The 143,508-nt window shown below is 42.8% G+C and overlaps 6 protein-coding genes across 19 annotated transcripts; 2 read left to right on the forward strand and 4 right to left on the reverse strand.

Annotated features, from left to right (window-relative positions):
* Nucleotides 1-7,526: 7,526 nt before the first annotated feature.
* On the forward strand, nucleotides 7,527-9,466 carry LOC140908221 (uncharacterized). The gene is made up of 2 exons (XM_073335175.1): nucleotides 7,527-8,274; nucleotides 8,862-9,466. Exons 1-2 carry the CDS (start codon nucleotides 7,692-7,694, stop codon nucleotides 9,401-9,403), a joined length of 1,125 nt encoding a protein of 374 aa, XP_073191276.1. The 5' UTR covers nucleotides 7,527-7,691; the 3' UTR covers nucleotides 9,404-9,466.
* Nucleotides 9,467-31,068: 21,602 nt separating this feature from the next.
* On the reverse strand, nucleotides 31,069-32,542 carry DHRS1 (dehydrogenase/reductase 1). Its single transcript, XM_073337132.1, has one exon. The coding sequence runs from the start codon at nucleotides 32,082-32,084 to the stop codon at nucleotides 31,098-31,100; it is 987 nt and encodes a 328-aa protein (XP_073193233.1). The 5' UTR covers nucleotides 32,085-32,542; the 3' UTR covers nucleotides 31,069-31,097.
* Nucleotides 32,543-33,622: 1,080 nt separating this feature from the next.
* ZUP1 (zinc finger containing ubiquitin peptidase 1) lies at nucleotides 33,623-49,086 on the reverse strand. 6 transcript variants are annotated; one of them, XM_073337129.1, is made up of 9 exons: nucleotides 48,602-49,069; nucleotides 45,767-45,877; nucleotides 44,322-44,443; nucleotides 42,646-42,814; nucleotides 40,234-40,422; nucleotides 39,683-39,851; nucleotides 37,570-37,721; nucleotides 36,956-37,176; nucleotides 33,633-33,963 (listed from the first exon to the last, which is right to left on the reverse strand). In XM_073337129.1, the coding sequence occupies exons 1-9, from the start codon at nucleotides 48,843-48,845 to the stop codon at nucleotides 33,916-33,918; spliced, it is 1,425 nt and encodes a 474-aa protein (XP_073193230.1). In that variant the 5' UTR covers nucleotides 48,846-49,069; the 3' UTR covers nucleotides 33,633-33,915. The 6 variants fall into 6 exon arrangements, with proteins under 6 accessions (XP_073193232.1, XP_073193230.1, XP_073193229.1 ...); XM_073337128.1 differs by having other exon boundaries at nucleotides 33,634-33,963; nucleotides 44,322-44,446; nucleotides 48,602-49,067; XM_073337130.1 differs by lacking the exon at nucleotides 33,633-33,963 and adding an exon at nucleotides 33,983-34,239 and having other exon boundaries at nucleotides 44,322-44,446; nucleotides 48,602-49,071.
* Nucleotides 48,788-85,546, forward strand: KPNA5 (karyopherin subunit alpha 5). Of its 8 annotated transcripts, XR_012158029.1 has the most exons (16): nucleotides 49,172-49,342; nucleotides 50,873-51,006; nucleotides 53,436-53,537; nucleotides 53,620-53,719; nucleotides 54,288-54,382; nucleotides 55,798-55,929; nucleotides 57,059-57,147; nucleotides 59,066-59,165; nucleotides 63,107-63,270; nucleotides 64,812-64,890; nucleotides 66,938-67,063; nucleotides 69,047-69,174; nucleotides 72,723-72,901; nucleotides 74,521-75,855; nucleotides 80,319-80,391; nucleotides 80,887-81,790. XR_012158029.1 is itself a non-coding variant. In XM_073337123.1 (14 exons), exons 2-14 carry the CDS (start codon nucleotides 50,878-50,880, stop codon nucleotides 74,706-74,708), a joined length of 1,611 nt encoding a protein of 536 aa, XP_073193224.1. In that variant the 5' UTR covers nucleotides 48,788-48,976; nucleotides 50,873-50,877; the 3' UTR covers nucleotides 74,709-80,304. The 8 variants fall into 8 exon arrangements, 4 of the variants coding, with proteins under 4 accessions (XP_073193224.1, XP_073193222.1, XP_073193225.1 ...); XR_012158030.1 differs by lacking the exons at nucleotides 80,319-80,391; nucleotides 80,887-81,790 and adding an exon at nucleotides 84,605-85,546; XR_012158028.1 differs by lacking the exon at nucleotides 80,319-80,391.
* Nucleotides 78,412-86,461, reverse strand: FAM162B (family with sequence similarity 162 member B). The gene is made up of 4 exons (XM_073337133.1): nucleotides 86,171-86,461; nucleotides 84,309-84,420; nucleotides 79,866-79,974; nucleotides 78,412-79,575 (listed from the first exon to the last, which is right to left on the reverse strand). Exons 1-4 carry the CDS (start codon nucleotides 86,325-86,327, stop codon nucleotides 79,480-79,482), a joined length of 474 nt encoding a protein of 157 aa, XP_073193234.1. The 5' UTR covers nucleotides 86,328-86,461; the 3' UTR covers nucleotides 78,412-79,479.
* Nucleotides 86,462-96,189: 9,728 nt separating this feature from the next.
* GPRC6A (G protein-coupled receptor class C group 6 member A) lies at nucleotides 96,190-114,915 on the reverse strand. 2 transcript variants are annotated; one of them, XM_073337136.1, is made up of 6 exons: nucleotides 114,578-114,915; nucleotides 109,335-109,638; nucleotides 106,284-106,493; nucleotides 103,201-103,413; nucleotides 102,009-102,132; nucleotides 96,190-98,808 (listed from the first exon to the last, which is right to left on the reverse strand). In XM_073337136.1, exons 1-6 carry the CDS (start codon nucleotides 114,769-114,771, stop codon nucleotides 97,685-97,687), a joined length of 2,169 nt encoding a protein of 722 aa, XP_073193237.1. In that variant the 5' UTR covers nucleotides 114,772-114,915; the 3' UTR covers nucleotides 96,190-97,684. The 2 variants fall into 2 exon arrangements, with proteins under 2 accessions (XP_073193237.1, XP_073193235.1); XM_073337134.1 differs by having other exon boundaries at nucleotides 105,666-106,493.
* Between the last annotated feature and the right edge of the window lie 28,593 nt (nucleotides 114,916-143,508).

Genomic DNA, 143,508 nt, shown 5'->3' on the forward strand with positions numbered 1-143,508 from the left:
TTCCTTTTATGAATAAACCTTTAGATTTTAGATTCTAAAGGATTGACAACAGTGTAATGGGGCTTGGTCCTTTGGGATTGAGAGAACCTTTTTCTTTGACTGGGGTATTGGTTTTCATAACCATTTGTCCCCATAACGAGTGGCCCTGGTCATAGAATATCAGGGTTGGAAGGGACCTCAGGAGGTCATCTAGTCCAACCCCCTGCTCAAAGCAGGACCAATCCCCAATTAAATCATCCCATCCAGGGCTTTGTCAAGCCTGACCTTAAAAACCTCTAAGGAAGGAGATTCTACCACCTCTCTAGGTAACGCATTCCAGTGTTTCACCACCCTCCTAGTGAAAAATTTTTTCCTAATATCCAACATAAACTTCCCCCACTGCAACTTGAGACCATTACTCCTTGTCCTGTCCTCTTCCACCACTGAGAATAGTCTAGAACCATCCTCTCTGGAACTACCTCTCAGGTAGTTGAAAGCAGCTATCAAATCCCCCCTCATTCTTCTCTTCTGCAGACTAAACAATCCCAGTTCCCTCAGCCTCTCCTCATAAGTCATGTGTTCCAGACCCCTAATCATTTTTGTTGCCCTTCGCTGGACTCTCTCCAATTTATCCACATCCTTCTTGTAGTGTGGGGCCCAAAACTGGACACAGTACTCCAGATGAGGCCTCACCAATGTCAAACAGAGGGGGACGATCACGTCCCTCGATCTGCTCGCTGTGCCCCTACATATACATCCCAAAATGCTATTGGCCTTCTTGGCAACAAGGGCACACTGCTGACTCATATTCAGCTTCTCGTCCACTGTCACCCCTAAGTCCTTTTCTGCAGAACTGCTGCCTAGCCATTCGGTCCCTAGTCTGTAGCGGTGCATTGGGTTCTTCCGTCCTAAGTGCAGGACCCTGCACTTATCCTTATTGAACCTCATCAGATTCCTTTTGGCCCAATCCTCCAATTTGTCTAGGTCCCTCTGTATCCTATCCCTGCCCTCCAGCATATCTACCACTCCTCCTAGTTTAGTATCATCCGCAAATTTGCTGAGGGTGCAATCCACACCATCCTCCAGATCATTTATGAAGATATTGAACAAAACCGTGGTGGTGATACTGGGAAACTGGAGTGTCTTAGGGAATTGTTTTTGTGACTTTTGGTTAGCCAGTGGGGTAAAAGCAAAGTCTTCTCTGTTTGGTTTGGTTTTCCTTGGTGTGCAAAGGAACCCCAGCTTGGGCTGTAACTGCCCTGCTTTAAGCAGTTTGTCCTAAATTGACACTCTCAGTTGGGTCCCACCAAACCCAGGGTCATTACAACTTTGTGATGGGGTGTGCACCCCACACCAGCCCTGATAGAATTGATGAGGGCTTGAGAAGTCAATTAGGTTACCTGGTGTCATCTGTGAGAGGGAGGGCCAGGATTAATTAAGAGTAAAGCCCAACTGGGGGAAAGGCTGGGACAGCCCTGGGAGTGGGGTTACTCAGGAAGACCAGGGCTTTAAAAAGCCCTCTCCTAAGTGACCAGAGGAGCTAGCAACCAGGGGAGTTTTGCAAGGGAGTTGTGAAGGGGAGCTGTTGGGGGGAGGGGGGGCTACATACATGTACCATTTCTTAAACTTCTTTAAAGGTAAGGCAAAACACACACACACACCCCAGTTAAAAGCAAAACAACGACAAAGGAACAAGCTGCAGGAGTAAAAAGACAGAGAAGTACATAGATGAGACTTTCCGGGACACAGAAGAATGGCTCCACCCCTGGTCCGACAGCCTCTGTGCTATTGAGGAGGATGAAACTCTCAGGGAAGGAGACCCCTCCCTCAGACCTCAACGCCCACCCCTCTGCCCCCTCCTGCACCCAAACTCCCTCCCTCTTCGTGAACCAGAATGTTTGACTTTCCGGCACCCCCCACTCCCCCAACACTCCAGATCACAAAGCTGTTACTGTATCTCTTTAAACTCAGCCCAAAGCTGTCAAGCTGAGAAAGCAAAAGTTGAGCAGCAAGAAGATCTGGGGAGCGACCAGCTTCATCTACTTATGCAAGAACCAGTCTTGGGGAGTTTATCGTTTTGCTTCCCAAGTGCACACTAGGGGCAGAGCCATACCAATGCGTAGTGTCCAGAGAATCCTCTCTCGGGGACCCCATAAAATGTTGAATTTGATACTTTGGTTTGGTTTTCCCAATAAATCTGCTAATCTCCATGTTCAGTAATGGAGCTTTTAAATCATATTGAGGAATAATATTTTTTTTTACAGGTAGATGTGTCTATGGAAGAGCACCATGTGATAAAATAGTTGAGTCCTAAGATAAACCTCATTCTGCGACATAAATTAGAAATGTTCTTAAATAATGATATGCTCTCACCCAGCAGGGCTGCAGTCACCTTGAAAATTCTCCCCCTTCCTGCTTTCTGAATGCAATCAGCCCCCCTGCTAATTTTATTACTTGCATTCTTTTTTTCAATTTTTAAAAAAATTCAACTTCCTTTTACCCTTCAGGCTGCACTACAGAAGTTTTCAGCCTGATGGACCCTGCAAAAGGGCTGGTCTAGGGTGGTCACTCGTATGCAGGAGTACAGGAGTTATAACTTTTCTACAAATCTCATATTCCAGCACTGATGTGTAGAATGGCATCAGGCCAGCCAGGTGCAACAGTTGTACGCCTACACAAACCTGTTTCTCCCTTAACTTTTCCACCCACCTCTGCTGACACAGCAGGAACTATCTATTGCCAGTTGAAAGCTCCATCTTCATGCACATACTGTAAAACAAACGATGGCTTAGATTACATTTACTTTCGCCAGTCAACTCTTTAACACACACTGGTGTTGTGACTTCGTTGTTGGATAACCACACCAAAAAAAGCATTTGAGGATCAGATGCCCATGCCACTCAGCTTATTGCCAAAGAACAGCGTTGGAAAAGTTCACCGCTGAAGCTCATAAGATATTTAATTCATTCACAGATTTACTGATGGAGATGTTTTAGTAATATATAATAAAATAATATTTACCTTCTCTGCTCTGTTTCTGCTACTCCAAGACACAAGCCCACACTCCTGCCTTCCACTTGAATAAACAAGAGTGACACTCACTCCTAGAAACAGGAGAATACTTTCTTTACAGCTGGTGTGCAACCTGATTGTAGTTCTATGGGGGTGGGTTTTTTTCCCCTCGATGTAAGCAGCGTCAGAATGAGCTCTACCCTGACAAATGATGGTGAGCTGTGGAAAAGGACTTCAGGGGCTGATCTTATTTGCATGGGCACGCCCACCCTGCCTAGCATGATGGGACTGCTTGCCCAAATGGTCACTTTGACTGCTGTTGGATCCCCAGCCTCTTTGTTATTGGAGCAGGAGTAATAAAGTGTTGTTATCCTGGTTCTGTGAATCAAGGACAGTAGAACTGTACTTGGCATTTTATGACAGAGGGACTTGCCCTCAGACGCAAGGGTAAGCCTAATACAGTAGGAAACTAAATGCAGGTAAATCTCACCCTCAGAGATGTTCCAATAAGCTTCTTTCACAGACTAGACTCCTGTCTACTCTGGGTCCAGCAATCGCTCACACCCCCATAGTTACTGTCCTTTTTTCCAGTTTCTTTCAGGCATCTCTTCAGGGTGGAGCCAGCTGAAGACAAAATGGAGGAATTTCCAGGGCCTTTTATATTTTCTCTCTTGTGGGTGGAAACCCCTTTGTTCTCCTTGCTACAAAATCACAGCAACACGATGGGTCTGCAACCACCTGGGCAATTCACATGTCTATGAACGATTCAGCTTTTTGCAGTCCGACGCTATTGTTTACATGTTAGTTTGAAGGGGTCCAGGAAAGCTCAGGTGTGGACTGGCATCTCCCAAAGTCCATTGTCAGTGAAGTGTTTCTTGATTGGGCACTTACTGAGAATAGTCCTTTCTCAAGAAGCTGACCAAATGCTTCATTGAGGCTACTTAGAATCAAACAAATACATAGCCAATATTCATAACTTCAAATACAAAAATGATACAGACAGACAGCATAATCGTAACCAGCAAACTACAACCTTTCCATCGACACGCCACTTGGCCTCCTCTGTACAAGAACTGGTGCAACCATAGGACCCTGGTTGCAACAGTTATCTCTACGGTCACAGTTTATGTCACGTCACACCTCTTATTCAGGATTTGTACAACAATAGCTTACGTGGCACCCATTGTTGTGAGATCTTAAAAGAATGAATATGAGACCTTCAAAATCCCAATAATAGACACTAAACAACATGCTGCTCTGTTGTCAGCCTGCCTATGACTATCATGGCCACATCTGGGCTGTTGCAGGCAATTTTCATTTAAAAATTTCAGTACGGCATCAGTGACTACGTCTTCTACAGCATCAAAATCAACATTATAGTGCTTCGAAGCTTTCACTTTCTCACTCATTTCTCAAACTATCTCCTGTCAGAAATTTTAAGCCAAAAGGAATTTGCAAATGCTGGGAAAGGGGTAACAAATAGAATGGAATATTTCATGCAACCTTCTCTGTGGTATTGCTACTGTGATTCCATGGATTTCCTTTTATTTTTTCTGAATTTATTGGCCATTAATGTTACCAACTGACCTCTTCTTACCACGTCATGGGACAGGGCATATAGGAAGTTCTGAGCAGTTCTCTGTCTACTCTTCTCGAGTTTGGATACCTTAGTTAAGTTCCTTAACTTATTTCACACAGAATAATCCTTATTTCTTTCTTTATATATAAATATTTTATTGCCAAGAAAACAAGGGACTTAATTTCCAGCAGTCACCAGGGGCCTGATTTTCAGACTCTGGGTAATGACAAGGACAAGCAGTTATTGTTCAAATTGTTGTATCCGTGTCAACAGTGCTAACATGTTTTTTCCTCAGTTCTGGAATTCCATTCCCATGGACTCTTTCCCAGTCTTGGATTGAGCTTGAGATGGTGAGATGCTTTCAAATGATTCCTACACGGCATATGACTCGTGGGTGTGTGGGTTCTGGCAGGGAGCTGATCTTACCACATAATGGAAAGGAGAGAATAAATCAAAGGTGCAACACTAGCAGGCTGCTGGTGGACTAAAGGCGTCTACAAGGATGTGGGTGCAGCAGAGTCAGCCTAGTTATTCACTTCATTTCCACAGCTTGCAGGTCAAAAAAGGGGGTGCATAGTAAAGGGGAGTGAGGAGCAAAGCCAGACTAATAACTGATGTTTGCTTCTGCAGTCTGTGTTTGCTTTGGACAATGTTAGAGTCGTGTGTGTGCACAAAAGGTGCAAAAGTCTCAGAGCCTGGGTAAACAGAATTGGGCTCATGGGTTTGGGCTGTGAGGCTAAAAATAGCAGTGTAGACATTCCTGCTCAGGCTGGAGCCTGGTTTCTGAGACTGTCTCCACAGGGTTTCAGAGCCCAAACAGGAACGTCTACACTGCTATTGACCTGGGCTCTGAGATTTGGTGTCATGGGTTTTTCTTTGCAGTGTAGATATATGCTAGACGTTTCTGTGTGCTGTACAGAGTTCTAGATAGGGTGTAGTCCCTGATAAACAACAGGGAAAACTGGAACTAAACCTTTGTGGAAACCTGTTGTTTGTCTGTAGTTGTAGAAGTTTCCTTTAATATCTCTTGTTTAAGAAGAACTGTGATTGTTCCTATCACGCCTTAGTGTCAGACATAAACCTGAGAGAGAACAAGGCTTTATCTACACTTGCTAGCGTAGCTATACCTGAGTTTGTTGCCCCAGCGTTTTTCAACTTTAAGAGGCCACAGAATGGCAAAATGGATACAACAGTCTGCCATCAAATTCAAAGAGGTGGAAGGTGCCACCCTGGTGAGCCCTCATTTATGCCACAGAAGATGAACACATTTTCAAAGCTTGTGTGTTTGAGAAGTGAGCACAAAATGAATGACTTTGAGATAGTCCTTAAGAAGTTTAATGATTACTTTGTGCCTGAACAAAGTATTATCCATGGTGGAGCTTGTTTTCACCCACACAGTCAAAAGCTTAGAGAATAAGCCAAAGCATTTGTTAGAAATGTGCTCCTTCTAATGGAACAGAGACTTTGCATCCAGTAAAAACAAGCACATTTGGAACAGAAAATTAACCGACATTTTTTAAAAGGATTTTAGAGAAGAAGCAGCCATCAAAATTTGATCTGGCCTTCCAGAATGCATTTGAGATGGCATGCTCTTAAAAAAGATTAAAAGCCCAGTAGCTAGTCAAGAGTCTACTAAAAAGGCTTATTGATATTCTTAACTTAGGAAGGAGAACAGACAAAATAAACTTACACAACCCCTTTGTGCAGACGGCACTCAGAAGCAGCACCATGAACATGGAACTATTGTGACTCACACATACAGGAATGACTATCCAGCATTGAATGCACAGGGCAGAAAATGCCACAATGTCAGTCATTTTTCAGAAGAGTGCAGAACAAAATGGGTAACAGAGGTAAAACCTGTGTATGCTCATTAGGAACTGCCAGAAAGCAACAATTCCATCTTACAAAAAGTGTCAAGGTTTTGAAAGGTTGTTTCCATTCCAATGAGGAAAGGAAATGAATATTCAATATTTTTCATTAAAAGTGTCTGAGAGAGAGAGAGAGAGACCCCAGCATAACCAATAGCCCACCTGGTACTTTGGGCATACACATGGGATGTGGAAAACACAGGCCTGCAAACCTGAGTTTCCCATTTGCTAAGTGATTGCCCTAACCACCAGAGCAAAAAAAATTTCAACTGGCTCTAATGACAATACAGAGCCTTTCTTCCTAGGGTAAGTCAGTTGTTAGGACACTGAAGTATGGTTATCAAATTTGTTAATTATGACACACTAGTTGGGTGGGAAGGAATTAATGGGTGGAGGGCATCCAGGTTCACAAGCTAATAAAATTTGGCCAAATTCACTGGCTTAATTTAGAGTTTTGCTTGGACTTTTCAGACTGTATCTGAGAATTGTGTGAAGAAAAGGAGGGACACAGGTCAACCCAAGCTGGCCCAAATCTTCCGAAAGGTTCACTTTCATAGTGAAACCTAAGAGCAGGTGTGTCCTGTTTACAGGTTTAATTATGAAAGCTTTGCCTAGCTTTAATTAATTTATTTTATATCACATGAGACTTGTTAATATTGTGAAAGACCAGGCTCCTTTCCATTGATGCCAGCACTTCACATCTCAATGTAATTCTATGGTGTGACTAGATATGATCTGCTTGGACACGTTTATGGTTCCATACATTAGCTGTAGGGATATTGACAAGTCTCACCTTAATCATTTCTTCATAGGAAAGGAAGAGAATATTGAAGTCATCCCAGTGTGTGTACTGCCCTCTGACTTAGTCAAACCATAGGCTTCCCATAACTCTTTGCCCTGGTCTACACTAGGACTTTAGGTCGAATTTAGCAACGTTAAATCGATTTAAACCTGCACCCGTCCACACAGTGAAGCCCTTTATTTCGACTTAAAGGGCTCTTAAAATCGATTTCCTTACTCCACCCCTGACAAGTGGATTAGCGCTTAAATCGACGTTCCCAGCTCGAATTTGAGGTACTGTGGACACAATTCGATGGTATTGGCCTCCGGGAGCTATCCCAGAGTGCTCCATTCTGACCGCTCTGGACAGCACTCTCAACTCAGATGCACTGGCCAGGTAGACAGGAAAAGAACCGCAAACTTTTGAATCTCATTTCCTGTTTGGCCAGCGTGGCAAGCTGCAGGTGACCATGCAGAGCTCATCAGCACAGGTGACCATGATGGAGTCCCAGAATCGCAAAAGAGCTCCAGCATGGACCGAACGGGAGGTACGGGATCTGATCGCTGTTTGGGGAGAGGAATCCGTGCTATCAGAACTCCGTTCCAGTTTTCGAAATGCCAAAACCTTTGTGAAAATCTCCCAGGGCATGAAGGACAGAGGCCATAACAGGGACCCGAAGCAGTGCCGCGTGAAACTGAAGGAGCTGAGGCAAGCCTACCAGAAAACCAGAGAGGCGAACAGCCGCTCTGGGTCAGAGCCCCAAACATGCCGCTTCTATGATGAGCTGCATGCCATTTTAGGGGGTTCAGCCACCACTACCCCAGCCGTGTTGTTTGACTCCTTCAATGGAGATGGAGGCAATACGGAAGCAGGTTTTGGGGACGAAGAAGATGATGAGGAGGAGGAGGTTGTAGATAGCTCACAGCAAGCAAGCGGAGAAACCGGTTTTCCCGACAGCCAGGAACTGTTTCTCACCCTAGACCTGGAGCCAGTACCCCCCGAACCCACCCAAGGCTGCCTCCTGGACCCAGCAGGCGGAGAAGGGACCTCTGGTGAGTGTACCTTTTAAAATGCTATACATGGTTTAAAAGCAAGCATGTGAAAGGATTACTTTGCCCTGGCATTTGCGGTTCTCCTAGATGTAGTCCTAAAGCCTTTGCAAAAGGTTTCTGGGGAGGGCAGCCTTATTTCGTCCTTCATGGTAGGACACTTTACCACTCCAGGCCAGTAACACGTACTCGGGAATCACTGTAGAACAAAGCATTGCAGTGTATGTTTGCTGGCATTCAACCAAAATCCGTTCTTTATCTCTCTGTGTTATCCTCAGGAGAGTGAGATATAATTCATGGTCACCTGGTTGAAATAGGGTGCTTTTCTTCAGGGACACTCAGAGGAGCCCATTCCTGCTGTGCTGTTTGCCTGTGGCTGAACAGAAATGTTCGCCGCTGTTAGCCACAGGGAGGGGGGAAGGTTGAGGGGGTAGTCACGCGGTGGGAGGAGGCAAAATGCGACCTTGTAACGAAAGCACATGTGCTATGTATGTAATGTTAACAGCAAGGTTTACCCTGAAAGAGTGTAGCGACTGTTTTATAAAATGTGTCTTTTTAAATACCGCTGTCCCTTTTTTTTTCTCCACCAGCTGCATGTGTTTCAATGATCACAGGATCTTCTCCTTCCCAGAGGCTAGTGAAGCTTAGAAAGAAAAAAAAACGCACTCGCGATGAAATGTTCTCCGAGCTCATGCTGTCCTCCCACACTGACAGAGCACAGACGAATGCGTGGAGGCAAATAATGTCAGAGTGCAGGAAAGCACAAAATGACCGGGAGGAGAGGTGGAGGGCTGAAGAGAGTAAGTGGCGGGCTGAAGAGAGTAAGTGGCGGGCTGAAGACAGGGCTGAAGCTCAAATGTGGCGGCAGCGTGATGAGAGGAGGCAGGATTCAATGCTGAGGCTGCTGCAGGACCAAACCAGAATGCTCCAGTGTATGGTTGAGCTGCAGCAAAGGCAGCTGGAGCACAGACTGCCACTGCTGCCCCTCTGTAACCAACCGCCCTCCTCCCCAAGTTCCATAGCCTCCACACCCAGACGCCCAAGAACGCGGTGGGGGGGCCTCCGGCCAACCAGCCACTCCACCACAGAGGATTGCCCAAAAAAAAGAAGGCTGTCATTCAATAAATTTTAAAGTTGTAAACTTTTAAAGTGCTGTGCTTAAAGTGCTGTGTGGCATTTTCCTTCCCTCCTCCACCACCCCTCCTGGGATACCTTGGTAGTCATCTCCCTATTTGTGTGATGAATGAATAACGAATGCATGACTGTGAAGCAGCAATGACTTTATTGCCTCTGCAAGCGGTGATTAAAGGGAGGAGGGGAGGGTGGTTAGCTTACAGGGAAGTAGAGTGAACCAAGGGGCGGGGGGTTTCATCAAGGAGAAACAAACAGAACTTTCACAGCGTAGCCTGGCCAGTCATGAAACTGGTTTTCAAAGCTTCTCTGATGCGTACCGCGCCCTCCTGTGCTCTTCTAACCGCCCTGGTGTCTGGCTGCGCGTAACCAGCAGCTAGGCGATTTGCCTCAGCCTCCCACCCCGCCATAAACGTCTCCCCCTTACTCTCACAGATATTGTGGAGCACACAGCAAGCAGTAATAACAGTGGGAATATTGGTTTCGCTGAGGTCTAAGCGAGTCAGTAAACTGCGCCAGCGCGCCTTTAAACGTCCAAATGCACATTCTACCACCATTCTGCACTTGCTCAGCCTGTAGTTGAACAGCTCCTGACTACTGTCCAGGCTGCCTGTGTACGGCTTCATGAGCCATGGCATTAAGGGGTAGGCTGGGTCCCCAAGGATACATATAGGCATTTCAACACCCCCAACAGTTATTTTCTGGTCTGGGAATAAAGTCCCTTCCTGCAGCTTTTGAAACAGACCAGAGTTCCTGAAGATGCGAGCGTCATGCACCTTTCCCGGCCATCCCACGTTGATGTTGGTGAAACGTCCCTTGTGATCCACCAGAGCTTGCAGCACTATCGAAAAGTACCCCTTGCGGTTTATGTACTCGCCGGCTTGGTGCTCTGGTGCCAAGATAGGGATATGGGTTCCGTCTATAGCCCCACCACAGTTAGGGAATCCCATTGCAGCAAAGCCATCCACTATAACCTGCACATTTCCCAGGGTCACTACCCTTGATATCAGCAGATCTTTGATTGCGTGAGCTACTTGCATAACAGCAGCCCCCACAGTAGATTTGCCCACTCCAAATTGATTCCCAACTGACCGGTAGCTGTCTGGCGTTGCAAGCTTCCACAGGGCTATCGCCACTCGCTTCTCAACTGTGAGGGCTGCTCTCATCCTGGTATTCATGCGCTTCAGGGCAGGGGAAAGCAAGTCACAAAGTTCCATGAAAGTGCCCTTACGCATGCGAAAGTTTCGCAGCCACTGGGAATCGTCCCAGACCTGCAACACTATGCGGTCCCACCAGTCTGTGCTTGTTTCCCGAGCCCAGAATTGGTGTTCCACAGCATGAACCTGCCCCATTAGCACCATGATGCATGCATTGGCAGGGCCCATGCTTTCAGAGAAATCTGTGTCCATGTCCTGATCACTCACGGGACCGCGCTGACGTCGCCTCCTCGCCCGGTATCGCGTTGCCATGTTCTGGTGCTGCATATACTGCTGGATAATGCGTGTGGTGGTTGATGTGCTCCTAATTGCCAAAATGAGCTCAGCGGCCTCCATGCTTGCCTTGGTATGGCGTCCGCACAGAAAAAAGGCGCGGAACGATTGTCTGCCGTTGCTCTGACGGAGGGAGGGGCGACTGACGACACGGCTTACAGGGTTGGCTTCAGGGAGCTAAAATCAACAAAGGGTGTGCCTGTACATCAAGGAGTATTTCAGGCAGGACTGCACGGAGGGTTCCAATAAGAAACGGTGCACCAAAGTTATCGTTGTTATTGGAACAAGGAGGTTAGCCTGGCCTCTGATTGATACATGGCTAGATTAACCTCGCTGCGCCTTCTCTGTGACTGACTGCAGTGTGATCTAGACAGGGGAGGAGGAAAATGAATACAAAACAAATCTGGTCTATTTCTTGTTCTGACCCACTCCATCTATCCTTTACATCTTTGGCTGGCAGCAGACGGTGCAGAAGGACTGCATGCCATCCACATCTCATGGCTGCTGGGCAGAAGATGGTACAATACGACTGCTAGCAATCCTCATCTCTTGCCTGCCTGGCAGAAGATGGTACAGTACGACTGCTAGCAGTCCGTATCGCCTGCCCGCTCACCATAAGACGGTTCAATAGGACTGCAGGACTAAAGAGAATGACCTGGTCAAGTCACTCCAAATTTAGTCCCTGCGCCCATGTCTGCCCAGGCGCTCCCAGCCGACGTGGCCAGGAGCACCTCGGACACGACGAGGACGACTACCAATCGTATTGCACCGTCTGCTGCCAGAAGGCAATGGGTTGCTGCTACTGTGCAGCAAAGCCGTACCGCGTCTGCCAGCACCCAGGAGACATAGGGTGACGGTTACCTGAGCTGGCTCCATGCTTGCCGTGGTATGGTGTCTGCACAGGTAACTCATGAAAAAAGGCGCGAAACGATTGTCTGCCCTTGCTTTCACGGAGGGAGGGAGGGAACGGGGGCCTGACGACACGTACCCAGAACCACCCGCGACAATGTTTTAGCCCCATCAGGCATTGGGATATCAACCCAGAATTCCAATGGGCAGCAGAGACTGCGGGAACTGTGGGATAGCTACCCACAGTGCAACGCTCCGGAAGTCGACGCTTGCCTCGGTACTGTGGAAGCGCTCCGCCGAGTTAATGCACTTAATGCACTTAGAGCATTTTCTGTGGGGACACACACACTCGAATATATAAAACCGATTTCAAAAAAAACCGACTTCTATAAATTCGACCTAATTTCGTAGTGTAGACATACCCTTAGAGAAACAAACCCAGAAACAGATGTTAATAAATAATCTGACCACTGCCTATTCCATGCGCTATTAGTGAGATGTTTGGGTTTATAAACTGGATTGGCTGGAAGTTGTGAACTAATTGGCTGATTTCAGCTAATGTAATTACCTTTCCAAATTTAATTGCACTCATGCTGGGATTATAAAACCTTTCCCCCAATCAAATCACAAAATGCTACATCCATGCCTGCTGTAAATATTCATGGAAAAATGAAAATATAAAATATGTTGTATGTATTCAAAAATGCTTTGCCATTCATCTTTCACACCCTCCTTCTCTCCTACCTTGTCTCTTCCCCCATTCTGTTTTTCCATCCTCACTTTCTTTTCCCTCTTTTCCCCTTTCTGAAGCAGGATTTCAAACAATATCTCCACTTCACCCCACTTCACTCCACTTCAGCCATGGCCACCAAGGAAAATTAACCAGGTCCATAAAAGGGAAGCTAGTGCTACTGCTTCTGACTATGCTCCTCTCAGGGCTACAAAGAATAACTGACTCACTCAAACATTGCTTGTTCCTTGAAGATGCGTCCTGACCAACACCGGAGGGAAGCAGGGCTGGTGGCAGAGGCTATCATTTCACAGCCCTGATCACAGGCACCAGTGATGATCTGTTCAGAGGTTGGAGATAGGCAGCATGGTGATTGTTTGAAGATGAGGGTGGGGGAAAGAAGTCGAGGGGAGAGGAGGGTATTCTAAAGATGGGCAAGGAGAGAAAAAGGAGGAGGAATTGGAAAATTTAAGATTACAAAAGGATTTCAAATGTATTCTGATATTTTGTTGGTTTTTATATATCTTTTTCGAATTTCTCTGAGATATATGCCAAGTATATTTTCGATGGGTTGTTTTTTAACCATTTAATAAATGAAATAACACACTCCAGTCTACACCCAATGTGCACCAGTTGGCTACACTGGGCCACACAAGGCACATCAAAAGTGTAAGTATGTAAACTGCTGAATGTGCACCCTGGAAAACTTTAAGGCTTCTTTAAACAAGCATTTAATTCCATTTTCTGTGTTATTGGTTTATAAAATTACATGAGCTTTTTTTAAAAAGGTTCCTCATCCCCAGTCTAAAAATCCCTCATCCCCAGTGTAATTCTCTCTCTGCTTGGTTAAGCAGAAATGAAACCTTACTCTTCCCAGATAAAAACCTCTCCATGAAATGCTCCCGGTCTGATGATTTCTCAAGTCTGATTATCATTTTGGAGAAATGGAAAATGCAGCTATAAGGTGGGTGTATAACTGGTTGGAAAATAGTTCCCAGAGAGTATTTACCAGTGGTTTGCAGTCATGCAGGAAGGGCACAATGAGTGGGGTGCCACAGGGATTGTTTCTGGGTCTATTTCTGTTCAATATCTTCATCAATGATTTAGGTAATGGCATAGAAAGTACACTTTTAAAGTTTGCAGATGATACCAAGCTGGGAGGGGTTGCGAGTGCTTTGGAGGATAGGATTAAAATTCAAAATGATCTGGACAAACTGGAGAAATGGTCTGAAGTAAATAGGATGAAATTCAATAAGAACAAATGCAAAAGTACTCCAATTAAGAAGAAACAATCAGTTGCACACATACAAAATGGGAAATGACTTTCCAAGGAAGGAGTGACTGTGGAAAGGGATCTGGGGGTCATAGTGGACCACAAGCTAAATATGAGTCAACAGTGTAACGCTGTTGCAGGAAAAGTAAACATCATTCTGGGATGTATTAGCAGGAGTATTGTAAGCAAGACACGAGAAATAATTCTTCTGCTCTACTCTGTGCTGATTAGGCCTCAGCTGGAGTGTCGTGTCCAGTTCTGGGCACCACATTTCAGGAAAGATGTGGACAAGTTGGAGAAAGTCCAGAGAAGAGCAACAAAAATTATTAAAGGGCCAGAAACCATGACCTATGAGGGAAGATTGAAAAAATGGGGTTTGTTTAGTCTGGAGAAGAAAAGACTGAGGGGGGACATGATAACAGATTCCAAGTACATAAAAGGCTGTTACAAGGAGGAGGGAGAAAAATTGTTCTTCTTAACCTCTGAGGATAGGACAAGAAGCAATGGGCTTAAATTGCAGCAAGGGCGATTTAGGTTGGACATTAGGAAAAACTTCCTAACTTTCAGAGTGGTTAAGCACTGGAATAAGTTGCCTAAGGAGGTGGTGGAATCTCCATCACTGGGGGTTTTAAGAGCAGGTTGGACAAACACCTGTCAGGGATGGTCTAGATCAGTGGTTCTCAAAGCTGGTCCGCCGCTTGTTCAGGGAAAGCCCCTGGCGGGCTGGAGTGGTTTGTTTACCTGCCACGTCTGCAGGTTCGGCTGATCGCAGCTCCCACTGCCACGGTTCACCGCTCCAGGCCAATGGGGGCTGCGGAAAGTGGCACGGGCCAAGGGACGTGAGCTGGACCAACAACAAGAGCTTGACCAGCCGCAGCTCCAGCTCCCGAAGCGCCAACCCCAACAACCTCTGGTGGAGGAGGCGGAGGAAGGGCTCAATCACCAGAGCAAACAGCTGGCCCAAGAGGGGGCACCCCTGCCGTACTCCCCGCCCGAAGCTGACCGGCTCGTTCCGGTGCTGTACGCCAATGCGAAGTGACTGGTCAGGCTCAACTGGACCCTGGAGAAAGCCCACAAACTGGGGCCTGAAGCCGAACGCCCGCAGAGTGCCCAGGAGATACCCGTGGTCCACCCTGTCGAACACCTTCTCCTGGTCCAGGGACAGAAGGGCGAACGACAGACCGTCCCTACGCCCCAGCTTCAAGAGGTCTTGGACCAAATACAAGTTGTCAAAAATGGTCCGGCCCAGGACGGTGTAGGTCTGGTTGGGATGGACCACGTCTGCAAGCACGGACCCCAGCCGCAGTGAGATGGCCTTTGCTACGACCTTGTAGTCCGTGCTGAGGAGCGAGATGGGACACCAATTCCGTAAGTCGCAGAGGTCCCCCTTCTTCGGCAATGAGGCGAGCACAGCTCACCTGCATGAGAGAGGGAGGACCCCGCTTTGCAAGGACTCAGCCCAGACGATGACAAGGTCCGGGCCAAGGACGTCCCAGAACACGCTGTAGAACTCCACGGTCAGCCCGTCCATGCCTGGAGATTTATTAGTGGGCATGCGACGGAGGGCTTCCGAGCGCTCGGCCAGAGAGAGAGGTAGCTCCAGTCGGTCTCGGTCGCCCATGCTGACCGTCGGGAGTTTGGTCCAGAGCACCCTGCTGGCATTGGCATCGGTCAGATCCGGGGAGAAAAGGTTAGAGTAATGGTGATCACCAAGTGGTGATCCGAGAACAGGGCTGGACGGATGCCGGAGGCATAGGCTCGTGCCAGATGGAAACCTGAGATATAAATACAGTCCAACCAGGAGTGGCGCGACCGATCCCCCTCCACCCGGACATATGTAAAGGTAACATCATCATCCGGGTGGTGGTCACACCAGATGTCCACCAGGGAGTGATGATCCACGATCTCCCTGAGGACACCCGCAGCTGCCTGGGATGTCTCGACTCCTGAGCAGTCCCGCTCCTCGAGGGTGGTGTTGAAGTCCCCGCCCAGGACCCGGCACTCGTGAGGATCCAGGGTGCCAAGGAAGACTGATGCCTGCCGATAGAAATGCACTTGTTCTGGGCCCGCATTTGGGGCATAGACGTTGACCAGGTTTAATCTCAGCCCCTCTATGCAGGCCCGGACGTGCAACAGGCGACCCAGCACGACCTCGGCTACCCCCAGCACCTCGGGCCGTAGCTTGGGGGAGAACAGGGTGGCCACCCCAGCCGAACGGGCAGCGAGGTGGCTAAAGTAAACCTCGTCCCCCCCACTCCAGCCACCAGCTCTCCCCTCCCCTAAAAGGGCCCTTCATGGCCCGGAGGACGCGATGGAAGTCCCCCCAGCGCTGGAGGGCGAGCTGCACCTTGCCCTTTGAACCATGAGTGTCCAGCAGGAAATGGTGCAGCTCTTCCCTCAGCGCAGAGGGGGACGCGGCAGCCAACCCACCGCCGCCCTCCGGTAAGGCCCCTAAAAGATCTTTGCGGCCTGCAGAGACGGGCAAACATGGAGCGGAACCCCGGCGCAATTGCGCCTGACAGCCCATCCCCATTCTCGGCACAGGAGGGGGCGGCGGAGGGAATAGTGCAGCCCCCATGATGTTAGGGAGAGGGAACATGAAAACCGCCCCCTGAGAATCATCCGTAGACAGAGGAAACGAGACAACCTTGGGGTCGGCAATAACATGGGCGATGGCGGGGAAGGGGGCGAGCGACTCATTGGGGACGGAAATAGGATCAGGAGGCGGGGCGGGGACTGGGCCAGGGGCGAGGACAGAAGAAGGGGCAGGAGCAGAGATAAGGGCCAACATCGGGACCGGGGCAGAAAGGGGGCTGGGAGCAGGGGTAGGAACAGGAGCAGGGACACTGATGGATTCATGGTCCCCGGCAACCGGGCTATCAGGGTGTGGCTCTTCTTGGCCAGGAGCAGGGGACAATGGGATTGGGGTCAGAGAGGGGCCTGCGCTGACGTCGGGCACGGGAGCTGTGAGAAACACGTCACCCGCAACCACGGCGTCAGGCACTACGGAAACTTCCATGAGGCCCCCCTCCGGAGGGCCGGCCAACCACTCCATCTGGGCGCTGGAGGGCACGCCCACAGGCTCAGGGCCCGACCACTTGGCATCGGCCGTCACCTCTAGGGGCTCAGTGGCCTCAGATGAGGTGCCATCTGTGGCTGGACAAATAGGGAGAGCCAGGGCGCCCCCAGGACCAGAGCGGGGGCTACAGTTGGGAGTGAGGGGTGGGGAGAAGGAGGAGGGGGTGGTGGAACTGAGCCACCACCCAGATCGAGGCCTGCTGACCGGGGGTTGTCCTCCCCCTGGGTGACTGGAGTCAGACCCAGGGCCTCAATCTTGAATATGGAGGTAAAGCTAGTCCCCACAGCCCCAGAGTCCTCCCCATCAGGAACCAGGGCAGTAATCGCTCCAGTATCAACAATAGCAGGGGACGCAGATGGCAAAGGGGCTGGGGGAACTCCTACAGAGGCCTCCTCGAGAGGGGACTCAACAAGAGGGGCGGTGACACCTCTGTCTGCGGCCATGGCTGCCATAGCCGGCATCCCCTGCTGAGCTCCATTCAGAGGCGTGGCAGAAGATGTAACAACATCAGCCCCCCGCAGTATTTTTCGGGGGGCCTCTTCTCCCTCCTCTTTGGAGGGGAGGGATCGAGCCCGCGATTTACGGGTGCCGCACTTCCCCCGGACGAGCACCCAGCCCTCTGAAGTGGAAGTGGAGGGCCGGTCAGCGGGGTGGGGCCAGGGGTCAAGGGCGATTGTTTTGGGGCTCGGGGCGGCAAGGGCGGGACAACAGAAGGAAGGGAAACCTCCCCCTGGGGCGAGCCCTCTCCCTCCCGACAGAGGTCTTGCCCCCACGGGAGGAGGGGCAGCGGCAGCCGGGCTGCCAGGGTCGCCGGTGGTGACAGGGCCGATGCCCTCCCGGGTCTCAGGGGTCCTGGATGCTCCTCCAGGCCGGGCCGGGGGCAGTCCCTCCAGACGTGCCCCGTCGCCCGGCAGAGGAAGCACTGGGCCTCCCCTGTCAAATAGTGGACCTGGTAATGGGCCCCCTGATAGGACACCAAGAAGGACCCCTCAAGCACCACCCCGCCACTCGTTGCTGGCGGCACTTGAATCCGCACCTGCTGGCTGAAGGACAGAACGTGGTGGAGGGCGGGGTCCTTGCAGCCCAGTGGGAGAGGGTTGATGATGGAGATGGGCTCCCCAGGGTGGAGAGGGCAGGCAACAGGGCAACATTGGGCAGGAAGGGAGGGACGGAGGTCAATACCACCCGTACACCCAAGTCCTCCAGGGCTTCTAGGGCAATGAACACGCCCCCCCACCGCCATGCCCTTCTCTACCACCTCCTGAGCGGCAGCCTCCGACGCAAGGAAGGACACAACCTTACCATACATCTTGGAGGCCACCACGATGACCGTGGGCCCTACCACCCTCACCAACGCCCGCACGTACGTTTCAACCAGGAGGCAGCGGACGCAATGCCTCCTGGTCAGCGAGGGGAAGGGGCCCCGGCCACCAGAAATGGTAACGGTGGCAGCAGTCAGAGCAGATGGCGTGGCAGCATGCGGGGGGGCAGCGGCCACCTGGGCGTACTCTCTGGGGGCAAGAGATGGAGCGCCCCCAGAGCTGGTGGAGGGAACAGCTGGGGAGGAAGGGGCCGCAGCAGATGTCGGGGCTGCGGCAGGGAGGGCAGCCCCGCCAACGGGAGGTTTTGTTTTCCAGGCGGGGCTTTTGTCCTTTTTATTCCCCTGGCCCTTTTTGCCAATGGAAGGGGCAGCCATGGCAGCAGCGGAGTCTAGGCTAGTAGTGTCTGAGAGGGTAGCTGCTGGGGTGGGCAAGGGTGGTGGCAGGGGATGAACAATGGGAGCAGTGGGGGCAGGAGCAGGGGCGGGGTGGGGCCAGGGACAGAGGCAGGGTCCTCCTCCATGGTGGAAAAAAGCAGGAGGAGGCCCTCAATTAAGGGTGGGACAATGGACAACTACTCCTCCCCACTAGATAGCAGGCAGGGGAGGAGGGTCCAACAGACAGGGTATTGGGAGTAGGAAAGGTGGGACAGGGCCAACCACTCCCCCCTGCTAGACTGTATGCAGGAGGGAGAGTACCAGTGTGGGCAGGGGGGGAACTGTAGCGGGAGGAGGCACCGGGGGAAGGGAGGAAGCAACCACTCCTCCCCGCTAGACTGCAGGCAGGGGAGGAGGGCACTAACCACAGGAGGACACGGGGACAACAAAGGAGAGGGGGACAATCACGGTTCCTCCGCCTGCACTCGGAAGGGGAAGGTAAGACACCAGCTTGCAGAGGGTGCTCTGAAAGCTGGAAAGAGCTAATTCCCGAGATGACCAGCAGAAGGCGCTGCGCCAGTGAGTCGTCACTTCACCACAGGTCCTTTAGAATATGTGCTAACTATTTACACTAAACAATCTACTCCACTGTGTATTTATTTAGCTGTGACCTTCTGAGTACCTTTCCCAGACCTGAAGAGCTCCAAATAGTTTGAAAGCTTTTTTGTCTCTTTCACCAACACAAGTTGGTCCAATAACAGATATTACCTCACCTGACTCAGCTGTATTACATGAAATTCAAACATCTTTAAACCTATAAGAGAAATTTGTTTCTGGTACATTTTTGTAATACTTATTTTCTTTTAATTTAAAAATTCTTCAGTCAAAAATTCATTTCCAGATTTACCTCTTAAGATGCAAGAAGAATTATCTGAGAGAAACACTGATCATATGCTATCAATACTGTTGAACTGCTGTTAAATTCTGGCTGCTTGTAGAGAAGAACATTTGGATGACAGATAGTGACATCTGAAACCTATGTCCCTATTTGTTGCTGTTTTGGAGTTATGGACTTGAGTAACATTAGCTCTTTGCTTGTGATTAGGGCTCAAATTGAATGGTATGCTGCTGTACAACGCACTAGTTTCTCTCTCATGCTATCTTGTTCTTCAGAGACTCCGCTTTCATTTTTAAGAGTAAATCTCTAGTTACAATTGCAAAAATATGAACAGAGTGTAACCAATGCAGGGATGTCTGTGTGAATCTGCTGAGAGCCCTGAACATTAGTTCCAAGATGTATGAGCTGCCCCATTCATCTCAGTGAGGTGTTAATTCAGATTCCCAAGTAGTGATCATTTAAATGTCAGTATTCACTATTTCATTATTCATATAAGAAAGAAAAGGGAGGCTCACAGATCTTCACAATATACTATGACAACTCATTTGGTGTCACACATTATGTACATGGCATTTATGAGATACCACCACTTATTTTACCTTCCAATGAAAAAGCCCAAAGCAGGGGGACTTGCAGAGCCTATGGAGCTATTCAACCTTCACCAAGGGGGCGCAAAGTGCAAGGATCCTAGTGTAGCTCAGAGTATGATTGTTTCAAATCAGGCTGACCTGGTATGCCAAGGAGACTCCTATTTCCAACCAAAATTCTCCAGTCTCCCAATTTAATGTTATCTCCCATATAAAAACTGCATTACCCAGAATCATATGCACCAGGCATGCCTGCACATCAGTCTCGCCCGCTCTCTCTCCCTCTGAGTCAGAGAGACTGATGCACACATGTGGCTGATGTACAAGATTCTTATTTTGGCTAATGTAGTTGACCTCTGCTCTGCTTCTGCTTCACTCAGTAGGACTACAGGAGGGGAAGGGTTGGCCAGGCTGAGCGGCCTATGGCAGGGGACTAGGGGCGTTAGATTTGAAGTGCAGGGCTGCCATGGGCAGGGGAGGTGGGGAGGGTAGCGCAGATCTCAGCAGTGTGAATGGGAGCCGACACTGGGGGTGGGTCAGTATGTCAAGGAGGGGGTTATGCCTCATTGTCCCTCAAGCCTTGGCTGCAGAAGGAGCCAGAACCCCAGAACTTGGTGCAGAAGGAGCAGTTTGGGGATTGGGCTGGGGAGCTTATGCCCCATTCTCCCTGGGTGTAGCTGGAGAGGGATTGGGGAGGGGATAACATCCTGTCCTTTCCCAGGATTCGGCACAGGAGGAAGCGGGCAGGCCCACCAGGTTCTGTTTTGCTGCAAATGCCCTGCTGAGCCCGTACATCTCATCTCTGCTTTCCTGGGTGTAACTGTGGCTCTGCCTCCCTGAACACTGCCTACACAGAGCTTATTATAGCCCTACGGGTGGGCACCCACACTGGGGGGGGGAGGGAGCAGGGGCTGCAACTCTGCTTGCCTCAGTATATATTCTATGAAATAAAAGCACCGGTGGGGGGGGAGGGAAGGGGGCAAGGCTGAATGGAAGTATTAGTGGGCTAGTAATGAGGCAGTGTGATTAGCAGTGAGGGTGTTGGGGGTGGGGCGCAGGATGGCTCTGAGGTTAATTTGAAATTGTTGGTCAGTATGTTTTGAACATCTGCACAAAGTTCTGAGCGTAGCATCTGATTTTGATGAGTCATATGGGTGGAGCTTGGAAGAGCGCCACTAATTTTTTCTCCAAATTCAACCTCTGCTTATGACACTACTAAAAAAACAATGGGAGAGAAGGGGTGAAAAGGGACATTGAGAGGTGTTTGTCAACCACTGAAACTGACCAAGGAGATCTGTTCCACCAGATAGGTTCCAGTCGCCCAGTGATGTTAAGCATAGCTTCTTAAGTCCCTGCCCACATGGAGAACCTTGCAGAATTGAGGTCTGCCTTTGTAAAAGTCTTAAACCTTGCAAGTGTTTTTGGAGTATGCATATCCTGTGGCATGTGTAAGAGCCAAACAAATCAATAATAATTTGAGAATCAATTGTACATATTTGAAAAGGGAATCCACCTCCAGGACATTCTTCTAATTAGAAACCAGTCTAAACAAATTGGAAATAGATAGGACAAACACGATCTGAGACAGTATCCAGCATTTCCTCAGAGAAACCGACTCAATGGAGAGGCCTATGGTCTGGAAAGAAATAAGCATGACACTCTATGTTAGGAAGTTCTGAATTTTGATCTTGGCACTTCCACAGACTTGCACTGATGCCTTGGGCAAGACATTTCACCTCACTGCATGTCGGTTGGAGATGAGAAAAACTAGTCCTCCAAATGGGTGAAAGCTTGTTTGAGAAACCACATGACCAGTAACCAGTTAAGGGACTTGGCTGTCATGCCTATTGGAAAAAAAACTTGTCCAAGTCTCTTGATCTGAAGAGAGTTGTGGACAGACTTGCTGCAACCACAGGCATGTCCAGCTTCAATTAGGTAAATAAATTGCTACAGTCATTATTTATCCCCATTCTATAAAATATGGTAGGAAAATCCTTGCTCCCCCAGTAATGGTCTTCACCACCCCTTTGCTCCCCCGAAACAAATTGTTCTAGCATCGCCCCTGAGATGCACATTCACTGCTTCTCTCCAGCGAGTACCCCTTGCAAACAGGCAAGAGTGATAATAGTGTGCACCACAAACAGGTAAACATCGGGTTTTTGCTCCTGATTATAAACTATGCTGTACAATAGGAGTTTACTACCAGCAGCACGTTGACCTTTGAGCTGGATGCTGTACAGGCAGAGAGAGGTTCAAGTCATTCTTGGAAATCTGTTTTGAAACAGTTATCAGTTTGATCTAGATTATCTGTGTATATACAATTGAAACAGCTCCTAGTACTCCCTCCCTCTGAACTACCATCCAGCTCAAACCTTGCAGTTTCTTTTCCAAGTATAAAGGTGCAATTTTTTTGACCTTGCCTGAAAAAAAATAGAACGTACAGCACTTTGTAAAAAAATTAAAGTGAGAAATATTGAGTTTGCCCTACAGGAGATAGTGGTTCCGCAGTGTCGGGCATGTGGGAGAGGAGTGGATTTATCCTTTCCAAAACAAACTTAAAGCTGTACAGAACCATCTCTCAAACTGCACAGCAGAACATTCTGAAGCCCTGTGGGAGAAAAGAGAGAGAGTCAGCAAAGATAAAATTGGAAATAAGGCACAACATTTTACCAATAAAGATAATCAACCACTAGAACAGATTAGTAAAGTATATGGTAAATTCTTCATCTCTTGCAGTCTTTAAATCCAGCTTGGATGCATTTCTAAAAGATATGCTTCTAGTTCAACCAAGAAATTACTAGTCAAGGTGCAAGAAACCCAGAATGAAATTTCTGGCCCATTTTGTGCAGGTGATCACACTAGAATATTATATTGGTCCCTTCTGCCCTGAAAATCTGTGAAAACAATTAAAAGGATGTTGGTTCTCATTTTCAATCCTACCAGTTATCTGTTGTATTAATTTGGACTGCATGAGCTCAAAGAGTCAAAGGTGTCAGCGTGACCCAGTCACTGTCCAATTGCTTGAAGAAAGTTTGGGGTTTGGTATACAGAGACCTCAGCCTGCTTAGTACCATGGCAAATACATAAGAAAAAATCTTTTTAACCTTTTATTAAAGATATAGAAAAAGAAGGAAAAGCAGTTAAAGCCTTTGAAATTAGAAGTATTAATAAGGCTTTCATTCTAACAACATGTTTTGTTCCATTTCCCTTTAGATAGTCTTTAGAAGGGGGAAAAATGCCTTGTTTGACAGTCTTTTAGATGGTAATAACTGTCCAGCTGGGAGGAAAAGAGAAAAACTTAGTTGAGCTGGGCTGGAGCTGTAATTGTTGCTGTTAAAGTCTGATCCTGTTTCCCAGAAAAAAACACAAAGACAAGCCCACACAAAAGGGGAGAGAAAAGAACAGCAAAGATAGAAAAAAGACAGATTGAGACAGAGGAAGAGTGGGATGGGGGACTGACACAGTTTCACATCCCAGGGAGCGTTTGCGACTTAGACAGAGCAGGTAGAGGTGGAGATAGCGATGTCATCTGGATTCCGCTCTCTCTCTGGCCCCGTCTGGTCAGGACGTCTCTCAGGGTTAGGGTGATGAAGTCCCAATAGTGATGCTGTGGATCCTGGGTTTGAGGAGATGGTGGGGGTGGTATCTAGCATGATTAGGCTCACTTTTTTTCCTGTTCACCCATCTCCCAGACAGCAGTTTTTATCAGACAGCTTCTTCTGCTAATTTTCCCCTCAAAGTCTTTTCTTTGTAAGAAAGGGAGTGGTGAGTAGAATAGCCCATCTCATTATTTTGTTCACCAGTTCGGCCTAATTTCCAATACTGTAATTTTGGTCCACTGATTTCCAGTCCCACACTCTTCTGTACCAGGCATGATCTTAATGCAGTCCTTGAGTTATTATCAGTAGGCCTTTTGGTTTGGACTAATTCAGTCTGTCTCCCTTTTGCATCTTTTCCCATCAACATTTGTTGTTATAACTTATTGTGACCTTTGATAAACTTTCACTCACTGTTTACAGTTGAGCTCATAATTTGGGTAAATAGTAGGTCCAATTATCTCAACATATCCAAAGAGAGCAATAAAAGAAATAAACAGAGGTGTTTTTGTCCTTGTTAACCCGATCCTTGGTAATTAAAGACTCAATCCTGAACAATGAACCAGAAGAAGGTTAGAGGGAGAGTCAAATGAATTTGGAAAGAGGGAATATTGGGCTCTAAGGCAAAACCAGAAAAAGCAGAGAGAGAAAATAAGGTTAAATCACAGGGGGGGGAAAGTCATAGAATGTTAAAGTTACAAATGAGATCCATTGGTTGAAAGCTTAAGCTACACAAATTCAGACTAGAAATAATATGCATATTTTTAATAGTAAGGTTGATTAATCACAGGAACAATTCACTTAGGGATGTGGGCGTTCTCCATCACTTGCAGTCTCTAAATCAGTACTGGATCTCTTTCTAGAACAACAGTACCACAAAACAAAGCAATTCCCCTAAGCAAAGCAGGCTGTTGGCCCCCAAAGCCTTTCCCCTTTTCTCTGTAAGCCCTGGCAAGAGAACACCCCTTTCTTCAAACCTCTGCTGTAATAGATAGGCAGCCCTTAACCCTTTCCTGGCTATTTCACCATAAGATACACCCTCCTATCAAAAGTGGGGCCCAGAACATTATCTCTGTCCATCCAATAAGCCTTCCCCTTTCCAAGAGAAGAAATCTGCATGCACACAAGTCACCGTGGGTGTGTAGCATACCATGAAATCATAGGGCTACAGAGCCAGATACCTGCACATCACCTTGGGGTTCATCTCTTCCAAAGAGCCCAAATAAAAGAGCTTGAAACTAGTTCAATCCAAAGGAAGTAGGAAATGTATTTTATTACCCAGCAATCTGGGGACAAGATATCAGTAAACACCCCTTGGTGATATCTAGGGTGGTTATATATGTAGCCTTTCCTCGTCTGTCCAATAATTTGTCTATCTAACCCCATTAGCAGTAAAACACTCCTTTTATCCTTTTATCTTGATTAGTAATAGACAATAATAGAATCATACAAATGCAGGGATGGAAGGGACTGTGAGAGGTCACCTAGTCCAGTTCCCTGCACTGAGGCAGGACCAAGTATACCTAGACCATCCCTGACAGGTGTTTGTCTAAAAACCTCCAGTGATGGGAATTCCACAACCTCTAGTGCTTAACTATCCTTATAGTGAGAAAGTTTTTCCTAATATCTAACCTAAATCCCCCTAATTGTAACAGGGTCCCCGGGGTACAACAGGGACTGTGGGATTGCTGAGCCATCTGCCCCACCAATCTAAACTTCCTCTCACACGGTAAGCTGTTGGCAAGCTACAAATCTCTCCAGGCACTGCGCTTACACAGACATCCATTGGCAGGGGCACATCCAATGAATGCTTCTCCCAGCCACTCATGAACCAGCAAAAGAGAGGCTCCAGGCAGTTCACCCCAGCTCCCCAGCCTTGCACCCCAGAATTGTACCATCTTGCCCTGGTCAGAAGTGTAAGTTCATTACCCAGTCTGCCCCTCCCTCAATGTGGAGAGGAAACACACTAGCTTTTGTAAACTGAGATGAGATTTCCCAAGCACTCAAGCAAAACCCTTTGTTTAGGTAAATATAAAACAAAATCTATCTTTTTGTAGTTAATAAATCTAAGTGATTATAAGTAGTAAGCATAGAGATCAAATTCGGTTACCTAAGAAATTAAATAAATTCGCAATCTGAGTTCTATAAACTAAATCTGAATCAAGCAGTGTCTCAGCCTGGTAGATGATAGAAACAAGTCACAGATCTTCAATACACAGGCTGGAATTCTCTGCCAGCCCAGGGCTACCCTCCCCAGTTCAATGTTTTTGTCCTCTAGATCAGGGATTGGCAACCTTTGGCACGTGGCCAGCCAGGTTAAGCCCCCTGGCGGGCCAGACTGGTTTGTTTACCTGCCGCATCTGCAGATTTGGCTGATCGCGGCTCCCACTGGCCGCAGTTTGCTGCTCCAGGCCAATTGGATCTGCGGGAAGTGGCAGCCAGCACATCCCTCGCCCCGTGCCGCTTCCTGCAGCCCCCATTGGCCAATGGGAGCCGTGATCGGCCAAACCTATGGACACAATAGGTAAACAAACTGGCCCAGCCCACCAGGGGGCTTAACTTGGCGTGCAACGTGCCAAAAGTTGCCAATCCCTGCTCTAGATGTTTCTTCCAGGTGTTGAGTTGTGGAGGGAGTGAAGCCAAGTGATGATGTCACTTCCCCTCTTTATAGTTTCAGCTTTCTGTAAAGATCTTTTGTTATGATGTGGGTCAAGCAGTCTCCATTGTCTACATGCCCTCTCTGAGAAGCATCCATTGTATACAGTTCCTGGGACAGTGGATTCTCTTTAATTGGCCATCAGCATGTCCGGCTAATCCATTGTTGTACCTGAAAGGCTGGTTGTGGGTGTTCCCAACCACACAACATATTTCAGTAATGCACACATAGCAAAACATCATAACTCCCCACACATTGATAACACACACAATCCAACAGGATATTAATGTTAAATAGATCAAGGCTTTTAAAATGTTATCTCCCAAGGCATACTTTGTACAAAACATATCATAATTATATGACACTGGTGAATATGGGAGTTCCAGGATACTGCTTTGAGGTACAGAGTGCCATCCCCTAGTTGCAGATTGTTCCTCTTACTTCTTGTCCTACCTTCAGTGGACATGAAGAACAACTGGCCACTGTCCTCTTTATAACAGCCATTAACATAGTTGAAGACGTATCAGTTCCCCCATAGTTTTCTTTTCTCAAGACTAAATATGCCTGGGTCTTTTTTAAACTTTTCCTCATTTGTCTGGTTTTCTACACCTTTTATCATTTTTGTAGCTTTCCGTTGGATCCTTTCCAATTTGTTCACATCTTTCTTAAAATGTGGCACCCAGAACTGGACACAGTACTTTATACAAGTCCTCATCAGTGATGTGTAGAGCAGGACAATTACCTCCCATGTCTTACATACATCCCAGAATGTTAGCCTTTTTCACAACTGCATCACATTGTTATTCAATTTGTGATCCACTATAATCACCAGATCCTTTTTAGCAGTATTACCACCTCACCAGTTGTTTCCCATTTTATAGTTGTGCATTTGATTTTTTCTTCCTAAGTGAAGTACTTTGCACTTACCTTTATTGAGTATCATCTTGTTCATTTCAGACCAACTCTCTAATTTGTCAAGGTCATTTTGAATTCTAACCCTGTACTCTAAAGTGCTTGCAAACCTTCCCAGCTTGGTGTCATCTTCAAATTTTATAAGCATACTCTCCACCCCATTATTCAAGTCATTAATGAAAATATTGACTAATATTGGATACAGGATAGACCCTTGCAGGACTCCATTAGATTCTTCCCTTCCAGACTGACAGCAAACCCTTTATAACTACTATTTGGGTATGGTCTTCAACCAGTTGTGCACCCACCTTATAGTAATTTCATCTAGATCACATTTCTGTAGTTTGCTTAAGAGAATGTCATGTGGGATTGTGTCAAAAGCCTTACTAAAATCAAGATATATCACAACTACTGCTTCCCCCTATTCACTAGGCCAGTAATCCTGTCAAAGAAGAAAATTAGTTTGGTTTGGCATTATTTGTTCTTGGCAAATCCATGTTGGCTCTTACTTATTACCCTATTTTCCTCTAGGTGCTTACAAGTTGGTTAATAATTTGCTCCAGTATCTTCCCAGGTATCAAAGTTAGGCTGACTGCTCTATAATTCGCTGGGTCCAGTTCGTTCCCCTTTTTAAACACAGGTACTATGTTTGCCATTCTCCAGCCTTCTGGGCAGGGCTGGATTTCCAATTAGGCACAGTAGGCACATGCCTATGGGTGCCAGCATTCTAGGGGTGCCTAAAAGTTAAAAGTGGGTTAAAAGTTTAATTTTTTACGAAAAACATGAAGGTCAGCTGTAGGTGGGGAAGGGGTGTGTGCTGAAGATGCTGAGCCTAAGAGCACATAAGGTGTAAATCTGGCCCCACTTCTGGGACCTCGCCCATCCTCCAAGAGTTCTTGAAGATAATTGCTAACAGTTCCAAGATTCCTTTAGCTAGTTCCTAAAGTACCCTAAGTGAATTTCATCAGGCCCTGATTACTTGAATACATCTAACTGTTCTTTAACCTGTTCTTTCCCTATTTTGGCTTGTGTTCTTCAGAATCCAAACCGCCCCAGCTCGTCTCTGAACAACGCAAACACACATGCCAAGTCTGGGACTCCGGTGTATTTGGCACCCACTGCCACGGTTCCAGTGCTGACCCAGACTTCTCTGCTGTGTCTTGGCTGTCCCTAGCATCTGGTCCTCTGATCAACCCCTCAGCTGTGGGATCACAGACTCCAAGGCCAGAAAGGACCATTGTGGTCATCAAGTCTGACCTCCGGTATAACCCAGTCCATAGAACTTTCCCCAAAATATTTCTGTTTGAACTACAGTATAGCTCTTTAAAAAAAATATAATATTGATTTTAAAATTGTCAGGGATAGAGAATCCACCATAATCCTTGGTAAATCATTCCAATGGTTAATTACCATCACTGTTAAAAAAAATCTGAATGCGTCTAGCTTCACTTCCAGACACTAGATCTTGTTATACTTTTGTCTGCTAGACTGAAGGGCCCATTATCAAATTTGTTCCCATGTAGGTACTTACAGACTGTGATCAAGTCACCCCTTAACCTTCTTTTTGTTAAACTAAAAATAGATTGAGTCCCTTGAGTCTGTCCCTATAGAGCAGTGGTGGGCATGGTCCCTATGGAGCTGTGGTTTTCTAGTTCTTTAATCATTCTCGTCTCTGAACCCTCTCAACATCCTTATTGAACTGTTGACACCCGAACTAGACAGCATTCCAGCAGCGGTTGCACCAGGTCCACATACAGCGGTAAAATAACCTCTCTACTCCTACTCAAGGTTTTCCTGTTACATCCAATGATTACAAGTTTGTGACAATTCTGCTTTTTGCTCTCCCTCTACAGCTGCAATTACGGAGCTGTGCCACCCAACCACACAGGACACATCTACCCCACCCCTCTCAGTCATCAATCTGGGTTCTTCTTCCTTTTGTGGCTCCTGATTCTCAAGTACAGGATGGTGCAGGCTCAACGCAGCCACATGCTCAGGCCCAGCCCAGAGCTGACTCTTGTCCCGCTGTATCCCTGCAGCAGCAGCAGTGGCAACCAACTGGTGTTCACACCCCTGCATCCTTCTCCCTCTTCTGCTCTGGAGACCTTGCCACAGGAAGTTGGGTAAGAATTTTCTGATATCTCTTTGCCCAATTCCTGTTTGCTTGTCCCCCTACCAATCAGAGCTTCAGAGGATGAACTAGTTTTGGTGAAGGGGAATTCACAGCCCCTTAATTTAATTTCACACTTCTATGACTGGTAAGAAGACACTCCTTCCTTCAAACTCCTGCTTAATTATGTGACAGATAGATAGCCCTTAATCTTTTCTTGGCTGTTTCAGCCTGGCAGTGTCTACAAAAACTAAATACAAATTAGTGAAGGAAAAAAAACCTGAGTGGTCAGCCAGCTGACCGGCAGGAGGGAGGCCTGGAGGAGCGGGTGAAGAGGCACGAGCGGCAGGCACAGGGGGCCAAGTGGGACTGGGGTGGAGCATGGGCAGGGCTTCTGGGGGAAGAGAATGAACAGCGGTGGGCCTCGAGGCAGAGTCATGGTCAGGGCATGCACAGCCTCCCCAAATGGAGGAGTCACGCGCTGACCATGGAGGCTAGTGTGGACACTGACAGCTGATTTAATTGCTCTGGTGGCTGTAGGTCAACCTAACTAAAGTTGACCTAATTTTATAGTGTAGATAAATCCTCAGTGCTTGGAAGTAGTGAAGTAATGTTTCTTAGACACGCCCAGGGCTGGTGGTAAATTTCCCCAGATTACTGGATGGCAGCTGAAGTCCGTTCTCCTTTTATTGTTAAGAGGAACTCCTAGATAATGAACCCACCCCTTCTTGTTGCCAACTCTACCTGACAGAAGGATTACATGTGCATCATCAACAGAATTGTTATCAAAGTTCCAGTCAGTCACATTTGTGCAATCCCACTGATAACAGGAGATTACACAGGGGTGTGGGAGATCATAATTTGTTTTGAAGAAACTTCATTCCAGCTGAAAGCTAATAAATACAGTTTTGTGCTTAATTCTCAGGCTGAGTTTATAGTGGTAGCAGTTATTAAAACATAAAGCAGAACTTTATTTGTAAACTGAGTATATGAATAAAAATAATTGAGACAAATAAACTCCCACAATGCTATTTTTTAGTCACTTTTCTGAGTAAAACTGCAATCTCAAACTCAGACATCAGCTCGTAGCATCATCAGAATAAATTTACAGTAAAGAGCTTCTCCCAGAAATTCTCTTGACTGATTTTACAATTTTTGTAAATGATATTTCCTTTCATCATAACAGCCTATACCTGGAAGATGCATCAGGACCTAAAGTAGGGGCTCTGGGGCAGTAAGAAGGTAAATCAGCCAATTATACTGAAACCAGGACATTATCCCAGTTTTATTATATACAGAAAGAACTCCTCTTCTAAACCAAGATGTCATGGAACCACATGGGTTACAGCTGATAAATTTGTTCCAAAATCTATGGGTATCCAAAGCATTCTAATGAGAAACTCTTATACAGCAAAGGATTAAATCTGAATTTAAAAATCTTCCAGGAAATGGATGAGCAGTTGTACACTTAATAAAAGTTCTAAAGTCTTCACATTATGGGGAACTAGGATGAATAGCTGCTCTTTGGCTATGAGGAACAAACAAAGGCAGCAATTATTGCAAAACTTTGAAGATGACTTCAAAGGCTCACTGAAACACTCAGCCAAACCCTTCTTCCCCAAGGGAAAAATTAATATGTAAATCAGGGAGCATCCCTCACCAAAAAGGAATAAGTTCTAGGGAAAGGCAGCTTTGAAGATTTCTGAAGACTTGCTGGGCATCAAAGGGGAAGTTTCAACCCCCAAGACACATTTTCAGAAAGGAATGAAGAAACAGAAAATTCAAAAACATCACGGGCACATTTTTTATTATTAATTCATCAAACATTTTTTCCAGGTTTGGGGGCTGGTTGCAGGGGCGGGTAGACACTGAATTTGCTGGAGTAAAGTGCGAGAGCCCATTTGGGTATGCTGACGCACTCTGGGATGAGGCGGAAGAGGCAGGCCAGCCTTGGCATCAGCATCACGAGCACATTGCGCACCGATATGTAGTTGTAGATGGGTCTCCCGTCCACATCACGGATGCGGTAGCGGCGGGCGAGGTCTGGGGTGAGCAGCACCTTGCCGCTGTGGCACATGACGGCGGGATCGGATGCCAGGCCCACCACGCACTTGCCGCTCACTTCGGGGCTCTCTGAATTACCAATCACCTTCTGCAGCAGCACACCCCACGGTCCCGAGCCCACGGCCTCCTTAAGCACAGCCTCGGTGCGGACGACGCCGGGCCACAGCGTCACGCAGGCCACTCCGTAGGGGCGCAGCTCGACAGCGCAGTCGGCGGCCAGACGGTCGCAGGCGGCCTTGCCCACGCCATAGGGCACATTGAAGGTGTAGCGCAGGCCGCCAGGCGAGGAGATGATGACGATGAGGCCGCGCCCGGCCGGCACCATGAGACGGGCGGCGTAGCGGGCGCAGAGGTAGTGGCCGCGCAGGCCCGTGTCGTTGATCTGGTCCCAGAGGGCGGCTGGGCTCTCCCAGAAGGGCAGCCCCTGCTGGGCAGCGATGGCGCCCACCCCGGAGAAGGCGTTGTTCACCAGCACGTCCAGCCGCCCGCCCTCCGCCTGCTGCAGCCGCTCGAACAGCGCCGCCACCTCCTCCTCCCGCGACGAGTCGCACACCACCGGCACGCAGCGCCCGCCCCGGGCCGACACCTCCGCCGCCGCCCGGGCCAGCGGCTCCCGCTGCCGGCCCGTGATGTACACGGTGGCGCCCGCCTCCGACAGCTGCAGCGCGATACCCTTCCCTATGCCCCGCGAGGCGCCGGTCACCAGGCACACGCGGCCCGCCAGCCGCCCGTCGCCGGACATGCCGCTGCCGGCGTGGGAGGGCACTGCCCAGCGTCGGCCGAGAGGCGGTGCGGCTGCCCTACGAGCCGGGGAGAGCCGCGGGGCTGCAGCCCGGCAAAATCCCGGCCCCGCCTCTTCCTCTCCCGCGATGCAGCCAGGGGGACACGCTGGAAGTTTCCTGCCGGGACGAACCTCCCCCACCTCCTGCAGCTAGACGCCGCCCAGCTCCGCTTGCACAAGGGGAGCGGCCCCTGCGCTGGAGACAACTGCTTGGCTCAGGCTAGGCCCGTTCCCCCAGGCGCCCGAGCGGCGGGGGATGCTGGGATCACGCCTCTCCACCAGCACGGTCCGCCCTCTGCGACCTCCCCTTGTCTCTGCACGGGGACGTGACAATATGGACCCAAGTCAGAGTCCAGCCACCCAGAGCACTTTGCAGGAGCACTGCCCCTCCCGTCGGCACGCCGCCAGCTGCGCCCTCACACCAAGAATGACTACACTAGACCCTGAAATACTTGCATTTTCGCTCGATAGCCAGGACTGGAACCCCTCCAACACGTGTTGTGAAGGGAGTGACAGTTTTGAGTTACAGCTGTACTACAATTTTACTACAGCTTCTTTGAAAAGTTTTTCTGCAACATTGATTCATGTGATCACGCTGTAGAGGAAACAGAAGCAGCAGTTCCACCAAGGTCAACTGTCTGAAATGGGTCATTTTGATTATCACTTTAAAAGTTTTTCCCCCTGCTGATAATAGCTCCTCTTAATTAATTAGCCTCTTACAGTTAGTATGGCAACTTCCACCTTTTCATGTTATCTGTAATATATAAAATCTTCTTACTATATGTTCCATTCTGTGCATCCGATGAAGTGGGCTGTAGCCCACGAACGCTTATGCTCAAATAAATTTGTTAGTCTCTAAGGTGCCACAAGTACTCCTGTTCTTTTTGCGGATACAGACTAACATAGCTGCTACTGTGAAACCTGTCATTATACATTTAGTGCATGACCATCACCACTTGGCACAACTCCTCACCTCTAAGACAACATTATGGATATAGGAGAACAAGAACTTTGCAACTGTTAAGGCAGTTATCAATAAAACAGCTACACTAGCCCAGGCGTCAGCAACCTTTCAGAAGTGGTGTGCCGAGTCTTCATTCATTCACTCTAATTTAAGGTTTTGCGTGCCAGGAATACATTTTAACGTTTTTAGAAGGTCTCTTTCTATAAGTCTATAAGATATAACTAAACTATTGTTGTATGTAAAGTAAATAAGGTTTTTAAAATATTTAAGAAGCTTCATTTAAAATTAAATTAAAATGCAGAGCCCCCCAGCCTAGTGGCCACGACCCAGGCAGTGTGAGGGCCACTGAAAATCAGGTCACCTGCCATAGGTTGTCTACCCCTGCACTAACCCCATAGGGTTTCTCCTATACAGAAAAGGTGGTATACTAGAATAGATACTAATAAAAACTGGTGGAAGAGTAAATAAGAGCCTTGGTGATCTATACAGCAGTGGCACATTACAGTTACAACCTTGTGGTACTGTTGCCACTCAGAAGCAAGTAAACAATCTTCCATACGCCAGTAAACTGACCGATTCCCCCCTTTATTATGCTACATGGCTAACATAATGCCTAACCTTATATTCCTACAGAGTATAGAGTACACAACCATGAAGCCCATAAATATTTATTAAAAAATTAGCATGACAAACATTTTTTGGCAAGGTATAATTAAAAATTCTGAAAATAGTAACGCATTATAAATACAGTGATTGAAAAGCTGCCTAAATGCATTTAAAGTTTCACATCCACTGAGTTCCAGAGAAAAGTAGCAAATAGGCAATCTGTTAAGGAATCCGTTCTGCTGTGAACACTTGAGAAGCCTGGCAGCGAGCCTTAAAAAGAAAATTAGATGCGTTCAGAGAACAAAAATATCACTCAGAATATACCTTATGTAATTGTGAGCATTAAGTAAATTCAAAATAGTATTATAAATTAGTTATAATTTTTTTTAAAAAGTATTAAATAACTTTAACCTAGAGTTATAGTTACCTATTTCCTTCCATTATAAACCTTGTTTGCAGTTGCTTATAACGTTACCAAACTTTAGACATTCATGCTGAAGTTTTTCCATGCTGGGTGTCTACCTTAAACTAAGGTTTAAATTTCAGCTGAAAAAATGAGATTAGTGAAGTAGTTATTTTGCCCATATTACAAAATTCATATAACCATTTTGTTGAGAAGCTCTAGCACCTCCATGTGGAGGGGGGTACCTGGTACACCAACAATGTGTCTTTTGTTAGGGATCAAAAAGTTCATTCCAAATTTAGCCAAATTATAAACCTCTGAAAAATTTGTTTGCAAGTGCTCAGCAGAGACCTATTAGAGTTCTAAATATATGGAGCACTGCATCATTAATGGTCTGGATGATGGGATGGATTGCACCCTCAGCAAGTTTGCGGATGACACTAAGCTGGGAGGAGAGGTGGATATGTTGGAGGGTATAGATAGGGTCCAGAGGGACCTACACAAATTGGAGGATTGGCCCAAAAGAAACCTGATGAGGTTCAACAAGGACAGGTGCAGAGTCCTTCATTTAGGATAGAAGAATCCCAGGCACTGCTGCAGGCTGGGGACTGACTGCTAAGCAGCAGTTCTGCAGAAAAGGACCTGGGGATTACAGTGGATGAGAAGCTGGATATGAGTCAACAGTGTGCTCTCGTTGCCAAGAAGGATAACGGCATATTGGACTGCATTAGTAAGAGCCTTGTCAGCAGATCTAGGGAAGTGATAATTCCCCTCTATTTGGCACTGGTGAGGCCACATACGGAGTACTGCATCCAGTTTTGGGCCCCCCACTAGAGAAAGGATGTGGACAAATTGGAGAGAGTCCAGCAGAGGGCAACAAAAATGATTAGGGGGCTGGGGCACATGATTTATGAGGAGAGGCTGAGGGAACTGGGCTTATTTAGTTTGCAGAAGAGAAGCGTGAGGGGGAATTTGATAGCAACCTTCAACTACCTGAAAGGGGGTTCCAAACAGGATGGAGTTAGGCTGTTTTCAGTGGTGGCAGATGACAGAAGAAGGAGCAATGGTCTCAAGTTGCAGTGGGAGAGGTCTAGGTTGGATATTAGGAAAAACTATTTCACTAGGAGAATGGTGAAGCATTGGAATGGGTTACCTAGGGAGGTGGTGGAATCTCCAACCTTAGAGATTTTTAAGGCCTGGCTTGACAAAGCCCTCGCTGGGATGATTTAGTTGGCGTTGGTCCTGCTTTGAGCAGGGAGTTGGACTAGATGATCTCCTGAGGTCTCTTCCAACCCTGATATTCTATGATTCTATGATCTGTACTGATCATGCTTCAGCCCACGTCTGCATGGATCGAACAGAACTTTCCCTGTAATTGCTCCTTCAACACTTCTGAGAACTGCTGTGGCTGGCAACAGAACTGAGCAGAGAGACAGTCTCTCCTAAGCTATCAATATTGCCACTGTTGGGCAGGATGGATGAGAAAGCAATCTGACTGGAATACAGAGGGGCAGGGGAATGGTAGGACCTAAAGAGTGAAGAACAGCGGAGGGGGAGGGGGAAAGGGACAGACAGAGATACAGGGGAAAAACAGTCTACTCCAGGGATCGGCAACCTTTAGCATGCGGCCCATCTGGGAAATTTGCTGGTGGGCTGAGCTGGTTATCTGCAGTGTCTGCAGGTTCGGCCGATCCTAGCTCCCACTGGCCGCCATTCACCACTCCAGGCCAATGGGGGTTGCAGGAAATGGCGACCAGCACATCCCTCAACCCACGCCGCTTCCCGCAGCCCCCATTGGCCTGGAACGGCAAACAGCAGCCAGTGGGAGCTGCGATCAGCCAAACCTGCGGATGCTGCAGGTAAGCAAACCGGCCAGGCCCGCCAATGGATTTCCCTGATGGGCCGCATGTCGAAGACTGCCGATCCCTGGTCTATTCTAACCACTGAGTACACTCCCCTCAAGAACCAGGAAGTGAACCTAGGAGTCATGAGACTTTCTCTGCTGTCAGCCAATACCAGTGTGAATCATGCTGGTGAGGTGTGGGTCATCCCCCACTGGTTTACACATAAAACAATAACCTATTGCTACAGCCTTAATCTTAGTGCAGATAAAATCTAATTAAATTCTCTTAACAGTTTAAATTGGGTATGCTAGTCTTTGTTTCTGAGAAGCACTCAGTATTCTTTTGGAGAAAATGCTGTACACATGTAAAGTATTATGTACATAAACAAAGCTGCAAGCTTCACAAAACTGAGTTAGGAAACTGTTTTTAACAATGGTAGAATTAGTATATATATTTTGGTCTTGAATATTCCTTTAATTAGAATTACAAGAACTTGAACCACATGAGTACAAGAATGTGTACTAAAGTGTTTTAAAGATCTTACTTTTATTAGTGAAGAATAAACAGAGGAGAGTTTTGTTTTGTGGTGTTTTTGCTGGAGTGTGGGGCGTGGAAACGAAAAAAGATCACAACACACCCAGATATCCAGAGTGCTTATGCACAATTGATAAAGACAAACGGGTAATTCTATTACGTTTCTGTGTACAGAGTTAAGAGTTGGTATGGCAACCCCCATTTTTTCATATTCTCTGTATATATTCTCTGTGTAGTGTGTGTGTATACATATATACATGCGCGCATGCGATATAGATAGATATCTTGTATCTTATATCTATCTGTCTCTCTCTTCCTACTGTATTTTCCACTGCATGCATCTGATGAAGTGGGCTTTAGCCTATGAAATCTTATGCTCAAATAAATTTGTTAGTCTCTAAGGTGCCACAAGTACTCCTCGTTCTTTCTGCTGATACAGACTAACAGGGCTACCACTCAGAAACTTTTCTGGAATACTTACAACTTTCTCCTCTGGTGAGAGCTCGCCATCTATAGCCACTATTTGGTACTGCTTATCTTTTAAGCTACCCACAAATTTCCGAAGTAGTTTGAGACTGGTATCATCACTGCTTTGTTTTAGCAGTTTCTGCATTTCATGCGATGGACATCCTGGGTCAAATATTAGTAAACATAATGTTCTATTCTTCCTCTCTTCTATTCCAACAATAGTACGGCTATGCCCTAATTTCAAAACAAAATAATGACAGTAAAATCTCGCATCAGGGACTAGGACTTACTTTATCACTTTATTGCTACAAGTCCTTTGGCCAAGTAAAGAATGAGAATATTTTATTTAACAAGCTATTTGCCAATGAAAAGTAGATATCAACCAGTTCAAACCCCAAATCTGGCCTTCAGTGGACTGTAACAATTTTAATCTGATGGGAATCTTATTTTATATATTTCTCTTTTCTTATAACAAATAAGATTAACAGGAAATAAATTGGAAAACTTCCTGCATATAGGGATGAAGGAGGCAGAGAATATGAAATGTCATTTGAAATAATACCATGTTATACAAATGTAATAAAATTCAGTACAAGAGATCAAGAAACTAGTACAGATTATGCTGACCTTGGTGCTGCATGTAGATAGGTGGTTTGGGGGTACACACAACCTTTGTACTACCTTCTCTGTTTGAAGAATAATAGCTCAAAACCCATTCAAATAAACGAGGGTGGGTACCCAAGGGGCCAGTTGACTTGTGAAAGTCAATGATTTGACACCTACAGGAGATGGAAGATGAAAAGTCAGAGTATTATAGTAAGTCCAGGTTTTTTGTCCGTTTGAAAATAATGGTTTGTAGTGCCTAGTCTTTATTTTGTAATGTCAGATACACTTATCACTGCCTTTACAAAAATAGCACTAGCAGTAGTTTCATAATTGTGTGGAACCAGAAAGAGACAGACCCTGCTCGTCTGGAATGGCCTGATGACAGTACAGCCAGATACCATCATATTATGGTTAAAAAAAAAAATTAAAACTAGAGCAAAAGCTATACTTAAGAAGCAATGTGATTTATATTGCCCAAAACCAGAAAAAAAAATTATCCCTTTGGTTACAAGTGTTCCATTCTTGGTCTCAGCTGAAAGATAATTTGGGGAGTTTATGAAAATCCTTTCACCTTCACCCTGAGTTATACAAAGTGGCAGGACTACATCACACTTTAAGTTTGAGCAGTGAGAGACATGCAAATCAATAGCTGCACTTCGAACTTTTTTCGTAAGACTAGACCTCAGTTAGGAAGTATGGCTGTGAAATTTTTATTGAATGTGAAGCTTTAATTAAAGTGACTTTTATGCATAGGCAGTATGGAATTTTACTAAGGCCTTGTCTACCCTGCCACTTAAATCAACATAAGTTATGCTGCTCAGGGGTATAAAAAACATACACCCCTGAGCGACGTAACTCACACAGACTTAATGCAGCGTCTACACTGTGCTATGTCGGCAGAAGAAGCTCTCATGTCAACATAGCTTCCATCTCTCATTGAGGTGGATTAACTGCATTGATGGGAGAGTGCTCTCCCATCGACTTATTGTATCTTCACCAGACCGCTAAATCGACACAGCTGCATTGACAGTGGTGCCGATTTAGTGCCATAGTGAAGACATGCCCTAAGTTTTAAACTGAATAACTGCCTGCAGATCTATGCAGATTCACAAATTGTGTGGTGCTTTAACTAAGAGCTTGTTTACACTACAAAATTAGGTCAACTTAACTAAGGTCACCCTACAGGCACCTCAGTAATTCAATCATCCGTTGGTGTCCATACTACCCTCCTTCTGCTGGTGAAGCACATCCTCATCAGGAGCACTTGCACCAACTGAATTGGGGCACTGATAGCCAAGTGAGGGGCACTGACAGCCTCAAGGGGCTCACACCTTGAGCGCCCATACACCTCAGGCTGACAGCCCCAGCTATGAGCTTAGTACTGGGCTCAATTTCACAGCCATAAAATTGACACTCTCACCAATTTCACTCTGTTATTGTCTCTGCTCTTCAGGGCTCTCAGCTTGGACAGCCTGGTTTCCAGCTGGGAGCTGTGCAAGGAGCTTGGGCTCTCAGTGCAGGTAAGCTGGGCTCACAGCTGTAGCTGTGAAACTGACAAATGTAAGCCCTCCACTGGGCTCAATTTCACAGCATGGAGCCTACCAACCATGAAATTGACATTCTTGGCAATTTCACAGCTACAGCTGTGAACCCCAACAGCCACTGTAAGTAACACAGTGTCTACAGGGACACTGTGTAGTCCTAACTACACCAACAGAAGGGCTACGCCTCTCGTGGAGGTGGGGTTATTATGTCGGTGTAGTAGGGCACTTACATCGGCAGGAGCAAGGCTGTAGTGTGTACGCTGACATAATTAGGTCAACTTAAGCTGCTTTATGTCACCCTTACTCTGTAGTGTAGACCAAGCTTCAGTCTTATGTGTGTTTAAAGATCAGTCAAGTTTAAAGCCATGAAGTTGCATATACAAAACATAGCATATTAAGAATTTTGGCGCCTCGAACACCTTCAAAGTTGATGTGAAGAGAAGAGACATAACTATGGTCAATTATTAGCGCTATAATTATAAAATTAGACAAACAGTATAGTGTACTATCATGTGTTACTGCTCAATATGTTTAGTTTGGAACCTAAAACATCCCTTATTCTTAAGAGATTATTGAAAATCTTCACGTACTTTAATCTGAGACTGGTTAACAGAGAATAAATTTCACATGCTCCTATCCATGCCTTGGTACCATGTAATCTATTGCAGAAGTGAGATGCTCCTTGAGGATCAAAACCTTCTTTCCAAGCATCTTCAATCATGGACTGAATTTTTGGAATACAAGGAATTAAAGTAATATCTGAAATAAAAAAGCAACTTTTATGTTGCTGATACCATCAACTGAAGCAGTCTCTTACTGCTGAAAGTGTAACTAAGTCTTAATCAGTGTTTCATTTATAAAAACAGGAATGTCAGACAAAAGCTTTAATGTATTACAAAAATATAGTTCTATTTCTAGCTCTCAACTCTAAAATATTAATTTCAGTTGTGTCTCCTTCAGTATCCAGTCATCTCGTCTCAAATTTGTTCCTGAAAATTTGTAGAATACCTGCTAACAATAAAGTATTTCATAGATATCACTAACCCATTAAGTATCACAAAGTTTACACTCCCTGATTTCTAATTAATCAGAATGTTGTATACAGAAGTTAACATTCAAAATGGTAACTCACTGTACATACCTCTCAAACAGTCATTATACATGCCATTCTGCAATAACGAAGAAAGCAGCATTTGAAAGTTCCTGTAGCCACAACCCCAACCTCTGTCTCCCAAAGATGAGTGGAAGTGATCCACTCCTGTAGAAAGCCATACACGCCTTACATCTTTGATTTCATTTTGATAGTACCTGCACAGTGCTTCAATGACTCCTAAAAGATAAAATATAAATTTTAAGACTACACAATGCATAAGTTAATATTCTGAAGGGGCAGATTCTCTCTATCTAGGAGCAGGTTGAGAAATAAAAGAGACAACACAGGTCAGAACTGATGAATGAGCGTATAGCAGTAAGTTAAACCATGAACTTAGGTCATGTACAGACATTAGACAATCTGGCCATTTCATTTCTCTCCCACATACATCGTAACTTGATGACTCAATATATTTCTGATATAGTCTAAAAATCCACCTGAGCTTTTCTGTTGCAGCCACATCAAGTGTCTTTTCTAAGATCAATATAGCATCACTGCCTGAAAATATATACATATGCTGTTAATTGGTCTATTGTGAACTACAGAAGTGATACAAGGGATGTGACTAATTACCACTAATTGTGTGACAAGTAATTCCACAGATAATGCTACCACTATATCCCCATTATGTTCCAATGCTACCACTATATCCCTTTCAACCACGAACACCCTTATGGATACTATCAGTAATCCTCTCACACTTCTTTCAGACCCTCACTTTTTAAGGCAGTCCTTGAACAATTACTCACGAAGCAACATTCCCCAAAGTAATGGCCAAGAAAACAGTGGCATAGAACTCAAACTTTCAAAAACTAGAAAAGCCACTCATTGTGGTGTGTCAAGTCTTTTCTTTCTGCATGACAATAATATTCTTGGAAGTAGCTTTGCATTCATCGGTGCATTTAAGTGCCCAAAGGCCATACACAGACTAATTTGTTGTTCTGCCATAAACATTACCCTTAAAGTTTAAAAAGCATTGCAGTTCACCTTTAAGATCTCAAATCTTTTTAAGTACCAATTTGTTAATTCCAATTAATACAGGTGGAATTAAAAGCTAAATTTTAACTATCAAGGCCTGAATTGAAGTTTCTGTGTATATATAAAGCCTGCTGCAGTTTCCACGATATGCATCTGAAGAAGTGAGCTGTAGCTCACGAAAGCTTATGCTCTAATAAATTGGTTAGTCTCTAAGGTGCCACAAGTCCTCCTTTTCTTTTTGCGAATACAGACTAACACGGCTGTTACTCTGAAACCTGTAAGCAGTAGTTGCTAACTATAGCTAAGGTAACAAAACCTTGAACTCTGGTTTTGGCCGGCAAATAAAATGAATGGATTTTCAATTCCTTTTTTTTAAAAAGGCATTGGTAATTTTTAGTACACTTAACACATTGGAAGTAGCTTGGTATCTAAACTTTAGCATACTAAATGCTATCTGAATTATGTACTAAGTAAATGTCTACCACTGAAGAATCTTTTCCTGGGCTCTCCAAGTAGGAAGAGGGCTGTATTTAACTAGGAACAGTTTGTATTGAAGTTGTCACCAAAAGAATCATTGCTAGAAAACAAAAGTGGACAGTATGATAAACTTTCAGTGGCATAAAATGCAGGGAAGCGTTAACGAAAAAAATATAGCTGAGTATATAATAAGACATTCTGGTACCATACTGCTGTCTTATTGCTATCATTGGTACATACTATATCCGTGCTCCTGAGCAAGCAGTACACTGTCTTCAGGAGAAAGTGAACGTTACTGGTGACGGACGGTTAAATAAAGAACCTTATGGAATTAGCTGAACACAAACAGAAATGTAAGTGACTCAACTGCAAAAAAAGACCTGAAAATGTAGGGGAAACTCTATTAGATCATGTGTAATACAGACAAGCAGGCAGAGGGTCAAATGGACAGATCAGACAGTTAGATTCCTAATTTTTAGGGCCATCGATAGCAGAAAGGTGGGAATAAACAAGTAGTCAGGCGTATGCTGGGCTCTACTACATTAATAGATAATACAAGTATTTAGGGATATCTCACAGCCCTGAATTAAGACTAAACCCCTCTCTAAACTATCTAGCTCAGGTTCTCAACCTGCAGCTCAACCAGCACAGAGTGCGACCCACGTGACATCCTCAGGGTCATACAGGTACTATCAGATGCGGTCCACAATGGTAAATAGGTTGAGAGCCACCGATCTAACTAAATACATGGTACAGAAACTGAGGTGAGCTACACAGTAATAACTAGACAGAGCGAGAAGACCAACTACATGAGTAATAACAAAAACATATTTGACACAACAGCATTCATAGCAATGCCATCATGATGACTTTTGGTCTCTATCAATCCGAGCTGAACAGATGAAAGGATCCATGCTCCTCCAGCAACACAGGTTAAATACTGACCTGAGGTCTTTGTTTTCCCATCATCTACACCAAAAGCCAAAGATTCCATCATGTCAGCTTTTCTCTTATGATATTCAGAAGGCGGCATCCTTCCCCTAGCTACTTCCCTTTCCATGTTCTTTAGTGACTGCTGCTTGTAGCCTCCAGAACTATCCAAGCCATATTGTCTCTGTTGAGCACAAAATAAGAATAATTTTAATGTGTTTCTTCCTGCTGATTATCATTGTGAATGAAAAACAATGCAATTAACAGGTATTGTTGTGAACAAATTAACAATGATTTGGAAATGCTCTAAACGTGGAACTGATTCTGCCATGTGGCATTTTGTGCTCTACTGCAGCTATGTCAAGCTAGAACTGCCAACAGACTGCCACAAAGCGCCCTTCTGAGGAAAGTGTTTGGTGACTATTGGTTTCTAGCATACAAAAATAAATTGCAACATATGAACATAATTACTGAAATTTTTATGATGATTTAAATTAATAAAGCCTACCATTTTAATGAGTTTTCACTGTATGTGGACCTCTCAAACTCCCATTCTCAAAGGAATTAATTTTACATTCATACTTTATTATGTGACAGCTACTATACCCAGACATGACAGCTACTTAATGCAAATAAATAAAATTAAACAATAATACTTAACATGTATCTAGTGCTTTGCATAATCAAAGCACTGTATAGACATTTGACTAATTAATTTTCAAAACATCCTTGGGAGATGATTCACATTTCACAGTTGAGTAAAATGAGACAAAAGTGAAATGACCTGCCCAAAGGCCACACACCAAGTCAGTAGCAAAGCCAAATTTAGAACCCAGTACCTACTGACTCCCAAACTGTGCCCTTTTCTCCAAGACCACACTACCTTCCCACAAAAGCAGCCCTGAGTCTCATCATGACACGCAAATTAGAGACTTCCTAACAAAGCATTTTCACCAGCTTATTGTTTTGTAGTGAGATTCTGACAAAGGTCACTCAGCCAATCAAAACAGTTGAGTTTTTTCTTTTTATATACTCAAATTTCATTGGTCAAAAATTTGTTAACAGTGATGCAGTAATGATTGAAGCAATGAAGTATGACCTGCTGATAGAGCTGCTTGACTAGAGTTTCTTGAGTTAGATACACAGTAGCTATGTTCAGCCTACTCCAAGCCAGAGCTTGACTGCTTTTTATTATATCACTAGCCACGTATTAGAATTTATTCTTACACTATAGATAAGAAAAGCATGACTTTCTCTTCATATGGTACAAAATACATTGCACCTATAGTACATCACATCTGGGACACTACCAAATTTAATCATTTCAGGTTCAGCTCTGCCTGCATAATGTTTAATTACAGAGCTATATAACTATGAAAAGACAGACAATTTTATCACTCATGGAGAAGGGCTCCAAGTCCCACCTTACTCAAATTAATCTGAGTTATAATATGAAGTTATTAAAACAATATAAGTTTCTATTATAGTTGTTCAGTTTGTTATTACTAAATTGCTAGCAAATTGTGTCAGGAAATTACTAGGCAAAAAATGTGAAAAATAGCAAGATACAAATAAAGAGTTATGTGAGAAACTAAACTGAGAATGCACAAACACAGCTCCAAGATACTCAGTTTGTGGTTGCAAAAATTTTCAGTGGTACCATTTGGATGCCATGGCAAAATTTACAGTACCTGCAGTTTTTGGAATTCTTCTCTCTCTTGTCTTGCTTCTTCTAATCCTTGCTGTCTGTCTTCTTCATTCTGGAGCTGCTGAGCCAGTTCCAGATCACTTAAATTTCCACCTACATTTATATCTACTAGTATCATTTTAAAAGAAAAGAAGATGTATGCACGTTTCAATAGGTTGACATAAAATATACATCTACCTATAGCAATGTGTTTGCATACACACAGCTGGGTAGAGGATGAAATGGTGAATGCTAAGGTTAAAATGTTTGCTTTCTGTATACTGACAACAAAAGAATTAAAGCAGATGTTAGGCTGTGTGTAGAGTTCAATTTTGAGGACCTGGATGGGTATGCCCTGGACAGCTGTATATTGAACTGTAAGGGACTCTTGTGAAGCTAAGGCATCTGTGGATTTGGGTTATGTCTGGATGACAAAGCATGTGAACTGAATTTATCTGGAAGTTAACTAGTGTTTCCGTGTTTTTAGTGATTGCATTGACAGGAAATACATTTGAGTGAACTTAACTGTAGGATAAGTCTTTTTGGGAAGGAATTCCCCTATTTTACTAAGTTGTTAACAAAAAAAAATTGAACAGAATTGGTGTAGGTGTAATCTAATACTATGGAGCATAATGGGCACTGTTACCTGACAAGCAGCACTGGTAAATGCTACCAAGGAGGCATCTTCTGTGTCTGAAAAGAATCTCCTTTAGTTTGCTTGAGAGGAGCCCCAGTCTGTTGGACCTTACTAGTTCCAAAAGAGCAGGACTCCCACAGACAAACTTTATCAGATCCATGACAGGTTGGGTGGCATGGACTGAAAGTGAGACACAAGAAACCTGAGGTCAGGGACTGAATGGGAATCTGTTAGAAGGGTACAGAGCTAGGGAACCAGAGAGGCCCATATAAAAGGACACAAATAACTGGTCAACCAGCACCAGCACGTACTCTTGGCAGAAAAGAACTGTGACTTTACCATAGGAAACCTACGTATGTGAAATTTAGAGAGTGTGTGCATTTGGACTGATATGTTTTAGGAAGCTGGAAAAAACATGAGGTGAGCAGGGCTAGGTTTTTTAAAGTGTCTCATTATAAATGCTTTAATTTTGCCTAATATGTACACTACATCTGCTTAGTGGTTTCATAAAAAGATAAATTGTGATGGTTTGCAGTAATTGTAATTTGTGAAAGTGACCTGTAAAAGGGAATTACAGGGTTTTACCTCTCACTTACTGACTCAAGTTTAATGTAAGCTTAAGTACAGAGTTAATAGTGACATCTGCCTAATAAAGTTAAGTACTAATTTTTCTTTCACAAACCTAGACAAATGCTTGAAAAATTCATAGTATCTTTTTCTTGATTTGTTTTGGTACCGATACATAAATATAAAAGAAACACACTAATTTAAAATACTTTTGATCAATACCAAGTTTTGATCTTTTCATGTACCTTCTGAAAAACGGTGCTCTTCTAAGTGCAAGTCAACATGTTCCTGGAGAATCTGACAGTTTGCACAGACAAGATCACACATTGGACATTCATATAGCTGTTGACCATTTCCTGTATTTAAAGAAGAACTGATTTAAATGTGATGAACAATGCTATTATTCGGTATTTCATATGAGGAAAAAAAGCAGTTGACAGTATATATTCTGAGAGGGGTGTTCAAGCTGACAACAGTGGTTAATTTTGTATTGACAACAAAAGAATTTCCTACTGGATAACCCAATGAACTGTACAGAGTAATTATACTCTTAAAACGGATTTATATATAGCTTGTATGTTAAGAAAATTAAACTCTTCCCACTTAAGCTATGACAAGTCTGTTGGTGGAGGGATTCTCTTTTTTTCTATCAAATAACTGTTCATCAAGTATAATATCCTGCCCCATTTAACTTAATGATCAGAACTTGTTACCAATTCTTCACTTCAGAGAGCAGAAGTTTAGCTTGAAACATACACTCAAAAGCAAAAGAAAGAAATGTCTACTGTCAAGAGACGAACCCATGTTTCCGAAAGAACAGGTGTCCAGCCCTCACAGTTGTGAAACCAACATGCAAAGGAAAAACAATCAGTTGGTAATTTTTCTGCTTTATTATATATAAAAGAGGTGGGAAGTTTGTCCTACCGCCACCCAAAAGAGATTTTTCCTGCTTAATTTTTTTTAAGCTTAGAAATATAAAATATATTAAGTCTGTCTACTGTTTTTGCTAAAGGTTTCCTTGGAGGACCAGAAGACTGGAATGGGGAATTGCTTATTCCATTTTCATCAGAGTATCCTGTCTATGTATCTTTAACAAAGACCTTTTCTTATCACTTTTTTTTATTTTAATGTGTTGTTAAAACCAAAAATAGTTTTACAGAGTGACAAAAATTCACTTTCCTTTCTCAATTACTCAATTTCGTTTCTTGGGACATACACAATGTATATGAGGATTAACAAATGGAGCATTGCTGTTGTAGGAAAATGGCGATGAGTGATGCTCACCATGAGTAAAAATTAATAATGATTAGAGTCAAGGCCTCTTATGGTCCATGGACCTACATTCAGCAACAAAATTCTGCACGGGCTGTGTGTGTGTGTGTAAAATTAATTGAATATGTAATTATTTTATGCACAATCAGCATAGCAGCACCTCCACATTCTATTTTTATTAAATTCTAGTATTTAATGCTGTCATTATGTTTTCATTTTTTTTTCTATGCCACAAATTTTTGTAGTAATGGTACAAAATGGTACTGTAGAATTTGTCAGGAGTGAAGCTGCAGGTTTTGACAGTTTAGAAGGGGCTGTTAACACTTGTGGAAGCATAGAATACAGTTCGGGACTGTGAGATATGCACATTAGAGGAATGTTTCTGCTAGAATGATCTGCAATGTAATAGTTAATGTTGAAATTTGAATAGTCATCTTCAGGTGTGAGAAAGACACTAAGATAGATGGGACAGTTCATGTCTTTCAGAAGTAGCATTTTGGCTACCTGAACATTCAGGCAGTCAAGAGAGCATTGATTTACACTCAGTTCATTTTTCAAGGCAATCTGTGCTTCTATAAAGGCTAAAAATAACTTAGAAAAAAAGACAAAAATGAAAGCTGGATTCTAAAGCTCATATCTACATCAAGGGATGGATTATATGACAAATCCTGCAGCCATGATCAACAGCAATGCTCCAGGCTACATAAGATCTTGAAATGCTTACAGCTCCCACTGCTCACTATACTCTCAAACATCAGTTTGAAATATACACAGTTGGAGCTATTGACTGGACATTGGAACATATGTAAAATGTGACTTTATAACACAAACATCTCACTGTTCCATTAGGACAGAATTCTAACACTGAAGACAATAATGTATTGTAGTCACTCTAGACACTCTTAAAAGAATCATTTCCTGGCTGAGATGTGGGGACTAAACATATTTGAAGCTACAAGAACCTGAATATTGGTGTTCAGAATAGAACTCCATATCAACTTTTAACTACAGCATAACACTTTGACTACACTGAAATTAAGACTTGGGTTCCTAGATGCTCATTGTCTTCTCCACCTTTGTCCCTCTTCTTTCCCAGGCTCATGCTGGGCACTGCATCCACTTCAGCTTCTATGGCTTTCTGAGCTCTCTTCCTCAAGCTGAATGCCTTTTTCCTTCTCACACATTAAGTGTGCACAAATAGCTTGATAGTTTCCAGTCAAATATGTCACTTGACCCTGTCAACCTCTCGATTTTTTTTTTTTGGTCATTAGTTTATACATCAAATAGAGAGGTAATTGAATCTGTCACACACACAAAAATCCTTAGTTACCACTATTATGTATATCATATTTTTGTATGGCTAAACAGTACCGTAACCCCAGTAAGTGTTGTACTTAGTATTCGGATCCATACACACCACCCAGGGCCCTCGAACAGTCACGCCCAGGCGAAGCTTTAGGCACCACGGTGCCTTCAGCCATAGTTAAGCAGATGCAAGAGCACTGGGCAGGGGAGCCCGTCTTGCCTGAACTGACTAATTGCTAAACGCTGGTCTACGCTTGGGGCGGCGTGTAGGTGCAGGTAGCTGCACCCGGCACGGAAAGGCAGGCTACGTCCACACTTGCCCGAGCCGCAGGGAAAAGGCTTAAGACAGGGGGGCCCGACGCGGCGAAACACCAGGAGGGCTCAGGTGTTTGGGGCTCTCCGCCCCCGCTGGCTGCTCACAGGCGTGCTGGGGCGTGCGGAGCCGGGCTCGGTGCAGATCTACCCGAGAGGAGACACGGCGGAGCCGCGGGAGCCGCACTCACCCGGGGCCGGCGGGCCCAGGAGGCGGCCGTGCCGGGACCTCAAGTGCGCCTCCACCTGGCGGCCCGAGGCGCCGGTCTCCCCGCAGAAGGGGCACTGGGGCCGGCCGCCCGCGGGGGCAGGGCCCGGCTCGGGGTGCGCGCTGTCCACGTGACCGCGGAGCTCGTCGTAGCCGGGCGCGGAGAACGGGCAGAGCGGGCAACGGGGCTCGCGCTCCTGGTGCGCGCGCAGCAGGTGGCGCCGCATCTCCGGCTCCGTGCGCAGCGCCTGGCGCGGGCAGGCCAGGGACCGGATCAGCAACTGCCCCCCGGGCCGGCTGCCGTTGGTATCCGCTTCCCCCCTTCACCCGGGGGTTTCGTTTCCGCTTCAGCGTCAAGGTAAGCGCTGTCGTCATGACATCACTAGAACCATCGCCCAACCCCAGAACTTCCGGTTTGGAAGGGTCAATTTGTTTTTTCCCCTCCCGCCTGCTACCAAGGCCCGCCCCTCTCAACGGGCGCCTGCCTGCCCGCTCCCCTCGAGGAGCATGATGGGATTTGTAGTGTTTTTGAGGCGCCGCCGTCTCGTCATTGACTCAACCTCGCTTAAGCTCGGCGCGCAAGGCTTGCTGGGGAGGAGGGACTCGGCAGCGGGGCTGAGGCCGCCATTTTGAATTGCGAACCTCTGCGGGCGCTGCTCCGCGCTCCGGCGAAGCGGAGCGGGCCTTTCTGAGGCAGCGGGAACCACCGCCGCCGCCTCGATGGGTGAGAGGACGATGGGGGAGCGGGGTGTTTCGCCCGCCCCGGCCCGGGGCCAGTCACGGAGCTCGGTGGCGTCTGTCACCTTCCCCCAGGCGGCGGATCGGGCCCTTCCCATCGTTTCCCGGGCAGCGCCCCGGCGCTGGGACCGGCAGCGTCACGCCCCCGCGGGGCTCTCGCCCTTCTTTGGCCGTCGAGGGCGCTCAGCGGAGCAAGAGCTGGCGTCCCCGGCAGGCCCTAGCAGCTGGGTCTCGGGCAGGTGACACGAGGGCGACCCGGGCCGGGGAAGTGGCTGGGCAGCCGGTGCGGCCCCGCATTGGTCGTAGCTGCTTGTTTCTTGGGGCCGTGCTTGGGCCGGCCGGCACCTGAGACCCGGCCCTGAGCCGGAGCGTGGTCTCTTCCACCTCCCCCCCAGCCCCCGCGTTTGGATGGTCCCTCATCCCAGGTCAGATATGGCGCTTCAGTTCCGGAATGATAAACCCTTTCTAGGCCTGTTTGCAATATTGTCTGTTCCTCAATCAAGGGGCTTTGCAAGCCTAAGGAATGTAACATCACTGCCCCGTCTTATTTCAGTTATATGGCCTCTTTGCTGCCTTCTTTCTCGAGTCACTTTCCCTCACCAGAGGGTTTGGGTGGACTTCATATGGTTTGGGTTAGAAGCTATATTTCTGAAACGTCTCCAGTCAAACCCATATAATGCCACAAACGTGCAGGACTGAGATGGGGAAATCATGGGATAACTGTATACCTAGAAACCCCATTCTGTGTGTCATTTTGCCAGGAGCTGTACAGCCAAATAGCAAAGATGATAGTGTCTGTCTCAAAGATCTATGCAGTGTTGTTAGAGCTGTGTTGTCTCCAGGATATTGGCGAGTCAAGGTGTGTGAGGTAATATCTTTTATTGGACCAACTTCTGTTGAACATATTGAATCTATTTCCACGTTAAGTATCCTCAGACCTTATTGTCAACTGTCTAAATGGGCCATCTTGATTATCGCTACAAAAGTTTTTTTTTTCTCCTGCTGATAATCGCTCATCTTAATTAATTAGCCTGTTACAGTTTGTATGGCAACTTCCACCTTCTCTGTATATATGCTCGAATAAATTTGTTAGTCTCTAAGGTACCACAAGTACTCCTGTTCTTTTTGAGCTGAAGAAGAGCTTTGTGTAGCTAGAAAGCTTGTCTCTTTCATCAGCAGACGTTTGTCTAATAAAAGATGTTGCCTCACCCAGTTTGTGTGTCTGTCTCAAAGAGTTTATTATCTAGGTGTCAGGATGCAACAGACAGACAAAACAGCCAGGTTGGTGGAGGGATGAAGTTACAAAATGAACAGAGTTCAGCAGAAAAATGGAAACTTGATAGTGGCCTGAATACATTAATTAGCAAAAGCCTGGGCAAAGAGGTTTTTACACCTCTTCTTGAGAAACTTGGGCTTTATTGTTGGTGGGAAGACACAGCCTGTGCCCCAAAGGTTCACAACCCATACAGGTTTTTGGAAGGTAAAAATCCCATTGTTTGTTTGTTTTGTTTTATAGACACGATGGCGAGCCCAGGAAAAGATAATTATAGAATGAAAAGTTACAAGAACAATGCACTCAATCCTCAAGAAATGCGCAGACGGAGAGAAGAGGATGGAATCCAGCTTCGGAAACAAAAAAGAGAAGAACAAGTAGGTTTCTAACAATTAAATGTAATAAGCATGGTTGTCAATTGAGAGCTTTCCATTCATAAAGATTTATTTCTATATAATAATCATATAAACAGGCTGATTTTTTCAGTAACAGTAGTTTGGTTTCTAGAAGAAAATCAAGGCAGTAGCAGACATTTTGTTTACGTGTAAAAAATTAGGAGCAGTCTGCTAAAGCATAAATATTACAGTTGAGGGTGGTGTATCTCCAACATATAAATAGATACAGGAAGCTAATAGTAAAGTAGGTGGCTAGGTATATTCAGGTGGCGATGGTTAATATTTATATTATGGTAGTGACCTGTTGTGATGTCAGTTTGGAAATGAATTTTTTTCTTAAAGTTTCTCAGTGAACTGTATTAAAATAATGTATATGAATTTTTGTCAGTTAATTTGTAATTAAAAAGTAATGGCCAAAAAGAGTACATCCATAGCTACCTGAAATGTGTGAACTCTAAATAGTGCAGGAAAACTAGCACAGCTAATCAAAGAAATGGGTAGATATAAAATTGACATCCTAGGACTTTGTGAAGTTAGATGGAAAGATCAAGGTATGATAACATCTGGAGAAAAAACAATGTTATATTCCAGTGGAACCAAACATGAAAGAGGTGTAGAAATCATCATGAATAGTGCTGCAAAGAAATCACTTATGAATTGGCAGCTAATATCAAATAAGCTACTGGCAGCTAGATTCCACTTTCAGTACATTAAGGGCACCATAGTTCAGGCATATGCTCCAACAAACGATGTAGATGAAGAGGACAAAGAGAGATTCTATACAAAATTGAACGATGTAATGAAAGAAATACCAAACCACAATCTTGTCCTGGTTATGGGAGATTTTAATTCCCAGATCTTTGAAATGAAAGAAGAGGTTGGGAAACAGTCATCAGCCCACATACATCTGGAACAACGACAGACAATGGCACAAGACTTCTTGAATTTTGTGCTGAAAACAATCTTCGCATCTGCAATTTTTTCTTCCAACATAAAAACATACACAAAAAGACATGGATTTCACCAGATAGCCATATACAAAATGAGATTTACGATATCTGTGTTAGTCAGAGGTGGAAGACATCAGTGTTAGACACAAGTATTCGGAGGAGCCGATATAGGGAGCGATCAGTATTCACTGAAAGCAAACATCAAATTGAAGTTTAAAGTGCTTAAAAAGAAAGAACACAGACTGAGATTATTCAATACACAGAAACTACAAGATTGCAGAATACGAAAAGAGTACCAGATAGAGGTCAAGAATAGGTTTGAGGCCCTTAAAGATCTTGAAGAAAACAAAGTGGAAAAATACTGGGATCTTTTCAAAACAGCTATGCTAGAAGAAGCTGAAAAGATAAGAAAGAGAGGCAGCAATAAAGAAGAGTGGATCTCAGAAGAAACATGGAAAATTATAGACAAAAGAAGAAAACAAGACTCTAGTACTACAACATGCGACTGAAGAAACCAAACAAACCTACAGGAACCTTGACAAAGCAGTAAAGAAACAATGCAAAAAATATAAGTAAAATTGGATAGAAAGTAAGGCTAGTGAAGCTGAAGAAGCATGGGAAAGAAACAATACAAGAACAGTCTACGTGATCTGAATTTTGATCCATATCCTGTTAACGGTTTCAAGAAGTGTCCCAGTGAAAGGGAAACAAGGAGAAATTTTGAAAACACAGGAGGAACAAGAAAATAGATGGGTGGAACACTTCAAAGAAGTGCTAAACCAACCAGAACCAATTATAAGACTGGAATTTAACAATGATAAACCGTTAGACCTAGATATAGATGTATCTGAGGTAAAAATCGAAGAAGTAAAAAAAGCATTGCGGAAGCTGAAAAACAGCAAGGCACCTGGTTGACAGCATTCTTCCTGAATTGCTTAAGTATGGAAGCGAAGACGTGGAATCAGTCATCTGTTCTTATCCCCATACATATTTTTAAATGTTTTTTTCTAATTTAATAAACAAGAAACTTCCAAGGTGAAGCCTCAAAGGCACATTAGCTCTTTCTGGATTACAAATACTGCAGGGGTGTTTGGATTTTTCCTTTTAAATTCCTAAAACTTTATTTTAAGATCCCCAGTTTCATGGGTGATTGGGGAGAAGAAGGGAGTCAGTATATAGTCCATTGTTAAAATTCAGGTTTTTTTGAAAATTGAGACATTACTATCACTCATCCTAATGTATATGCCTTACTGTTTCATATGATCCACGTTTTCTGTGAAGTTTTCTGAGAATTGTTGAGAGGTTCTGATGACTGCTTTTGGAAACGTCTTCTTTTCTTCAAACTTACAAAAAAAAAATCTGTAGCAGCTCATACCTCTATATGCTTTGTATATCTATCCCATATATTAAAAAAAAAAACCACAAAACAATGTAAAATTTGACACATTTTTCTTTGTTTAGTTATTTAAGCGCAGAAATGTTTCTCTCCTGGGAAATGAAGAGTCTATGGTAGAAAGCCCCATCCAGGATCCTGATGTCAGCTCTACTGTACCTATTCCAGAAGTAAGTACTACATAAATACAATTAAAGTATTTTTAAAAATGTGCTTAAAACTGCAAACAAGATGCCATTTGTACATTTTTAGGAAGAAGTTATTACAGCAGATATGGTGCAGATGATTTTCTCAGATGATCCTGATCAACAGCTCACAGCAACACAAAAATTTAGAAAACTGCTTTCTAAAGGTAAATCAGCATTTTACTTTTTTTTATGGTACTTGCTTTGTGTTCATATAACAAGTATTAGTCACATTGAATTTATATGTCTTAAATTTGCAACTTTAAAAAAAAAAAAAACCGATCTTGCTGGAGCTTCTAACTATGTTTAAATCAGATGAGTAGTCACATTCATTTGGACATAATGGCTAAACACAAAAAGATTCATTACAGTAATGTTAAGTCTTTCAGATAAAGCAACAAAAGCAAGGACTTTGATTAAAGGGGGCTAGGGCAGTGATTGCACACTTACCAGTGCTCATTGCAGTGCTTGAATTCCTTGAACAATTTTGATTCAGCTGCTAATGTAAAATACACTTCCAGTTTATTGTAGTTGGGATTGTGGCAGATACCATAATGGCCTCTGTCTCTAATCATGATTTGTTCCCTGAATGAGGAAACTAATTTTATTTGAAGTTACAATTATGGTAGGAATTTCTTGAGAACTGTGCTCAGTAGTATATTTTATATTTATGGTGTAATTTAAGCTGTTGGCTTTCATTTTCATTAGTGCAAATAACCTTCTTTTTTCCCCTAGAACCTAATCCACCTATAGATGAAGTGATACAGAAACAAGGAGTTGTGCAGAGGTTTGTGAAATTTCTAGAGAGGAATGAGAATGGCACTCTCCAAGTGAGTGAATATTACTGATATTGACTTAGGTTTGGGAATGGGAAAAAAACTCAGAAAACAAAACTGGGGAGAATATGGTTTTAGAATTGCATTTAGTAATATGTGGCCATCAGAGATTTGTATTCCAGTTGCATGAGATGTCAGCTTGTTGCCACTTGGTCCTCAAGAGACTTCCATGCTAGTCTCCCTATATTCATTTTATCAAATCCTGCTTCTGTGTGAATGGCATTCAGTTCAAGAGAGCCCTCAAACTGGAATATCCAAGGCATTGAGATAGATGTGTAAGCAAGCTGTCACAGCATCTGCCCACACTGTCTAATTTGAAAATGTTTTTGTGAACATCAACTTCATTCACAAATCTTGTAAAAGAAAATTAGGAAAACATTGTAAATCAAAAAATGTCTTTGACCCGTCCAGAAAATCTTTCAACAAACAATAAGAATACACCTAGTTCTACCCAACACTTCTTGCCACATGGAAAGCCAGACTAAGGGCATGTCTACGCTACAAAATTAAGTCAACTTAAGATAGGTCAACCTACAGCCACCGCAGTAATCGGCTCTTCGTGTCTGCGCTATGCTTGTCTATCGGCAGTGCGTGTCCTCACCTGGAGCACTTACGCTGACTTAAGTGGGGCATTGTGGGGGGCTTAGGCTGTCAAAGACAGCAACAGGCGATGTAAGCAATGCAGTGTGTATGAGGATGCTGTGTTGACCTAACTATATTGACCTAAGCACTACGCCTCTCACGGATGTGGAGTTATTTGGTTGGTGTAGCGGGCAAGTTAAATCAGTGGGAGGAACATTGTAGCATAGACGCATACACAGGTCAACATAAGCTTCCGTATGTCAACCTAACTCTGTAGCATAGACCAGGCCTAAGGCTTTATCTAACCAAGAAAATAGCACCAGAATTAATTTTAAGCTAAACTTGGTTTAAACTGAAATTAGTGTCCATTCAGGGGTTTGCATCAGTAGAACTAAATAGGTTTAAAATAACACCTTCAGTTAAATCAGTGCAACTTTCTTGTGTAGTCAAAACCGAAGAGCTTCTCTACACATGGAGTTGTTACTAATTAACTCCATGTATGGACAGTCTTATTCCAGAATAGGATTGTCCACGCATGAATTAAATTAGGAACAGTGAATCAGGCATAACTCCGTGTATAGAAAAGCCCTAATAATGTAATCAAGCCAACAACTTCCTTTACTAAGATGCTTAATAGGTACTAGATTTAGTTAATGCCAGTGACTTTCTTCTTCGTAAAAGCATAGTAATGGAGAGATTTATTTTAGTATCAAAGAAGAAACATCTAAGTGGATAATCTGATAAAAATTCCAAATACGTAAAATCTGTTCTGTTTAATGTGTTTGATTTCCCATGAATGACTTCTGTTTGTCTTTCTCCTTCAACAGTTTGAAGCAGCTTGGGCTTTGACAAATATAGCATCTGGAACTTTCCTACACACCAAAGTAGTAATTGAGACTGGAGCTGTTCCAGTTTTTATTAAATTGCTTAATTCAGAACATGAAGATGTACAGGAGCAGGTACATATTTGTGTTTTTGTAATTTCTAAATAACTGTCCTTTTCCTGTTTACTCTGTGTATGGTTTAAAAAGTTTCGAGTGGTAGAATTTGTGTACTAGTTTATTATGACTACAAAAATAAGGCTCCACACAGTGTGCTCCTTTTTTCCGTCTCTCAAATATCTGCCTTTTTTCTGTGCTGCCCCTTATGCTTCCTCTTTGCCAGCCTACCTCTTTTATCTCTTTCTGTTTCCTCCTAAAAACTCATTTTCTGTTGTGATGTTCGCAAGAAGCGAGGGGATCTAAGGCATAGCAATAGAGAAAATTAAAATAGCTTTACCACTAAGATATCCATATACTTTCTTGAGTTACCACATGATCTTGTTGTTTCCCTTATCTTTCCTCTTAATTTCTTCCCTCTGCCCCACGGTGTATCTTACTGAACTTAGGGTGTGGCATTTCAGAGCAGGGACTGTCATTTACTTGTTTGTAAAGTGCCTAGCTCATTTTGGAGTGACTGAAAAATAAGCAATAATAGTTCCTGATCTAATACATCCTTTGTAATGACTCTATTTTAAATAGCTGTTTGCAATTGAGTTGCTTAGCCAAAGGGAACTTTATCCTTAATTGCATATATATATATATAGAGAGAGAGAGAGAGAGAGCCCTGCAAATTCGCTGATATCCATTTTATGTGCACGGATGCAGATATCTGCGGACCATTTTTGTAGATCGCGGATCTGATGTGGATACAAAATTTTTATTGTTGCAGAGAAAATGCAGATATCTTTTTTTGGTGGAAGCATATTCACATTCTAAAGTACCATTCATTACGGATATAATTATTCAAGTATTTGACTTCTTTGTACAAAGATATGGCCTTTATAAAGCTTGGCTAAAAGGCTGGCAAGCCCTTTCTTGGGTAGGATGTAACTTAATCAAATATGCAAGTTTGATTTGTGAAAGCTGCACAATGAGAGGATTTTCTTTTCTGGAATGTTCACGTAATTATAATCATGAGCTGTTTTGACTCCATCATAGGAATTTGTCATGGGAGGAATACATGATGTGTAGTCTACGCTATAATATTATTTTAGATAAACTTTTATTGTGTTTATATTAGCTTACTTTAGCTCTTTGCTTTCTAAAGGCAGTGTGGGCTCTTGGTAATATTGCTGGTGACAACGCAGAATGCAGAGACTTTGTCTTAAACTGTGGAATACTCCCACCACTCTTGGAGTAAGTATTTAGGTTAATATTGTAAGTAAAACATACTGTTCTAGAGAATGGGAACCATACACTACAAGTTATTGTGTGTATGTGTATACATTTAAAAAAAATGTACATAGGCTTTTATATTTTTTATAGGAAATATTTTAATGTAGATTGTCATTTTTGCTTTACTAGCTCTTAGACCGGGGTAAGCAACCTATGGCACGCGTGCCAAAGGCGGCACACGAGCTGATTTTCAGTGGCACTCTCACTGCCTGGGTCCTGGTCACCAGTCCGGGGGGCTCTGCGTTTTAATTTAATTTTAAATGAAGCTTCTTAAACGTTTTTAAAACCTTATTTACTTTACATACAACAATAGTTTAGTTATATATTATAGGCTTATAGAAAGAGACCTTCTAAAAACGTTAAAATGCATTCCTGGCACGCAAAACCTTAAATTAGAGTGAATAAATGAAGACTCGGCACACCACTTCTGAGAGGTTGCTGACCCCTGTCTTAGACCAATAACACCAAAAATAAAAAAAACTATATCAGTTCTAACACTTGGAATATCTAGGCTTAATTTGGTTGGATTTTGTAATTGATTTACGGGTGGCATGGTATGGTATTGCCACTCTTACTTCCGCGCTGCTGCTGTAAGGGCGCTGCTTTCAGAGCTGGGTGCCTCGCCAACAGCCGCCGCTCTCTGGCTGCCCATCGCTGAAGGCACTGCAGAAATAAGGGTGGCAATATTGTGACCCTTCTTCTCCCTCCCCCCCCCCCAAAATCTTACAACCCCCGTGCAACTCCCTTTTGGGTCAGGACCCCCAATTTGAGAAATGCTGGTCTCCTCTGTGAAATCTGAATTGTATGGAGTAAAAGCACACAAGACCAGATTTCACAGTCCATGACACGTTTTTCATGGTCGTGAATTTGGTAGGACCCTACATGTAACTCCTCAAATATATCCATACATAAATCTTGTGATTATGATAACTGGTGAGCTACTGCTTCTCAGTAGAGACATCATATGCCACCCTTAAGTTCTTACTATGAATATATGCAACATAGGAGGTCCCTGTAAAACTGTGCCCCCTGCACCAAGAGGTTCCTGGATGACAGAGTTATTCAGGAATAGCTGTTTGTGCTTTAAATTTGTACACTACTTTGGTCCAAATAAACTTTCAAGTGTAGAGGAGCTCTAAAGATTTTTTTAAAATAAATAACCTCAGCGCTTTACAAACAACTTGAAAATTTCAAACACTGAACAATGTGTATCGATTCCTTCGCAGTTTTTGCAGCCCAAATATTGCAGCATTGTTTACCATTTTCAAACTTAAATGCTTAAAAAGTAAATTTAGATTTAAAAAATTCTTCTAGTAACATAGCCAGCAATCTTTTTAAAAATAGCTTAGTCTGAATGTGTTCCTTTAAATGAAAATACCTATGTTAATAAGAAGAAAAGGAGTACTTGTGGCACCTTAGAGTCTCTAAGGTGCCACAAGTACTCCTTTTCTTTTTGCAAATACAGACTAACACGGCTGTTACTCTGAAACCTATGTTAATAAGGAAGGTTCCCACTTGCTGTTCCTGGCTCCTCCTTTTACCGACTGCTATATTGCATTACAAGAAACTCAATTAATTACTTTCCTAATATTTTTCGTGTAAGCAGTTGCTGTACTTGACACCGCAATGTTATGTGATTGTGAATGAGGGGTAGCTATACAATAGTGTAAGGGAAAGTGTCTCTTGTGAACCACATACTCTATTAAACCGGTCTGTGCCATGAGAATATTTCAGAACAGGCAAAAAATCAGTATTTGCAAGAGGAAAGGAATTAGGAATTATTTCTAGACTTCTGACAATAATAAGAATCCTAGGAAAACAAGGGAATACCACTCCTTGGTAATGAATGTAATGTGATATTTGTTCTCTTGCTTGGCAGATTGTTGTCAAATTCAAATAGACTTACAACAACTAGAAATGCAGTCTGGGCTCTCTCAAACCTCTGTAGAGGCAAGAATCCACCTCCAGACTTTAGTAAGGTATGTAAGGAATCAAAATATTTCGCTTTTAAGGAACTTACAAAATGTGAAGGGGCACTATCCTTGTAATGGGGTGTTCTCATACAGAGAAGAATCTTCTTGTAGTCAACCCAGTCAGTCTCCGGGATAAAGAATTTTTTTTGTTTGAGAAGACATGTTTGCTGTAGATCCATATGATCTATTCTCATTCTGAGGTAAATTAAGTCTTCACTAATAAATAGTCACCATTTTGTGTGACACAATAGAAAATGTAGATGTTACCATATTATATGCAGAGCTTTGTGTGTTTCTGCTGACCTTAATGCTAGTGCGAAGGATATTGATTCATTCACTATCTGAAAACCAAACCAAATCCAGTGTGTCTAAATAAATTTTAGTCTCTAAGGTGCCATAAGTACTCCTTTTCTTTTTGCGAATACAGACTAACACGGCTGCTACTCTGAAACCTAAATAAACTATGTTAATCTTTTTTGATGCTTTCTATAAACAAGAGAATAAACTATTAAAGTAGTTAAAAAGTGTCACTTTTCATCAGCTTGGTCTGCAGTATCTTGCTAGGAAACAAGGTTCTTGTATTTTGCTATAGCTCTTCAGCAGAATAGTATTAATGTGGTGATGTTTTAACTTCGAAAAAGCAATCCATCTTTGTAATGTAAATATTTGTTTGTAAATCTGGAACATTTTTGTATCATTATCCTAAAGCTTTTAAATAGTTTATTTAATTGAAGTAAATTGGGTATTCTGGAAGAGGGCAGGGGAGTGAGGTCAGGACTCCTGAATTTTAGTCTCATTTCTGCTATTGGCTGTTGTGACCTTGGGTAAGTGAATTGCTCAGCCTCGCTCAATTTTCCCTTCAGCAAAACTTTTCTCATAGAGTATGAGATTAATTATTTATTAATATGCTACTTTAATTTTATTCTTGTGGGGGGATGTTAACAAAATGGTGAGTAGTTTCCCCATCTTGCTGTTCTAGTTTATAAACTGCTGCCTTCAGTAATAGCCCTTTCTGGTAGTGTGGAACAAGGAAGCTCTTTGCTACTTACATATTCCCTTCTCTGGGCAACTGCTACTCGGAGTAGTTCCTTTGCCTTTCACAGTAGCAGCACTAAAAGGAGGTAGGGGAAGCAGAATTGTGTAGCAACTGTCAGCTGAAGAGAAAAGGACTCTTAATCCCTGCAAAGAACCCAGTATTCCCAACATTGACGTTTGAGGGGAAAACTGAGGGGTGAGGTGGGGCTAAAACTGGCAGCTTCATCAGACAAACTACTGTCCACGTAGAGGTGATAGGAAGAGGTTGGGTTCCAAGCTCTGCCCAGAGAGACTGCAAGTGAATGGGAACTGAGATTAGAAGGAATTTCATAGAATTATAGAATCATAGAATATCAGGGTTGGAAGGGACCTCAGGAGGTCATCTAGTCCAACCCCCTGCTCAAAGCAGGACCAATCCCCAATTAAATCATCCCATCCAGGGCTTTGTCAAGCCTGACCTTAAAAACCTCTAAGGAAGGAGATTCTACCACCTCTCTAGGTAACGCATTCCAGTGTTTCACCACCCTCCTAGTGAAAAATTTTTTCCTAATATCCAACCTAAATCTCCCCCACTGCAACTTGAGACCATTACTCCTTGTCCTGTCCTCTTCTACCACTGAGAATAGTTTAGTACCATCCTCTCTGGAACCACCTCTCAGGTAGTTGAAAGCCGCTATCAAATCCCCCCTCATTCTTCTCTTCTGCAGACTAAACAATCCCAGTTCCCTCAGCCTCTCCTCATAAGTCATGTGTTCCAGACCCCTAATCATTTTTGTTGCCCTTTGCTGGACTCTCTCCAATTTATCCACATCCTTCTTGTAGTGTGGGGCCCAAAACTGGACACAGTACTCCAGATGAGGCCTCACCAATGTCGAATAGAGGGGGACGATCGTGTCCCTCGATCTGCTCACTGTGCCCCTACTTATACATCCCAAAATGCCATTGGCCTTCTTGGCAACAAGGGCACACTGCTGACTCATATCCAGCTTCTCGTCCACTGTGACCCCTAGGTCCTTTTCTGCAGAACTGCTGCCTAGCCATTCGGTCCCTAGTCTGTAGCGGTGCATTGGGTTCTTCCGTCCTAAGTGCAGGACCCTGCACTTATCCTTATTGAACCTCATCAGATTTCTTTTGGCCCAATCCTCCAATTTGTCTAGGTCCCTCTGTATCCTATCCCTGCCCTCCAGCGTATCTACCACTCCTCCTAGTTTAGTATCATCCGCAAATTTGCTGAGAGTGCAATCCACACCATCCTCCAGATCATTTATGAAGATATTGAACAAAACCAGCCCCAGGACCGACCCCTGGGCACTCCACTTGACACCGGCTGCCAACTAGACATGGAGCCATTGATCACTACCCGTTGAGCCCAACAATCTAGCCAACTTTCTACCCACCTTATAGTGCATTCATCCAGCCCATACTGCTTTAACTTGCTGACAAGAATACTGTGGGAGACCGTGTCAAAAGCTTTGCTAAAGTCAAGAAACAATACATCTACTGCTTTCCCTTCATCCACAGAACCAGTAATCTCATCATAGAAGGCGATTAGATTAGTCAGGCATGACCTTCCCTTGGTGAATCCATGCTGACTGTTCCTGATCACTTTCCTCTCCTGTAAGTGCTTCAGGATTGATTCTTTGAGGACCTGCTTCATGATTTTTCCGGGGACTGAGGTGAGGCTGACTGGCCTGTAGTTCCCAGGATCCTCCTCCTTCCCTTTTTTAAAGATTGGCAGTACATTGGCCTTTTTGCAGTCATCCGGGACTTCCCCCATTCGCCACGAGTTTTCAAAAATAATGGCCAATGGCTCTGCAATCAGAGCCGCCAATTCCTTTAGCACTCTCGGATACAACTCGTCCAGCCCCATGGACTTCTGCACATCCAGCTTTTCTAAATAGTCCCTAACCACCTCTTTCTCCACAGAGGGCTGGCCATCTATTCCCCATGTTGTGATGCCCAGCACAGCAGTCTGGGAGCTGACCTTGTTAATGAAGACAGAGGCAAAAAAAGCATTGAGTACATTAGCTTTTTCCACATCCTCTGTCACTAGGTTGCCTCCCTCATTCATTAAGGGGCCCACACTTTCCTTGGCTTTCTTCTTGTTGCCAACATACCTGAAGAAACCCTTCTTGTTACTCTTGACATCTCTCGCTAGCTGCAGCTCTAGGTGCGATTTGGCCCTCCTGATTTCATTCCTACATGCCCGAGCAATATTTTTATACTCTTCCTTGGTCATATGTCCAACCTTCCACTTCTTGTGAGCTTCTTTTTTATGTTTAAGATCCGCTAGGATTTCACCATTAAGCCAAGCTGGTCGCCTGCCATATTTACTATTCTTTCGACACATCGGGATGGTTTGTCCCTGTAACCTCAACAGGGATTCCTTGAAATACAGCCAGCTCTCCTGGACTCCTTTCCCCTTCATGTTAGTCCCCCAGGGGATCCTACCCATCCATTCCCTGAGGGAGTCGAATTTTCCTAGTTTGGCTCTGTAAAACTCAGTAGTATATGGGCAGCTGAGAAACGTATGATCCCTTTTTGTAAAGTGATTATAATAATGTAATTCCTTCAAGTGGGTAGGCTGAAAAGCAAACCTTACTTGATAAATTCTGAAACACACAATAAATCCTTTACATGAAAAGGAAAGACTAGCATTACTACATGGTTGCAATGTCTTCGTAGCAGACTGTGTGATAAAGTAAAGGTAATTCTTACAGGGTTCTGATTTGGGCTATCAATCATCCTTAGCCTCGACCATGAAACAATCCATTCTGAGATTGTAAGCCAACACTACTCACCATACGGTGCATGTAACTTAATTCACATTTTTCTATTAGCACATGAAGAAACAAATTTAAAACAAAAAATAGAGGAAACATCTAATCATGTATAATTTTTTTTTAACCTAGGTTGCTCCTTGCTTAAATGTTTTATCAAGACTGTTGTTTAACAGTGACCCAGATGTATTAGCAGATGCTTGTTGGGCCCTCTCTTACCTTTCAGATGGACCCAATGATAAAATCCAAGCAGTTATTGATTCTGGAGTCTGTCGAAGATTGGTGGAACTTCTTATGTAAGTGCCTTTAGTCAGATCTCTATTTTAGGGTGTTGCCAACATGAACATGGGCTCAAACTGTGGGCCTACAGTACTGATGGGCTGTCCTCCAGGGCAGGGGTTCTCAACCAGGGGAATGCAGAGATCTTCCAGGGGGTACATCAACTCATCTAGATATTGTATTTGCCTAGTTTTACAACAGACTACATAAAAAGCACTGGCAAAGTCAGTACAAACTAAAATTTCATACGGACGGTGACTTGTTTATACTACTCTATATACTGTACATTGAAATATAAGTACAATATTTATATTCCAATTGATTTATTTTATAATTATATGATAAACATGAGAAAATAAGCTATTTTTTCAGTAATAGTGTGCTGTGACACTTTTGTCCAAGTAGTTTAGGAGGTGAAACTTCAGGTATACAAGACAAATCAGACTCTTGAAAGGGGTACACTAGTCTGGAAAAGTTGAGAGCCACTATTTTAGGGTTACTCCGTTTTTTTTCAGTCGTCTCTTATGGCCCATGTAAAGTGCCTGTCCCTTTGGCGGAGGAGGACTGTAAAGCGCTTCAGTCTGAAGCCTTTCAGTGCTGCTTCTGGCTTGGTCAGCTCCTTGAATTTTTCCTAGGTTGCTAGCGAAAGATGCTTCATCCACAGCACTTCTAACCTGGAAAGCAAGGGATTGTGCTTGAGACACAAACTGGCCTGAAAACTTCAGGTTTTTGAGTTTTGTTGTATTTGTTTTCTTGCTGGTAATATTAAACTTAAGGGGTCCCCTAGCAGAAACATGGACAGTTAATGGGAGCATAAGTCCCAGAAACAGTTTTGTGCTATTTTTTCACATTTTCCCAGTTTACTAGGTGGACATTTCATAAACTGCCAAGAGGAAGAGGAAAAACAAAAAAACACTCTGCACTATGAGTCTGCAGAATAGCAGAGTATGGATCCCTGAGCTGCTCAGTCAGCACTACTCCCTATGAATAGATGGCTAGGATACGTTTAGGGAGAGAGTGTTAGACATGTTTTTTTTTTCTTTCATGGTTGATGAAGGACAGTTCAGTAGACTCTTGTCCTAATTGATAATTGTGGGGGTGTCTCCATGTTACTGATTTGTGAGAAAGGAATGGAGTCTGCCTCCCAAAAAACTAGTTGGAGGAAGGGAAATATCTTCAGTTTCACTGCCTCTCTTTTTAGGCTGGATGGCTACTTCAGGAATTTTGCTCACTGGATTACGTCATTCCCAAAGGCCCAGTTATTCTGTGAAATTCAGGCAGGGTGAAGTCATTCACGTCCTTGATTTGTAGACATAGCTTTCTCTGTGACAGACAATCACTGTTGCAACTTCGAAAGGGAAATCCTTCCTTTAAAATAGTCAACTGGACTTAAGAGCTATTGGGGAGAATTTGGCCAAACAGTGGAAGATTTCAAGAGATGGCTTTCTGTTGCCATGGCCATAAGTTTAAATCCTATCAGAAGCCTAAAACCCTCCAACTGTAGTTATTGTATAAAGTTTGGCAGCCTCAAGCAGTTTAACATTTGTACTGTCTCTAGGCATAATGATTACAAGGTGGTGTCTCCTGCATTAAGAGCAGTTGGAAATATTGTGACCGGTGATGATATTCAAACACAGGTAAGACCAACTTTTAACTTGAGAAATATAGCTAATTTGGAAAAGCATATAGAAATTTTTGGTGTAGGAATGAATTGTGCTATTTAGGGAACTGATTAAGGCTGTTAGTTGTATTCACATATTTGTCTAGCAACAGGTGTTCAGATACCGTAGTGAAAGGGGCCAAGTAAGAATTTAGACAGATTCTGTATTACTAGTCTGACAAGATATTAATAATTTTGGCCAGTGACTTCTACATGTAATTGCTGTGAGGATAAGGTTAATTTAGTCATTCCAGTTCTATGGGAAAAATACTGTATTACATTTTTGAATTTTACTCTTTTTTGTTCTTCCCAGATATTAACATAATACATTTTCAGTAATTATTAACAGGAGTCAACTATATAATAACCCACTTGGACAAAGTGTCTTTAGTAGCCATTCTAGTTGGTTTTTTTAGACACATGCGAACTGATTCAAAACTTCCTCTCTTTCTCCATAAAAACTTCAGTCATACAGAAGTATCAAAGTGGACTGTAATTATGGTTTCTACTTCAGTATGAACCTTATAAATCACAAGCAATAGATTAATGTTTTATATTAACCAATACGTATAGAATGGCTTTAGTTTCCTGTATGGGAACTGTACTCCATTCTTGTATTTATCGGTTGCAGTTAGGTGGTACGTTTAATTATTTGTCCATGAACCTGTGGTTCCACTTGTCCTCACTTGACTAATCTTTAGGAAACCTTGTACATTGAATTTGAGGCTGTGCAGATAAAGACTGCTTTAAATAGCTAGTAAATAGCTTACTATCTAAAAGACTTAGAGAAGAGGGGGTTGATTTAAATAGTTATGTGATTTTTTATTGGGCCTCACAGAAGTAAATTTTTAAAAGGGATTCAAATAGAATGGCAAGGTCCTCTAATGCACTATGGATTAAGAGAGCATTGCATGTGTAAAGGTAGCGTGGAAGAAGGCATGAAAAAGGGAGAGGTAATATAAAATGAAGTTTGGGATGTAGACTGCAGCAGAATTGTGCAGGCATTCGGTGGTTGTACAAAGTGCTTAAATTTGATACTGAGGACAAGAAAGAGCTGGTGGAGAGGATGTTGTGAAGGCCAGTACTATAACGGCATTCAAAAGGGAGCTAGATAGATTCATGGAAGATAGGTCTATCAATAGCTGTTAGCCAGGATGGGCAGGAATGGTGTCCCTAACCTCTCTTTGCCAGAAGCTGGGATTGGGTGACAGGACATGTATCACTTGATGATAACCTGTCTGTTCATTCGGCACCTACCATTGGCCACTGTCAGAGGACAGAATACTGGGCTTGATGGACCTTTGGTCTGACCCAGTGTGGCCATTCGTAACGTTCTTATGATTTTGAGTCGCCATCATATAGATATTGAATCTGTGGAGTACATTCCTTCACCAAAGGATGAGGGAAATGCACACACAAGGCTGGAGGGAAAGATAAATTGCTAAGAGACTGAAGCAGCAGTGTGCCACAGAAGGAGAATCAGGACGGGATAAGGCCACAAAAGTTGAGGAGAGTGGTTCTGTAGGAGTTTCATTTGCATAACTGAGTGCAGAGTATGGCCCATAATAGTTAGCTAATTGTGCGTTGACCATTATTATGGGGGGGGGAATGATCCCGCCATTATTTCTCCCCCCCCCCTTTTTTTTTTGTCATTGGCATGTGCATTTATTTGGTTTTTGGATCTAGCTTCAGTAACTTTAGTGTAAAGTAGGCATACAGTTGCCCGCCTTAGTATACAAATTGTTAAATAACTTGTGGTCCAACTGCTCCTTTTTCCCCCCCTCCATAACAACTTTCCTGTTTTGGCCTAATCAACTGCACCTCTCCCCAAATCACCAAATTGTCTGTTTCTCTTTCTGTGTCACTATGCTGCCATTTAAATACCTTCATTTTGGAATGCAGTATCTGATAGATGTAAAGTATATTCTTATAAAGCCTGTCTGTCTTGAATTCTGCTGTCAACTGTGAACTGTACCTTTTTTATGTTGTACAGGCAGAAATTTTCAACTTTCAAATTATTTTAGGTAATTCTAAATTGCTCTGCATTACCCTGTCTCCTTCATTTGCTGAGTAGTCCTAAGGAATCCATTCGAAAAGAAGCATGCTGGACTGTTTCTAATATTACTGCAGGAAACCGAGCTCAGATTCAGGTAATGAAATGTTAGTAATATAACCATCTTCTTCTGAACTAGAACTTAGTGCTTTTCTCTTGGAAGGAAAAATATGTATAACATATTTTACCCTTCCATTTTGGTTTTCGTTCTAGTTGGAGTTTTATTTGTTTTTTCCAGCTTTTGGGGTGCTTATTAGAAATTCTAATCCAAGTTTACAACTAATTATATAAAAATAAAACTACGTGAATATCCGGGTTTTTTTTGTGCTAAAGAGGCAGATTCCTGTTTTGACTTTTTAAAGGGACTGACAACTAGTTAATGATTATAAAATGAATTGAAGACTTAAAAGATGTAAAGTTCTAAGTATTATTGTTTGTAAAGAATATTTACGTGCAAGTTCTTGCTTACAAAGTTTTAAATGACCAGTGCTTAAAAATGTTTATGGAGCTTTGCAAAAAAATATACAAAGTGTATATTACAGAATGGATTTGGAGTAGGGAAATCTTCTGGGGATGTACAGGATCTTTATATGCAACATTCAGAATTATATACTGGGTGTGTTGTTCCTAGTTATTGAAAAGCAAATTGAATTGAAATGCTATTTTTGTATTAAAAGGAAATGATTAAATTCGACAAACATGAAAGATACAAAGGATGCATAAAATATTTTTTCAACAGTATTAATACAACAATTTTTCCCAAGTTACTGTGTTACTCTCCATTAACATAATACATGAATTCTGTCAACTGAATACATGTTAAAATAGCTTGATGTGGCAGACAGTGCATTATAAGATGTAGATAATTCACTTCAGTGAGAGACTTAAATTTAACTTCATTTAAATCAAAATTTTCTGTGGGAAGATGTCTCTTTTGATACTTTATTTTTTCTTTTTGGCACAATCAAAAACAGTTTTGTTGTTTCAAGTAGATTGTGATTCAAAACAACATTTTTAACATAAACCTTATTGATTTGAAATTTCTGGGGTTTTGTTGTTTTGTGAAGTGTTTCAGTATTTTTACTTCCTGTTTTGCTTTGATATGGAAATTTAATTTCAAAAACTCAAAATTCCCCACTGGGAAATGGAATTTTTTTCCTAGCAGCTCTAGTTCTCGCCATGAAAAAGCCTGGTAATTACAGATTAAGATATTGGAATTTTAGTATAACTTCAAAAAACAGATTGGTGAACAGTATGCAGTGCAATCTTTACTAACTAGCAAACCTGCGAAAGACTTGTTTTTCTTATTTTGCACTATGGTAATCAGCCTGGTATATATTTGCATGTTTTTAATCCCCCAGACATCTAGCCTGAGTGTTCAGATAGTATTATGACAATACACCATTTTAAATTGTCAAATTTTCACTTACAACTTACAGTCAACGTTCCTTCAGTGGCTTTCTGTAATTATTTGAGTGGCCCTAATGTGGGGACTGAGTGTAGTTGTGCATATTCTAAGGTTTTTTGTTTTTTAAATAGTGGTATTCCATTTGTAGAAATGGCTTTTGAAGAGAACACAAGCCCTTTTTGTCACAAAAGTTCTCCCAGTCTGGGTGAGGCTAACTGATTTTATTCAAAGTTTTAATTTCAAATCGCAATCCTAGATTTTCAGCAACTTTGTCAGGACTGTATCAGGATCTTAAATATGTTGACCCAATCTAAATATCCTTATTCAAAAGGTAATATTCTTTGTACTATAACTTTTGAGATTCTCATCATGAGGCAAATCTATAAGTAAAATATTATTTAGAAAGATACTTTGTGACCTTCCTGAATATAAACTAGTGTGGACTGGAATCTTCACAAGTTAATAGACAATTGCTGATTGGTACACTCTTAAAGAATGAATAGCTTTAACAAATAATTTCAAAATAAACAAGAATTGGCTGACACATTCTACCGAATCATGGTATTCTCTATTCTGGAAACATCTTTAATGTTTTTTCTCGATTTATATTAACTTGGTTGTTTTTGTTACCATTTAAAGCCTATTGTATAATGTCACTGTTTCTTGTTTTAGGCTGTTATAGATGCAAATATTTTTCCAATATTGATTGACATTCTTCAGAAAGCTGAATTTCGCACCAGAAAAGAAGCAGCATGGGCCATCACTAATGCAACATCAGGAGGTACTCCTGAACAGATAAGGTAATGAATTAGAAGTTTGATTCAGAGGAGAATTAGTATGTGAATTCACTTACTATTCATCTGAAAATAACCTAACGAATTGAGACACAGGTATTTTGCCACTTACGTTTCTCTTTGACCTTAAAGAGAAAATTCTTAGTCCCATAATTGGATTCTGGCAAAATTCACAACAAATTCCTAAAAACAAAGCTGTTTTCTTGGAACTAGTTGTCTTTATATAGTGATTTTTTTGTATTGCAACTTAGAAAATGGGTTGTATAAAGTATGTGTGAAGTTTTGGGGATCACCCAGACCAGTACAGGGCTCTGTCACCTCCTGACCTGTAACCTGGAGTGCTTTTATGTTGAGCAGCTTTGGTTCAGACTCCTGACACCAGTAGCCTGCCCACAAGCACAAGATCTCACCCTGGCTTCCACCACCTAGTTATTCCTTGCAGGGTGACACTAACATCCCTTCCAGTCTCAAATCTCCCCAGGTCTGTCTCAGAGTTCTTTGGTACCAGCCATTTGAACTCTTCCTCACTGTTTCATCAGTGACGCCAATCCCCCAGACATATCTTACTTTAGTTCACACACTCAACATAGTTTACGCACACTTTTTTACTTGGGGTAAAAGTAAAAGAAATACCTAATAGAGAGAGAGAAAAAATTACAATTTCAAGGATAAAATAGTTAGGAATAGGAAACATGTACAAGTTACACAGAAAGTAAACATAAAGATACAACCTCAGGCTTTAGACTTGCAAATTAGATTCCCTTTTCTAATACAAATTACCTGTTGCCTCTGAACAGTTTCCCAGTTTACCATCTACTCTTAATCCCGTGTTTCACGGACAGCACCTACCAAACGACTGTCCCTCAGTTTCTGGATTCTCCTCAAACCCCTTCTTTTTTAAAAAGTGGTTTTTGTGGGGGGAGGGTTGTTATGAGTTTGGGGATTATGCAGATTGGGGAAGTTCTAGCTGGGATGTCTCATTGTCTTCTCATTAAATCTAATGGCCCATCATTTGTCTTTTCTTGAGTTGTATAATGCTAGGTGCTTGGACCTAGTCTCCTCTAGTTGTGGAGGTAGCATATCCTTGCTTGACCGCCCACTGTGAAGTGAAGCTGAATGCTGCAGCATAAATTATTAACATAGTTTTATTTATACACAAATACAAAAAACCAGTCTGTATATGTAATTCATAATGACTATAAAGTTCAGAACATTACAAGCTTTCATAAAATACCTCACTCAATGTACTTTTATAGCACAATAACATTGTATATAATCAGTTGATTCAACTGCTTATTCTTTGGGGTTCAACCCTCCACCCCCATTCTTCCCTTAATGTGTCTGGACCCTGATTGTCGGAATATACAACTGAATTAGCAGCACAACTGAAACACTGTCATTTCACTCAGTGAAATTCACCCTTGTGAAAGCTCTGAACACTGAAGTCAGTCTCCCCCCACAAAGAGTTTTGCTAATGTCATATTGTCAAAGAAAATTTGAGCTGTTTATGAACAGCAAGTGTGTTTAGGGTGAATTACAGCCGCATGAAACTGGGTCATGCCTATTTGTTGGGAAAAATTTTTAAAAATATATTCTTGACTTCAAGTTCAGGCAGTCATGTTACATAAAACTTAACAAGAATATTATTTTTAAATATCCTATTACAGCTGCAAAATGTAGCTTAATCATTTTGAATCTGTTCTGACTACTTTACTTTAATTTTCCTTTACATTACTGTTGGGATTCTTTCTGAGACTTCTCTCCACTCAGCTTTCCAAGGACTCAGTTCAACTCCAGATTTTTGTCACTTGGGTATCTTTACTTGGCATACAGGAAATGCTCAGCTATGCTGAGTTGATGAGACTTAAATGTAGGGGGTGGGTGAGGCGTGTACCACGCATCCAAATTTGCATGGAAAATATCTTCCTTTATATACAGTTACACATGACATTGCATTTACTATATATTGCATACCTTTTGGGATTGGTTTGGTTCTTACAAAATAACCAGTCTCTATGCATCATTCTCTGTCCACGCTGTCCATATCCATCTTACCTTCCAGGCTTACCTTGTCCATTGTAAATAGATCCCTGGGTGTTCTCCCCCTCCCTCCCCCTTATATTAGCAAGTTACAGACATTCTGTGTTTTAGCTTACAGATCTGTCTACCTGTTTCCAGCCTGCTGATTCATTTACTCCCCAATCTTGTCTCCCAACAAATGAGTCCTCACCCATTTCTAATTACTCATGTCAAGCCGGACCTGTAATTACTAGGATATTCCCATAGATAACCATCTATATTATTATGATGGTCTGACTTGGAAAAATAGCTTTGATCTCTTTAGTGATCGAACAAAACCAAACATTTTTCTGGTTTATCTGAATACCTATACTTGGATTATTTTTATTAGTTTAAATGACTTATTGGTAATATGCAACTACCCTGGTAACTGATTCTATAGTTGTGCTGTAAACAGTCCTTTTTAAGCAAAAATGGCAAGTGCCACAAAAATAGTCTTTGTGAAACCAAAAGTGTGCTAAGTACTTGTATATTTCCTGGAAACAGTTAAACCATTTTGCACCACTACAGCCATTAAATAGTCTAATCAGAATGCCAGAAAAATAACTTAACATTTAAAAATATAATATCCTTTATTTCAAATAAAACTTTTCAGATTTGATACAATATGTGATGTGGATCTCCTCCTGAAACTTTGGTTGTAAGATAAATATTTGTTTGGTACCATAAATACTCGGCACATTACAAAACACAGAAGAAGATATGATCTCTGTCACACAGAGCTTACCTCTTAAGTACTCTGCACTTAAATAATGGCACCTTGAGGATTTCAGTGTGCTTTATGAACATAATTAACTAAACTTCAAGCAACCCTGTGATGTAGATAAGCATTACTGTCTTAGTTTTACTGATACAGGAGGAACTGAAACTGAAAGGTGGTGACTTCCCAAGGTCACACAGGAAGTTTGTGGCAGAATTGGGAATAGAAATCAGATCCTCTGAATCCCAGTCCTTTGCTGTGGTCACAACATTCTTCCCTTTCTGGTAGCTAATGTTCAGAATTATTTAAATGCATTCTGTTTGTATTTTAATGGATTGCTATTGAATTGAAAAAAACATTCTTGTCTCCTTCTAGAGACTTGCTTAGAGCTTTGTCCATTACATATTATTCTTGATTTGAGAAAAGAGGCTGTTACTGTTACATACAGGAGAAACATTCTGATATAATTAGAAGCATCTAAAATGCATGTTTTTAGAACAAGGTAAAATCATTTATAAAAGGGATTGAAAATGTTTACATAATCCAAACATCAGTTATAAGATTAACTGCTGTATTCCTGTCTCATTAGGAAAGACCAGGGTTTGACTGTATTTCAGAGTAAGGTTACCTTCATAGGTTATAGAAATGTTTTTATTTTAGCAGGTTACTTACACCATTCTTCTACGGTATAGAATTCTGCTAAAAACAGTATCAAAGTTTATACTTGATTATCAATCCTTCTTTTTTCCCCTCTATTTCCTCCATCATTACAAAGGTATTTGGTAGCATTAGGTTGTACCAAGCCTCTTTGTGATCTCCTGACCGTGATGGATTCCAAAATAGTGCAGGTGGCTTTGAATGGACTTGAAAATATTCTGCGTCTTGGAGAGCAAGAATCCAAACAAAATGGAATGGGCATTAATCCTTACTGTGCCCTTATAGAGGAAGCATATGGTAAGCACTTATTTCTTGTGAAGCTGTGCACTTAAAGTTGTCTTATTCGTAACTGAAAAGGGAAAATAATGTAAAACATTTCACTAAGATAGTTACAAGTTACTTAGACCTACTATTTGCCATACCAATTTCTAGCCATATTTCAGACAAAACTAAATCAATATGCTGGAGTTAAAATTCAGCAAATATCTAATTTAAGGCAGAACATACAAGTTCTTATGGTACAAAATGTTAGTAAGCCAGAAACTCAAAAGTAAAATTAGATCATATCTATGAAATTTAGGCAGATTACTTTTGGTTTTACAAAGTTAGTGGTAAAAATAAATTTAACATTATTATGAAAACTAATCTCTTCCATAAGGACCTGGCTAGCCAAAATAGTTCTTTGCAGCTGCTCTACTACAAAATCTATGCAGGCTTCTCTGTGCTTCGGAGGAGGCTAATAATTCTTAGGGGGGATCTCCTGTCTTCAGTGACTGGGGAATACCTGATTAGATATTCCATTATGCATTTTTCTGTAGAGCAAAGTTTCTGATTTCAGTGAACCTGGGTGTTGGGTTGGGAATTGGGCTGTTAAGATGAAACGGGTAATTCTCTGGTTTACAGAATCCTCTCGCCAATCTAATGTGGAAGCAGAATAATTTCTGCGTCTCATAATGTTAATCAGATGGGGAGAATTAAAGGGATCTAAGATGAATTTGTTCTGCCCTGGCTGTCAAGCTTGCGCCTAAAAGCTTCAGCCCTTACTATTGAGAGGTAAATAACTGGATTAAATAGCACTTTTGGGCTGACTTCCAGAACATACCTGTCAACCATGGGAGAGCAATAAATAAGCTATTCACAACCCATAAGATGTAATAACTACACCCTCACACCACACAAAGATTGAAATTTGTCTAAGAACATTACAAGTTTTCTACCTGTTCCATGTCCATGACTTCAGCCTTTCTTTATTTACCCCTTTAAAAAAGGGCAAGAATAAACCTCTGGTAGGGAAATATAAAGTTAGTCAGAAGCCAGAGTTGTTGAGTATTGGAGGAGGGAAGTTAAGTTCTTTGGAACTGCAACATGGAAATAGGGATATGGGGGGTCTTTGCTGGCAGATTTTTTTATAAATCACCCTGCGTTTGGAATCAATATTGCATACTAATATTTTTTAATTATGTGTAAGTAGATATTTGAGCCTCCTTCTGTTTTGCTTTGTTCACATTCATTTCATATTGTTTATAAACTGTCAAATTGAACTGAAAGGGCAAAATTAAAACTAAGTCTGTAAGTACCTGACTGATGCATTCTCTTATCAGGCTGTTGGGAGTATTTGGCATAGAAGAAATGCACCTTGTTTTTAAAATAATAATCCTGGAATATTCAGGGCTAATGTATGTCAGTGATTTTACAGATTGATGCATTCTGGGTTGTTCTCGAAAGTTCCAGTATATTTCATATTAAAAGCTAATTCTTTGATTTATTCATCACACAATTTAAAGTGGTAGTATTCAAAACACATTTATGTGTTTAACTCTATTTTCATCCTGGCTTTGTATTTCACCTTTAAATCTTTTGGATCTGTTGGATTTAGAGCATGTCTTTTTGTTTTTGTTTTTTCCTTTTAAATTTAGGACTGGATAAAATTGAATTTCTTCAAAGGCATGAAAACCAAGAGATCTACCAGAAGGCTTTTGAACTTATAGAACATTACTTTGGTGTGGAAGAGGAGGATACCAGTATTGCACCTCAGGTGGATGAGAGTCAGCAGCAATTTGTGTTTCAGCAGCAGGAAGCTCCAATGGAAGGATTTCAGCTATAACTATTAAAGTGAAGACAAGGCAAAAATATAAACATTTGCAGCTTTTCAGGGGTCTCCTCTTCATGGCCAAAGTTAGAGGAGAGGTTTGAATGTGTTTTGCAGAACACAGGTAAAGAAGCAGCCCGTGCACTTTTATACTTTTCTGTTAAATACAACTTTTCATTCATTGTTTTTGGTTTGGGGTTTTTTTGTATTTCTGTGCACTTCATATGTTCAGAAACTGTGAGTAATCAAGTCTAATATAAAGGATTATGTGATTTAACAAGAATGGTTAAGTTTGAATAATAACTTCAGTAGGATTTTAGGTAGTTCTGAATTTTTCATGCAATTTCTGCTACTGCAGTAGAGCTGTTGGCAATTGCATTTTGGCAGTAAACTTGACATGCCCAATCTATATCAAATCTACCTCTGAACTGAAGCAAAAAAGTTGCTTCAGAACTAAAGCATGAAATAAAGATGAGCCTGTCAAAAGCTAAATTTAGAATGTGAAAAATATTTATTGTGAAATGTAGTTTTATGCATTATATTTTGCATAGAGCATAAACCAGTGAAATATATTTGTAAGACATTTAAAAGCATAATGCAGATTTTTGTTTAATATATAATGTTTAAATACCAGATGTTGCTTTGAATATGTGACAAAAAGCTGTTCTGCATTTTGTGGTTTTCAAGTTGTAATCAGCAGAGAGTTGGCTCATCAGGTGATGCTGGCTCCTTATTTCAAGCTGCTAAACAGCATTAAAGATAAGCTACAAATAAAATACTTTGCTGTGTAAGCAATTGCTGAAGTTGCCATAGGGATGTTGTGATTGTAAATGAGAGGGGAGGTAATTTGCGCGGTTGTAAATGATAGGGGAGATGGTTTATGTGACTATCTCCATATTAAAATGTGGTAACAATATAAAAGTTTGACAAATCTTGCAATACTTGCCTTTCTTGAAACACTACTTATTTAAACAAAGTTTAGACTACATGTATGTATTGTATTTTTAACCAAATATGCTACTGCTTTTTGGATTTTTTTTTTAAGTCAGATGTCTCCATTTTCTTTATTTTAGACAAGGCTGTAGAAATGTGCCCTGTTATAATCCATCTTGCTGCAATTGGGGGAAAAACAATCTCTTCTCCATTTGATTGAAGGAAAAAGGTTTGCTTTGTTGTAAATATTAAGTATATGAACACCAAAATGAATCTGAAGATGTCTGCTAAATGTTTAATTTCTAAAACACTTAATGTCTGTTTGCTACTACTCACTAAAAGAAATATATCTAAGAATTTGAAACAGTTCTTCTGTATGCTTTGAAAATCTACATTAGATTTTTTTTTTTTTAATATTCAAAATGTCTATACCACACTGCTTGATCTCACTTACCAGTAGCCAGTCTGAATTTGGATTAATGAAAATGTATAATTGTGGTTAAATATATTAGTCAAATATTGTGTTGAAATAATAGTGAAAGCTTTGAGCTATGAAACTATTTAAACCATGTACAATAGTTGAAATTCCAACAGTTAAAATCACTCTTTCCAGGGTAGTGTGCTTGTCACTAAACAAAATGTTGATACCCTGAGAAATCCAAATTAGAGCATGGTATCATTTATATTCCGTGTTCTGGGTTTAAACTGTTTATAAAATGTGCAAATACTGTTTTCAGTTAAAATTCATAAATTTGTTTTACTTTGAGACTATTAAAGCACGATATATTGTGTAGTAGTTTCAAGGTGAGAATTGAAGCAGATTTTATAAGACTAATAGTCAGTGTGACTATTGTATGTATAAGTAGCAAGATGCAATTCAAAAAATGCCTCCTCATTTGAAATTTTTCTCCTGGAAATAAAAGGTCTGATATGAAGAATATAGGAGTGCGGTTACTATAATTCTGTATAAATGAAAGATTTAGCAAATACTTTTTAAACCTAGATTTGTATAGAATACAGCAGGTTTGAATACTATGCACAATGCTGAGCCAAATTTTTCTTATGTTTGAGACTTGTATTTGTGCCCTTTTTTATGATAGTTCGAGACTTTAGTATACTGGCATTTTTGGCATCATCTCTTCAAAGTTCAGGGTAATTATATTGGAAATTTACAGGATTACCAATTAAATGATGATGATGATTTTCAGTGTTCTTTTAGTGCAAGCATAATCCTATAAGTATTCAGGTTACAGGGTATTCCACTGTTTCTTGCAAACATTGTTTTGATATTACATAAGCCAGCTGTGCCTGCTTTTATTTTGAGGACCCCATAGATGCTGCATTTATAAGCCTCCCAGTTAAGCTGAATCTAAATTTAAAAAAAAAAAAACAACCCCAACAACCTACTTAAGACTTGTAAATGGAGGAAACCGGGGCAGGTTCCAAGTATTATACTTATTTGAGAGGATTACTTCATTTTTTTTTGGACATATTATTGTGCATGTCTGAGTGGTTAAAGTGACTGCACTTTATGTATATAAATACAAATTCATGCCTCTGGTATATTCAAAGTAGTGCTTTTAGTTTAAATAGGAACTAAAATTGATGGACTTTGGTTACTAAAAGGGACACTAGTTATTAAATCTCAACATTTGGTTAATCCTAAAATTGTTAAATCTGGCATTTCCTATTATGTTGCTATGTGTGTGTACATCTAAAATCCACCAATCTCACTGGGAACACTATTTTTTTTAAATAGCTATTGTTAATGAATGATCATGGAATAAGAATGTTCTCACAAATTAACAATACCTGTTGTCACAACTGACACTGATTGATTGTTTTCCTAAGCATCACTGATACAATGACGCTGACAGAAAGAAATCAGTTCTGCGCTGTGGAAAGCATTTAGGAGTAGGGGATTGAGCAGGGGCTGTGTTTGCTAAATAGATTTTTTCCATACTGGTTTTATCCAAAAGGCTATTACAAGTTTTGGGGGGTTTGTTTAAATAATAGACACAGTACTAAAGTGTCCCTTTAGTTATGCAGCTTGTTCCAAAAAACGAGTGTTTTTCAAAATAGCATACCATTTGCTCTGTTTGAATTTGAATTCTGACAAGTTAATCTATGCAAATATGCCACGTTTGTTTTAGTTTCTTAAGCTGTTTGACACTAAATCATAACTAATTTTCTACTGAATTTTATCATAGCACTTTTTGTCTTTGAGAACTTTGTTCATACTGCTGTTTAATTTTGTAGTATTTTCTTTAAACACTATTGCTAGCAGCAATCAGAAGAGGAAAACAAAAAATAGTAATAATGTTGGTGCAGAAATAACTTGACTGTAGAACAAGTTTGGAAAATGATCTCTATTGGGTCTATGTGTAAAAGATGCACTATCCTTTTTCCTCCATGTAAATTACCTCCGTTGGGTTTTTGTCTTACAAAAATTAAATCATAAGATTGAAGTGAGACTTTTTTTAAAGTGCAAATTGATATGCAGGGTAAAATGCCTGCTGCTTAGCATGAAACTAGTGCAAAAGTTAATTGAAATCTTAAATGAGACATTTTTCATTCTCACTCATGGCATTATGGTTTGATGTAATGTATGAATCTAAAATGCCTATATTGACTTTAAGTAGAGTGATGGTGCATCTTTTAATCCAGACTGGAGGCCCATTATTGTGTATCTATACAAACCAACACACGAAAAGTATGCAATATTATGGAATGTTTCAATTCAGAAAACTATACAAAAACTAATAAAAGCTATTTTACAGTGGTGAGTGTATTCATTAGTATTCTAAAATTAGTCCTGATTCTTAGAAAATAGCAAAATACAATCTCTATACTAACGTAAGAGCTGAATTCAGTAAAAACTGTGGCTGACTTCCATACTATAGAATACTGTGCCATGCTAGAAAAATCAGCTTTTGGAGAGGGGTTAAACAAAATATTGCATGAAGTGACTTTTAAAACTAGCCTTGAAAATATCTCCTCCTTAAGCATCACATGCCTCTGACCATCACCATCCTTTCTTCATTTGTAAAATTAATTTAATGGGAGTTCCCAAGAGTTTTCAGAGGAGAAGTCTGTAGAGACTAAAATGCTGCCTATTGTTTGAGTTTGCAAAATAACTAAGTAAACTTTAGTGAGACAAGGTGGGTTAGGTAATATATTTTATTGGACCAACTTCTGTTGGTGAGAGAGACAAGCTTTTGAGGTTGGTCCAATGAAAGAGATTACCTCTCCGACCCTGTCTCTCTAATATCTGGTACTAACACAGGTACAACGTTGAGTGAGTAAACTGTGTCAGTTCAGCCTGGTCTAATAAACGAGATTCAACAGAGATACTGTAGTGATGCTATTCATTTTTCCAACTACGTAGTCACTGGCTTCCCTAGTATTTAAATGACTTGTGGCTTGCATAATTTTTTGAGTATGCTTTAATTTTGTGTCTATAGAAAAATGTCCAGAATCAAGATCTAGCAGGAAGAGATTTCAGGTCAGGGTTGGTGATGTATGTTGTCTTTGTGGACAGTTACATATTTTTATCAAATTGAGGCAAAAAAAATAAAGCCTCTTGAAACTGGAATTATTAGAACTTTCTAAAGATTTGAACTGACCTTGGTCATCTGCTGCAAGGACTGAAAATATCTCTGTGTAACATAGAAAAAGACACCCTATTCCCTTCCCTCCCAACATTTTTTTGAGTGCAACATTGTTGGGCTCCAATGTGTTGATGTTTTAACATAGCAGTCTGCTAACTAGTTAGACCGTCACTAATTATGCCAAGTAATGTTTTTTGTAGTGTTTGCTCCTACTAGCAAATCCACAGTTTTTAGTAGAAATATTATTTAGTCTTAGATTCTGCTGATATTGCAGCCTCTTCACGCCACTTGGCTTTCTTTGCTAGGTTCCAGCTTGTTAGGGACTCATGGTGTTCAGCCTGCAAAAATAAAACATAGGCTTAAGATTGTGAATCACTAAATTACACTTAAGAAAAACCTTGCATCATGGTAGCAGCTAACGTTTTTCTTATGCTTTATGAATACAGGTTTGTGGAAGGAGTGTTACCTAAAATACATAAATTTGATTTAAATTTTAGTCACTAGCAACAATTTTTATATATATATAAATAAATATATATAAAAAAATAAGTTCCATCAATATTTACAAGATTTTTATATTATATTTAATTATCTCCTTGTTGTTAAAAATACATGGCAATATACCCACCCTTCTAGCTGATGCAATCACAGCAAAGCAAGCGATAATTGTGAGTCCAATCATTAGATAACAGGCTTTTACTCGAGCTTTGTTTCTTGCAATGTCCAGCATTTCTGGCCTACAAGTAAAATTGCATTGAACAAAATTAGCATGAAACCTCAAGAAGTTCATTTAGCACACCACAGATATAACTTTGGTTGATTTTTTTTAACAGAAATGAAATTTCCAGCGGCTAATACGTGACCATTGTGGGCTTGGCATGTATTACTGGGCGTTGTCTGTCTATTGACTCTTTTTTGCACTGTAGGACCTAATCCATCTCTAGTTGTAAACAATGCAAGATGGATTTGAGATTCTTGATCTTTCCTAGAACTATTTGCAATGTTTGAGATAAGCAGGGTGTAAACAACATTTAAAGTTATTGGTCGATAGTGATGTGGTGAATTTCAAATACTTCCACAGATATGAAAGAACTCTGTTAGAAGGGAACTGACATTGCTTGATGTGAGGAGTTCTCTTGACTATTCCGAAATAGGTATATTAGTTGTAATACCTAAACAGCACTTCAAAAACTGCTTAAAGTTTTGACTGTATCCAATCTACTATAGATCTGGGATTTCACAATATTTCTTACGTTAATAAAACTGATCAGTTTCACACTATCATGGGTTTTAGTCTTGTGCATCACCTGTTTATTTTTAAAAGGATAATTTTGGTATTAAATTAGCACAGGCAACATTTACATGCTTTCACAGTTTTGCATGCCTAAAAAAGAGCAGACCATGCTGGCCATGTCAGAGGTAGTGTGATTTGTTGTCTAGAGCATAGTCAGGTCTTTCCTTGAAAGCTGTTTGCCACACTTACATTCAAATACAGCTCTTTACCTGCCAAAAAAACCCAGCACCCTCTTTCATCCTTATCCTGGCTTTCAACAATCCCACCCCCTGCTTCAGATCTCCCCTATCACTTGCTGGTTCTCTCCTTGTTCTCAATGTGTGCATTCCTGATTTTAGCTTTCTCTGATTTCTAGTTCCTGAAGTAATTGGGAACCACTAGTGGACCATGAACTAAACACATGCTGGGAAGCAGAAAAACAGAGAATCTCTCCAAACCACACACGAATGATCTCCCAAGCTTGGTTTCACCCTTTTGCCTGCTGGATACGAGGCGTGGAAACAGTATTCTAAAGATTACCCTTGCATCTGCAGGATCGGAAATCATAGGGTTAGAAAGGACTATAAATGTCATCTAGCCTAGTGGTTCTCAAACTTATTTGATAGCACCCTCCTCTTTGTCTGTAGTAATTTATGCCACTGCCCTCCCACCTCTTACCACACCCAGCTTTGAAGGCAGAGCAGAGATCAGCTACTGGCCGGGCACCCAGCTCTCAAGGCAACGCCATTGCCAGTTGCACAGAATTAAGGGTGGCAATACCATACCATGCCACACTTACTACTTTGCAGCTGCTTTCCGCGGTGCTGCCTTCAGAACTGGGTGCCCATCCAGCAGCTGCCACTTTTCTAAAGCTTCTCATGCCCCCTCATCCACCAGAATACATTCCTGCCCCCCGCCCCATTTTGAGAACCTGTGATTTAGTCTAACCCCTTGCCACAATACAGGATTTGCTGTGTCTAAACCATCCAGTTCCGTCTGTTCACTTTTTGCATTAAATGGTCTTAAAATTCAGTTTAGTTTTAATTGGCTCATTTAAAAAAAAAAAGTTCTAAAAGACATCCCATATGAAAAGACACTTTTTTTAAAACTACATCTAATGAGCTTAGACTACAATATTAGACGTTCCCTGCAAAAAATAACAACCCTGTGAAGTGCACAAACACGAGAACCTGACAGCATTACTAGCAGACAAAGCATTTGGTAACAAGCTCTGCCAAAATCTACCTTAATATAGGTTTCAGAGGAACAGCCGTGTTAGTCTGTATTCGCAAAAAGAAAAGGAGTACTTGTGGCACCTTAGAGACTAACCAATTTATTTGAGCATGAGCTTTCGTGAGCTACAGCTCACTTCATCAGATGTTTACCGTGGGTAAACATCTGATGAAGTGAGCTGTAGCTCACGAAAGCTCATGCTCAAATAAATTGGTTAGTCTCTAAGGTGCCACAAGTACTCCTTTTCTTTTTACCTTAATATAGAACATTTTTAAAAGGGAAAGGGTATAGTGAAATTGTGGGGCCTGCGGTGCTTCCCTTCAGCCCATAAAACCTACACCACACACAATGGCAAATCTTACAAACAACTGAGCTAACCCTCATTTACAGTAATGAGTTGAGGGTGTAATGCACTTCTAAGGGAGCTGTCAGGGCTTGAGGTTTGATCATCAGTGTGAGGATACTGTAGCTGTATTTCATAATGCTAAACACATTAGGTATGAGAGATCAAAACCAGACTAGCGCATAAAACTATTAATCTAGGATCCATTTGAAGCAGCAGAAGCTGAAATATAAATGCATTATTTGTCTGCCTTAATTCCTTAATCATATTTCACAATGCACTAATTGAAGCTGTTCTGAAGCAGAATCCCAGTTCCTACCTGCTTTCTGCCACTGTTTCAAGGAAACAGACCTAATTATGGTTTTCTGTAGTCTTTCATTAAGGACTGTATCCCTCAATCCTTACTCAAGTCAAACTCCTACTGAAATCAGTGGAGATTTGTTTAAGCAAATCTTGAATAAGGACTGCAGGATTTGGTCCTTAATGCCAAATATCTTACAGGAGCAGATTTTACTCACATGTAACATTTGCTTTGCCATTGCAAAGGGCCATTTTGATAGCTAATCATTTTCATTTTTCATTGCTTTACATTTGAATCTTCCGAAAACACTTATTACATTGCTCTCCTATTTCTCTCTAAAGGATAACTCTCTTGTACTGAAGACTGAGTGTGAATCTTTGGCCCTGCTGAAGTCATGGAAATTTTGCCATGGACTTCAAGAGGTCAGGATTTCTCAGTAAGGGAGGAAATTCTGACAAGAGTAAGATGAGTAGGGAACAGCCATGGGATTAGTATTAGACAAAAGTTGGGGCTATAGTTGCTTGCAGAGATGCTATTGCTTATTTTCTCAGTTGCAATAGGAATGAAACTAGGGAACAAAGGAAACCTCCTGGAGTCATCCTTGAAACTATATCTTGATAAAGTTCAATATGTTATATATGGCCAAGCAAGGATGAAGGCTGATGATGAAAAGTACAGTTCTGTGGATGAGTTACATTTTGTGTCTATGAGGCTGAGGAATAAACATTAATGTTACATGAACTTCACATTTCTATTTACTTGGGGAGGGAAAAGGGAGAAGAATTGTCAGTGACGTGAACTGAGCTGGTGGTGGTTAGAGGGGGAGCAATATTGTGGCATCAAGACTTACTCTCAGGGTATTCAGTATTGTCCTAGAAGTAACCTCTTCCAAAGTTGGTCTTTTTGTTTTGTTTTTTTTTAAGCAGGCAGTAAGTATATATTTCTCTCTCTCCTCCCACCCTCTTTCTCAAATACTTCTTTGCCTTGTCATAAAGTGTATTGAATGGATGATCACTAAATGATAACATCAAACAAGTTAGAAGATATATTTTGTTTATATAGTCTGTAAACAGAAAATACTGTTTACTGACTGATACAGTCTTCCTCTGATTACACATTAGATAAACCAAGCAAATAAACAAGCTGGTCTGTAAATATAACCAAAGCTCAAACCACTACCGCACTTAGGGCCAAATCCTGTCCATCTTGCTCGGGGACGTAGTTCTATTTACTTCTGATGATGATGATGATGAGCACCAGGTCTTGACTCTTAAACTGTAAAATCATCTAAAAATGCCTGAAATCCTCAAGGGAAACTTATGGGGGAGGGAGAGATCTGGAAAACTTTTAGCCATTGGTTTTATATTTTAGCATTTTGAGTTTTCCAAATTCCAGAGATCATATATTGTTGAAGGTTTAATGCCCTTCTCTCATGCTCTGATGATTACACCTAGCCTTGTTTGGATGTACAGTATTAACTCTTTTGATAGTATGTGCTTGTCTTCTCTTGGAAATTCTGTCATGATGGTCATGCTAACAAGCATCTGGCCACAAATAAGGGGCTGCTCAGTGAAGGAGCCAGTTCTGTCTCAAGAATCCACCACAATAGGATACAAGACTCAATCCCTCAGCAGCCACCTTACTCCCAGCAAGTGAGAATACAATGGCAACCTGAGGTGAAAATGGAGCTGGGACCTAATAGTGAGACTAGAAGCCACTGGGTCGGTGGGAGAGAGGAGGCGATATGGAAGCAGAGGAAGAGGGGGCACAGCATCTCATCGTCCCTTATGTCTGTCTTGTAATTTTTCATTGACCTTTCAAATGTAAAACGTTGACAGGTACAAACTTTTGGGTCAGTTTGAAAAGGAGGAACCCTCTTTTCATCCCAGTAAGCCTCAGTAGGAACCAATGATGCACTTACGGGATCCTTGAGGGAATCTCTTCTTCAGTCTTGAAGCGTCCTGTCCACATGAGGATTTTTTTGTCAAAGTTGGAAGGTTTGTAACTACCTGGTACTTTGTACATCTTCTCGGCTGAAAGATGAACCAGAGAAAAGCACCTCATCACTTTGTGCACTGGAGAGGTAATGGGATTGGGAAAGAGTGTCCCTAGCCATGGTCCATCTCTATTACTGGATTCTGGTAAAGACCTTAACCTTTACTCTTGAGTAACCTTCTTTCCTGTGCCTCAAATCACCTATGTTCTCTATGTTTGCAGTGGTGATGTGGCCAAGAAGGTCCCAGGATACTAGAGAGACAAAATGGGTGAGGTAATGTCTTTTACTATACCAACTGCTGTTGCTGAAAGAGCTTGGAAGAGTTCAGTGTAACTCAAAAGCTTGTCTCTCATATTTTGGGTCACACTTGTGGATCTGGGTAGAAACTGGATCTACCTGGAATCTGCTGATTTTTGTACCCATGTCCCTGAATTGTACCATCAACCTAAAGATCAAGTCTGCCTGCTCCTATTGTACCTCAGAAATCTAAACCCTGCTGCACCATGGCACATGAGTATTGTAAAACTTCACTTCCGCACCTGACTCCAGCCTCAGCCCAGAAAAAGTTTAGGTGCTCCCATTCCAACAAAACCATCCAGATGTTAATTCAGCCTGGGTGTATGACACAGCTGCTTGAACCTGGATCTGGTAACTGGATCCTGCAAGACTTTGGCCTCAGTCACCTAAATTCCACAGTTTAACATGAGAACATGTTCAGCTGTTTCTGCTCCATCTTAAAAATCCAGCCCCAGTAGCATCCCACTGTATCAGCACCTTAAACTAGATATTCAGATTGAGGCTTGGGAGCCACAATTGGCTCTTTAATGTGTTTCTTGTCTTTGCAGGACATATTAAAAAAAATATGATTTAATTATTAACCCAACAGGCTGCTTTTAATATGTTGTTAACCAACTGTAAAATACTTGCTTAGGCATTTTGCTGTGAGAATAAAGTGTGTGTGTATGTGCGTGCGAGGGGGTAAATGACCCAATGAATTCACACTACAGTGGCTCTTGGATAATGTTGCTATTGCTAATTTGGCTCCTGAACCACTGGGGTCCCACTACCACTGCCTTAAAAGTTCAGATCAAGCTGCTGTATCTTGGCAAATTTTGGTCACAACTCCATAAATGACAGGTTTCAGAGTAGCAGCCGTGATAGTCTGTATTCGCAAAAAGAAAAGGAGTACTTGTGGCACCTTAGAGACTAACCCATTTATTTGAGCATAAGCTTTCGTGAGCTACAGCTCACTGAATGCATCCGATGAAGTGAGCTGTAGCTCAGGAAAGCTCATGCTCAAATAAATGGGTTAGTCTCTAAGGTGCTACACGTCCTCCTTTTCTTTTTGCAAACTCCATAAATGTTACCCTCAAACTCGAGAACAAATGCTTCTACTGCTCCACCAGGAAAAGGTAGCCCTATGCCATTTCCTCCTGGGGCAGGTCGGAGGTGGTTTTATGGGGGACCCGGGGGGCGGGGGAGTAGCCTTGTTCTCTGTGTTAATGGTACAATTTGGGGGCTTGGGTCCAAACCTTGGCTGGATCGAGGCGCCTCCAGCGTTTATTCACCCCCCCCCCCCCCGCCTTACTGGCCTGAAGGAGAAGGGAGAGCCGGAGTGCTGCAAACGCCCCGCCAGGACACGTCCCAGCGGGGAGCCCCTGGTGCTTGCCAGGGCCCTGGGGTGGGGTGCAGCGGAGCGGGTGCAAGCAGCCTGCCAGCCGGAGGGAGGGAGGGAGGGTCTCTGTGAGTCACAGCACAGGGGAGCCCCGGGCTCCCCGTTTACTCACCCGAGCTGATGGCCCCCGGGCTGCGGTTGTGGGCGCTGCTGGAGGAAGCTGCAGTGGCCGCGATCCCACGGGCTGCCGGCCGGAGCAGGGGGGCGTGCAGCTGCCCTTCGGCCAGGAGCCGGCCCAGGCAGACCCGGCTCCTAGCTGCCGCCAGCATAGCGAGGACCCCGCTGCTTGGCTGAGGCGGCTGAGGCAGGGCAGGCAAAGCGAAGAGGGGACCCCGCACCCCTGTCGTCCCCAGAGCAACCGGTACCAGCTCCAGCCCCTCGCAGCCTCCCTGCGCCCGCCCCCTCCTCTGGGCCGGGGAGCGCCAGCAGCTCTTCCCAGCCTCTGCCCCCACACCGCTCGCTAGCCCAGCTCAGGGCTGCAGCCCCCTCGCGATCTGCCTCCTCCCTCCAGCCCAGCGAACTTCACCAGGCTCCCAGGCACTTGCCTCCCCCTCCGCCCCCCCGTCCCATAATCCCCCCCTTGGGAAACTGCGAGTCCCAGCTGCTGCAGCTCTGGTCCAGCATCAAGTGGCTGGTGCTTCCCTCTCCCCCCTTGGGAAATGCCGCTACGACTTCTCTCATCTCCTATGCAGGAAGGAGGGAGGGAGCTGCTTCTCTTCGCTCAGTATGGTGACCCATCTCCATCTGCCTGCCCCCTGGGCCGGGAAGGCTGACTTCTTACCTGCTACCCCCTCAAACTGCTGCCCCCAGCGAGTCTCTCATTTCTGCTCCGATGAGCTGGATCTGATGGGTACGAGAAGCCAGGGAAGATTTTGCTTCTGGCTGGGCCAGGGCTGAGAGGCCTGATCCAGGCTGGCAAAGTGTGAAGGAGAGAGAAACATCCATCACACTGGTAAAAGTGTGTGGTCAGAAAATACTTCACACCAATGTGGTGGGATAGATCCATTGTAAATTAGCAAACGGGGGTGGGGTGGGGGGAGGGGAGGAAGGGAGACATAAAGTCAGTGCCTGCATATCAGACTTCCCTCTTGTCAGTCATGAAGTATCATGTAGCTGCCCCAGTGTGCACAGTGCCTGAAAAAATGGAGGCCTGATTCTTGAATGGCGCTGTTAGATGCAACCACAGTTCAAATAATAACAGTGGATCCTGTCCCTGCACATAGTCTCACTGCTGCCATTCTAGGAAAATGCCAACACCAGCACAAATAAAGGGTTTGCCAACATGAGAACTCATCATGTTCCGATACGCAGAAATGACCAACAAGAAAATGTAGATGTTCTGTTTAAAAGGGACTCATAAATCACCTTCTTGTGCCAGTGCAGTGTGCAAAGCCAACAGCTAATTTTCAGAAGCTTCAAAAAGTATCAGGGCTAAGCTCAATGTTGCTAAATTATGTTTCTAGTCCTTTGCCATGTAAAAATGACCTTGTGACTGAAAGTTAACAGACTGCAGGGACGGAAAACTCGTCATGGATTTTTCCTAAAGATCCTGGATTATTCATTGTACCCCTTCTACCACCCACATCTGGCCTTTGTCGCTCTATGAATCCCGTGGTCACAGGTCCCTCAGTCATTGGAAGGAACCCCACCAGTTTGTGGCTGAGGGAGGTAGTACCATGCATGCTGTAACTAATAGCAACATTGCTGCTTCATGCAGCCTCCCAGCAGAATTGATGCAATTCCTTGTGTAGGGGCATTCCTGGGAGAAAGCGGGGAGCTCTCTATATCCTGGTAGTCCTATTGCCAGGACAGTCCCTTTGGGGCAACAGGCAGCTTGGCATAGTTTAGAGCAGCCCTGAGGCTGTAGGGACCAAAGTGCCTCTTGCCTGCCCCAGGATTGGGGGAACTCAAAGATGGCACAAAGCCACTTTCCTTTTCACCCCTACTCCTCAGTGAGTGCAGCTCTCTAGACTAGAGAATCTAGCCCCTGGTACACCAGGGTGTTATAATTCTGGCTGCTTTATGATAGCAACCTTAGGGAACTCTTGAACACTTCAGGGTGCGGTAAATAGCCTTTTTCTTCACTTCGCTGTTTATAGGGGAATGTAAGGCTTCACATGTCTTTCCTGTGGTATCTTCACCTAATAAAAAAACAGAGAATAGTTTCCACATAGAAAGCAGTATGTTTAGTACTTCCTGCACAGAAAACCATCTGCTCTATATCATGGATGGGAGGAGGAGTTTTTTGTTTTATTCCCTGGGCATGCACAGACTACATTATTTGTGTCCAAACTCACGTACATCCTAAAAGCAGCCCAGTATGTCCAAGTGCCCTTTGCAAAAATGGGAGATGGGTTGAAAATGCAGCTGAGGAAGTGACATGGATTTTGCATTATTTTGTTCCTTGCAGAATTTCCTCATGTAGTTTTCCTCACAATTTGCTGCAGAAGTAAACTATTTCTCTCCATTTTATGGCACACTAACTTTTTCTTCAGATGTGCTGCAAATGGAACAGCATTGCAAGATCCAAGGACCTCCTGGTCAGCCATGATGGTGCATCGCTTCCACTAGGAATTTTGACAGCAAAAGTTTTTGTTTGTTTGTTTGTTTTTAAAAAAGCTGCCAGTGGAAGATGCCCAGGGATCTTTTGTACCAGGAATTTCTGTTGCTTGAATCAAATTAATCATATGTTCCACTGCTGTGCATATTTTTCATTCATTTGGCTCCATTTGGGAAGTCCTCTGGCAGCCAGAGCGGAGCGGGAAAGTTGTGCCTGAATGAAACCACCCCCCTGATTCCATCTGCCCCCTTGCTCTAGCAAACTTGCATGCTACATCTCTTTCCTCACATTTTTTACATTAGAATCCAGTGCTGGTAGCAGAAAGAGATGTGGAACAAACCATTTTCATTTTTCAATACAAAGCTGAATCAATATGTCCCATATGCTACTATCGCATATATCACTATTTCTAGGATATCACCACTTTTCTCAAGGCTCAAAAATGCAAATTCGAATGAAATACTTCACAATTTATTCCAGATAAGTACTTTTTCCGCTTTTACGATGCTTGACAGAGCAAAGAGGTGTGCTATAATTGCAGGGACCTCAGGCAGTGGTAGTAGGGTTGCCAACTTTCTATTTGCACAAAACCAAACACCCTTGCCTCACCCCATGCCCCGCCCCTCATCCAAGTCCCTGTCCTGCCCCTTCTCTGAAGCCCCGCCCCCACTCACTCCATTTTCTGCCACCCATCACTCGCTTTCCCCACCCTCACTTGCTCATTTTCTCTAGGCTTGCTCAGGGGGTTGGAGTGTCGGGGGGGTGAGGGCTCTGGCTTGGGGTGCGGGCTCTGGTGTGGGGCCAAGGTGAGGGATTTGGGATACAAGAGGGGGCTCGGGGCTGAGGGGTTCAGAGTGAGGGAGGAGGCTCCAGGCTGGGATGGGGGGTTGGAGTGGGGGTGTGTGTGAGGGCTCCAGCTGAGGGTGCAGACTTGGGGTGGGGCTGGGGATGAGGGGTTTGGGCTGCAGGTCGGTACTCTGGGCTGGGACCAAGGGGTTCAGCGGGTGAGAGGGGGATCAGGACTAGGGCAGGGGTTTGGGGCCGGGGAGGGGGGCAGGGGAGCAGGGGGTCTGTGGAGCCAGTGCTTGGGGTGGAAGGCAGCCTGCAGAGCCCCCTGGCTGCTCCACGCATAGGAGCTGGAAGCGAGACATGCTACTGCTTCCATGAGCCGCACGGAGCCACGGTAGGCTGGGAGCCTGCCTTATCCCTGCTGCACCGCCGACCGGCCAGATGCCTGGCAACCCTATGTGGTAGCCCAAGTGGTAGCACCTCGCTTTCTTATATTCTTTGCCTGTGGGACGCACCACTTTGGTCTAGCTCAAGCTATTAGGCTCATTTGAGGGGTATCTGGGTGAAATTTAATGGCCTGTGATATACAGGAAGTCAGACTACGTGGTCTAATGGGACCTTTAGTCCTTAAACTCTGTGAAATTATGGAATATCTGTTGTATTTTTAAAAGTTACAATTTACACATGTAGTACTAATTAATATCCCTAATCAACTGAAACAAATATATGTGGATTTTAGAAGAAATGGGAAAGAAATCACTGCAAACAGCAGCACAACACTAATAATAATGCAACTTAATTTTGCATAAAAAATATTTCTAATACACCAGCAAAGAGGCAGGTCACTTTAACAGTTATTAGGCAGCACTAGAACTTCCTTGGCCAGCACACACACAAAAAATGAAATATTAATGCACCACTAGATGGCAGCAGCACAAAAATTACATAGAACACTAGTTCAGCAAGTAGGATCAATACTGGTGAAATGCATCTGGAATGCTATTATGGGTTAGTGCCTTTAAAACAAATATTGAAGTGCTACCAAACAGTTCACACTAATTTTCTCCACTGGTGGAGGGTGAGGTAGGCAACTCTCTCTGAGTCTTATAAATCTAAATATAGGCATAATCTTAACCGTTTCTGAAATCAAATGTTTAAGAGTCACACACTGTGGCCCTGACAATTGCTGGAAAACATGGGCACTAAAGAAAAGTAAAGAACTATCAGCAACCCCATAAAGTATAACCATAATTAAATAGACTCTACGATGCAGATTGCAGTATGTCACCCCACTTCCCAGAGTATCTGCCTCCCTCAAAAGCTCCCTTCAAAATATGTACTTTGTAGCATACCCGGAAGGTCAACAGGTTTGGCCTGTTTCAGACTAAGATGCGGGAGGTTGGCTCCCCCTGACTAAGAAAGCTCTAGATGGTTCAGATAGGCCCAGGCTGGACAAAATTGAATTCCTCATGCTGAAACACTCATCTGTTGGAAGGATGTTGCAGTGGTTAGGGCACTAGCCTAGGAAATCCAAGTCTGTTCCCTGTTTTGCCACAGACTTCCTGGGTGATTTATGACAAGTCACTTAAGTCAAGATCCTCAAAGGTATTCAGAGCCTAAATGCCTTTGAGGATGTAGACCTTTGTGTCTGATTTTCTTATCTGTCAAATGGGGATACTAGTACTTTCCTACCTCACAGAGGTATTGTCAGGATAAAAATATCAAAGATTATGAAGTTCTCATATCCTGCAGTAATGGGGGCCACAGAAACAACAAAAATCCACTCTAAATGGAGCTTTTCTATGAGTTTTCCAGGTTAATAACTTTATTTGAACCTTGTGTCTGAAATGCTGACTGGAGTAGGTATTAGGATCTTCAGCAAAATGGACAGCTCCCAAGGTACAATTTTTCTTGTATTGTCCTGTTGACATAACAGTGCAGTGTTTTGAATGATCATGTCATAGTTCTTGAGTACTTGCCCTCCCCTATCCTACATGTCAACATGAACAGCTGTTTTTGCATCCATCTATAGTTAAGGGAAAGAGACATGAAATGCCTTAGTATCTGAGTCAATTTTATTTCCCAATTAGAGTTTAGTCAGGTAGCATGTAGCTTATACAATATACATTATGTATATTTGAAGGGGTTTTTGTTTGTTTTTTATTTTCCCACCCCGAGATCTTGTGTGATTATATATGATTCCAAATGACAATTATTTCATGGTTTGTGCTTATCATAATAAGCTAAAAGAGTTTTTGTCATTTAATTACTTGCTTTAAATTAGCTGTTATTTCATTCCCCTAACAGAACAACGTCCCGCTAACTTCAAGCAATGAAAATTCCATGCTGGAGCTTTCTGTGGTCATTATAATGTTTAAGGGGTGGGGGCAGGGGTGTATGTGCGTGTAACTCCTGCTGCTGTTACAAGTTCATGTTTTTCAAAGCATCCCAAAACATCAGCTCTCATTGTGACAATGAATGGCAGGGTCCTTCCACACTAAGAGAGTAGAGGTTGTTTCAAAATAAACAGCACAATCTGTTCAGTACCACACAGCCGGACACACAGATAACAACTCCATAGTTAAGGTTGTGCTGAGGACCTGGACTTGATTTAGGAATAAAATCCCTGTTTTTCACACTTTCGTGGTGGAAATGCACCTCCAGAACTGACACACTAAGTCTTCCTAGGACAACTGAATGTTCTGTAGGTTTTTTGTTTGTTTGTTTCTGGGATCCAGGTGGTGCCTCCCTTCCCTCCCCAACCACATGGCCTTGGCAGAGAACTGTGAAGAGGTGCCAGCCACAGAATCTAGCCAGTAGCCATAGAAGGAGGGACCTTTTTCACCTTCAGACTTTCCAGTCAAAACTGTGGAGTATTCTCTTTCTCTGCCCTGTGCTGACTGGCTATTTGCTCCAACCTTCCCTCTCTTCTCCCTCCAGTCTCTTCATCTCAGCTTCACTCCACACATGCCCTTCTTACTGTCTTCTCCCCTGCCCTGTCCTCCTCACCCCCTTCTTTTCCCTTCCCTTCTCTTTCCATTTAGCTGATCCCCCCTTAACTAATCCCACCCCCAATATTGACTCAGTGTTTCCTTGTACTCACCCATCCATCTGTATCCATCGGTTGTCTTTTGTCTTATACTTACATTGCAATCTCCTTGGGGCAGAGACTGTTCTGAGTTTGTTCAGCTCCTAGCACAACGGGGCTCTTAGCCCATGACTGGGGTTCCTAGGTGCTATGGGAATACACATTATTATTAATTATTATTATACATTGCTCTTGGCAGAGGAAACATTTAAAAATACTCCATTTTTGAAATTGGACCCTCAGTATCTCCCCCTTTTTCAGCTCCCCCTAGCTAAGGGACCACAGTCTCCATAAACTCTGCACGGCACACACAAGTAGGGTCTGATGACTTTTCGCAGACAGACTGCTTCGGGACATTTCTACATATCACTTAACATAATTTGGCATATCCTCTACTAGTTCTGCTAAGAATAGCCAGCAGAATTGTCAAGCCTTATCAGCTACATTGTTGGACTTACATGTGGTGCCTTGCACAGGACTGGGGAGCCAGGGAGGCAGTCATGGGGCTGAGGAGCAGAAGGCCACGATGTGGGATTCAGTGCCTGAGTGGAACAGAGATGTGTGTGGTGGGAGAATGGTCCTGGAGTGAGGAGCAGTAGATGGGCTCGAGGCCTGGAGGTTCATCAGGGTACAACTCCTCTCCATTCCTCTTTGGCCACCCAGGCCCCACATCTCCCTTATGCTCTCCCCATAAAAATCTGCCACATCCCTATCCACCCCTTTGCCTCCCAGAATGGATGCTTGCCACACCTACAGCCCCATGCTCCAAACATATTACCACTATGACCTGCCCCTCAGAACATATTGCTCCCAAATTCTCCCACAGCCCCCAGGGAAAGGAACACATTAAAGAATACTGAGATAAATTAGATGTGTTCAAATCAGCAGGGCCTGATCAAATTCATCCGAGGGTACTTACGGAACTAGGTGAAGCAGTCCTGGAACCATTAGAAATTATCTTTGAGAACTCCTGGAGAACAGGTGAGGTCCCAGAAGACCGTAGAAGGGAAACATAGCACTTATCTTTAAAAAGGTGAACAAAGAGGACCTGGGGAATTATAGACCAGTCAGCCTAATTTTGATATGTGGAAAGACACTGGAACAAATTATTAAACAAACAATTTGTAAGCACCTAGAGGATTATAGGGTTATAAAGAACAGCCAACATGGATTTGTCAAGATGAAATCATGCCAAAACAATCTAATTTCTTTCTTTGATAGTCCTAGTGGGTGGGAGGCAGCGGTGGATGTGATATAGTAAGGCTTTTGACACAGTCCCACATGACCTTCTTATAAGCAAATTAGGGAAATGTGGTATAAATAGAATTACTATAAAGTGCAAAACTGGTTGAAAGATAGTAATCAAAGAGTAGTTAGCAATGGTTTGCTGTCTAACTGGGAGGGCATATTTAGTGGGATCACACAGGAGTCAGTCCTGGGTCTGGTACTATTGAATAGTTTCATTAATGACTTGCATAATGGAGTGGACAATATGCTTATAAAAATTGCAGATGACACCAAGCTGGGGGGAGGGAGGGGTTGCGTGCACTTTGGAAGATAGGATTAGAATTCAAAATGACCTTGACATATTGGAGAAAGTGGTCTGAATTCAACAAGATGAAATTTAATAAAGGTAAGTGCAAAGTACTTCACTTAGGAAGAAAAATTAAATGCACAGCTACAAAATAAGGGAGGTGGTGGAATCTCCTTCCTTAGAAAATTTTAAGGTCAGGCTTGACAAAGCCCTGGCTGGGATGATTTAGTTGGGGATTGGTCCTGCTTTGAGCTAGATGGGGTTGGACTAGATGACCTCCTGAGGTCCCTTCCAACCCTGATATTCTGTGATTTTATGAAAATGGGGATAACCGGCCAGGTGGTGCTGCTGAAAAGGACCTGAGTTATAGTGGATCACAAATTGAATATGAGTCAATAATTTGATGGAGTTGCAAAAAAAGCCTGATATCATTCTGAAATGTATTAACAGTAGTGCTATATGTAAGACCTGGGAGGTAATTGTCCCACTCTACTCAGCACTGGTGAGGCCTCAGAGATAGTACTGTGTCCAATTCTGGGTCCCACACTTTAGGGAAGATATGGATAAATTGGAGAGAGTCCAGAGGAAAGCAACAGAAATGAGAAAAGGCTTAGAAAACTTGACCTATAAGACCAGGGTATAAAAACTGGGCATGTTTAGTCTTGAGAAAAGAAGACTGTGGGGGGGACCTGATAACAGTCTTCAAATAAGTTAAGGATTGTTCTAAAGAGGACTGTAATCAATTGTTCTCTATGTCCTCTGAAGGTCAAACAAGAAGTAATGGGCTTAATCTGCAGCAAGGGAGATTTAAGTTAGGTAATAGGAAAAACTTTCAAACTCTAAGGTAGTTAAACTCTGAAATAGATTTCCAAGAGAGGTTGAAGAATCCCCATCGTTGGAGGTTTTTAAGACTAGGTTGGAAAAACTCCCATCAGGGATGATCTAGTTTTACTTGGTCCTGCTTCAGAGCAGTGCACTCGATCAGTGGTTTTCAAACTTTTTTTTCTGGGGACCCAATTGAAGAAAATTGTTGATGCCCGGGACCCAACGGAGCTGGGGATGAGGGGTTTGGGAGGGGCTCAGGGCTGGGGCAGAGGGTTGGGATGCAGGGGTGAGGGCTGTGAGGTCGGGCCGGGAATGAGTGGTGCAGGGTGTGGGAGGGAGCTCTGGGCTGGGACAGGGGGGTTGAGGTGCAGGAGAGACTCCTGGTTTTAGGAGGGCTCAGGGCTTGGACAGGGGTTTGGGGTGCAGGAAGGGGTTCCCAGTTTGGAGGGGCTCAGGGCTGGGGCAGAGGATTAGGAAGCGGGCACGGACTCACCTCCGGCAGCTCCCACTCAGCGACACAGCCGGGGTGCACCGTGGACCACGCTGTGCCATGGAAGCAGCCAGCAGCAGGTCTGGCTCCTAGGCAGAGGCACGCAAGCAGCTCTGCCTGACTCTCACACGCAGGCACTGTCCCCTGCCGAGTTCCCATGGGCCAGCCAATGGGAGTGCAGAACCAGTGCCTGGGGTGGGGGCAGCGTATGGAGCCCCTTGGCCTCCCTGCTTAAAAGCCGGACCGCTGCTGGCTGCTTCCAGGGTACAGCGCAGTGTTGAGAAAGGTAGGCACTAGCCTGCCTTAGCCAGGCAGTACCGTCGATGGGACTTTTAATAGCCCGGTTGGCGGTGCTGACCAGAGCAAGGCGACCCAGCGCCTGACATGCCGCAACCCAGTACTGGGTCATGACCCACAGATTGAAAAACACTGGACTAGATGACCTCTCAAGATCCCTTCTAGCCCTACATTTCTCTGTTTTCTATGGTTCAGTGTGTTTTTCCCTCATGGCCTGTTCCTACCCCCACACCTGGCCTCGTCCTCAACCACATTCAGGTTTTAGACAATACGATATTTTGCCTATCTTCATAAAATACATTGAGATGTATATGTGGAAAGCATTGGGGCTTTCTATGTTTGTTTTGTGTTTGTACAGTACTTTGCATAATAGGGTCCTGGTCCATGACTAGGGCCCCATGGCACTATGGAAATACAACTAATAATAATTAATAATAAATTGGAGCTAAATATTATTTTTATTCAAAGCTGAGCAAAAGTTCCACGGGAGAGATAAGGAAATAAAGCAAACAAACACCGTTTTAAATAATACATTTTATTACATTAATCATATCATTTTCTTATATGTTCAAGATATTCTAATCTTAACATTTCTGAAAGCAACATACATATATGCCTACAGTGGTCTATCCAATTGCTTCCTTTGACTGGCCAGATGCTAAAAAATGACCAGCATAGTATGAGCTTTGTTTTTCTCTTTTTCATGAGTTTTGCTGTTGCAGAAGCAGCTAAACTCCAGCAATTTCAGATTTACAATACAAAATGTTTTACATTCAGAACAGAACTCTTAACACATTGCTGCTCATACATGACAATCATATATACATATATACTTTTAATCAGGCTCAAATTGTACTCACAATTGCTCATTCCTGTACATAAATTGCACCCATATAATTCACACTCATAAATGAGTGTACATTTTCATGTCAAAATCACTGTATAGCATATGCTTATTGTTGAAAGGGATCTATAATAAGAAAAATAACATACCGCATTACCTATTTTAGCACAAAAATCAAAGGTTTGTTTTAATATACACTGTTAAAACACTACAAAAGTACAATATAAAAGTATTCATTTTCATGTTTAGTAGATTGTGAATAAAGATGTAAGTAAAATGACACTGGAATCAGTGGGCTTGATTTTGATCTTCTTTGTCTTCAAGTTACTTAGATTTATGGCAGTAAAAGTGAGAATCAGGCCCACTATCCAAAAGTTATATTTACAAAATCTGTGTAATTTTGGACTACCATTGTGTAGAAGTTAAAATATAAAGTGATATTTTCCAATTTTGCAGGTTAATGGTATAACTAAGTATTCTTTACAATCTTATTTAATTTCAGTCAAACTTTGTGCTATTGCTTGGTGTCAGAAAGAGTTCATTGTTGTTTTTCTTTCAAGATCTGACTTCTTTACTAGTATTATAAAAGCTAAAATTTTCATGACATTTTTCATTGATCCCAGCCATCGAATGATTTATCCAAATGAGATAGGGGAATTCTTTAGTGTTGAAGTAAGTGCTATTATCATGTTTTAACACAGTGTTTTCCCTTATTTGGAAAAGGTCAACACCTCTGGACAAGCAATCTGGGACAGGTTCTCCTGACACGGTCTTCCCTCCTCATGCATAGGAGTTACAGCCTTGTGTGGGAGGATTTGTGGGAGAGAAGGGGACTGACAATAAATGCAGATAGAGAACTGTGGGGAAGGCTTTCATTTTTGCTACAGGCCTGTCTCTTTGACTTTGGTTACTTATCACGCTGGTGTCTGAGCATTTTCCACTCTCCTCTTTCTGCCTGAGGATAGGATGTGATGGTTGGTGGTGTTTTGTTTTTGTGTTGGGTTATTATTGTTGTTTGGGGCAGGGGGAAGCTTCTCCTGAACTGTCATACCAATATGCAGCTGTTTATGCATCCTAGAAGGCCACATCCCCTGTGGGCTGGACAAGGCCTTGGGGAGAGCCAAGGGGCAGGAGACCTTGAGAAGATCTGGCTTACTGAAGTTACTCTTTCCTTATCTAGCTACTCCAGTGCTACACAGTCATATGCTAGACAATCTCTTCCTTGATATTGGTCCAGCAGCATTTTTCGGAGGAACTTTCTCTCTTATCAGACTATGTTTGGAGACTTCAAAGTGGCAGTTGCCATTCACAGAGTTTTTTTCAGATTTACAACAAGAGTTTGTGATGGGATATTGGGGGTTTGTACAGTTAGACTCCAAAGAAATTTGGTTAACAGTAAGGCTGCCTACACTTTTGGAAGAATAATTGTAAATTATTTCAAGAAATGCAGATTTTGTGTTTGTTTCTTGCTTATAAAGAATGATGTAGCACTTAGGAAGGAAGTTGCAGCATAGAATTCCATAATTTGATATTAAAATAACAGTGATCTCAACTGCTGGCCGGTATTTACCGAACGTAGTTGTATAGACAGGGATGAATGTAATCCAAGCTATGAAGTAAATGAGCATGCCAAAGGTTATGAATTTAGCTTCATTGTAATTCTCAGGTAATTTCCTGCCTTTAAAGGCAAATATGAAGCAAATGAAGGCCAGAGCAGCTATGTAGCTTAATATGACCCCAAAAGCCACAATAGAACCTTCATTACATTCCAGTATAATAACTCTTCGAATAAAGAATTTTTGCTCAACAAATGGGCTTCTAAATATTACCCAAAAAGTGCAAATGACAACTTGAATTCCAGTGCAGGTGACCACAATAGGAATAGGTTTGTAGAGACACTTCAGAAAATTCTGTAATTTGGGATCAAAGCTGAAGGCCAGTAAAATTTTCAGTGACTTCATTAAAATACACGAGATGCAGAGTGCAAAGCTGATGCCAAAGAAAGCTTGCCGGCTTTTGCATTTGAATTCCCTTGGCTCACCAATGAAAAAGCCGGTGCTAGCAAAAATGAAGAAGTGGCAGAGGAGAATAACATAACAAACAGTTAAACCACCTGATGCTTTTACGACAGGGGTATCCAGGTTTCTAGTAAATATTGTGCTGATTGCAAAAATCAACACAACTCCAAGGCCAGAGAGGATTATTAGCAAAATAGCAAACCAGTCATTCCAGCTGAGGTATTCAACTATCTTTTTGTAGCATGTAGTACTGTTCACAGGTGCCCAGTGAGTTTTGTTGTTGCACAGAAAGCAGTAATCCATATCTAAAAGGAGAGAAGTGGAGATTACTGAGCAAGACCAAAGTAGCCTGGTTATCAGAGATAGGTGGTTTGTTCTGAGCTCTAGAACAGGACAAATGTTTTATCTGGGACCCAAAATAATACCCTTTAAATTAAACCTGTTACCTCCTGTATACTTGGAACTATCATTCCTTTCGAAATTCTATTTCTTCTGTGTAGGAAACTTCTGAATACCCTGCTGTCATGGTGTGAGACTCACCCCTGCAGTGCCTCCTGCTGGTCTCTCAGGGAATTAGCTCTTCCAGCCTCCAGAGCATCCTCTGCAAGCACCGGTGTCTTGCTTGCTGCTGGGCCCAAGTCCCTCCTGGACCCCAGTGCCCCTTTCAGGTCAGGGTGCTGCCCCCTGGTAGTACTCCCACAGGTCTGGGTCTCCCCTCCCCAGGGAACCCAGAACCCCCTATCCCCACCTTGCCTCAGTATATGGCTACTGCCCAGTTACCATCTAGCCCCCTTTCACTGGGTCAGACTGCAGTTTATAAGCCACTCATCACAGGCAAGGGGGGGGGGGGTTGAACCTGCTGCCTCTGCCTACCCGTGGGCTGCCCCCTGCAACCCTAGTACTCTTTGTGGTCTTACCCTAAGCCTGCAGGGTTTCCAGGCCAGAGCTCCCCAGCTCCTCTAGCTTTCCCCAATCCCTGCTCTACCTCAGGTACACTCCCCAGCAGCCAGGCTCTTCTCCCTCTAAAGGCAGAGAGAGAGTGCCCTCCTCCTTCTGGCTCACTGCCCTCTTATAAGGGGCAGCTGAGCCCTGAATGCACTGGCTACAGCTGTGGCTGCTTGGCCAATCAGCTTTTCCCCAGCAGCAGCCCTCTCCCTGGCTGCTTTTAACCCCTTTGACCACCCCACTACACCTACAGTAACTTTCATTTTACAGACACCTTTTCAAAATACAATAGTGAGGACAGATGCTACTGTAGTTTGCCCTTTAAAAGTCTAACTTTATTGTAACTGGGCTACCTTTTGGCACAGCTCTGTTGAACATACCTGTAAAATTCTTTGCAGAGAAATTTTGCAAATGCTTTGGTTTCTATGAACAGCATAAAAAGAGGGTGGATTGTAGTTTACTGCTGGTTGCTATCAGAATGTTCAAAACGTATGGTATTGAACACTTTCTTAAGCCCACTTCTTTCCTTTTCCTCTTCTACTCTTCACTCCCCATGTTTAAAAGCTTTATTAACACTAGGTACTGGTACTGACAGCAGGTACTGAAGTCCTCATCCTTCGTGCATCTAGGAGATATTATTTTATACCCTAACCTGACAGTACTCCCATTACAGACAAAACATGTGTTTGGTAACCAAAACTAATACCCACAGTACTTATATTCGCAAAAAGAAAAGGAGGACTTGTGGCACCTTAGAGACTAACCAATTTATTAGAGCATAAGCTTTCGTGAGCTACAGCTCACTTCTTCAGATGCATATCGTGGAAACTGCAGCAGGCTTTATATATACACAGAGAATATGAAACAATACCTATTCCCACCCCACTGTCCTGCTGGTAATAGCTTATCTAAAGTGATTTCCAGCACAAATCCAGAAAGGAAGATGATGTCTGTCTGTATCTGTACAAGTTTTTTCATGCAGTTGATAGATTTCCACTCCATACGGCTAAATGCAGTGCCTTGCATAATGCATACTCCGTGTATATATAAAGCCTGCTGCAGTTTCCACGATATGCATCTGAAGAAGTGAGCTGTAGCTCACGAAAGCTTATGCATTATGCAAGGCACTGCATTTAGCCGTATGGAGTGGAAATCTATCAACTGCATGAAAAAACTTGTACAGATACAGACAGACATCATCTTCCTTTCTGGATTTGTGCTGGAAATCACTTTAGATAAGCTATTACCAGCAGGACAGTGGGGTGGGAATAGGTATTGTTTCATATTCTCTGTGTATATATAAAGCCTGCTGCAGTTTCCACGATATGCATCTGAAGAAGTGAGCTGTAGCTCACGAAAGCTTATGCATTATGCAAGGCACTGCATTTAGCCGTATGGAGTGGAAATCTATCAACTGCATGAAAAAACTTGTACAGATACAGACAGACATCATCTTCCTTTCTGGATTTGTGCTGGAAATCACTTTAGATAAGCTATTACCAGCAGGACAGTGGGGTGGGAATAGGTATTGTTTCATATTCTCTGTGTATATATAAAGCCTGCTGCAGTTTCCACGATATGCATCTGAAGAAGTGAGCTGTAGCTCACGAAAGCTTATGCATTATGCAAGGCACTGCATTTAGCCGTATGGAGTGGAAATCTATCAACTGCATGAAAAAACTTGTACAGATACAGACAGACATCATCTTCCTTTCTGGATTTGTGCTGGAAATCACTTTAGATAAGCTATTACCAGCAGGACAGTGGGGTGGGAATAGGTATTGTTTCATATTCTCTGTGTATATATAAAGCCTGCTGCAGTTTCCACGATATGCATCTGAAGAAGTGAGCTGTAGCTCACGAAAGCTTATGCTCTAATAAATTGGTTAGTCTCTAAGGTGCCACAAGTCCTCCTTTTCTTTTTGCGAATACAGACTAACACGGCTGTTACTCTGAAACCAGTACTTATATTGACATGGATGTACTGCAGAACGACCAGGAGGACCCTGTTCTAGTTTTAAGGAGAAGTGATCCAGAGATGCAAACTTAGGCCCTGATCCTATCATTGGATCCACGTGATTAATCCCCTGTTCCCAAGTGGTGCCTTAATGAAGTCAAAAGACATCCACTTACATGGATCCAGTTGTAGAATCAGATCCTAAATTTGGGGCTATTTGGATTGGAGATTTGATTCAGTCCAGAGAGGTCAGGGTTAGATAAAGGGTAAGTTTAGATCTGGGTCTGAATTTTCTTGAAGTTCAAGGGTGTTTGGATCCAGATTTTGGATTCAAGCCATTTCTACCTTAAATAGAACCATCTATGATAGCAGGACTGTCTCACAAACCCAGTGAATTGGGGCATCTAATCACCTTAGCTTTGGAAGAACTGATTTAAAAGAAATAATTTAAACTGAGTTGTGTGCCGAATACTCCTGCCCTGTGTATTTATGGCACTGAATGTAGACAAATATATTTATCTCATTACAATTCTTTTCCAGGTTGCCAAAACATATATTGTACATGAATAAAACAAATGTTTTATCTGGATCCTAATTAATTACCCGTCTGATTAGTGTAATGGTCTTCTGGGCAGTTCACACACTCATAGCAGCATGTGTGTGGACTGGCTGAAACCTTCTTCATTTGCCCTGGTCTACATTTCCTGGAGCATGTTGATTTAACTTTCTGCAATGTTATGGAGAAAACAAACAAAACACAAATGAGGCACATCTAGAACACATCTAGAACATTCTACAGTTTGATCAAACTCTTTGCTATTAAACAACATTTTAATGCAACCTATGAATGACTCTGTAAAAATTGCATTGTAGGGCTCCATGTTTATTGTCTCCATACTTTCTATATGTACTCATTTTAGAAGTAAAAAGATGGGGGAGTTTCTAACTGATAATCTTGCAAATCCCATAAGTCATTTTTTTAATGGGACTTGGGCTTCTAAGTCATTTTGATGCTTTTGAAAATTTGACCCGGATTCTGACCTTTGGGTACTTTCTTTATCATCATCATCAGTAATAAAGGTTTATATCAGATTAGGTGTTCAGTCTCAGCTGGGCAATCAAATTTTGCCCTCCGTGTCATCTGGCAACTCCACTGAAGATAATAATGTTGTCCAGATGTAACTGATTGGGATTGTTTCCCGCACAATCCCCAAAAACAGCAATGGGGTTGGACAACAGTTCTATCGATAAGGCACCAGAGGGAACACAATTTTAGCACACGCTCTTTTAGCTGTGTTGACTCTGGGGCTAGTAGAAGCAAAGAGCAACAAAGGATTATTTTGTCACTAGAGTGATCATAAACAAAAGGAATAGATGTGTTGCATAAGACGTTGACATTTCTACATAATTACTTTTTAAATTAGAACCACACTATCAACAGAAGTTTTAGGACAGATGTAACTTGTAAACTGTGAAATATGAAAGCATCGATAGGAGGAGCTGGATCTCAGTAGTGTTTCAATTGAAATAATTGAGACCATTCTCAGATCAAGGTATTAGAGTAAACAAGGGTGACAGAATTTGTCCCTAAAGTAATGGAGCATTTGAACTCTGACATCCGGGAGGAGTCTTCACTAATAATACTAAGTACATGAGAGGTGAATATTAAATACATACCCCAAGTGCTAGATCCTGCAGGAGAAGGGCAAGGGCATGGAACAAACTTCCCAAACCATATTTTGTTCACTAACAGTTTCACATTTTACAATACAAACACAGTGTGTCCTCCAGATACCTTAAAATTCAAAAACTCTATTTCTTTCTCCTCATCCTTGAAGATGAAGTCATCTTTCTGCAGGTCATATTCTGCTATCTCAGTGATCACCATATGGCCACTGATTTCCTTCCAGAGGAGCACATCATATCCCATGTTAAGATCTCCTTTGGCATCAAAATGAACTTCTTTTTCATTGTCAGTGAATGTTACTTTTTTAAGTTCTTCAAGCAGCTGAAGCAGTAAAAATAAGAAAACACAATAATATCATTTCAGTTTGGTAAAATTGATATAGTTTATCATTTATATGGTTGCATAAAGATAAGAAATACTGCTTTTAGGAACATAAAAATCTTAAAATCAGGAGCAGCCATTATGATAATCTCATATGACATACATAACACAGGCCACAGAATTACATTAGGCAGGAGGCCAAACAAGACAATCGTACAGGTCCCTTTTGACCTATATACATAAAAAGCAGTTTTCTTATCATTACTTTATATAGTCACACAAATGCTCATGTTATTGCGTGTCCAGCTTGTGACAATTTGGTACAATGCGGAAAGGAGAAGATCCTGCTGACAAGCAATGGAGAAGGCCTTCAAGAATGATCCTCTTGTACAGAGCTTGTCCTGGCTGATGCCAGCCATTATTGTTCAGCTGTATCTGAGGTAGAGATGGACAGAGTTTAGACTCAGATATGGATCCAGATCCAAACTCTCCCAAAGCTCTGGGATTGTTCAGATCCATATCCAATTCTAATATGTTTCAACTGCGACTCTGATTAAGACAGTCATCTAATGCCATGGTTACAGTATGGGGCCGAGAGGGAATTTTGAAGTTAACAACTTTTCAAGTCATTACATTTTCTTATACAAACATCTTCTACTTGAATAAAATCAAAGAACCATTCTTTCAAATGCAAACGTGTTAGGCCAGTTTCTGCTCTCAGTTACACTAATGTAACTGTAACTTCATTGATGCTACACTGGTGTAAGTGCAAAGTTTATCTTTAATGGAGTTATGCCTAATTTTCACTGGTGTGTGTGAGAGGAGCATCAGGCCCTAAGTTACTAAGAAGCTGAGGGCAAAGTTTCAAAAGCAGCCTTTAACTTTGGGTGCCTCGGGTTTTTTGACGTCCAACTTGAGTGCCTAGAAATCCAGATGAAATCAGAACTCAATTCCTCTGAAAATCAGGCCTTTGATGTCTTATGCAAGGTACCCAGAAACAGAGAAATCCCAAATTAGAGACCACTTTTGAATAATTATCTCTTTCTGATTTGTCTAGGATCATATGTCAACTGGAACCAGTTACTTGCAAAGACTGAATCTCCACTGACCTTGTGGTTTCTCAGTACAGGGAGATGTGCTAAAGATTCCGTTTCAGCCTAAACTTTGAATATGCCTGCTTGTGGGGCTTAAGCATGAACCCTGAAGGATACATTTTCAAAGCAGTGCATATTTAGTCAACTCTCGCAACTCCCTCTATGTCTTGGACTCTAAACAGGTTTATTCAGATGCCATATAGGTTTTGGACTATAAATTCAGCTCTGATATGAATGCAATTCCACTGCAGTTAATAAAGTTGTAGCCACTTATACCAGGTCCTTTGTGTTTACAAGTGTATGTAAAAAGTTGATGTTTTCTTCAATCTCTATCTTGGTTTGACCTGCCCTGACCTGGGATAACAGGTCACAACAGGTCAGGGTGCTTCAGAGTTTGTTTGCCTTTTAAATGAGCTTTGTTTAACTATCTCAGTAAAAGTGTGTAGAAGTGAATAGGCCTGACCAGGCACTTCAGGTAAAAGGTCAGGTCAGGTTTATTTGTCTGATTTCTCCTGCTCTTTCCCTACTCTACCCACACCCCAAAACAGATGGGTATTAGGCAGAATACTTCACCCATCCCAAATACACCAGGGCCTGCTTTCCCTGCCATTCACTCCAGTGTAAAATCAGGATTAACACATACACACACACAAAAGAATGGTTCGCTTCAGTTTGACTTTCAGGTGACGGTTCATGTCAGATGAAAGACAACTGAACCCAGGGAAGATGGAAGTAATGTTGGGAGAAAGTGGTAAATGCTTTGAAGAACTTCCTTCTTCTCTAATAATCGTCAAGAGCATCCACTGCATATTGTTAAATTGGTATGCAGCCTCTGGGTTTTTAGTACCTGGGAGATGTTCAGATACTAAAGTAGTGGCTGTTTACCTTCTTAAAAATTTAATTGATTAGATCGTTCTGGTTGTATCTAAGATGTCTGACCAATCTCTAGTATACAAACTTTGGTTTAAATTGGCACAGCAGTGGTGAAGGAAGGACTAAACGTACCTCAATTCAGGGAACAGATTTCTGGTGGGAGAGAGTAGGTTACATAGTAACAAGAGGACAGAAGTGCACAGCTAGTGAATATGGGCAACAAAGAAGAACTAGGGAATGAATGGTGTTCATAGAGGAGGAAATGCAGAAGTATCATAAACGTACTTCCCAGGGGGCAAAAGCAACCGGATTCTTGCAGTCTCTGTCTTTGCACTGCTCCCGTACAGCATATGCAATAGCATGGACTGCGAGCATAGTACTCTGGATAAATCCTGGCTCAATGTTGGCCATCAGAAAATCATCTCTCCAGATCTGACTGCGTATCCCAGCCTGGTAGATCAGATTCTCCTGAGAATAATTTGAAATGCACTTGTTCAAATCCTGGTCCTCCACATGTGCGCAGGTTGACAAAAGTACGCTATATTCTTTTAAGAACATGTTGTTTTCAGTGGCTTGCAAATGCAGGGTTTTCAAGAAATCATGAAAAGTAGACATGTTTTCACTTTTATATGCAAATCCCACAACTGTTCCAAGGTGCTTGATGTTGGGAATGCTAGTAATCTTGACGGCAGCTGACCAGTTATCACTTGCAATCCAGATTTTATGTATGTTCCTCTCAATTGCTTTTTTAAATAGTTTTGTCACATGGAATTGTCTGAGAAAGACAACAATTACATTTACTCTGGTTTCCTTGACAATCTTCTCGAGTGCTTGATTAACTTTGGCATTAATGGTGCCATCAGAGAGATAGGCTGGCAACATTTCTTTAAAAGCGATACAGACCTTGTTCGCCATGGCCTGTATCCCAAAGCTCTCCAGAGCAGAACGCCCATAGTCATCATCGGTGGCTATTAATCCAATCCAGTTCCATCCAGACCTGTGGATCAAGCGGACCATTCCTCGCGTCTGATAAAAATCACTAGGCACAGTGCGTAAAAAGGAAGGAAAGCGGATTTTGTCACTGAGGATTTCAGCGCTTGATGCGTGACTAACCTAGGAAGGGACAGAACATTTCGGTTACAGAAACTGTGAATTCTGAGTCGATGCCAAGGGATCCAAAGCTATAAAAATTGCTCTTTGAACATGTGCTTTGTACTAAAGGTTTAATCCTCAGGTGTGCCAAGTTTGAGCCTGATGCAGCTGAGGATGGGAGAGGCAAAGGTGGCTCTAAGCCATCTTTGTGCCTCCCCCAATCCTGGGGCTGGCTGGGGGCTTCAGAGACATTTCCAGCAGCCCAGGATCACCCAGTTCATCACACTCCACCTCCACCCTGTCATAACCTGGACCTCCCTCCTCCCTACCCCTTTCCTGTCCCCAACATTCCCAGTCTGCTAGACAATTGGAGTGGGTGATACAAAGCCTGCTGAGGATTCCTCCATGTCAGGGGAAAGATGAGCTGACTATTTAGGGCTGGTGTGAGGACTCTGGGCCAGATTCATAAAGGTATTTAAAGAACTAAAGACGCAGACAAGTGCCTAGTGGGATTTTCAACAGTGCCTAGGCACCTATCTGCATCTTTAGGCATCTAAATACCTTTGCAGTTCTGATCCTTTGTCCTATTCTGGTAGCACAAAGGGATCTTAATGATGGCTGAGGATCTGGTTTTAAAAGAAGAAATGACAACTACACTAGTACTGTCATTTTATTTTACAGATAAACTTTGTTCAGATGACATCAACCTCCTATTAAAAGACGTTAATCAAAATTTTTGGAAGTATTCAAATAGTTACTTTTCAGACTCTTGGTATCCTTAGTCTTTGTAGGGCAACACTATCATCAAGCCTGGCAGAACAATTTGCACAGATACATATTCATTTATCAGAACTTTAATTAATTTAAAAAATATATACAATCTCAATATCTACTGGAGGAACATCCCTGAGAAAATAGTAGCAAATAGTTGGAAAGTGTAGTCCCAGAAAGAGTGAGACAAATTCTTTTATAAAACTGGTTGATGCACTGATGCCATGGAATATAACTCGGATATCTATGAGTGGAAAAGTTTAACTTAAACCAAAGTAGCTTTTAATCCGTTTGTCTTTTGGGATTTTCCTTTGCACATAATATTGGCATCTTAACTGTCACAATAAATCCAAACTTGCCAACAAGGGAAGGATGACCAGGCTGCTTGATACCAACTATTACAATTGTTAGCTGATTATAGAAATTAGTGATGGGAAAAGCCTCTATTAGGTCATCTTTCCCATTCCCCTGTGCCAATGTATGATTTGTTCCTATAACCTGCCTATTGATTAAGATGAAGTTTAGGATCAATTTAATATATGCTACGTGCCCAATAGGGGAATTGGAGAACATGATCCCTTCCTATCATTGCAGAAGGAGGGATTTAGTGATCTTATATATCTTATTCCTAGCTCTCTAATTACTATGTCCTATCCTATAGTCAAAGTGATGTGTTCCGTACTGTTAGCAGTGCATTCAGGACTAGATCCTGGCCCCAACTCCACCCCTTTTGCACCACTGGAGCATCCCAAAGGCAGGTACTGAAGCATGCGCCTAAATTTAAACATGTGAGCAGTCTCTGTGATTCCATTCCAGTCTCATGGATTCCATGTCAGGGACGTAGAAGGATATTTGGCTGCAGGGAGGATGTGGCTGGAGCACCACGTGCTCCACCAATCCTTGGATGCTCTACGGAACGGGAGAGGAGAATTTCCAGATTTATCCCCAAACTAGGTCTTCGTCTTTTTCCAGCACAGGACAAGACACTAACATAGTCACCCAAGACCAAGTGAGACACCCATTGATTCAGTGAGCTTTGGATCAGGCCCTCAGTTTCCCCAGCCCCTCTAGTTAGACAGATTGGGCCAAATCATCATGTGCCACTGCTCTGTGGTTTAGAGGGCAAATGAACAACTCCCTTCAGAGCTCTGGCTTTATGCCCTTCCATTGAACGACTGAAAGAGAGTGACTGCAGTGTCAGCGCTGGCAGGTTGCCACCCAAGTTCCCTCTAAGCTGCGCAGCCATGCCGCCACGTAGCAGCCTATTAAATGCCACGCAGGCACTCAGGGCTGCAGTGGGGAGAGGCGCCCCTCCCTGCCGGCCGCAGCCCAGCCCCGCCCCGGACCTGCGCTGGGGGAGAGGCTCCTATCCTGCGGCCCCAACCTGAAGCTGCTGCGGTGGGGAGAGGTGGGGAGAGACGCTCTCCCCCAGCCCCCGGACCTGCTGCGGCTGGGGGGGAGAGGCGCCCCTCCCCCAACCTCAGCTCGCGGTGCCCCAAACCTGCCATAGCTGCAGGAGAGGTGCCCCAACCCAGCCCAGCCCAGCCTGGACCTGCTACAGACGGGGAAGAGGTGCCCCTCCCCCCGGCCCCAGCCCAGCCCCGTACCTGCCATGGTGGGGAAAGGGGCCTCTCCCCCTCAGCCCAGGTGCTGTGGTGGGGAGAGAGAGCGGGGGGAGTCCTCTCTCCCCGCCATAGCCCTGGGGCAGCCTGCACCCCAAACCTCTCATCCCTGTCCCCACCCCATAGTCCACACCCCCAGCCTGAGCCCTCACGCCCCAGCCCTGATCCCCCTCCCACACTGCAAACCCCTCGGTCCCACCCCCACTACGTGAACTTTGTTACGTGCACCAATATGGAGGTGATAGTGCACATCACAAAATTCATTTTGAACATGCATGGGAAAAATTAGAGGGAACCCTGAAGCACTTTCCCTCTTTGATTCCTGAAGACAACAGATAGTCTTTGGGCCAAATCCCACTCTGGCATAAGCATGTGCAACTATCATTCATTTCAATTGGCGCAGCACCTACTTATACCACTCCTACATTTGGTCCTCTATTCAAAATAAAAAATACTGCCCCAAACTTACCAGTGGGATTAGTTGCAAATTCAATATCCTTGAAACTGCCATTGCTATTTCAGAGTAGCTGGATCCTATGACAGCCTTAATTCTTGGTATGTAGTCTGAATAGTTACACTTGTATTCTACTGTGTCCTTGGAAGCATTGAATTTAGCCAGGAACCTCAAAGCTGCTCCCATGGCTTTTGTAACTTCTGCACAAGTGTCATAGATTTCATAGCCCAGTATAATTCCAGATAACAGAGTTGAATTGTTGATCATTTCAATGGCATGTATCATCGCAAGAGTCTGAAGAAACACTTGAATTTCGAAACTGTCATGAAACAGAATTGTTACTTTAAGTAAAGATTTGCAGAATCAAGGCTGGAACAAAGGCAGTTCCCAACCCTCGTCTTTAGCCCCTGACATTTACTAAAATGAAATGTCAAAATTGTTATTATGTGTGATTTGTTTGGTTTGGGAGGAAAATATTAAATTTAGATTGTTTTGTCTCACATTCAAATGTGAGATTTAGGAAGCCAACACAAAACCTTTAATACAATGTAAATAAGAATTAGCATGTCATGGAGAAGCAGAATATACCTTGCTACTCAATTGTCAAACTATATACATTAATCAGCCAGATTCCCAGCTGGTGTAAATCAGCAGAGCTCTGTTGAATTCAGAGCTCTCTGCTAATGTACATCACCTGAGGATTTGGGCATAATTTTCTATTTGAAGCATTATCCTTAAACATACGCCTGAAGAGAAAGTATTTTTTCATACGATGCACAATTAACCAGTGGAACTCATTGCTGTGGGATGTTGTGATGGCCAAAAATATAACTGTTTAAAAAAGAGCTAGATAAGTTCATGGAGAATAGGTTCATCAATGGCTATTAGCCAAGATGGTCAGAGATGTTTGGGTGACCCTAAACCTCTGACAGCTAGAAGCCGGGAGGGGAAGATGGATGGATCTCTCCAAAATTGCCTTGTTCTGTGCATGTCCCCTGAATCTCTGGTACTGGCCACTGTCTGAGACAGGATACTGGGCTAGGTGGACCATTGGTTTAACCTAGTGTGTCAGCTGTTATGTTCTTATGGTCTTAAACAGAAAAGAGAAAAGACTCTAGGGAAATAAACATTTCTGAGACCCAATCTGAAACCCATATAGCATTTGGGTGGATGATCTTAAGGCCTGATCCAAAGCCCACTGAAGTCAGTGGAAAGATTCCCATTGGATCAGACACTTAATCATAAGTAGCGATGTACAAAATATTCACAATAACACTACCTCATCTCCACACTTGGCCAAGCTTTGAGTGAAGCTGGAATCAATTTCAAGTGGACCTGGGACAATTTATGATTTTACATCAAAATTGATCAAAATTTGAAATGTTGTATAACTGTGAAGCAAAACCAGGTGACACCTGAATATTTCAACTGCTTTGCACTTTTAGATTTTGTGTTCTTTTGAACCTAGAACTCAAAGTGAAAATTGAGGGTTTGTACCAGGATTTAAAAAAAAAAAAGCATGAAGGAAAACTACTCGGTCTGACAAAGTCGTAGTCATAAACAGCCACTAGGAGTATTATGAATAGAACATTAACAAACAGCAAAATAAATGCATAAATTAAGTAGGTGTTTGAAGTGTGTAAAATTATAATCCATTTTCATGTAAAAAATATGTATTTGAAACCCAAATAATGTGTGTTTGAAACATAAAGTACTGGTTTTTCTTTATCATTTATATATTCAAAATGAGATCCTTGAAATAGTATTTTATTGAATTTCATAAAAGACCCAGAGTGGGATTTTGAAGAGTACTTAATGAATTAGGAGCAAATAGCTTTCAATGGGACAAGTGCTCCTAACTCCCTCAGGTGCTTTTCAAAATTCTGCCCCAAATCTATAGCCAGATACTGAAGCTCTTCACTAATCAAAGTTCTCAGTGGGTACTTTTGCTGAATAAGGACTGAGCAAGGATATTAAGATTCAGGCTGCAAAAGTGAAAATCATAGAATCATAGAACTGGAAGGGACCTCAATAGGTCATTTAGTCTGGTCTGAAGCAGCACTAAGTATTACCTAGACTAGGGATCGGCAACCTTTGGCACTTGGTCCACCAGGGTAAGCCCCCTGGCAAGCCGGGCCGGTTTGTTTACCTGCCGCGTCCATAGGTTTGGCCAATCGCAGCTCCCACTGGCCACTTCACCACTCCAGGCCAACGGGGGCTGCAGGAAGCGGCACGGGCCCAGGGATGTGCTGGCTGCCACTTCCCGCAGCCCCCATTGGCCTGGAGTGGCAAACCGCAGCCTGTGCGAGCTGCGATCAGCTGAACCTGCAGATGCGGCAGGTAAACAAACCAACCCGGCCCACCAGGGGGCCTACCCTGGTGGGCTGCATGCCAAAAGTTGTTGATTCCTGACCTAGACCATCCTTGTCATGTATTTGTCTACCTATTCTTAAAATCCTTCAATGGTGATTCCACAACCTCCCAAGGTAATTTGTTCCAGTGCTTGATTATCCTTGCAGTTAGGAATTTTTTCCTAATATCTATCCTAAATCTCCCTGGCTTCAATTTAAGCCCATTACTTCTTGTCTGCCCTCAGTGGATAAGGAAAACAATTTATCACCCTCCGCTTTATAACAAACTTTTACGTACTTGAAACGTCTTATCATGTCTCCCCCGCAGTCTTCTCTTCTCTAGCCTAAACAAACCCTTCCCCCACACCCAATCTTTCCTCATAAGTAATGTTTTCTAACACTTTAATAATTTTTGTTGCTCTCCTCTGGACTCTTCTCCAACTTGTCCACATCTTTCCCAAAGTGTGGTGCCCAGAAATGGACACAATACAGCAGCTGAGGTCTTATCAGTGCTGAGTAGAGTGGAAGAATTACTCCTTGTGTCTTACTACACTCCTGCTAATACATCCCAGAATGATGTTTGCTTTTATTGCAACACTATTACATTGTTGCAACATATTCAGTTTGTGGCCCACAATAACCCCAGATCTTTTTCTGCAGTACTACTTCCTAGGCAATCATTTCCCATTTTGTATTTGTGTAATTGATTATTCCTTCTGATATGTAGTACTTTGCATTTGTCTTTATTGAATTTCATCCTATTTATTTCAGACCATTTCTCTAGTTTGTCAAGATCATTTTAAATTCTAATCCTGTCCTCCAAAGCACTTGCAACCCCTCCCAGCTTGGTATCATCTGCAAACTTTATTTGTGTACTCTGTGTGCCATTATCCAAATGAAGATATTGAATAGAACTGGATCCACACTCCCTGCACACACCCCTTGATATGCCCTTCCAGCTTGACTGTGAACCATTGATAACTACTCTCTGAGTATGGTTTTCCAACCAGTTGTGCACCCATCTTATAGTAGGTTTGTCTAGGCTGTATTTCCCTACGTTGCTTATGAACAGGTTAGGTAAGACAGTATCAAAAGCCTTACCAAAGTTGAGAAATATCATATTATCTACTGCTTTCCCCCACTCCTGTCCACAAGATTTGTTACCCTGTCAAAGAAGATTATTAGGTTGGTTTGATATGATTTGTTCTTGATCAATCCATGTTCACTGTTACTTATTACCTTATCTTCTAGATGCTTACAAATTGATTGTTTGACAATTGATTATTTGTTCCATTATCTTTCTGCATACCGAAGTTAAGATGGCTGATTTATAATTCCCTGTGTTGTCCTTATTCCCCTTTTTATCGATAGATAATTTTCCAGTCCTCTGGGATCTTTCCCAGTCTCTGCGAGATCTCAAAGATAATTGCTAATGGCTCACAGATCTCTTCAGCCAGTTCCTTAATCAGTCTAGAATGTATTTTGTCAGGCTCTGCCGAGTTGAAGACATCTAACTTGTCTACTTGTTCTTTCCCTATTTGAGCCTCAGATCCTGTCCCATTTACACTGATATTCACTTTGTTAGTCGTCCAATCACTGATAACCCGTTTGGTGAAAACTGAAAAGAAAAAGGCATTTAACATTTTGGCCATTGCTGTGTTTTCTGTTATTGTCTTTCCCTTGTCATTGAGTAATGGTCTACCTTGTCCTTGGTCTTCTGCTTGCTTCTAATGTATTCGTAAAATGTTTTTTTATTACCCTTTATGTCTCTAGCTAGTTTAAGCTCATTTTGTGCCTTGGCCTTTCTCATTTTGTCCCTACATGTTTGTGTTGTTTTTTTAATATTCATCCTTTGTAATTTGACTTAGTTTCCACTTTTTGTGTGACTCTTTTTTGAGTTTCAGGTCATTGAAGATCTCCTGGATAAGCTGGATAAGCCAGCGCGGTCTCTTCCTATCTTGCCTACTCATTTGGATAGTTTACTCTTCTGCCTTTAATAATGTCTCTTTTAAAAACTGCCATCTCTTCTAAAGTTTTTTTCCCCATTAGACTTGATTCCCATAGTATCTTACCTATCAATTCTTTGAGTTTGCTAAAATTGTCCTTCTTAAAGTCCATTTTCTTTACTCTGTTTTTCTCCTCCATCATTCTTTACAATCATGAACACTATCCTTTCGTGATCACTTTCACCCAAGCTGCCTTCCACCTTCAAATTCTCAACCAGTTCCTCCCTATTAGAATCAAATCTAGCACAGCCTCTCCCCTAGTCAATTTCTCCACCTTCATTAAAAAGAATATACTATAATTTAGAACATATACAATCTAGAGTGCTGGCCAGTACAACATGTTCAAATGATATATTATTATATGGCCAGTACTTAAGATGTAAGGTACTACTATAGGTTGTCAGCAAGGTACTACGATGGATTGTAAGCTCTTTGGAACAAGGACTGTCTATTTGTTCTGTGTTTGTACAGGACCCCAAAACAGTGGGTCCTGGTCCAGGACTAGAGTTCTTAGGCACTACTGATAATAAATAATAATACATTAGAGTACTGTTTAAGCAAATAAAAACAAATCAGAGCTAAAATTATAATTGAAATGAAAAAGATTGCTCATCCCCAACCTCCAATGCCATTTGCTTCCAGGGGTAAATAGATCCAGGTGATCAGAGGAAGAGTCATCCCCAAGTTCAACTGGTCACAGTATCTTCTGGGGAGCATATTATTACACTACACTGTGCTATGCACCCCCCCCCCCTTACTGGGAGGATTCAGAAGACTAACCTGTTTTTAAGAAATAATTATTCAGAAATGCAATTTATCAAGCATTTTTGGTGTCTGCTCATGAGTAGTTTCAGTTATATCGTCTCGGTATTTCATTTGTATTATTTGCAGTGTTACTCACCCAGCACAATTCTGAATCACTGGTCTCATGGGGTGTTCTTCTGGATGTAGCATTTTGCCATGAACTGCAAACAAACCTCCAATGACAATGTCCCCAGGAGAACTGGCACCCACAAAATTGTCAGCATTCTGGCAAGAGTGGGTGACATCAAAGCTGATCACAAAGCAGGGGATCAACAAAGCAACTAATGCCATGTTTCTGTTTCACTTGCTTACTAGCTGCCTTGAGTCAATTAAGCTAGCTACAGTGCCAACAACACTGTTCCTATTTCACCTGTAAACAGTAGCAAAAGAAAAGGGCTGCACTGAAAGCTCGTCACACCTCACCAGATGCCTGTGTTTAGTTCAAATGGCTCATGGTATTTCCCTGATGCCACTAATGCAATACTCTTACAAACAGCTGAGAGAGAGCCCTGAAATAGATTTAATAAAATAGATGGGATGTTGGGCACAAAAATTCTGTGTACTTACAGTAATATATTATTGGGCTGTATATGAAACATATGTCAAATATTTTGATGTAAATTTGGAATACTCTGTAAAAGCATATCCTGAATATCTTCTAACCCAAGGCATATGAATCTCAAACCATGTAAAATACTAGTAGAAATACCATGTCCAAAATTTTGTCACAAAAAGCTTTAAAGGCCTGATTCAAAACCCATTGAAGATATTGGAAAGAGTCCCATTGACTTCAGTGGGCTTTGGAGCAGTCCCTGAAAGAAGAAGTTGTTTCCAGACTGCATTTCCTCACAGCCATTTTCTGAGAACTGTTTAACATCTTGGTATAAAATACGTGTTTGGATGGGCTTGATCCAAAGCCCGGCTTCCATTGACTTCAATGGGCTTTGGATCACGTGCTGAGTAAGTAAAGGGCCAGATCATGCCCTCTGCTTTTTGAGCCTGAAAGGCAATAAATCCGTGAAAAACAAGCTGGTCTGAGCTATATTTTGTTAGATGGAATGGGCGTATCATCTCTTCTCTGTTTGACTCTGCAGAAATAACCTCCATGAACATGATGGCTCTGATTGTGAATGGCAGGGAATAGCCACTCTCACCAACAACACTTTCTGCCAAATCCACAGAACTATATCACATGAAATACTTCATGTCAATGGGTAGCCAAATGTACAGCAGAGAGACACTGAACCTCCATGTAAATGTCGCTACCATCAATAATTGCCCATGACTGTGAAAAAAAACCCACGCAAATTAGAAGGTTCATTTTGAAACTCTGTTCTGAATTTTCTGGGCCTTCCTTCCATGGACTTTGTGTGAGGAGGGCATTATTGGACCAATATTTGGAGTGGCAGCCTGGATTTTGTTTTTCCCACCATGATTCTCAGAGTAGTTACACTGCCAATGGTTTCAGTCTGTTGTTGTGCCCTAATCCTTGCTCTGTGGTAAAAGTCACAGAGAAATGTATGCTGTAAACAGTAGCATTCATTTTGGAGAGGTTTTCTGTCAGAAAATCCTCAGGTTGCCAAGGAGGTCATATACCACAGGGATGAATTAAGGAGACCTAAAAAGGCTGTTTCTTGGCTCTACCCAGCTTCAGGTAGATCCCCTCAAGATCCTGCCCACCCCCAAATGTAGTGTGGGTCCTACGCACCCGATGAAGGGGTGTCAGGAGGAGGAGGAAGTTACATACACTCCACTTCTAGAATTTTTGGCCATTTGTATATGATTAGTAGAGATGGGCAATAAATAAATAAATCAATCATGAAATTTTTGAAAATTTTGAAAACATGCTCATTTCAAAGTTGTGGAAACAGAACTGATTTTTTTTTCGGTTTAGTTCACAAAACGTTTTTATTTAAAATTTTTGTTTTCCAGTTTTCCCTCTCTTTCCCCACCTTTTTTCACCACCCCCTTTCCATTCTGAAAAGGGAAAAAAATGGGCTAAGATGGGAAAAAAACAAAATTTGGATTGTCAGTTTTCATAAACCTCATAAAATTTAGAAAATCATTTTTGATGAAAGTTTATTTTAAAAAGCTATTTTTGATAAAGAAGTATTAATGATTAGCATACTGTTGCTCTCTGTGTGTTCTACAATGGTTGCTCTCTGTTAATGTATCACAACTACTCATTATCCTACTTACTGTGGATCAGTATCCAAGTGATGCTACTGCATCTGATTTGTGTCCATTTATTCTTTTACGTAGAGACTGTCCGGTTTGACCAATGTACATGGCAGAGGGGCATTGCTGGCACATGATGGCATATATCACATTTGTAGATGTGCAGGTGAACGAGCCTCTGATAGTGTGGCTGGTGTGATTAGGCCCTATGATGGTGTCCCCTGAATAGATATGTGGACATAGTTGGCAACGGGCTTTGTTGCAAGGATAGGTTCCTGGGTTAGTGGTTCTGTTGTGTGGTGTGTGGTTGCTGGTGAGTATTTGCTTCAGGTTGGGGGGCTGTCTGTAAGCTAGGACTGGCCTGTCTCCCCAGATTTGTGAGAGTGATGGGTCGTCCTTCAGGATAGGTTGTAGATCCTTGATGATGTGTTGGAGAGGTTTTAGTTGGGAGCTGAAGGTGATGGCTAGGGCGTTCTGTTATTATCTTTGTTGGGCCTGTCCTGTAGTAGGTGATTTCTGGGTACTCTTCTGGCTCTGTCAATTTGTTTCTTCACTTCAGCAGGTGGGTATTGTAGTTGTAAGAATGCTTGATAGAGATCTTGTAGGTGTTTGTCTCTGTCTGAGGGATTGGAGCAAATGCTGTTGTATCATAGAGTTTGGCTGTGGACGATGGATCATGTGGTGTGGTCTGGGTAAAAGCTGGAGGCATGTAGGTAGGAATAGCAGTCATTAGGTTTCCGGTATAGGGTGGTGTTTATGTGACCATCGCTTATTAGCACTGTAGCGTCCAGGAAGTGGATCTCGTGTGGACTGGTCCAGGCTGAGGCTGACGTTGGGATGGAAATTGTTGAAATCGTGGTGGAATTCCTCAAGGGCTGCTTTTCCATGGGTCCAGATGTCATCAGTGTAGCGCAAGTAGAGTAGGGGCATTAGGGGACGAGAGCTGAGGAAGCGATGTTCTAAGTCAGCCATAAAAATGTTGGCATATTGTGGGGCCATGCAGGTACCCATAGCAGTGCCGCTGATTTGAAGGTATATATTGTCCCCAAATGTGAAATAGTTATGGGTGAGGACAAAGTCACAAAGTTCCGCCACCAGGTTTGCCGTGACATTATCGGGGACTCCTTTTGGACTCCTCAGTGTGATGGGATACAGTAGTAGGCTATACCTTTCTAGTGCCCCCTCTGGGAGAGGGTGGGCACAGCTCCTGTCTTGGAGGCTGGAATAAATGCCAGGTGGACTAGGAACTGAATAAAGGGGAAGAGGCAACAGGTTGTGTTGAAAAGTGTATAATCAGGCTAGAGGGAGGTTACCAGTGGAGTTCCTCAAGGATCGTTCTTGCAACCAATCTTAGTCAATATTTTTATTAATGACCTTGGCACAAAAAGGAGTGTGTGGTAATGAAATGTGCTACTGATACAAAGTTGGGAGGCATTGTCGACACAGAGGAGGATCGGAATATTACTCAGGGAGATCTGGATGACCTTGAAGACCAGATTGACAGAAATGGGATGAAATTATCATGCACTTAGGGTCTAATAAGAAAGAATTTCTGCTCCAAGAAGGAGGCTCATCAATTTTAAGCAACAGAGAAGGAGAGAGACCTAGGTGTGTGGGTCAATCAGTGACTATGAGCCAACAGTGTGATGCAACTGTAAAAACAGCAAATGCAATCCCAGGATGTATCAGGTGAGGCATTTCCAGAGAGAGCAAGAAGTAATAATACCATTGTACAAGGCACTGGTAAGGGCTCATTAAAAATAGTGTGTAAAATTCTGATCATTCATGTTCAAGAAGCATTAATTTAAACTGGAACAGTTTAACTGAACAAATTCAGGCTGTAAATGAGAAGAAGGTTTCTACCCATCCGAGGGGTAAGGTTCTGGAACAGCCTCCCAAAAGGCATTGTGGAGGCAAACAACTTAGTTTGAAGAATGATGGACAAGTTTATGAGTGCAATTCTATGACAGGATTGCTTGTGATGGTAGGGGCTAGCACTCAACAGCCTTGGGGCTCACTTTCTGTTTATATCTTATGTTTCTAAAAGCTCAGACTTCAAGGTTTCAGCTGCCCACCTGCAGGGATCAGGAAGGGATTCCTCCCCTACTCCCATTGTATTCTGTTTTGTGTTTGTTTGTTTTTATCTCCTTCCTCTGAAACATCAGGGATGGCCATGTTTGGAGATGGGTCACTAGATGGGGAAGGCCACAGCTCTGAGGTGGCCCTGAGCATTCTTTCTCTCAGGTGCTTGGCTGGCTGGTTCTTGCTCACATGCTCAAGTCTAACTGATCGCGTTATGTGAAGTCAGGAAGGAATTTTCACCCAGGTCAGATTGGCAGTGATCTTGACTATTCTTTGCCTTCCTGTGAAGCATGTGGGTGCAGGTCACTTGCCAGGATTTCTGGGTGCCTTTCTGGGTGTCTCTCACTCAATCATTTCCTTGCCATTGCAGGGGCCTGAGTTCTGGTGCACCTCGGTCTCACCTATTATCTGCCTGTGGACACAATAGTCTAGTCTCCTGAGAACTGCAATATTTGGGTTTAATTTTGGGTGTTGGGTTTAGCATGTGGGTGCTGGGTGGTGTTGGGGGGCCTGTGATATACAGGAGGTAAGACAAGGTGATCTGGTGGGACCTTCTGGCCTTGAATTCTATGATTCTATGACTCTAAGTGATATCTGAATCTAGCCCTGAGTTAGGAGCTGTGTTGGCCTGGTATTTTGCATAGGTATTCTTATATATCTGTTGCAGCCTTTAATTGTGTTTAATCATAAATAATGATATTATGATCCACCTCCATTTGCTTGGTGTAATGCAGTACCATTGCTCTGTTTATAAGGACTGTAATCTAAACATCACAGGTGAAAACATCTCTGTGGCTGGTGCTTTCCAGCTTGCAGTACAGACTACCACATCACTGAGGACGGTTGTGGCAAATGGAAACACTCAATCTTGAATCTGTATTGACAAACCGCAACTTGATCACAAGTCCCTGTTGCACGTTTCCCTCTATATTTGCTGACATCTGGTGAATCTTTCTTTGACCTATGGTCATTCTTTCCTCTTCAGCTAGCGAGTTCTATAGCCTAGGTCCCACTGTCTCCCAGGCCCATGAAGTTCTGTCTTCCAGGCCCAGGAATCCCCCTGTGTTACTCTCACGATTTCAGAGCAATGTAGCTATCATGGGAGGACATGGTTGTGGAGCAACACAATTTAGGACTATTTTCGTGGAGGGCTTTGAATATCAGGACCAAGACCCTGAACTAGACTCTGTATTGAATATGGAGCTACTGCAGAGAGAGAAGTGACCCATGTTTCTAAACAGATGGACTTCTACATTTTGTACCATATATAGAGGGAAACGTATATATACCTCCATATATAGAGGGAAACGTGCAACACGGACTTGTGATCAAGTTGCGGTTTGTCAATACAGATTCAAGATTGAGTGTTTCCATTTGCCACAACCGTCCTCAGTGATGTGGTAGTCTGTACTGCAAGCTGGAAAGCACCAGCCACAGAGATGTTTTCACCTGTGATGTTTAGATTACAATCCTTATGGAGCTTTATGCGGGTGTGTAGATTCATTATTAGTTCTGAGTTGCAGCAATCAAGCTTGGAGGTCACAGATACATGGATTACTACTCTTCATCCCATTGCTGATTTCAGCTAGGCACTGAGAAAGCCAGGAGATGGACAGAAAGAAAAGGTATAACTCGGTGATGTCTCCATATTCATCAGTTGCTGAAACCTTTGTGTCCCTGGTAATATTGTGTCTGGTTATCCTCTACCTTCTAGCAGCTTTTGTACACTGCATTCTCCAATTAAAATCTCTTTGTTAAAGGTGAATCTTAACTTAATTTTTTTCTCTTTGGGACAAGCATTTATTCAATACATTTTGTAGGTCAAATTGCATATGGATGTATCTTATATTTGTCTGGGTTGTATGTGGGTGTCTAACATAAATTGGCTGAATATTTTTTTTTATTATTTGCCAAATTCTGGCAACCTATTGTAACAATTTAGGTATTCACCCACCAAGAGTGACGTAAGTATAGCCACTTAGCACAATATTGCGTTGTGACCAGAATCTGATCAGAATCAAGCCAAATATCAGCATGCAAATAAGTGGAGGCGTGGATCCACTTAGCACTAGTAATCTCAGTATTCCATCTCAGAAATGGAATAACTTACTCAGATGCTGTGCACAGCAGGATTTGTCAATCAGGTTTGACGGTAGTGTACTTATGCTGGTTTACATGTGGACCACCCCCACTTTGGGACTAACCAACCCCATGCAATATTCCGTGTTCCTACATGCATGCTTATTAAATATTGATGGCATAGCACATACTGATAGAGATTTCTATCAGGTTTTTTCCCCAAGCAAACTCATAGAGCAATCACTGTTCATTACATAGCCTTTTGCACCAGCAAATGCCATCCACCATCTCGTTTTATATACATGTTCTTGTAAATCTCTTACCAAAATGATATCCTCTGAGATATAAACAGCTTGGAATTTAAGCTAGACATTCCCTTGAGAAGCTAGTGAGAAAGATTCAAGTGTCTCTAGTGTAACACATGGACACTTTACACATTTAACTTTCAAGGGCCTAACATTGACTATTGCATCAAGGATACAATGAGATTACAGTTTTGATCATTCAAGACTTGTTAGCGATTATGACTTGTGGTTTAGAAGCAGGTGAGAGCTGGAATTTCTGTCCTGCCCTGACTGCAACAAGCTAGTCATTTTTACACAGGAGGATTAGATTTAGAAAACAAAATCCTTGTTGCCTCATTTTGGAAAATGGAAGTTGACAGAATAAACATTACACATAATTTGTGCATAATTTGATGTTATTTATAAAAATATCCTGAAATGATGTGAGCAATAACCTAAGTTGCTTGGAGTTCCTCCCTTGGACCAATACTGTGTAAAACATTTTTGTGGATAGTTGGGTTAAGCTTTTATATCTAGCATTGTATCCTACTACTGGTTATCTGTTGCTGCTTGGATACCAAGGTGCTAGGTGCTTAAAAATACCTTAGCCAGTGTGACGGGGCAAGACCAGATGGCTATAGAAAAGTAGTGGGAGATAGATATATTAGCTCCAGGCTAAACAAATCCCTGGTACCAAGATAAGTGAAATGGCAGCTGCTCCAGGTCAATTAAGACACCTGGAGCCAATTCAGAACTTTCCAGAAGGCAGGGAGAATGCTAGGTTGATTGGGACATCTGCAGCCAATCAGGGGCTGGCTGAAACTAGTTAAAAGCCTCCCAGTCAGTCAGGTGGGTGTGCATGTCAGGAGCTGTGGGAGGAAGTTGCGCTGTTGGAGAGACTGAGTAGTACACACCATATCAGGCACAAGGAAGGAGGCCCTGAGGTAAGGGTGAAGTGAAGCTTGAGGAAGTGAGGGCTGCTGTGGGGGAAGTAGCCCAGGGAATTGTACATGTCATGTTTATAAAAGGTCAGCTACCATAGCTGATACTATTAGGGTCCCTGGGCTGGAGCCCGGAGTAGAGGGTGGGCCTGGGCTCCCCCCACCCTCCCTTTGCCCCCTGATTAATCACTGAGACTGGGAGACAACAGAGACTGTGCAAGGAAGGATAACTTCTCCTCACCTCCCTCGCTGGCTTATAATGAAAATGGCTCAATAGACTGTGACCCTTGTCTCTAGAGAGAGAAGGGTTACATGGAGGGTCACAGTGAATCTCTGAGGCTAGCAAAATCTGCCAGGAAACGCAGGACCCACAGAGGCAAGGACAGAGCTTTGTCAGACCAGGTAAATATACATAATCTACTAGTGTAGAATCAGTTAAATAGTTGAAAAATCCCTGTTTCATTGATGCATTGTAATATTTATAAACTGGAAATTTACAAGGTGAAAATCAGATCATGAAGCCCCTCTGTATCATAGCATTAAGAGATTCCTTGTTTGCAGAGAAACAGGAAAGGTTTCTTTAAGAAATATCAAGCCCATTTCTGGTGTAGAAAGGTGTAAGTTACAAGCTAGAAGATTTGTAAAGGTGTTCTCATTGCATCTCCTCGACAAAAGTGATGCTCATTCAAAGAACCTTTTTTTGTGATCTGACTCTGGAAGCCAATTGAATTGTGAACCGTGGACTCAAGCAAGGTGCTTGGGGAAAAGATGGGCCCTTCCTCACTGATGGGCAGAAGAAGAGTTAAGGGAAAGCTGGAATGACCTGACAGACCCTAAGAAAATGCTGGAAACTTAAGATAAACATCTGCTCCTTGGAGTTATTTGAAAGAAGAAAGGGATGATCACAGGGGATTCTCCATGTTATGTGAAGAGACACCCAGATGTCTCCTAGGTGATCCAAAAGTCTGTTGGTAATTCTGACAGAAATAGCTTTAGATACAGGCTAGTAATTAATGGAATGCTTTTGAAATGCTTTTCTGGTCTATGAAGGAGTGGCTTTCCTTCAGTTTGATTATCTCCTCTTATTCTTGCTTGTGTAGAATTAGAGGATTTGGGCATTTCCAGTAATGGTGCAATCACCTGGAGCAGTTGTGAGACACTCCATGTTCACACACACAAGTGGTCCTATACCATTTCATAAGTGTGGCCAATTGCACCACCTCTTAGCAAGTTTTATAAACTCCTCTATCCATATTGGTTCATTCTGAACCCAGTCAGTGTTCATGTGGATGGGAAATGCGGGTACTGTGGCTGACCTGAACATTTGATCCCCTCTCAGCATATTCCTACAATGATCCAGCCCATTCCTCTGATAGCTCAGACTGTGTCACCTCTCAACTGTCACTGCACAGATTCTATGTTTGTACATGGCTGTGATTAGCTCTGCTCTTTTATGCCAGCCCCAACAATCTGTCAGTGTTAAATGTTTCCACTTTGGATGAGTGCAGTCTGGACATGCAATCATAAATAAACCAGGGAGGTCAAGATGACAAGTACGCTTTGTCTCACTGTGGCCTTGTACATGAGCTCTGCTAGATTTTATCTGTCCTGTGAACATGATCTTCTGAAGTAGCAGTGACTGGAGAACAACAGAAACCAAAATCTGAGAGAGCAAGTTCTTCCCTGCTCTGCTGTTGTGACTGGTTGCAGCTGACTCAGCTGGTCAAGGCAGTTCTAAGAGTAGGTGATTCTTTGCTCTTTAAATAAAAATGAAATATATATTGCAAAATATTTGTTGTTCTGATACATTCCAGTCATATCACTGGGCTTGCTACATTATTTGCATAATATGGATTCCTTGGTAATTGTTTTGTCTTAGAAAAAATACATGGTCATATGATGCTCTTGTACTTAAAAAGCTATGCAAGAGCCAAAGTCATTGTTTTTACCACGTGACTCTCCATGGCAGGCTGGGTTTAATAGCCTGTGGAGGAGCAGAAGACATGACTTACCAATTCTGAAGACATGGTGAGGCCACAAAAAAATTCTGAGGTTTGGAACATTTGTGGAAGGCCAGCCTCTCTCTGACCCTCAAGGTTCTCCATCACCATAGCAATATGGTTCCTCACTTGTATTCCCATCTGTGCCTGAGCCCCAACTTCCTTTCCAAGGGGATTTGAAGGGCAGATGTTTCCCATGGGAGATAGTGCAGGCAAGATCAGCATTAATTCCTGCAAAATATTTTCTTGTAGATTTACATAGCATCCATTTCATTGTCATTGCCATTAAATGCCATTAAACCCTCTTTGTCCAGATGCACTCCACTCCCAAAAACTGTGGCAGTGACTATGTGGAGTTCACTCTAAAGAGTATCTGTGTAGTCAGAAGGAGCTGGATATGGTGCCAGTTAGATGCAGCCTCAGCTTACTCTGAAAAATGTTGATCCCACATGTTGATCTTCTGCTCCTTCCGTCTTGTCCATGGCCACAACTGCAGGGTTGAGCTGGTGCTTATACAGAAGGTAATTTTATCTAGCGATAACTTTGGAGGTACATTGTGTCAGCAAAAAGAGAGAGACTATGTTGCAGGGGCTCAAACAACAATAAGTTTGCAGTATCTGTCTGCCCTTGCAATTGCTTTTAACAGTGGAGAGTCCTACAGAGCATGTTGGATTCTTTTCTGTAATGTCCACCCTATGAGATACTGTAGGACTTGTGGGAAGACATGTTTTAATACCGTTTTCTTTCAAACATAATCACTGTTTAATTTCATTCTTTACAAAACAATGTGCAATAAAGCTCCAGATCCTCAGCTAAGCCAAGCTTATGCTCAGTGCATATGGGAGAATGGGAAAGGAGGCAGGCCCTTGATCATTTTCCTTACTCGCCATCCAAAGGAGCTGGTTAGACATCTCTCATTCAGGGCTGTGCTGCCCAGGCCCAGGTGAGCCCTTAACATATTTTGGAACACAGCAGTCACTGAAAAAGAAAATCTCGTCATGTATTTGTACTCTAATGTTCTTCTGAGTTGAGAGGGATCAAAATCCACTGACATCTCTCCTGTGTCTGTTCCTATACGAAAATTACCACCCCAAGAAAGGAAGGAGGGTCTTGTGATTAAGGCACTGGACTGGGCCTCAGGAGAGCTGGGTTCAGTTCCTAGTTCTGCCATAGACTTCTTTTGTGACCTTGGGTAAGTTACTTAGACCCAGACCTCAATGGGGGTTAGGTGACTAAAAACCTAGTGTCTCTGTGCCTCAGTTCTCAGCTGCAAAATGGTATAATAATACTTCCCTTCATCTGTCTTGTCCGTTTTGATTGCAAGCTTTTGAGGACAGCGATTGTCCCTCACTATGTGAAAGTACAATGAAGCCCCAACTCAAATGGGGCCTCTAGCATCTATTTTAATAAGATAATAAATAAGAATAATAATAACAACAACAGTGTGGTAAGAGAAACTATACACATTGATCCAGGCCCTGGTGTAAATCAATGCCGCAAAGGGGGAGGGGGGGGAGATTAAATGGTTCTTTTATGCATGTTTGCATTTGAGCAGGGTTAAAGATAGGCTATTTTCCCACCACCCTACATGTTTTGCCTTTCAAAGGGTCTGTTTAAAAAAAGTGTTAGCTTCTTACATCACTCCCTTGATCTTGAGAGTACTGTAAATATTGTGGTTTCATAATCCCTAATCCATTAAAGGTTCATTCAATACAAATGCCAACTTGTGAGTGCTGTTGTCTACATCTCACTCCACTGGTGTCCCTATCATTTCTCTGGCCAGCAAACTATCAATGCGTAGGTTTCAGAGGAACAGCCGTGTTAGTCTGTATTCGCAAAAAGAAAAGGAGTACTTGTGGCACCTTAGAGACTAACCAATTTATTTGAGCATGAGCTTTCGTGAGCTACAGCTCACTTCATCAGATGTTTACCGTGGAAACTGCAGCAGACTTTATATACACACAGAAATCATGAAACAATACCTCCTCCCACCCCACTGTCCTGCTGGTAATAGCTTATCTAAAGTGATCAACAGGTGGGCCATTTCCAGCACAAATCCAGGTTTTCTCACCCTCCACCCCCCCACACAAATTCACTCTCCTGCTGGTGCTAGCCCATCCAAAGTGACAACTCTTTACATAATCAAGTCGGGCTATTTCCTGCATAGATCAAGGTTTTCTCACATCCCCCCCACCCCCATACACACACAAACTCACTCTCCTGCTGGTAATAGCTCATCTAAACTGACCAATGCGTAGATGTCTTCCTTACAGGGGCCTTCTGAAATCACTGAGGAGTGAACAGCTCACCTGAAAGGCTCCTAAGCAGTGAAAGTTAAAGGACCTGCTCTTGCAAGGTCTTTCTGAAATCACTATGAGCTGAGGGTACTCCGGGTCTCCCAGAAGGTGTTCAGTACCTCACAGATACAGGTCCGAAGGCCATAGCCTTGAGTCTAGTGAAGAGAAAATAAGGGAGAAAAGGTCAGGGTGAAACATGAACGTTCATATGTGTCTAAGGCTGTATCTACTGCACTACGAGCTCACATGTGAGCCTGATGAGGGTTAGCTTGAGTGGACACAGTGGTGTAGCCGTAGTAACATAGGGAGTGGCAGTGGTGGCACGGCTTAGCTATGCTGAGTACAAATCCACTTGGGTAAGTAAGTACTCAGCATGTACCTCTTGTCCGCTGTCTGAAATGGGCCAACTTGAGTATCACTACTGCTGATAATCGCTCCCCTTAACTAATTTGCCTCTTAGAGTTGGTCTGGCAACTCCCATCTTTTCATATTTTCTGTATGTATAAATATCCTCTTACGATATGTTCCATTCTATGCATCTGATGAAGTGGGCTGGAGCCATTAGAGCTTATGCTCTAATAAACTGGTTAGTCTCTAAGGTGCCACGAGTCCTCCTGTTCTCTTTACTCAGCATGGGTGACCCATGCAGTTGCTGCCCATATTACCACAGCTACACCACTATTTATATCCACGTTAGCTCTCATCAAGCTAGCATGAGCAGAGGAGAGGTGTGTGAGTCACCTCTCCTCTTTTGCTTTTTAGACTGTGCCAACAGAAAAAGCTTAGGGTCATCACAGTCATAGAAAGTAAAAAATCATCCACAGTCAAATGGAGCTTGGCTGAAAACCAAACACATTAACTCCTAAAGAAACAAACTCAGTTTTCAAGGTAATTAGTTTTGTCCTCTTGGCCCCTGTCACATGAGTTACGTAATGGGAAAATGTATATTTTTTGTCCTTGAAGACTTAGTAGTGTAATATCTATGCTAACACAATGCAGTCTGTGGGCTGGAATCACCCATGATCCATGATGCTTTTGCTACAGTAGACTCTGTGGAAGGCTGGGTTGGTGGAACGTCTGCCCAATGGAGGGTTCTAATAATGCTATGAGCTGTCAATCTTCTTTTTTGTGGGTGAGGCTGGGCCTGTAGTTGTCCTGTGCAGCCTCAAAAGTGGTCTGCTCTGGCTGGGGAGGGATGCAGTCAGGACATGTGCTGATACAGTGCTGATTAGGCTTCTATGAAGCTGTGAGAGATTAAAACTTTACAGAACCACTGGGGGGAAAGACAGTGATAAAAATAAACCCCACCTCTACCAATTGCAGTGTCCCTCGCTAACGAAGGGAGGCACAATTTGAACTTCCATTAATGGGAACGATTCTGGCCCTTTAAAAGGGAAAGGTTATACCAAGGATATGACGGAAGGTCAAACAATGTTTTAAATAAGTTCACATGCCATTTGTAATTTTTCTTCTCTATGTATTACGTACAAAAAGCAAGTTAATATAATGTTATCTGAGTGGCAAAGTCAAGTACTCAAAAACTAGGATGCTCCAAAACTAAGGTTGCTTTCATGCTGTGCAAAATATAGGTGTGTTGTGATACAGCCTTTAAGCATGGGTACACATTCTATTTTTTTCTGCACATTCTATTTTTTTCTGCATGAGTCCTGACACATTAAGAGGACACCAGTCACCTTCAGATAGCAATGGGTGGAGAAATGGAAGCCAGTTTTTACAAATATGGCCCACAAAATCTAGGCGTGGCAGATGTGACTCAAACACAAGATATTTGACTGTTTTCTTTTTAGAATAAATCACCCAATTTTATTTACTTTACCTTATCTCCTCTCTTCTCAGAACAAAAACAAATTAATACCAAGTGTGCTTGTTCCTTGAAACATCCACAGAGGGCCCAACCCTGCAAATTAATCCATATTGATCTTCAGTGAGACTTAGGATCCTAAGGCCCAGATCCGCAAAGTTATTTAGGTGCCAACTCCCATTGACATCAATGTGAGTTAGGAGCCTAAATATCTTTAAAAATCTGGGGCTGTGTAAGTCACTTTGAAGAATGGGATTTAGACCCCTAAATCACTTCGGCACTTCTCAAAATTTGACCCAAGTTCTTCATTATTATTACCTTTATGCTATTTTTTTTTAAAAGAACTGAAAAGACACAGGTGAGGTAATAAGGCTTGTGTTATAAGGATAAACACACTTCTGCAAACAGCATACACCGAGAGCAGGTGACCCCAGTAAAAATTCCTTTGAGATAATGTACGTAGACATTTCCTGGAAAAAAACAAACAAAGAATCTGCAGGAAACCATTCTGCTAAGAGACTACAAAGAGAGGGAGGTATGGGGAAAAATCAGTAGATAGTCTTCTGTTCAAATGCTCTGACTTAACACAGATTATTTTAAGCCATTAATTAACACATTAACTTTCTACATCTGTTTGGAGTGCAGGTACTGGCGAGCTCTAATTGCTCACACAAAGGAAATATTTCAGTATTACCTCTGGCTAGCCATAGTATAAGTTACAGGTTGTTGAGTTAGTTAATTTCTACTAAATAGCAACTAATAAGAGATTCCCTTCAAAGCCACAGTTACAGGAATAAATAAAACCACTAATGAAAATGTATCCTCCTTTATTCAGGATATACTGGTTATGGTAAAACACATACTAGTTAGAGATTCAGTCACAGACCTGTAGGTGTGGAACCTTTGGATTACTCTGGAGCTTGGTATTGCATCTGTTTGGAGCCATGCTCCTGTGTTTATTATATGTGGAAGAGCCATCAGCATTACATTCATAACCTGTAAGGTGAAATTCAAAGCCAGGGAAGAAGATGCAATTCCTTGTATTGACAGGTTAACCAAAAGATAACAAGAACTAGTTAGAACCAGTGATGGACAGAGTTGCAGTGATAAAGAAAACACATTGGAGGGAATAGCTGTGCAGCATTCACAATTTTCATTCCACAAAAATTTGGCTGAAAATTTTCACCATTTCAGTTAATGCATCTTCACACCCCTGACATTTAGATATAGTCACTATTCTGATGTCAAGAAGTTGGATGTTTTTAACGCAAAAGTCGTTTCCCCATAAAAATAGCCCCATTTTCTTAATCCCTGATTTTTCTCAGAAGATTCACTTAGTTTAACGATATCTTCTGCAAAATGGGCCCATTTTTCAATTTGTAGCTATGTGCAAAAAGCTTTCATCCTCCAGTTGTTTTGCAATTTGCTATAAAGAGTTTGCATGCTCTTGCAGCAAATGGAGTTCACAGGCAGATTCATAAACCAGAGAAGCATTGAGAAAAAAAATATCTGGAAGTTAGAGGCCTGGGCATAAGTAACTTGACCCAACAACAGAGGTGATTGCTGGACTCGGGTGCTTGGCCATCTGTTCTCCTAAGCTCATCATGGTTTCCATCTTCTCACACTCATGGCTGTTTACATTGATTTCTAACACTTACTTGGGAACTTCATATTTTTGTTTTGTTCCCAGTGGTGGGAGAAAGTATCATCATATGGCAGTATGTAGACTCTGTAAATATATTCTAACTTGAAACAAAACCCTTTGATTTAAATGAAACTGCAATTATGATTTCACAACCAAGGGCAGCCAAGTTGGCCTTTACACTAATCATGAGTGGCTTTACTGGTTCTAAGTTTTCCCTCTACTTCAGATATATTGTAATGAGAATATTTTTTGATTCCTAAATATTATCGGCCAAAGTTGGTTCTCATTTACATGGGTGCAACGATCTTTTACCTGAATTCATATAAATTGATGGTAGAATTGAGTTGCCTGCATGTGGACACATTATAAATTGAAAAGATTTATGGATTGACTGCGATAACGTTTGTGTTTTTAAAAGTGTTAACTTTAGTATTGCCAGCACAAATCACGAGTGATAAAGAAATCACATTGGAGGGAATAGCTGTGGCATTCACAATTTTTGGTGAGATGAATCCTGAGATGCATAATAATAATAATACATTGAGATTCTTTTATTTGCTTTTTGGTGTTTGAACCTTCAGAGTTCATGTTTTCAAGCTTTTCTCTGCAAGTACGAGGTCTAGAAACTTACTTTTTTAAAAAAATGAAAGCTGAAATTCTCACATAACAACATGACTCCAGGAGCTGGATCTTTAAGAAAACACCAGCACTTATGCTTCAGCTAGTCTGCTACTGCTCATAATTTCATTAATTAGTGGGAAGTTAGGAAACAGCCATCCAAATTCTGCTCTTAGTCACAGCAGAGTGACTGAGGGTTTGATCCTGCAAGGTATTGCACATCCTCAATGCTCATTGATATCACTGGGGGTTGTGAGTGCCTATCACCTTGCACCATTGGACCTGAGAGATTTATACTGGGATCATGAAGGTAAAACAGTTCAGTGAATTGCAGAACAGATCAAACATTCCCTCACCAGGCTTCAAAACACAACTAGGATTGCCAGCCCTCCAGGATTGTGAATCTCCAGCAACTGAAGATTAATCTTTAATTAAAGATAATGTCATGTGATGAAACCTCCAGGAATTCATCCAGCCAGAGTTGGCAACCCAAAACACAATATGATCTAATTATTTAAGATGGACTTTGAAGATAGCTTTTTATTATATGGTGACATAACACTGATATTATTTCAAGATATAAATGCTATGGAAGAATAAAAAGCAAGAGAGCAACATGGATGTATTATATTACATTTTTTTCAAGTGGCTAGTTCAGCAGCAGCAAAGAAAACAATTACAAAATTCTTTTGTCATGCTTGTTGTGTCATGTACTCTATAACCCTATAGCATGGCTCAGTATATTTACAACAAGCAGTTTCTCTACCGCACTCTGTCCCTGACCCCCAAATCACACACATACACTAACCACAAACTACTATCAAAGCCCTGTTCTACACTAGGAGTTGAGGTCAAATTTAGCAGCGTTAAATCGATTTAACCCTGCACCCGTCCACACGACAAAGTTTTTAAGTTTTTTCAACTTAAAGGGCTCTTAAAATCGATTTCCTTACTCCACCCCTGACAAGGGGATTAGCGCTGAAATCGGCCTTGACGGGTTGAATTTGGGGTACTGTGGACGCAATTAGATGGTATTGGCCTCCGGGAGCTATCCCAGAGTGCTCCATTGTGACCGCTCTGGACAGCACTCTCAACTCAGATGCACTGGCCAGGTAGACAGGAAAAGGCCCGTGAACTTTTGAATTTCATTTCCTGTTTGGCCAGCGTGGCAAGCTGCAGGTGACCATGCAGAGCTCATCAGCAGAGGTGACCATGATGGAGTCCCAGAATCGCAAAAGAGCTCCAGCATGGACTGAACGGGAGGTACGGGATCTGATCGCTGTATGGGGAGAGGAATCCGTGCTATCAGAACTCCGTTCCAGTTTTCGAAATGCCAAAACATTTGTCAAAATTTCCCAGGGCATGAAGGACAGAGGCCATAACAGGGCCCCGAAGCAGTGCCGCATAAAATTAAGGAGCTGAGGCAAGCCTACCAGAAAACCAGAGGGGAAAATGGCCGCTCGGGTCATAGCCCCAAACATGCCACTTCTATGATGAGCTGCAAGCCATTTTAGGGGGTTCAGCCACCACTACCCCAACCGTGTTGTTTGACTCCTTCAATGGAGATGGAGGCAACACGGAAGCAGGTTTTGGGGACAAGGAAGATGATGATGATGAGGAGTAGGAGGTTGTAGACAGCTCACAGCAAGCAAGCAGAGAAACCAGTTTTCCCGACAGCCAGGAACTGTTTCTCACCCTGGACCTGGGCCAGTACCCCCCGAACCCACCCAAGGCTGCCTCCCGGACCCGCCAGGTGGAGAAGTGACCTCTGGTGAGTGTACCTTTTTAAATAGTATACATAGTTCAAAAGCAAGTGTGTTTAATGATTAATTTGCCCTGGCATTCGTGGCTCTCCTAGATGTACACCCAAAGCATTTGCAAAAGGTTTCTGGGAAGGGCAGCCTTCCACCATGGTAGGACACTTTACAATTCCAGGCAAGTAGCACATAGTTGGGAATCATAGTAGAACAAAGCATTGCCATGTATGTTTGCTGGCGTTCAAACAACATCCGTTCTTTGTCTTTCTGTGTTATCCTCAGGAGAGTGATATCATTCATGGTCATCTGGTTGAAATAGGGTGCTGTTCTTAAGGGGACGTTCAGAGGTGCCCATTCCTGCTGGGCTGTTTGCCCGTGGCTGAACAGAAATGTTCCCCGCTGTTAGCGTCGGGGAGGGAGGAGGGGCTAGCCACATGGTGGGGGGAGGCAAAATACGACCTTGTAATGAAAGCACATGTGCTATATATGTAATGTTAATAGCAAGATTTACCGTGAAAGAGTGCACATTGTTCTATAAAATGTGTCTTTTTAAATACCACTGTCCCTTTTTTTTTCTCCACCAGCTGCATGTGTTTCAAGGATCACAGGATCTTCTCCTTCCCAGAGGCTAGTGAAGATTAGAAGGCATAAAACCCGCACTCGCAATGAAATGTTCTCTGAGCTCATGCTGTCCTCCCACACTGACAGAACACAGGCCAATGGCATTTTGGGATGTATAAGTAGGGGCATAGCAAGCAGATCGAGGGATGTGATCGTTCCCCTCTATTCGACATTGGTGAGGCCTCATCTGGAGTACTGTGTCCAGTTTTGGGCCCCACACTTCAAGAAGGATGTGGATAAATTGGAGAGAGTCCAGCGAAGGGCAACAAAAATGATTAGGGGACTGGAACACATGAGTTATGAGGAGAGGCTGAGGGAGCTGGGATTGTTTAGCCTGCAGAAGAGAAGAATGAGGGGGGATTTGATAGCTGCTTTCAACTACCTGAAAGGGGGTTCCAAAGAGGATGGCTCTAGACTGTTCTCAATGGTAGCAGATGACAGAACGAGGAGTAATGGTCTCAAGTTGCAGTGGGGGAGGTTTAGATTGGATATTAGGAAAAACTTTTTCACTAAGAGGGTGGTGAAACACTGGAATGCGTTACCTAGGGAGGTGGTAGAATCTCCTTCCTTAGAGGTTTTTAAGGTCAGGCTTGACAAAGCCCTGGCTGGGATGATTTAACTGGGAATTGGTCCTGCTTTGAGCAGGGGGTTGTACTAGATGACCTTCTGGGGTCCCTTCCAACCCTGATATTCTATGATTCTATGATTCTATGAATGCATGGAGGCAGACAATGTCAGAGTGCAGAAAAGCACAAAATGACCGGGAGGTGAGGTGGCGGGCTGAAGAGAGTAAGTGGTGGGCTGAAGATGATAGGTGGCAGCAGTGTGATGAGAGGAGGCAGGATTCAATGCTGAGGCTGCTGGAGGATCAAACTAATATGCTCCAGCATATGGTTGAGCTGCAGGAAAGGCAGCAGGAGCACAGACCACCACTACAGCCCCTGTGTAACCAACCGCCCTCCTCCCCAAGTTCCATAGCCTCCTCACCCAGACGCCCAAGAACGCGGTGGGGGGGCCTCCGGCCACCCAGCCACTCCACCCTAGAGGATTGCCCAAGCAACAGAATGCTGGCATTCAATAAGTTTTAAAGTTTTAAACTTTTAAAGTGCTGTGTGGCCTTGTTCTTCCCTCCTCCACCACCCCAACTGGTAGTTTCCTCCTTCACCGGGGTACCTTGGCAGTTATCCCCCTATTTGTGTGATGAATTAATAAAGAATGCATGAATGTGAAGCAACAATGACTTTATTGCTTCTGCAATCGGTGATCGAAGGAAGGAGGGGAGGATGGTTAGCTTACAGGAAAGTAGAGTGAACCAAGGGGCGGGGAGTTTCATCAAGGAGAAACAAACAGAACTTTCACACCATAGCCTGGCCTGTCATGAAACTGGTTTTCAAAGCTTCTCTGATGCGCACCACACCCTCCTGTGCTCTTCTAACCCCCCTAGTGTCTGGCTGCACGTAACCAGGGGCCAGGCGATTTGCCTCAATCTCCCACCCCACTATAAACGTCTCCCCCTAACTCTCACAGATATTGTGGAGCGCACAGCAAGCAGTAATAACAGTGCGAATATTGGTTTCGCTGAGGTCTAAGCGAGCCAGTAAACTGCACCAGCGTGTTTTTCAACGTCCAAATGCACATTCCACCACCATTCTGCACTTCCTCAGCCTGTAATTGAACAGCTCCTGACTACTGTCCAGGCTGCCTGTGTATGGCTTCATGAGCCATGGCATTAAGGGGTAGGCTGGGTCCCCAAGGCATTTCAGCATCCCCAATGGTTATTTTCTGGTCTGGGAGTAAAGTCCCTTCCTGCAGCTTTTGAAACAGACCAGAGTTCCTGAAGATGTGAGCTTTCCCGGCCATCCCACGTTGATGTTGGTGAAACGTCCCTTGTGATCCACCAGAGCTTGCAGCACTATCGAAAAGTACCCCTTGCAGTTTATGTACTCGCCGGCTTGGTGCTCTGGTGCCAAGATAGGGATATGGGTTCCATCTATGGCCCCACCACAGTTAGGGAATCCCATTGCAGCAAAGCCACCCACTATGACCTGCACATTTCCCACACTCACTACCCTTGATATCAGCAGATCTTTGATTGCATTGACTGCTTGCATCAAAGCAGCCCTCACAGTAGATATTCCCACTCCAAATTGATTCCCGACTGACTGGTAGCTGTCTGGCATTGCAAGCTTCCACAGGGCTACTGCCACTTGCTTTTCAACTGTGAGGGCTGCTCTCATCTTGGTATTCTTGCACCTCAGGGCAGGGGAAAGCAAGTCACAAAGTTCCATGAAAGTGCCCTTACGCATACGTAAGTTTCGCAGCCACTGGGAATCGTCCCAGACCTGCAACACTATGTGGTCCCACCAGTCTGTGCTTGTTTCCTGGGCCCAGAATCTGTGTTCCACCACATAAACCTACCCCATTAGCACCATGATGCCCACATTGCCAGGGCCCGTGCTTTGAGAGAAGTCTGTATCCATGTCCTCATCACTCTCGTGACTGTGCTGACGTTGCCAACTCGCCCGGTTTTGCTTTGCCAGGTTCTGGTGCTGCATATACTGCTGGATAATGCGTGTGGTGTTTAATGTGCTCCTAATTGCCAAAGTGATCTGAGTGGGCTCCATGCTCGCCGTGATATGGTGTCTGCACAGAAAAAAGGCGCGGAACGATTGTCTGCCATTGCTCTGATGGAGGGAGGGGCGACTGACGACATGGCTTACAGGGTTGGCTTACAGGGAATTAAAATCAACAAAGGGGGTGGCTTTACATAGAATCATAGAATACCAGGGTTGGAAGGGACCTCAGGAGGTCATCTAGTCCAACCCCTTTCTCAAAGCAGGACCAATCCCCAATTAAATCATCCCAGCCAGGGCTTTGTCAAGCCTGACCTTAAAAACTTCTAAGGAAGGAGATTCTACCACCTCCCTAGGTAACGCATTCCAGTGTTTCACCACCCTCCTAGTGAAAAAGTTTTTCCTAATATCCAACCTAAACCTCCCCCACTGCAACTTGAGACCATTACTCCTTGTCCTGTCCTCTTCTATCAAGGAGAAACAAAAACAACTGTCACACAGAATGGCCCCCTCAAGAATTGAACTCAAAACCCTGGATTTAGCAGGCCAACGCTCAACCCAATGCTCAACCCACCGAGCTATCCCTCCCCCTGGTATTTCAGGCAGAACTGAATCTCCATTAAACTTTTCAAGGTGCCCCTGACAGACCTCACCAAAATGATTGTCGGCTGTTGATTTCACGGAGGGAGGGAGGGGGGAGCAAATGAATACAAAACAAATATGATCTATTTCTTGTTTTGATCCACTCCATCTATCTTTTACATCTTTGGCTGGCAGCAGGCGATGCAGTAGGACTGCTAGCCATCCACATCTCCTGGCTGTTCTGCAGAAGATGGTGCAGTAGGACTACTAGCCATCCTCATCTCCTGCCTGTTCACCAGAAGATGGTGCAGTATGACTGCCGGCAGGACTGAAGAGAATGACCTGGTTGAGTCACTCCTAATTTTGTCCCTGCGCCCATGTCTGCCCAGGCACTCCTGACTGACCTTACCGAGGTGGCCAGGAGCTACTCGGACATGATGACGATGGTTATCAGGCCTACTGCACCGTCTGCTGCCACAAGGCAATAGATTGCTGCTGCTGTGTAGCAATGCAGTACCGCTTCTGCCAGCACCCAGGAGATGTACGGTGACAGTGAGCTGAGCGGGCTCCATGCTTGCTGTGGTATGGCATCTGCACAGGTAACTCAGGAAAAAAGGCGCAAAACGATTCTCTGCCATTGCTTTCACGGAGGGAGGACCTGACAACGTGTACCCAGAACCACCCATGACAATGTTTTTTGCCCAATCAGGCATTGGGATCTCAACCCAGAATTCCAATGGGAGGTGGAGACTGCGGGAACTGTGGGATAGCTACCCACAGTGTTAGTCTCTAAGGTGCCACAAGTACTCCTTTTCTTTTTGCGAATACAGACTAACACGGCTGCTACTCTAAAACTCCGGAAGTCGACGCTAGCCTCAGTACTGTGGAAGCACTCTGCCAAGTTAATGCACTTAATGCACTTAGAGCATTTTCTGTGGGGACACACACAATCAACTATATGAAAACGATTTCTAAAAAACTGACTTCTATAAATTCGACCTAATTTCGTAGTATAGACATACCCAAAGGGTCATTGGCAGGTTGATTTAAATCTAAAATGTAGTTTTTATAAAAAGCAAGGGGTTTTACAAAACTTAACAGCAATAGAAACATTGCCATGACATTTTATGTTTAAATTCCACTGAAGCAGTTTTCTATTTGGATTGACACCTTCCAGTACAGTGTTGGCAAACCAAATAGCATGACACCGTTGTGGGAATATTTGAGCAGAAAGACAGGTTTCAGAGTAGCAGCCGTGTCAGTCTGTATTCGCAAAAAGAAAAAGAGGACTTGTGGCACCTTAGAGACTAACCAATTTATTTGAGCATAAGCTTTCGTGAGCTACAGCTCACTTCATTGGATGCAAACAGAGACCTGTTAAATCTTAATCCACCTCTGGGTTTCTATCTGCCCACCACCACCCTGTCATAACAATGAGTAACACTGCTAGAATGCACAACTGCAGTGTCTTTTTACTTGGGACTCTTTGGCACTGATCAGTGCCAAGGACACTACTACCAACACTAAGAGCCAATTAATTTTGCAATAGCATGTAGCATTGGGAACTCCCAACTCCAAACACTCTTAGGCTGGGCATTGCCTCCCGAATTCTCTGGCACTGGAACCACAGGCAACTCAGACACTAAGTTAGGGAGGGATAGCTCAGTGGTTTGAGCATTGGCCTGCTAAGTCCGGGGTTGTGAGCTCAATCCTTTAGAGATCTGGGGCAAAAATTGGGGATTGGTCCTGCTTTGAGCTGGGGGTTGGACTAGATGACCTCCTGAGGTCCCTTCCAACCCTGATATCCTATGATTCTAAAAGCCAGAGATGAAACAAGACAAAATCAAAGAGGCTCTGGATAAAGAAGTAGTTTGCAATTAATATCAATTGTTTTAAAACAATGTTCTAACATCATCCCGTGGGATGGGGGAAAAAAATCATCTCAGCTGAGGCTCCCTTGAATGGACAACTGGATTGATAGGATTCAACACAGATGCTTTGACCTTGACTGTCTCTTTTTCCCTGTCTCTCTGGTAACTGCACATGGACACACAGACACATACAGCTGGCACCATTGTTGAGAGCCTTCACATGGGCCCTGGAGAGCTGACAGCTCTCTCACTCATAGAGGTGTCTCTCCAGAACTGGGCTAAAGAGAGCTTGGTGGGGAATTATGGGGAGACTATTATTTCCATATCTATCACTGCCTGTTGTGTGGTAAATAAAACATCATGCAAAATCTTCCAAAAATGCACATGCCTGTCTTCAGTGGGAGTTTCATCTATGCATTTAGGGCTGAATTTGGCTCCCTTATGTTTAATCTCATCCATCCAGCATTTTTTTAAGCATTCGGTTCATTTCAACGTCTAAAAATAAAGGAACTAAGAGTGCTAGGCTCCCCCACTCCCATCTCTACAAAGTGCAATTAGATACTTTCTAAATGAGAGGCAGTGTGATCTAAGGATGTGGCTGAGAATCAACAACTCCACAGTGCTAACCTCAATGTTACCACTGACTTGCTGAATGACCTTGGGAAAATCACAATGGAATTGCAAAGATGTAACCCAGGCTGTGACCACACTCCAAGCTACGGGTGTGATTTCTCTGCTCATTGGCACATACTCACACTAGCTCTCCTCAAGCTAGTAGGAATAGCAGAGTAGCCACCATAACACAGGTAGCACCATGCTGAGTATATACCCACTGGTTTCAGGCAGGTTTGTACTTGGCACAGCTCAGCTTTGGCTCTACTGCTATTACCAGAGTTACTGCAACTACACGGCTATTTATACTTGTGCTAACTGGATGAGAGCTAGCATGAGTATGTGTAAACGAAGAAGGAGTCACACTCCTCACTTGTAGTGTCAACACAGCCTAAGAGGGGATTTAGCCCATGGCATGGGTTATCTTCCTGATCTGTAAAAATGGGATAATGGTACTAGATGGTGAGGATTAACCTTTTAGAGCATCTGCATTGCTTTGAAGCTGTAAAGTGCTAATATTATTATGTATAATTCAATTCATAAAACAATCAGCTTTTTACTTTGCTACAATGATTTCCCAGTGCTCTTTTGCCACGTTTTAAATCCTCACACAGTTTTCTTGGGACCCTCTTTTTACTCAGATTTCAAAATCAAGATTCACAGACTGTCAAAATGGTAGTGTGAGTCCTTGTGCTATGAGTTTTTCAGAGAGTCTGAGGCTGAACCCATCCTCTGAGTTTCCCACCATGAGCTTCATTCCCATGACAGCTTTCATGTTCGCCAGGCCTAGTACTTGTCCAGTCTGTTTTATTTATATTCTTTTAAACTGGTAAACAATGACTTTGGAAATGCCTCCTTTTTAATGAAGTGACATTGAACTGGAACTAGAGAAATCAGGATATAAATCAGTGTTTGTTAGCAGCAAGTTTACATATAAGAAAAAAATGCTGAAAAAGTATAAGACGGAAAAGCTATCAAACGCTTTCTTTTGAATAATTGCCTCTTTAAAAAAAAGATCAATGAATTAGGTTTTGCTGATGGCTGATCTTGGTTACTATGTCTTATCCCCAGAAGGAAAGTGAAGAGTGTTCTTATGTGAACAACAAAGGAGATTATGGGGGGCTCTTCCTGATTTCAATTAGGTCAGCCTAAATCAGTGGTTTTCAAGCTTTTGTATTGGTGACCCCTTTCACTCAGCAAGTCTCTGAGTGCAACCCCCCCTTATAGATTAAAACACATTTTTATATATTTAGCACTGTTATAAGTGCTGCAGGGGTTTTGTGGGGGAGGCTGACAGCTTACGACCCCCACGTTATAAACTCATGACCACCTGGGGGATCACAACACCCAGTTTGAGAACTCCTTGCCTAAATCATTCATATAAAATTATTGTGGGTTATATTGTGCAGCCCTTACTCACATCGGTGAGTGCTCATTTTTGCAACAGAAGAGCCATAAGATACATTTCCAACATCTGAATGCTCTGTCTTCTGCAGATTCCTTGAGTTCTGGGGCCACGTGTGTGAGGACAGGCTCTTCCAATGCCTTTTCACGTACCTTGTTTTGTTATGATCAGTGTTGCTGCTAACATCCCTTTTCTCCCCATACTGCTGCCAATTAGTTTTATAATGACTGGCATGTAGGACACCCCTGTCCTTGATGCCTCCAGCCGCTATATCAATTAACCTTTGTTTGTAAAGAAAAAGGTCTTTCTCTTTCTTGGGCAAAAAAAATGTCATGGTCCCTTTTCACAGATATCAAGCAACATTGTAATTGGTTATTATTTGTATTACATTAGCACCTTGAGACCTCCACCAGGATAAGCTAGGCACTGTTCATACACATAGCAAGGGTATGTCTATGCTGCAATAGAAGACCTACAGCTGGCCCAGCTCAGCTGATTCAGGCTCACAGGGCTGGGCTGTGGGACCATAAAACAGCACTGTAGATGTTCAGGCACCAGCTGAAGCCTGGGTTCTGAGACCCTGCAATAGGGGAGGGTCCCAGAGCTGGGCTCCAGCCCGAGCTTGAATGTCTACACTCCAATTTGATAGCCCTCAGCCGAAGTCCTGTGAGTCCAAGTCAGCTGACCTGGGCCAATCACGGCTGTCCTGTAGGTCTTTTATCAAAGTGTAGACATACCCTGAGAGGCAATTCCTGCCCCAAAAGGCTTACAAGCTAGACAGACAAAAGGGAGACTAAATCGACACTTTACAAATGGGGACTAGAGAGATAAAGTGACTTTTCGGAAAGAAAGCAGGATGTGCGTGGTGGGGGCAAGAATGGAACTGAGTTCCCAGTTTAGCACCTTAACTGCAAGCTCATCCTTCTTCACTATGAATCAAAAAATGTCCCTAGCAAGCTCTGACACACAGTTTGCAGACAGATAAAAATGTTGATGAATTACTGGCCAGACTCAAGCCACCTATGATTTTGAGGTTTGAGTCAAACATTTTGCGGAGCTCTTGTGATTACCAGTGACAGACAAAACAAATCCCCACTAAATGTACTGTTTTGTTATGAGGCACAGAGTTGAACAGCAGTTCAGAAGATTGAAGCACAAAAATACCTTTAATTACAACATGATACGAATGGCCTATAACTACAGAGTACATCAGGTTCCAGCTGCAGCAGGCTGTACTGTTAAATTTGTTATCCGGCACAAATCTGCCATTCATTTAGTCTGTTGATGAGACACAGTAAAGGCCTCTCTGATGTTTTCAAAACACTTCCAGACTGAACAGGTGGTACTTAAGGAGTTCCAGTTAAAGGAATAGACTAGTTGAGGCTGGCTGTGACTAAGGGGATATTGTACCTTGTGGTCTGGTGTCATAAACAGAAAGTAAGAAAGAGGCTGTCTTGTTGCCCCATTGTCTGTTATTACATTACTTCACAGGAAGCTGTTAACCTAGACATTGCTGTGTATTTCTGAGGACTATAACAGTCATTCTCAATCTCCCACCCCCCTTATTTTTGCTCTGACCATCTCAAATCCCACAATCCTTTTCAGAGTGTGGGATTAGAGTCATAGCAAGGAATTAACCATCTCTATTTCACTTATCCTCATCTCATCACTGGGCCTGCATCCCAAGATTCCTCTACCCCGGTGCTCAGAAACTTTGAAAGTTAAGCAACTTTTATTTACTTTAAAAGAATAAAAGAAGGTATTTCTGATCAGGATTTGTTTTTACAGCTATGGTCCCATTGTCCCATTGTCATATGGATATCAGACTCAGTGGTTTTGAGGGAGAACATCTATGTTTTCATTCAGGGCACTGTGCTTCCATAACGGTTTGTACTGAGTACAGTGAACATACATTTAACTGAGAGACAAGGAAGGTGAGGTAATATCTTTTATTGGACCAACTTCTGTTGGTGAAAGAGACAAACTTTCAAGCTACACAGAGCTCTTCTTCAGGTCATATGAAAGCTCAAAAGCTTGTCTCTCTCACCAACAGAAGTTGGTCCAATAAAGGATATTACCTCACCCACATTGTCTCTCTCATATCCCTCATATGGGACTAACACAGATATACCACTACTGAAAACATACATGTAACTGTTATTTACAATTATGGCCTGATCCAAAACCCACTGAAGACAGGCACTTAATAAGCAGTTTGGCCATTCTCTGACCATCACTGAATATATGATACACAGTTATAGCCATTAAAAATCAGCTTTAGCCAAAAGTTGCCTCATAGAAGCACACCACAATTTCTTCCTACGCTTTGGAATAGAAAAATAACTGTGGCTACTATAGGCTAAATTCACTAAGAAACTTAGGCATTGTGATGCTCAGTATCACTGCATCTAACTTTTAGGTAGCTTTGTGATTCCCAAAGCCTGAGTTCAGCATCTAGGCTCCCTGTACAATGAATGGGGAGAAATAGGCACCTCAGAATGGTATTCACAAAAGCTCCTTGAGATGCCAAGCCAAGGGGTGTGCGCTAAGCCCCACCCCTCTCTCACACAGAGGCATCTAGGTCAAGTCTACAGGGAGGTGCCTCCTTTCGCTTGGGATTCTCAGCTGCAAACAACTCTCTTGGCATTAGGTGATCACACCATTTTTGCAAGAACCCTGGGGAGAAGGAACTAGGAGGCATTGCCTCCTAACTTCTAGCCAAGTGGTTAGAATACTCTCTTGGAAAATGAGAGGCCCTGGGTTTCAGTCCCCTCTCCATGTGAGGGGGTAAAAAAACCCCCAATATCTGAACAGGGATCTGCTGTTTATTAGGTGGGTCCCCTAAGCTGTGAGCAATGGGCTATTCTGATGGGAGCCTCCCTCAGTCCATCCTTCTGAAGTTGTTCCACTGCAGATACAAAATTATTTAAAAAGTTATGGAGTGAATTCTGGGTCTCTCATCTTCCTGGTGAGTGCTCTAACCACCAGGCTACAGACACCAAACAAGTTTAGATATCTACAGGGTTCAGTGGCATCTGAGCAGGGATTTTGTGAATCCCACTGGGACCTGATTCTGGGATTTAGATGCCTAAAAGTGTCAGTTAGGTGCATCGGTCCTTTTGTGAATTTAGCCCTACATGTCATCTAGTGGCAAATGCTGACCTGTTAATGACAAGCACTGTAGGTGCATAACATGAACAAAAGCAAAAGTTTGATCAAATTATTTTAAACTTTGGTCAAATTCTGAGACTGGCTGGCATATGAATGTCTTTATTTCTGTCAAGGATGACAAATATCAAAGAAAGTATGCCTCAGCCAGAATGCAGAAAGATAAGTCAGTGACAATGTGTGAGAGAGAGTTACACAAGAAAAATGGCACTTTTGCCCTGCTAACTAAGGGCCTAACCCAGAGCTGAGTGAAATCAATGAAAAGTCTGCCATTGATTTCAATTGGTTCTGGATCAGGTCCTAAGGCCCAGATCCTTAAAGGGAGCTAACACCCACTGATTTCAATGGGAGTTAGGCATCTGATTGCCTTTGAGAATCAGGCCCTAGCTAATCACATATATAAATGAAATGTGAAAAGGATTTTTCAGATGAAGTAATTGACAGGACGCACAAAATAACCAAGTATTGGGCAGTGTGATGTCATTCTTCTTAC

Source organism: Lepidochelys kempii, chromosome 3, assembly GCF_965140265.1.
Source record: "Lepidochelys kempii isolate rLepKem1 chromosome 3, rLepKem1.hap2, whole genome shotgun sequence".
NCBI lineage: Eukaryota > Metazoa > Chordata > Testudines > Cheloniidae > Lepidochelys > Lepidochelys kempii.

Excerpts from the sequence above, each read along its gene's own strand:
- LOC140908221 (XM_073335175.1), top strand. The coding sequence starts at position 7,692 with ATGCAGAGCTCATCAGCACAGGTGACCATGATGGAGTCCCAGAATCGC. Across the intron at positions 8,275-8,861 it reads AGGCGGAGAAGGGACCTCTG|CTGCATGTGTTTCAATGATC; the intron begins GTGAGTGTACCT and ends TTTCTCCACCAG.
- DHRS1 (XM_073337132.1), bottom strand. The coding sequence starts at position 32,084 with ATGTCCGGCGACGGGCGGCTGGCGGGCCGCGTGTGCCTGGTGACCGGC.
- ZUP1 (XM_073337125.1), bottom strand. The coding sequence starts at position 48,845 with ATGCGGCGCCACCTGCTGCGCGCGCACCAGGAGCGCGAGCCCCGTTGC. Across the intron at positions 42,815-44,321 it reads AAGAATTCCAAAAACTGCAG|AGACAATATGGCTTGGATAG; the intron begins GTACTGTAAATT and ends TGTGCTCAACAG. Across the intron at positions 37,177-37,569 it reads TATCTACATGCAGCACCAAG|GGCATAGCCGTACTATTGTT; the intron begins GTCAGCATAATC and ends TTTTGAAATTAG.
- KPNA5 (XM_073337121.1), top strand. Across the intron at positions 55,930-57,058 it reads ATGAAGATGTACAGGAGCAG|GCAGTGTGGGCTCTTGGTAA; the intron begins GTACATATTTGT and ends TGCTTTCTAAAG. Across the intron at positions 59,166-63,106 it reads CACCTCCAGACTTTAGTAAG|GTTGCTCCTTGCTTAAATGT; the intron begins GTATGTAAGGAA and ends TTTTTAACCTAG.
- FAM162B (XM_073337133.1), bottom strand. The coding sequence starts at position 86,327 with ATGCTGGCGGCAGCTAGGAGCCGGGTCTGCCTGGGCCGGCTCCTGGCC. Across the intron at positions 79,975-84,308 it reads GAGATTCCCTCAAGGATCCC|GCCAGAAATGCTGGACATTG; the intron begins GTAAGTGCATCA and ends TTTTACTTGTAG. Across the intron at positions 79,576-79,865 it reads TGATTGCATCAGCTAGAAGG|GCTGAACACCATGAGTCCCT; the intron begins GTGGGTATATTG and ends TTATTTTTGCAG.
- GPRC6A (XM_073337134.1), bottom strand. The coding sequence starts at position 114,771 with ATGGCATTAGTTGCTTTGTTGATCCCCTGCTTTGTGATCAGCTTTGAT. Across the intron at positions 109,639-114,577 it reads GTGATTCAGAATTGTGCTGG|TTTCGAAATTCAAGTGTTTC; the intron begins GTGAGTAACACT and ends GTTTCATGACAG. Across the intron at positions 98,809-102,008 it reads CCATTACACTAATCAGACGG|ATATGGATTACTGCTTTCTG; the intron begins GTAATTAATTAG and ends CTCTCCTTTTAG.